Below are 140,239 nucleotides of genomic sequence, written 5' to 3'. Positions count from 1 at the left end.
AACTCAGCAGTCCAGGTTCCTGATGTCAGTTTGTAGGGCTCCCTTGGGTCTATCAGGGCAGCACAAGTTTGAGGTGGGGACAACTTCGGTGTGGGGTCCATCCTTCGATATAAGGATTCTTTGCAGTCAGAACCAGGGGCCCCAGGGCACAACCTTCTTCCATTTTCCCTGGAAAAGAAAACTCAGCAGTCCAGGTTCCTGATGTCAGTTTGTAGGGCTGCCTTGGATCTATCAGGGCAGCACAATTTTGAGGTGGGGACAATTTCGGTGTGGGGTCCATCCTTCGATATAAGGATTTTTTGTAGTGAGGGCCCTGTCCAGGGCTAGGGGACCCTGGGCACAACCTTTTTCCATTTTCCCTGGGAAAGAAAATTCAGCAGTCCAGGTTCCTGATGTCAGTTTGTAGGGCTGCCTTGGGTCTATCAGGGCAGCACAAGTTTGAGGTGGGGACAACTTCCGTGTGGGGTCCATCCTTCGATATAAGGATTCTTTGCAGTCAGGGGCAGGGGCCCCTGGGCACATCCTTTTTCCATTTTCCCTGGGAAAGAAAACTCAGCAGTCCAGGTTCCTGATGTCAGTTTGTAGGGCTCCCTTGGGTCTATCAGGGCAGCACAAGTTTGAGGTGGGGACAACTTCGGTGTGGGGTCCATCCTTCGATATAAGGATTTTTTTCAGTCAGGGCCAAGGGCCCCCGGGCACATCCTTTGGCCATTTTCCCTGGGAAAGAAAACTCAGCAGTCCAGGTTCCTGATGTCATTTTGTAGGGCTCCCTTGGGTCTATCAGGGCAGCACAAGTTTGAGGTGGGGACAACTTCGGTGTGGGGTCCATCCTTCGATATAAGGATTCTTTCCAGTCAGAACCAGGGGCCCCCGGGCACATCCTTTTTCCATTTTCCCTGGGAAAGAAAACTCAGCAGTCCAGGTTCCTGATGTCAGTTTGTAGGGCTCCCTTGGGTCTATCAGGGCAGCACAAGTTTGAGGTGGGGACAACTTCGGTGTGGGGTCCATCCTTCAATATATGGATTTTTTGCAGTCAGGGGCAGGGGCCCCTGGGCACATCCTTTTTCCATTTTCCCTGGGAAAGAAAACTCAGCAGTCCAGGTTCCTGATGTCAGTTTGTAGGGCTCCCTTGGGTCTATCAGGGCAGCACAAGTTTGAGGTGGGGACAACTTCGGTGTGGGGTCCATCCTTCGATATAAGGATTTTTTGCAGTGAGGTCCATGCCCAGGGCCGGGGCCCCTGGGCACATCCTTTTTCCATTTTCCCTGGGAAAGAAAACTCAGCAGTCCAGGTTCCTGATGTCAGTTTGTAGGGCTCCCTTGGGTCTATCAGGGCAGAACAAGTTTGAGGTGGGGACAACTTCGGTGTGGGGTGCATCCTTCGATATAAGGATTTTTTGCAGTCAGGGCCAGGGGCCCCAGGGCACATCCTTTTTCCATTTTCCCTGGGAAAGAAAACTCAGCAGTCCAGGTTCCTGATGTCAGTTTGTAGGGCTCCCTTGGGTCTATCAGGGCAGCACAAGTTTGAGGTGGGGACAACTTCGGTGTGGGGTCCATCCTTCGATATAAGGATTTTTTGCAGTCAGGGCCAGGGGCCCCTGGGCACATCCTTTGGCCATTTTCCCTGGGAAAGAAAACTCAACAGTCCAGGTTCCTGATGTCAGTTTGTAGGGCTCCCTTGGGTCTATCAGGGCAGCACAAGTTTGAGGTGGGGACAACTTCGGTGTGGGGTCCATCCTTCGATATAAGGATTCTTTGCAATGAGGTCCCTACCCAGGTCCAGGGGCCCCTGGGCACATCATTTGGCCATTTTCCCTGGGAAAGAAAACTCAGCAGTCCAGGTTCCTGATGTCAGTTTGTAGGGCTCCCTTGGGTCTATCAGGGCAGCACAAGTTTGAGGTGGGGACAACTTCGGTGTGGGGTCCATCCTTCGATATAAGGATTTCTTGTAGTGAGATCCCTGCCCAAGGCCAGCCGCCCCTGGGCACAACCTTTTTCCATTTTCCCTGGGAAAGGAAACTCAGCAGTCCAGGTTCCTGATGTCAGTTTGTAGGGCTCCCTTGGGTCTATCAGGGCAGCACAAGTTTGAGGTGGGGAGAACTTTGGTGTGGGGTGCATCCTTCGATATAAGGATTTTTTGCAGTCAGGGCCAGGGGCCCCAGGGCACATCCTTTTTCCATTTTCCCTGGGAAAGAAAACTCAGCAGTCCAGGTTCCTGATGTCAGTTTGTAGGGCTCCCTTGGGTCTATCAGGGCAGCACAAGTTTGAGGTGGGGACAACTTCCGTGTGGGGTCCATCCTTCGATATAAGGATTCTTTGCAGTCAGGGGCAGGGGCCCCTGGGCACATCCTTTTTCCATTTTCCCTGGGAAAGAAAACTCAGCAGTCCAGGTTCCTGATGTCAGTTTGTAGGGCTCCCTTGGGTCTATCAGGGCAGCACAAGTTTGAGGTGGGGACAACTTCGGTGTGGGGTCCATCCTTCGATATAAGGATTCGTTGCAATGAGGTCCCTACCCAGGTCCAGGGGCCCCTGGGCACATCATTTGGCCATTTTCCCTGGGAAAGAAAACTCAGCAGTCCAGGTTCCTGATGTCAATTTGTAGGGCTCCCTTGGGTGTATCAGGGCAGCACAAGTTTGAGGTGGGGACAACTTCGGTGTGGGGTCCATCCTTCGATATAAGGATTTTTTGCAGTGAGGTCCCTGCCCAGGGCCGGGGCCCCTGGGCACATCCTTTTTCCATTTTCCCTGGGAAAGAAAACTCAGCAGTCCAGGTTCCTGATGTCAGTTTGTAGGGCTCCCTTGGGTCTATCAGGGCAGCACAAGTTTGAGGTGGGGACAACTTCGGTGTGGGGTCCATCCTTCGATATAAGGATTTCTTGTAGTGAGATCCCTGCCCAAGGCCAGCCGCCCCTGGGCACAACCTTTTTCCATTTTCCCTGGGAAAGGAAACTCAGCAGTCCAGGTTCCTGATGTCAGTTTGTAGGGCTCCCTTGGGTCTATCAGGGCAGCACAAGTTTGAGGTGGGGACAACTTCGGTGTGGGGTGCATCCTTCGATATAAGGATTTTTTGCAGTCAGGGCCAGGGGCCCCTGGGCACATCCTTTTTCCATTTTCCCTGGGAAAGAAAACTCAGCAGTCCAGGTTCCTGATGTCAGTTTGTAGGGCTCCCTTGGGTGTATCAGGGCAGCACAAATTTGAGGTGGGGAGAATTTTGGTGTGGGGTCCATCCTTCGATATAAGGATTTTTTGCAGTCAGGGACAGGGGCCCCTGGGCACATCCTTTTTCCATTTTCCCTGGGAAAGAAAACTCAGCAGTCCAGGTTCCTGATGTCAGTTTGTAGGGCTCCCTTGGGTCTATCAGGGCAGCACAAGTTTGAGGTGGGGACAACTTCGGTGTGGGGTCCATCCTTCGATATAAGGATTTTTTGCAGTGAGGTCCCTGCCCAGGGCCAGGGCCCCTGGGCACATCCTTTTTCCATTTTCCCTGGGAAAGAAAACTCAGCAGTCCAGGTTCCTGATGTCAGTTTGTAGGGCTCCCTTGGGTCTATCAGGGCAGCACAAGTTTGAGGTGGGGACAACTTCGGTGTGGGGTCCATCCTTCGATATAAGGATTCTTTCCAGTCAGAACCAGGGGCCCCCGGGCACATCCTTTTTCCATTTTCCCTGGGAAAGAAAACTCAGCAGTCCAGGTTCCTGATGTCAGTTTGTAGGGCTCCCTTGGGTCTATCAGGGCAGAACAAGTTTGAGGTGGGGACAACTTCGGTGTGGGGTCCATCCTTCGATATAAGGATTTTTTGTAGTCAGGGCCAGGGGCCCCTGGGCACATCCTTTGGCCATTTTCCCTGGGAAAGAAAACTCAACAGTCCAGGTTCCTGATGTCAGTTTGTAGGGCTCCCTTGGGTCTATCAGGGCAGCACAAGTTTGAGGTGGGGACAACTTCGGTGTGGGGTCCATCCTTCGATATAAGGATTCTTTGCAATGAGGTCCCTACCCAGGTCCAGGGGCCCCTGGGCACATCATTTGGCCATTTTCCCTGGGAAAGAAAACTCAGCAGTCCAGGTTCCTGATGTCAATTTGTAGGGCTCCCTTGGGTGTATCAGGGCAGCACAAGTTTGAGGTGGGGACAACTTCGGTGTGGGGTCCATCCTTCGACATAAGGATTTTTTGCAGTGAGGTCCCTGCCCAGGGCCGGGGCCCTTGGGCACATCCTTTTTCCATTTTCCCTGGGAAAGAAAACTCAGCAGTCCAGGTTCCTGATGTCAGTTTGTAGGGCTCCCTTGGGTCTATCAGGGCACCACAAGTTGGAGGTGGGGACAACTTCGGTGTGGGGTCCATCCTTCGATATAAGGATTCTTTGCAGTCAGAACCAGGGGCCCCCGGGCACAACCTTTTTCCATTTTCCCTGGGAAAGAAAACTCAGCAGTCCAGGTTCCTGATGTCAGTTTGTAGGGCTCCCTTGGGTCTATCAGGGCAGCACAATTTTGAGGTGGGGACAAATTCGGTGTGGGGTCCATCCTTCGAGATAAGGATTCTTTGCAGTCAGAACCAGGGGTCCCCGGGCACATCCTTTTTCCATTTTCCCTGGGAAAGAAAACTCAGCAGTCCAGGTTCCTGATGTCAGTTTGTAGGGCTCCCTTGGGTCTATCAGGGTAGCACAATTTTGAGGTGGGGACAACTTCGGTGTGGGGTCCATCCTTCGATATAAGGTTTTTTTGTAGTGAGGGCCCTGTCCAGGGCTAGGGGACCCTGGGCACAACCTTTTTCCATTTTCCCTGGGAAAGAAAATTCAGCAGTCCAGGTTCCTGATGTCAGTTTGTAGGGCTCCCTTGGGTCTATCAGGGCAGCACAAGTTTGAGGTGGGGACAACTTCGGTGTGGGCTCCATCCTTCGATATAAGGATTCTTTGCAGTCAGGGGCAGGGGCCCCTGGGCACATCCTTTTTCCATTTTCCCTGGGAAAGAAAACTCAGCAGTCCAGGTTCCTGATGTCAGTTTGTAGGGCTCCCTTGGGTGTATCAGGGCAGCACAAGTTTGAGGTGGGGACAACTTCGGTGTGGGGTCCATCCTTCGATATAAGGATTTTTTGCAGTCAGGGCCAAGGGCCCCCGGGCACGACCTTTGGACATTTTCCCTGGGAAAGAAAACTCAGCAGTCCAGGTTCCTGATGTCAGTTTGTAGGGCTCCCTTGGGTCTATCAGGGCAGCACAAGTTTGAGGTGGGGACAACTTCGGTGTGGGGTCCATCCTTCGATATAAGGATTCTTTGCAGTCAGGGCCAGGGGCCCCCGGGCACATCCTTTTTCCATTTTTCCTGGGAAAGAAAACTCAGCAGTCCAGGTTCCTGATGTCATTTTGTAGGGCTCCCTTGGGTGTATCAGGGCAGCACAAGTTTGAGGTGGGGACAACTTCGGTGTGGGGTCCATCCTTCGATATAAGGATTTTTTGCAGTGAGGTCCCTGCCCAGGGCCGGGGCCCCTGGGCACATCCTTTTTCCATTTTCCCTGGGAAAGAAAACTCAGCAGTCCAGGTTCCTGATGTCAGTTTGTAGGGCTCCCTTGGGTCTATCAGGGCAGAACAAGTTTGAGGTGGGGACAAATTCGGTGTGGGGTCCATCCTTCGATATAAGGATTTTTTGTAGTGAGGGCCCTGTCCAGGGCTAGGGGACCCTGGGCACATCCTTTTTCCATTTTCCCTGGGAAAGAAAACTCAGCAGTCCAGGTTCCTGATGTCAGTTTGTAGGGCTCCCTTGGGTCTATCAGGGCAGCACAAGTTTGAGGTGGGGACAACTTCGGTGTGGGGTCCATCCTTCGATATAAGGATTTCTTGTAGTGAGGTCCCTGCCCAAGGCCAGCCGCCCCTGGGCACAACCTTTTTCCATTTTCCCTGGGAAAGGAAACTCAGCAGTCCAGGTTCCTGATGTCAGTTTGTAGGGCTCCCTTGGGTCTATCAGGGCAGCACAAGTTTGAGGTGGGGACAACTTCGGTGTGGGGTGCATCCTTCGATATAAGGATTTTTTGCAGTCAGGGCCAGGGGCCCCTGGGCACATCCTTTTTCCATTTTCCCTGGGAAAGAAAACTCAGCAGTCCAGGTTCCTGATGTCAGTTTGTAGGGCTCCCTTGGGTGTATCAGGGCAGCAGAAATTTGAGGTGGGGAGAACTTTGGTGTGGGGTCCATCCTTCGATATAAGGATTTTTTGCAGTCAGGGACAGGGGCCCCTGGGCACATCCTTTTTCCATTTTCCCTGGGAAAGAAAACTCAGCAGTCCAGGTTCCTGATGTCAGTTTGTAGGGCTCCCTTGGGTCTATCAGGGCAGCACAAGTTTGAGGTGGGGACAACTTCGGTGTGGGGTCCATCCTTCGATATAAGGATTTTTTGCAGTGAGGTCACTGCCCAGGGCCAGGGCCCCTGGGCACATCCTTTTTCCATTTTCCCTGGGAAAGAAAACTCAGCAGTCCAGGTTCCTGATGTCAGTTTGTAGGGCTCCCTTGGGTCTATCAGGGCAGCACAATTTTGAGGTGGGGACAACTTCGGTGTGGGGTCCATCCTTCGATATAAGGATTTTTTGTAGTGAGGGCCCTGTCCAGGGCTAGGGGTCCCGGGGCACAACCTTTTTCCATTTTCCCTGGGAAAGAAAACTCAGCAGTCCAGGTTCCTGATGTCAGTTTGTAGGGCTCCCTTGGGTCTATCAGGGCAGCACAAGTTTGAGGTGGGGACAACTTCGGTGTGGGGTCCATCCTTCGATATAAGGATTTCTTGTAGTGAGGTCCCTGCCCAAGGCCAGCGGCCCGTGGGCACAACCTTTTTCCATTTTCCCTGGGAAAGAAAACTCAGCAGTCCAGGTTCCTGATGTCAGTTTGTAGGGCTCCCTTGGGTCTATCAGGGCAGCACAAGTTTGAGGTGGGGACAAATTCTGTGTGGGGTCCATCCTTCGATATAAGGATTCTTTGCAGTCAGGGCCAGGGGCCCCCGGGCACATCCTTTTTCCATTTTCCCTGGGAAAGAAAACTCAGCAGTCCAGGTTCCTGATGTCAGTTTGTAGGGCTCCCTTGGGTCTATCAAGGCAGCACAAGTTTGAGGTGGGGACAACTTCGGTGTGGGGTCCATCCTTCGATATAAGGATTTTTTGCAGTGAGGTCCCTGCCCAGGGCCGGGGCCCCTGGGCACATCCTTTTTCCATTTTCCCTGGGAAAGAAAACTCAGCAGTCCAGGTTCCTGATGTCAGTTTGTAGGGCTCCCTTGGGTCTATCACGGCAGAACAAGTTTGAGGTGGGGACAACTTCGGTGTGGGGTCCATCCTTCGATATAAGGATTTTTTGTAGTGAGGGCCCTGTCCAGGGCTAGGGGACCCTGGGCACATCCTTTTTCCATTTTCCCTGGGAAAGAAAACTCAGCAGTCCAGGTTCCTGATGTCAGTTTGTAGGGCTCCCTTGGGTCTATCAGGGCAGCACAAGTTTGAGGTGGGGACAACTTCGGTGTGGGGTCCATCCTTCGATATAAGGATTTCTTGTAGTGAGGTCCCTGCCCAAGGCCAGCCGCCCCTGGGCACAACCTTTTTCCATTTTCCCTGGGAAAGGAAACTCAGCAGTCCAGGTTCCTGATGTCAGTTTGTAGGGCTCCCTTGGGTCTATCAGGGCAGCACAAGTTTGAGGTGGGGACAACTTCGGTGTGGGGTGCATCCTTCGATAAAAGGATTTTTTGCAGTCAGGGCCAGGGGCCCCTGGGCACATCCTTTTTCCATTTTCCCTGGGAAAGAAAACTCAGCAGTCCAGGTTCCTGATGTCAGTTTGTAGGGCTCCCTTGGGTCTATCAGGGCAGCACAAGTTTGAGGTGGGGACAAATTCTGTGTGGGGTCCATCCTTCAATATAAGGATTCTTTGCAGTCAGGGCCAGGGGCCCCCGGGCACATCCTTTTTCCATTTTCCCTGGGAAAGAAAACTCAGCAGTCCAGGTTCCTGATGTCAGTTTGTAGGGCTCCCTTGGGTCTATCAGGGCAGCACAAGTTTGAGGTGGGGACAACTTCGGTGTGGGGTCCATCCTTCGATATAAGGATTTTTTGCAGTGAGGTCCCTGCCCAGGGCCGGGGCCCCTGGGCACATCCTTTTTCCATTTTCCCTGGGAAAGAAAACTCAGCAGTCCAGGTTCCTGATGTCAGTTTGTAGGGCTCCCTTGGGTCTATCAGGGCAGAACAAGTTTGAGGTGGGGACAACTTCGGTGTGGGGTCCATCCTTCGATATAAGGATTTTTTGTAGTGAGGGCCCTGTCCAGGGCTAGGGGACCCTGGGCACATCCTTTTTCCATTTTCCCTGGGAAAGAAAACTCAGCAGTCCAGGTTCCTGATGTCAGTTTGTAGGGCTCCCTTGGGTCTATCAGGGCAGCACAAGTTTGAGGTGGGGACAACTTCGGTGTGGGGTCCATCCTTCGATATAAGGATTTCTTGTAGTGAGGTCCCTGCCCAAGGCCAGCCGCCCCTGGGCACAACCTTTTTCCATTTTCCCTGGGAAAGGAAACTCAGCAGTCCAGGTTCCTGATGTCAGTTTGTAGGGCTCCCTTGGGTCTATCAGGGCAGCACAAGTTTGAGGTGGGGACAACTTCGGTGTGGGGTCCATCCTTCGATATAAGGATTTTTTGCAGTCAGGGCCAGGGGCCCCTGGGCACATCCTTTTTCCATTTTCCCTGGGAAAGAAAACTCAGCAGTCCAGGTTCCTGATGTCAGTTTGTAGGGCTCCCTTGGGTGTATCAGGGCAGCACAAATTTGAGGTGGGGAGAACTTTGGTGTGGGGTCCATCCTTCGATATAAGGATTTTTTGCAGTCAGGGACAGGGGCCCCTGGGCACATCCTTTTTCCATTTTCCCTGGGAAAGAAAACTCAGCAGTCCAGGTTCCTGATGTCAGTTTGTAGGGCTCCCTTGGGTCTATCAGGGCAGCACAAGTTTGAGGTGGGGACAACTTCGGTGTGGGGTCCATCCTTCGATATAAGGATTTTTTGCAGTGAGGTCCCTGCCCAGGGCCAGGGCCCCTGGGCACATCCTTTTTCCATTTTCCCTGGGAAAGAAAACTCAGCAGTCCAGGTTCCTGATGTCAGTTTGTAGGGCTCCCTTGGGTCTATCAGGGCAGCACAATTTTGAGGTGGGGACAACTTCGGTGTGGGGTCCATCCTTCGATATAAGGATTTTTTGTAGTGAGGGCCCTGTCCAGGGCTATGGGTCCCTGGGCACAACCTTTTTCCATTTTCCCTGGGAAAGAAAACTCAGCAGTCCAGGTTCCTGATGTCAGTTTGTAGGGCTCCCTTGGGTCTATCAGGGCAGCACAAGTTTGAGGTGGGGACAACTTCGGTGTGGGGTCCATCCTTCGATATAAGGATTTCTTGTAGTGAGGTCCCTGCCCAAGGCCAGCGGCCCGTGGGCACAACCTTTTTCCATTTTCCCTGGGAAAGAAAACTCAGCAGTCCAGGTTCCTGATGTCAGTTTGTAGGGCTCCCTTGGGTCTATCAGGGCAGCACAAGTTTGAGGTGGGGACAAATTCTGTGTGGGGTCCATCCTTCGATATAAGGATTCTTTGCAGTCAGGGCCAGGGGCCCCCGGGCACATCCTTTTTCCATTTTCCCTGGGAAAGAAAACTCAGCAGTCCAGGTTCCTGATGTCAGTTTGTAGGGCTCCCTTGGGTCTATCAGGGCAGCACAAGTTTGAGGTGGGGACAACTTCGGTGTGGGGTCCATCCTTCGATATAAGGTTTTTTTGTAGTGAGGGCCCTGTCCAGGGCTAGGGGACCCTGGGCACAACCTTTTTCCATTTTCCCTGGGAAAGAAAACTCAGCAGTCCAGGTTCCTGATGTCAGTTTGTAGGGCTCCCTTGGGTCTATCAGGGCAGCACAAGTTTGAGGTGGGGAGAACTTCGGTGTGGGGTGCATCCTTCGATATAAGGATTTTTTGCAGTCAGGGCCAGGGGCCCCAGGGCATATCCTTTTTCCATTTTCCCTGGTAAAGAAAACTCAGCAGTCCAGGTTCCTGATGTCAGTTTGTAGGGCACCCTTGGGTGTATCAGGGCTGCACAAGTTTGAGGTGGGGACAACTTCGGTGTGGGGTCCATCCTTCGATATAAGGATTTTTTTCAGTCAGGGCCAAGGGCCCCCGGGCACGACCTTTGGCCATTTTCCCTGGGAAAGAAAACTCAGCAGTCCAGGTTCCTGATGTCAGTTTGTAGGGCTCCCTTGGGTCTCTCAGGGCAGCACAAGTTTGAGGTGGGGACAACTTCGGTGTGGGGTCCATCCTTCAATATAAGGATTCTTTGCAGTCAGGGCCAGGGGCCCCCGGGCACATCCTTTTTCCATTTTTCCTGGGAAAGAAAACTCAGCAGTCCAGGTTCCTGATGTCAGTTTGTAGGGCTCCCTTGGGTGTATCAGGGCAGCACAAGTTTGAGGTGGGGACAACTTCGGTGTGGGGTGCATCCTTCGATATAAGGATTTTTTGCAGTGAGGTCCCTGCCCAGGGCCGGGGCCCCTGGGCACATCCTTTTTCCATTTTCCCTGGGAAAGAAAACTCAGCAGTCCAGGTTCCTGATGTCAGTTTGTAGGGCTCCCTTGGGTCTATCAGGGCAGCACAAGTTTGAGGTGGGGACAACTTCGGTGTGGGGTCCATCCTTCGATATAAGGATTTCTTGTAGTGAGGTCCCTGCCCAAGGCCAGCCGCCCCTGGGCACAACCTTTTTCCATTTTCCCTGGGAAAGGAAACTCAGCAGTCCAGGTTCCTGATGTCAGTTTGTAGGGCTCCCTTGGGTCTATCAGGGCAGCACAAGTTTGAGGTGGGGACAACTTCGGTGTGGGGTCCATCCTTCGATATAAGGATTTTTTGCAGTCAGGGCCAGGGGCCCCTGGGCACATCCTTTTTCCATTTTCCCTGGGAAAGAAAACTCAGCAGTCCAGGTTCCTGATGTCAGTTTGTAGGGCTCCCTTGGGTGTATCAGGGCAGCACAAATTTGAGGTGGGGAGAACTTTGGTGTGGGGTCCATCCTTCGATATAAGGATTTTTTGCAGTCAGGGACAGGGGCCCCTGGGCACATCCTTTTTCCATTTTCCCTGGGAAAGAAAACTCAGCAGTCCAGGTTCCTGATGTCAGTTTGTAGGGCTCCCTTGGGTCTATCAGGGCAGCACAAGTTTGAGGTGGGGACAACTTCGGTGTGGGGTCCATCCTTCGATATAAGGATTTTTTGCAGTGAGGTCCCTGCCCAGGGCCAGGGCCCCTGGGCACATCCTTTTTCCATTTTCCCTGGGAAAGAAAACTCAGCAGTCCAGGTTCCTGATGTCAGTTTGTAGGGCTCCCTTGGGTCTATCAGGGCAGCACAATTTTGAGGTGGGGACAACTTCGGTGTGGGGTCCATCCTTCGATATAAGGATTTTTTGTAGTGAGGGCCCTGTCCAGGGCTATGGGTCCCTGGGCACAAGCTTTTTCCATTTTCCCTGGGAAAGAAAACTCAGCAGTCCAGGTTCCTGATGTCAGTTTGTAGGGCTCCCTTGGGTCTATCAGGGCAGCACAAGTTTGAGGTGGGGACAACTTCGGTGTGGGGTCCATCCTTCGATATAAGGATTTCTTGTAGTGAGGTCCCTGCCCAAGGCCAGCGGCCCGTGGGCACAACCTTTTTCCATTTTCCCTGGGAAAGAAAACTCAGCAGTCCAGGTTCCTGATGTCAGTTTGTAGGGCTCCCTTGGGTCTATCAGGGCAGCACAAGTTTGAGGTGGGGACAAATTCTGTGTGGGGTCCATCCTTCGATATAAGGATTCTTTGCAGTCAGGGCCAGGGGCCCCCGGGCACATCCTTTTTCCATTTTCCCTGGGAAAGAAAACTCAGCAGTCCAGGTTCCTGATGTCAGTTTGTAGGGCTCCCTTGGGTCTATCAGGGCAGCACAAGTTTGAGGTGGGGACAACTTCGGTGTGGGGTCCATCCTTCGATATAAGGTTTTTTTGTAGTGAGGGCCCTGTCCAGGGCTAGGGGACCCTGGGCACAACCTTTTTCCATTTTCCCTGGGAAAGAAAACTCAGCAGTCCAGGTTCCTGATGTCAGTTTGTAGGGCTCCCTTGGGTCTATCAGGGCAGCACAAGTTTGAGGTGGGGAGAACTTCGGTGTGGGGTGCATCCTTCGATATAAGGATTTTTTGCAGTCAGGGCCAGGGGCCCCAGGGCATATCCTTTTTCCATTTTCCCTGGTAAAGAAAACTCAGCAGTCCAGGTTCCTGATGTCAGTTTGTAGGGCACCCTTGGGTGTATCAGGGCTGCACAAGTTTGAGGTGGGGACAACTTCGGTGTGGGGTCCATCCTTCGATATAAGGATTTTTTTCAGTCAGGGCCAAGGGCCCCCGGGCACGACCTTTGGCCATTTTCCCTGGGAAAGAAAACTCAGCAGTCCAGGTTCCTGATGTCAGTTTGTAGGGCTCCCTTGGGTCTCTCAGGGCAGCACAAGTTTGAGGTGGGGACAACTTCGGTGTGGGGTCCATCCTTCAATATAAGGATTCTTTGCAGTCAGGGCCAGGGGCCCCCGGGCACATCCTTTTTCCATTTTTCCTGGGAAAGAAAACTCAGCAGTCCAGGTTCCTGATGTCAGTTTGTAGGGCTCCCTTGGGTGTATCAGGGCAGCACAAGTTTGAGGTGGGGACAACTTCGGTGTGGGGTGCATCCTTCGATATAAGGATTTTTTGCAGTGAGGTCCCTGCCCAGGGCCGGGGCCCCTGGGCACATCCTTTTTCCATTTTCCCTGGGAAAGAAAACTCAGCAGTCCAGGTTCCTGATGTCAGTTTGTAGGGCTCCCTTGGGTCTATCAGGGCAGCACAAGTTTGAGGTGGGGACAACTTCGGTGTGGGGTCCATCCTTCGATATAAGGATTTTTTGTAGTGAGGGCCCTGTCCAGGGCTAGGGGACCCTGGGCACATCCTTTTTCCATTTTCCCTGGGAAAGAAAACTCAGCAGTCCAGGTTCCTGATGTCAGTTTGTAGGGCTCCCTTGGGTCTATCAGGGCAGCACAAGTTTGAGGTGGGGACAACTTCGGTGTGGGGTCCATCCTTCGATATAAGGATTTCTTGTAGTGAGGTCCCTGCCCAAGGCCAGCCGCCCCTGGGCACAACCTTTTTCCATTTTCCCTGGGAAAGGAAACTCAGCAGTCCAGGTTCCTGATGTCAGTTTGTAGGGCTCCCTTGGGTCTATCAGGGCAGCACAAGTTTGAGGTGGGGACAACTTCGGTGTGGGGTGCATCCTTCGATATAAGGATTTTTTGCAGTCAGGGCCAGGGGCCCCTGGGCACATCCTTTTTCCATTTTCCCTGGGAAAGAAAACTCAGCAGTCCAGGTTCCTGATGTCAGTTTGTAGGGCTCCCTTGGGTGTATCAGGGCAGCACAAATTTGAGGTGGGGAGAACTTTGGTGTGGGGTCCATCCTTCGATATAAGGATTTTTTGCAGTCAGGGACAGGGGCCCCTGGGCACATCCTTTTTCCATTTTCCCTGGGAAAGAAAACTCAGCAGTCCAGGTTCCTGATGTCAGTTTGTAGGGCTCCCTTGGGTCTATCAGGGCAGCACAAGTTTGAGGTGGGGACAACTTCGGTGTGGGGTCCATCCTTCGATATAAGGATTTTTTGCAGTGAGGTCACTGCCCAGGGCCAGGGCCCCTGGGCACATCCTTTTTCCATTTTCCCTGGGAAAGAAAACTCAGCAGTCCAGGTTCCTGATGTCAGTTTGTAGGGCTCCCTTGGGTCTATCAGGGCAGCACAAGTTTGAGGTGGGGACAACTTCGGTGTGGGGTCCATCCTTCGATATAAGGATTTTTTGTAGTGAGGGCCCTGTCCAGGGCTAGGGGTCCCGGGGCACAACCTTTTTCCATTTTCCCTGGGAAAGAAAACTCAGCAGTCCAGGTTCCTGATGTCAGTTTGTAGGGCTCCCTTGGGTCTATCAGGGCAGCACAAGTTTGAGGTGGGGACAACTTTGGTGTGGGGTCCATCCTTCGATATAAGGATTTCTTGTAGTGAGGTCCCTGCCCAAGGCCAGCGGCCCGTGGGCACAACCTTTTTCCATTTTCCCTGGGAAAGAAAACTCAGCAGTCCAGGTTCCTGATGTCAGTTTGTAGGGCTCCCTTGGGTCTATCAGGGCAGCACAAGTTTGAGGTGGGGACAAATTCTGTGTGGGGTCCATCCTTCGATATAAGGATTCTTTGCAGTCAGGGCCAGGGGCCCCCGGGCACATCCTTTTTCCATTTTCCCTGGGAAAGAAAACTCAGCAGTCCAGGTTCCTGATGTCAGTTTGTAGGGCTCCCTTGGGTCTATCAGGGCAGCACAAGTTTGAGGTGGGGACAACTTCGGTGTGGGGTCCATCCTTCGATATAAGGATTTTTTGCAGTGAGGTCCCTGCCCAGGGCCGGGGCCCCTGGGCACATCCTTTTTCCATTTTCCCTGGGAAAGAAAACTCAGCAGTCCAGGTTCCTGATGTCAGTTTGTAGGGCTCCCTTGGGTCTATCACGGCAGAACAAGTTTGAGGTGGGGACAACTTCGGTGTGGGGTCCATCCTTCGATATAAGGATTTTTTGTAGTGAGGGCCCTGTCCAGGGCTAGGGGACCCTGGGCACATCCTTTTTCCATTTTCCCTGGGAAAGAAAACTCAGCAGTCCAGGTTCCTGATGTCAGTTTGTAGGGCTCCCTTGGGTCTATCAGGGCAGCACAAGTTTGAGGTGGGGACAACTTCGGTGTGGGGTCCATCCTTCGATATAAGGATTTCTTGTAGTGAGGTCCCTGCCCAAGGCCAGCCGCCCCTGGGCACAACCTTTTTCCATTTTCCCTGGGAAAGGAAACTCAGCAGTCCAGGTTCCTGATGTCAGTTTGTAGGGCTCCCTTGGGTCTATCAGGGCAGCACAAGTTTGAGGTGGGGACAACTTCGGTGTGGGGTGCATCCTTCGATATAAGGATTTTTTGCAGTCAGGGCCAGGGGCCCCTGGGCACATCCTTTTTCCATTTTCCCTGGGAAAGAAAACTCAGCAGTCCAGGTTCCTGATGTCAGTTTGTAGGGCTCCCTTGGGTCTATCAGGGCAGCACAAGTTTGAGGTGGGGACAAATTCTGTGTGGGGTCCATCCTTCAATATAAGGATTCTTTGCAGTCAGGGCCAGGGGCCCCCGGGCACATCCTTTTTCCATTTTCCCTGGGAAAGAAAACTCAGCAGTCCAGGTTCCTGATGTCAGTTTGTAGGGCTCCCTTGGGTCTATCAGGGCAGCACAAGTTTGAGGTGGGGACAACTTCGGTGTGGGGTCCATCCTTCGATATAAGGATTTTTTGCAGTGAGGTCCCTGCCCAGGGCCGGGGCCCCTGGGCACATCCTTTTTCCATTTTCCCTGGGAAAGAAAACTCAGCAGTCCAGGTTCCTGATGTCAGTTTGTAGGGCTCCCTTGGGTCTATCAGGGCAGAACAAGTTTGAGGTGGGGACAACTTCGGTGTGGGGTCCATCCTTCGATATAAGGATTTTTTGTAGTGAGGGCCCTGTCCAGGGCTAGGGGACCCTGGGCACATCCTTTTTCCATTTTCCCTGGGAAAGAAAACTCAGCAGTCCAGGTTCCTGATGTCAGTTTGTAGGGCTCCCTTGGGTCTATCAGGGCAGCACAAGTTTGAGGTGGGGACAACTTCGGTGTGGGGTCCATCCTTCGATATAAGGATTTCTTGTAGTGAGGTCCCTGCCCAAGGCCAGCCGCCCCTGGGCACAACCTTTTTCCATTTTCCCTGGGAAAGGAAACTCAGCAGTCCAGGTTCCTGATGTCAGTTTGTAGGGCTCCCTTGGGTCTATCAGGGCAGCACAAGTTTGAGGTGGGGACAACTTCGGTGTGGGGTCCATCCTTCGATATAAGGATTTTTTGCAGTCAGGGCCAGGGGCCCCTGGGCACATCCTTTTTCCATTTTCCCTGGGAAAGAAAACTCAGCAGTCCAGGTTCCTGATGTCAGTTTGTAGGGCTCCCTTGGGTGTATCAGGGCAGCACAAATTTGAGGTGGGGAGAACTTTGGTGTGGGGTCCATCCTTCGATATAAGGATTTTTTGCAGTCAGGGACAGGGGCCCCTGGGCACATCCTTTTTCCATTTTCCCTGGGAAAGAAAACTCAGCAGTCCAGGTTCCTGATGTCAGTTTGTAGGGCTCCCTTGGGTCTATCAGGGCAGCACAAGTTTGAGGTGGGGACAACTTCGGTGTGGGGTCCATCCTTCGATATAAGGATTTTTTGCAGTGAGGTCCCTGCCCAGGGCCAGGGCCCCTGGGCACATCCTTTTTCCATTTTCCCTGGGAAAGAAAACTCAGCAGTCCAGGTTCCTGATGTCAGTTTGTAGGGCTCCCTTGGGTCTATCAGGGCAGCACAAGTTTGAGGTGGGGACAACTTCGGTGTGGGGTCCATCCTTCGATATAAGGTTTTTTTGTAGTGAGGGCCCTGTCCAGGGCTAGGGGACCCTGGGCACAACCTTTTTCCATTTTCCCTGGGAAAGAAAACTCAGCAGTCCAGGTTCCTGATGTCAGTTTGTAGGGCTCCCTTGGGTCTATCAGGGCAGCACAAGTTTGAGGTGGGGAGAACTTCGGTGTGGGGTGCATCCTTCGATATAAGGATTTTTTGCAGTCAGGGCCAGGGGCCCCAGGGCATATCCTTTTTCCATTTTCCCTGGTAAAGAAAACTCAGCAGTCCAGGTTCCTGATGTCAGTTTGTAGGGCACCCTTGGGTGTATCAGGGCTGCACAAGTTTGAGGTGGGGACAACTTCGGTGTGGGGTCCATCCTTCGATATAAGGATTTTTTTCAGTCAGGGCCAAGGGCCCCCGGGCACGACCTTTGGCCATTTTCCCTGGGAAAGAAAACTCAGCAGTCCAGGTTCCTGATGTCAGTTTGTAGGGCTCCCTTGGGTCTCTCAGGGCAGCACAAGTTTGAGGTGGGGACAACTTCGGTGTGGGGTCCATCCTTCAATATAAGGATTCTTTGCAGTCAGGGCCAGGGGCCCCCGGTCACATCCTTTTTCCATTTTTCCTGGGAAAGAAAACTCAGCAGTCCAGGTTCCTGATGTCAGTTTGTAGGGCTCCCTTGGGTGTATCAGGGCAGCACAAGTTTGAGGTGGGGACAACTTCGGTGTGGGGTGCATCCTTCGATATAAGGATTTTTTGCAGTGAGGTCCCTGCCCAGGGCCGGGGCCCCTGGGCACATCCTTTTTCCATTTTCCCTGGGAAAGAAAACTCAGCAGTCCAGGTTCCTGATGTCAGTTTGTAGGGCTCCCTTGGGTCTATCAGGGCAGCACAAGTTTGAGGTGGGGACAACTTCGGTGTGGGGTCCATCCTTCGATATAAGGATTCTTTGCAATGAGGTCCCTACTCAGGTCCAGGGGCCCCTGGGCACACCATTTGGACATTTTCCCTGGGAAAGAAAACTCAGCAGTCCAGGTTCCTGATGTCAATTTGTAGGGCTCCCTTGGGTGTATCAGGGCAGCACAAGTTTGAGGTGGGGACAATTTCGGTGTGGGGTCCATCCTTCGATATAAGGATTTTTTGCAGTGAGGTCCCTGCCCAGGGCCGGGGCCCCTGGGCACAACCTTTTTCCATTTTCCCTGGGAAAGAAAACTCAGCAGTCCAGGTTCCTGATGTCAGTTTGTAGGGCTCCCTTGGGTCTATCAGGGCAGAACAAGTTTGAGGTGGGGACAACTTCGGTGTGGGGTCCATCCTTCGATATAAGGATTTTTTGTAGTGAGGGCCCTGTCCAGGGCTAGGGGACCCTGGGCACATCCTTTTTCCATTTTCCCTGGGAAAGAAAACTCAGCAGTCCAGGTTCCTGATGTCAGTTTGTAGGGCTCCCTTGGGTGTATCAGGGCAGCACAAATTTGAGGTGGGGAGAACTTTGGTGTGGGGTCCATCCTTCGATATAAGGATTTTTTGCAGTCAGGGACAGGGGCCCCTGGGCACATCCTTTTTCCATTTTCCCTGGGAAAGAAAACTCAGCAGTCCAGGTTCCTGATGTCAGTTTGTAGGGCTCCCTTGGGTCTATCAGGGCAGCACAAGTTTGAGGTGGGGACAACTTCGGTGTGGGGTCCATCCTTCGATATAAGGATTTTTTGCAGTGAGGTCCCTGCCCAGGGCCAGGGCCCCTGGGCACATCCTTTTTCCATTTTCCCTGGGAAAGAAAACTCAGCAGTCCAGGTTCCTGATGTCAGTTTGTAGGGCTCCCTTGGGTCTATCAGGGCAGCACAATTTTGAGGTGGGGACAACTTCGGTGTGGGGTCCATCCTTCGATATAAGGATTTTTTGTAGTGAGGGCCCTGTCCAGGGCTATGGGTCCCTGGGCACAACCTTTTTCCATTTTCCCTGGGAAAGAAAACTCAGCAGTCCAGGTTCCTGATGTCAGTTTGTAGGGCTCCCTTGGGTCTATCAGGGCAGCACAAGTTTGAGGTGGGGACAACTTCGGTGTGGGGTCCATCCTTCGATATAAGGATTTCTTGTAGTGAGGTCCCTGCCCAAGGCCAGCGGCCCGTGGGCACAACCTTTTTCCATTTTCCCTGGGAAAGAAAACTCAGCAGTCCAGGTTCCTGATGTCAGTTTGTAGGGCTCCCTTGGGTCTATCAGGGCAGCACAAGTTTGAGGTGGGGACAAATTCTGTGTGGGGTCCATCCTTCGATATAAGGATTCTTTGCAGTCAGGGCCAGGGGCCCCCGGGCACATCCTTTTTCCATTTTCCCTGGGAAAGAAAACTCAGCAGTCCAGGTTCCTGATGTCAGTTTGTAGGGCTCCCTTGGGTCTATCAGGGCAGCACAAGTTTGAGGTGGGGACAACTTCGGTGTGGGGTCCATCCTTCGATATAAGGTTTTTTTGTAGTGAGGGCCCTGTCCAGGGCTAGGGGACCCTGGGCACAACCTTTTTCCATTTTCCCTGGGAAAGAAAACTCAGCAGTCCAGGTTCCTGATGTCAGTTTGTAGGGCTCCCTTGGGTCTATCAGGGCAGCACAAGTTTGAGGTGGGGAGAACTTCGGTGTGGGGTGCATCCTTCGATATAAGGATTTTTTGCAGTCAGGGCCAGGGGCCCCAGGGCATATCCTTTTTCCATTTTCCCTGGTAAAGAAAACTCAGCAGTCCAGGTTCCTGATGTCAGTTTGTAGGGCACCCTTGGGTGTATCAGGGCTGCACAAGTTTGAGGTGGGGACAACTTCGGTGTGGGGTCCATCCTTCGATATAAGGATTTTTTTCAGTCAGGGCCAAGGGCCCCCGGGCACGACCTTTGGCCATTTTCCCTGGGAAAGAAAACTCAGCAGTCCAGGTTCCTGATGTCAGTTTGTAGGGCTCCCTTGGGTCTCTCAGGGCAGCACAAGTTTGAGGTGGGGACAACTTCGGTGTGGGGTCCATCCTTCAATATAAGGATTCTTTGCAGTCAGGGCCAGGGGCCCCCGGGCACATCCTTTTTCCATTTTTCCTGGGAAAGAAAACTCAGCAGTCCAGGTTCCTGATGTCAGTTTGTAGGGCTCCCTTGGGTGTATCAGGGCAGCACAATTTTGAGGTGGGGACAACTTCGGTGTGGGGTGCATCCTTCGATATAAGGATTTTTTGCAGTGAGGTCCCTGCCCAGGGCCGGGGCCCCTGGGCACATCCTTTTTCCATTTTCCCTGGGAAAGAAAACTCAGCAGTCCAGGTTCCTGATGTCAGTTTGTAGGGCTCCCTTGGGTCTATCAGGGCAGCACAAGTTTGAGGTGGGGACAACTTCGGTGTGGGGTCCATCCTTCGATATAAGGATTTTTTGTAGTGAGGGCCCTGTCCAGGGCTAGGGGACCCTGGGCACATCCTTTTTCCATTTTCCCTGGGAAAGAAAACTCAGCAGTCCAGGTTCCTGATGTCAGTTTGTAGGGCTCCCTTGGGTCTATCAGGGCAGCACAAGTTTGAGGTGGGGACAACTTCGGTGTGGGGTCCATCCTTAGATATAAGGATTTCTTGTAGTGAGGTCCCTGCCCAAGGCCAGCCGCCCCTGGGCACAACCTTTTTCCATTTTCCCTGGGAAAGGAAACTCAGCAGTCCAGGTTCCTGATGTCAGTTTGTAGGGCTCCCTTGGGTCTATCAGGGCAGCACAAGTTTGAGGTGGGGACAACTTCGGTGTGGGGTGCATCCTTCGATATAAGGATTTTTTGCAGTCAGGGCCAGGGGCCCCTGGGCACATCCTTTTTCCATTTTCCCTGGGAAAGAAAACTCAGCAGTCCAGGTTCCTGATGTCAGTTTGTAGGGCTCCCTTGGGTGTATCAGGGCAGCACAAATTTGAGGTGGGGAGAACTTTGGTGTGGGGTCCATCCTTCGATATAAGGATTTTTTGCAGTCAGGGACAGGGGCCCCTGGGCACATCCTTTTTCCATTTTCCCTGGGAAAGAAAACTCAGCAGTCCAGGTTCCTGATGTCAGTTTGTAGGGCTCCCTTGGGTCTATCAGGGCAGCACAAGTTTGAGGTGGGGACAACTTCGGTGTGGGGTCCATCCTTCGATATAAGGATTTTTTGCAGTGAGGTCACTGCCCAGGGCCAGGGCCCCTGGGCACATCCTTTTTCCATTTTCCCTGGGAAAGAAAACTCAGCAGTCCAGGTTCCTGATGTCAGTTTGTAGGGCTCCCTTGGGTCTATCAGGGCAGCACAAGTTTGAGGTGGGGACAACTTCGGTGTGGGGTCCATCCTTCGATATAAGGATTTTTTGTAGTGAGGGCCCTGTCCAGGGCTAGGGGTCCCGGGGCACAACCTTTTTCCATTTTCCCTGGGAAAGAAAACTCAGCAGTCCAGGTTCCTGATGTCAGTTTGTAGGGCTCCCTTGGGTCTATCAGGGCAGCACAAGTTTGAGGTGGGGACAACTTCGGTGTGGGGTCCATCCTTCGATATAAGGATTTCTTGTAGTGAGGTCCCTGCCCAAGGCCAGCGGCCCGTGGGCACAACCTTTTTCCATTTTCCCTGGGAAAGAAAACTCAGCAGTCCAGGTTCCTGATGTCAGTTTGTAGGGCTCCCTTGGGTCTATCAGGGCAGCACAAGTTTGAGGTGGGGACAAATTCTGTGTGGGGTCCATCCTTCGATATAAGGATTCTTTGCAGTCAGGGCCAGGGGCCCCCGGGCACATCCTTTTTCCATTTTCCCTGGGAAAGAAAACTCAGCAGTCCAGGTTCCTGATGTCAGTTTGTAGGGCTCCCTTGGGTCTATCAGGGCAGCACAAGTTTGAGGTGGGGACAACTTCGGTGTGGGGTCCATCCTTCGATATAAGGATTTTTTGCAGTGAGGTCCCTGCCCAGGGCCGGGGCCCCTGGGCACATCCTTTTTCCATTTTCCCTGGGAAAGAAAACTCAGCAGTCCAGGTTCCTGATGTCAGTTTGTAGGGCTCCCTTGGGTCTATCACGGCAGAACAAGTTTGAGGTGGGGACAACTTTGGTGTGGGGTCCATCCTTCGATATAAGGATTTTTTGTAGTGAGGGCCCTGTCCAGGGCTAGGGGACCCTGGGCACATCCTTTTTCCATTTTCCCTGGGAAAGAAAACTCAGCAGTCCAGGTTCCTGATGTCAGTTTGTAGGGCTCCCTTGGGTCTATCAGGGCAGCACAAGTTTGAGGTGGGGACAACTTCGGTGTGGGGTCCATCCTTCGATATAAGGATTTCTTGTAGTGAGGTCCCTGCCCAAGGCCAGCCGCCCCTGGGCACAACCTTTTTCCATTTTCCCTGGGAAAGGAAACTCAGCAGTCCAGGTTCCTGATGTCAGTTTGTAGGGCTCCCTTGGGTCTATCAGGGCAGCACAAGTTTGAGGTGGGGACAACTTCGGTGTGGGGTGCATCCTTCGATATAAGGATTTTTTGCAGTCAGGGCCAGGGGCCCCTGGGCACATCCTTTTTCCATTTTCCCTGGGAAAGAAAACTCAGCAGTCCAGGTTCCTGATGTCAGTTTGTAGGGCTCCCTTGGGTCTATCAGGGCAGCACAAGTTTGAGGTGGGGACAAATTCTGTGTGGGGTCCATCCTTCAATATAAGGATTCTTTGCAGTCAGGGGCAGGGGCCCCCGGGCACATCCTTTTTCCATTTTCCCTGGGAAAGAAAACTCAGCAGTCCAGGTTCCTGATGTCAGTTTGTAGGGCTCCCTTGGGTCTATCAGGGCAGCACAAGTTTGAGGTGGGGACAACTTCGGTGTGGGGTCCATCCTTCGATATAAGGATTTTTTGCAGTGAGGTCCCTGCCCAGGGCCGGGGCCCCTGGGCACATCCTTTTTCCATTTTCCCTGGGAAAGAAAACTCAGCAGTCCAGGTTCCTGATGTCAGTTTGTAGGGCTCCCTTGGGTCTATCAGGGCAGAACAAGTTTGAGGTGGGGACAACTTCGGTGTGGGGTCCATCCTTCGATATAAGGATTTTTTGTAGTGAGGGCCCTGTCCAGGGCTAGGGGACCCTGGGCACATCCTTTTTCCATTTTCCCTGGGAAAGAAAACTCAGCAGTCCAGGTTCCTGATGTCAGTTTGTAGGGCTCCCTTGGGTCTATCAGGGCAGCACAAGTTTGAGGTGGGGACAACTTCGGTGTGGGGTCCATCCTTCGATATAAGGATTTCTTGTAGTGAGGTCCCTGCCCAAGGCCAGCCGCCCCTGGGCACAACCTTTTTCCATTTTCCCTGGGAAAGGAAACTCAGCAGTCCAGGTTCCTGATGTCAGTTTGTAGGGCTCCCTTGGGTCTATCAGGGCAGCACAAGTTTGAGGTGGGGACAACTTCGGTGTGGGGTCCATCCTTCGATATAAGGATTTTTTGCAGTCAGGGCCAGGGGCCCCTGGGCACATCCTTTTTCCATTTTCCCTGGGAAAGAAAACTCAGCAGTCCAGGTTCCTGATGTCAGTTTGTAGGGCTCCCTTGGGTGTATCAGGGCAGCACAAATTTGAGGTGGGGAGAACTTTGGTGTGGGGTCCATCCTTCGATATAAGGATTTTTTGCAGTCAGGGACAGGGGCCCCTGGGCACATCCTTTTTCCATTTTCCCTGGGAAAGAAAACTCAGCAGTCCAGGTTCCTGATGTCAGTTTGTAGGGCTCCCTTGGGTCTATCAGGGCAGCACAAGTTTGAGGTGGGGACAACTTCGGTGTGGGGTCCATCCTTCGATATAAGGATTTTTTGCAGTGAGGTCCCTGCCCAGGGCCAGGGCCCCTGGGCACATCCTTTTTCCATTTTCCCTGGGAAAGAAAACTCAGCAGTCCAGGTTCCTGATGTCAGTTTGTAGGGCTCCCTTGGGTCTATCAGGGCAGCACAATTTTGAGGTGGGGACAACTTCGGTGTGGGGTCCATCCTTCGATATAAGGATTTTTTGTAGTGAGGGCCCTGTCCAGGGCTAGGGGTCCCTGGGCACAACCTTTTTCCATTTTCCCTGGGAAAGAAAACTCAGCAGTCCAGGTTCCTGATGTCAGTTTGTAGGGCTCCCTTGGGTCTATCAGGGCAGCACAAGTTTGAGGTGGGGACAACTTCGGTGTGGGGTCCATCCTTCGATATAAGGATTTCTTGTAGTGAGGTCCCTGCCCAAGGCCAGCGGCCCGTGGGCACAACCTTTTTCCATTTTCCCTGGGAAAGAAAACTCAGCAGTCCAGGTTCCTGATGTCAGTTTGTAGGGCTCCCTTGGGTCTATCAGGGCAGCACAAGTTTGAGGTGGGGACAAATTCTGTGTGGGGTCCATCCTTCGATATAAGGATTCTTTGCAGTCAGGGCCAGGGGCCCCCGGGCACATCCTTTTTCCATTTTCCCTGGGAAAGAAAACTCAGCAGTCCAGGTTCCTGATGTCAGTTTGTAGGGCTCCCTTGGGTCTATCAGGGCAGCACAAGTTTGAGGTGGGGACAACTTCGGTGTGGGGTCCATCCTTCGATATAAGGTTTTTTTGTAGTGAGGGCCCTGTCCAGGGCTAGGGGACCCTGGGCACAACCTTTTTCCATTTTCCCTGGGAAAGAAAACTCAGCAGTCCAGGTTCCTGATGTCAGTTTGTAGGGCTCCCTTGGGTCTATCAGGGCAGCACAAGTTTGAGGTGGGGAGAACTTCGGTGTGGGGTGCATCCTTCGATATAAGGATTTTTTGCAGTCAGGGCCAGGGGCCCCAGGGCATATCCTTTTTCCATTTTCCCTGGTAAAGAAAACTCAGCAGTCCAGGTTCCTGATGTCAGTTTGTAGGGCACCCTTGGGTGTATCAGGGCTGCACAAGTTTGAGGTGGGGACAACTTCGGTGTGGGGTCCATCCTTCGATATAAGGATTTTTTTCAGTCAGGGCCAAGGGCCCCCGGGCACGACCTTTGGCCATTTTCCCTGGGAAAGAAAACTCAGCAGTCCAGGTTCCTGATGTCAGTTTGTAGGGCTCCCTTGGGTCTCTCAGGGCAGCACAAGTTTGAGGTGGGGACAACTTCGGTGTGGGGTCCATCCTTCAATATAAGGATTCTTTGCAGTCAGGGCCAGGGGCCCCCGGTCACATCCTTTTTCCATTTTTCCTGGGAAAGAAAACTCAGCAGTCCAGGTTCCTGATGTCAGTTTGTAGGGCTCCCTTGGGTGTATCAGGGCAGCACAAGTTTGAGGTGGGGACAACTTCGGTGTGGGGTGCATCCTTCGATATAAGGATTTTTTGCAGTGAGGTCCCTGCCCAGGGCCGGGGCCCCTGGGCACATCCTTTTTCCATTTTCCCTGGGAAAGAAAACTCAGCAGTCCAGGTTCCTGATGTCAGTTTGTAGGGCTCCCTTGGGTCTATCAGGGCAGCACAAGTTTGAGGTGGGGACAACTTCGGTGTGGGGTCCATCCTTCGATATAAGGATTCTTTGCAATGAGGTCCCTACTCAGGTCCAGGGGCCCCTGGGCACACCATTTGGACATTTTCCCTGGGAAAGAAAACTCAGCAGTCCAGGTTCCTGATGTCAATTTGTAGGGCTCCCTTGGGTGTATCAGGGCAGCACAAGTTTGAGGTGGGGACAATTTCGGTGTGGGGTCCATCCTTCGATATAAGGATTTTTTGCAGTGAGGTCCCTGCCCAGGGCCGGGGCCCCTGGGCACAACCTTTTTCCATTTTCCCTGGGAAAGAAAACTCAGCAGTCCAGGTTCCTGATGTCAGTTTGTAGGGCTCCCTTGGGTCTATCAGGGCAGAACAAGTTTGAGGTGGGGACAACTTCGGTGTGGGGTCCATCCTTCGATATAAGGATTTTTTGTAGTGAGGGCCCTGTCCAGGGCTAGGGGACCCTGGGCACATCCTTTTTCCATTTTCCCTGGGAAAGAAAACTCAGCAGTCCAGGTTCCTGATGTCAGTTTGTAGGGCTCCCTTGGGTCTATCAGGGCAGCACAAGTTTGAGGTGGGGACAACTTCGGTGTGGGGTCCATCCTTCGATATAAGGATTTCTTGTAGTGAGGTCCCTGCCCAAGGCCAGCCGCCCCTGGGCACAACCTTTTTCCATTTTCCCTGGGAAAGGAAACTCAGCAGTCCAGGTTCCTGATGTCAGTTTGTAGGGCTCCCTTGGGTCTATCAGGGCAGCACAAGTTTGAGGTGGGGACAACTTCGGTGTGGGGTCCATCCTTCGATATAAGGATTTTTTGCAGTCAGGGCCAGGGGACCCTGGGCACAACCTTTTTCCATTTTCCCTGGGAAAGAAAACTCAGCAGTCCAGGTTCCTGATGTCAGTTTGTAGGGCTCCCTTGGGTCTATCAGGGCAGCACAAGTTTGAGGTGGGGACAACTTCGGTGTGGGGTCCATCCTTCGATATAACGATTTCTTGTAGTGAGGTCCCTGCCCAAGGCCAGCGGCCCGTGGGCACAACCTTTTTCCATTTTCCCTGGGAAAGAAAACTCAGCAGTCCAGGTTCCTGATGTCAGTTTGTAGGGCTGCCTTGGGTCTATCAGGGCAGCACAAGTTTGAGGTGGGGACAACTTCGGTGTGGGCTCCATCCTTCAATATAAGGATTTTTTGCAGTCAGGGCCAGGGGCCCCAGGGCACATCCTTTTTCCATTTTCCCTGGGAAAGAAAACTCAGCAGTCCAGGTTCCTGATGTCAGTTTGTAGGGCTCCCTTGGGTCTATCAGGGCAGCACAAGTTTGAGGTGGGGACAACTTCGGTGTGGGGTCCATCCTTCGATATAAGGATTCTTTGCAGTCAGAACCAGGGGCCCCCGGGCACAACCTTTTTCCATTTTCCCTGGGAAAGAAAACTCAGCAGTCCAGGTTCCTGATGTCAGTTTGTAGGGCTCCCTTGGGTCTATCAGGGCAGCACAAGTTTGAGGTGGGGACAAATTCGGTGTGGGGTCCATCCTTCGAGATAAGGATTTTTTGCAGTCAGGGCCAGGGGCCCCCGGGCACATCCTTTTTCCATTTTCCCTGGGAAAGAAAACTCAGCAGTCCAGGTTCCTGATGTCAGTTTGTAGGGCTCCCTTGGGTCTATCAGGGTAGCACAATTTTGAGGTGGGGACAACTTCGGTGTGGGGTCCATCCTTCGATATAAGGTTTTTTTGTAGTGAGGGCCCTGTCCAGGGCTAGGGGACCCTGGGCACAACCTTTTTCCATTTTCCCTGGGAAAGAAAACTCAGCAGTCGAGGTTCCTGATGTCAGTTTGTAGGGCTCCCTTGGGTCTATCAGGGCAGCACAATTTTGAGGTGGGGACAACTTCGGTGTGGGGTCCATCCTTCGATATAAGGATTTTTTGTAGTGAGGGCCCTGTCCAGGGCTAGGGGTCCCTGGGCACAACCTTTTTCCATTTTCCCTGGGAAAGAAAACTCAGCAGTCCAGGTTCCTGATGTCAGTTTGTAGGGCTCCCTTGGGTCTATCACGGCAGCACAAGTTTGAGGTGGGGACAATTTCGGTGTGGGGTCCATCCTTCGATATAAGGATTTCTTGTAGTGAGGTCCCTGCCCAAGGCCAGCCGCCCCTGGGCACAACCTTTTTCCATTTTCCCTGGGAAAGAAAACTCAGCAGTCGAGGTTCCTGATGTCAGTTTGTAGGGCTCCCTTGGGTCTTTCAGGGCAGCACAAGTTTGAGGTGGGGACAACTTCGGTGTGGGGTCCATCCTTCGATATAAGGATTTCTTGTAGTGAGGTCCCTGCCCAAGGCGAGCGGCCCGTGGGCACAACCTTTTTCCATTTTCCCTGGGAAAGAAAACTCAGCAGTCCAGGTTCCTGATGTCAGTTTGTAGGGCTCCCTTGGGTCTATCAGGGCAGCACAAGTTTGAGGTGGGGACAACTTCGGTGTGGGCTCCATCCTTCGATATAAGGATTTTTTGCAGTCAGGGACAGGGGCCCCAGGGCACATCCTTTTTCCATTTTCCCTGGGAAAGAAAACTCAGCAGTCCAGGTTCCTGATGTCAGTTTGTAGGGCTCCCTTGGGTCTATCAGGGCAGCACAAGTTTGAGGTGGGGACAACTTCGGTGTGGGCTCCATCCTTCGATATAAGGATTCTTTGCAGTCAGAACCAGGGGTCCCCGGGCACATCCTTTTTCCATTTTCCCTGGGAAAGAAAACTCAGCAGTCCAGGTTCCTGATGTCAGTTTGTAGGGCTCCCTTGGGTCTATCAGGGTAGCACAATTTTGAGGTGGGGACAACTTCGGTGTGGGGTCCATCCTTCGATATAAGGTTTTTTTGTAGTGAGGGCCCTGTCCAGGGCTAGGGGACCCTGGGCACAACCTTTTTCCATTTTCCCTGGGAAAGAAAACTCAGCAGTCCAGGTTCCTGATGTCAGTTTGTAGGGCTCCCTTGGGTCTATCAGGGCAGCACAAGTTTGAGGTGGGGAGAACTTCGGTGTGGGGTGCATCCTTCGATATAAGGATTTTTTGCAGTCAGGGCCAGGGGCCCCAGGGCACATCCTTTTTCCATTTTCCCTGGGAAAGAAAACTCAGCAGTCCAGGTTCCTGATGTCAGTTTGTAGGGCTCCCTTGGGTGTATCAGGGCTGCACAAGTTTGAGGTGGGGACAACTTCGGTGTGGGGTCCATCCTTCGATATAAGGATTTTTTTCAGTCAGGGCCAAGGGCCCCCGGGCACGACCTTTGGCCATTTTCCCTGGGAAAGAAAACTCAGCAGTCCAGGTTCCTGATGTCAGTTTGTAGGGCTCCCTTGGGTCTCTCAGGGCAGCACAAGTTTGAGGTGGGGACAACTTCGGTGTGGGCTCCATCCTTCAATATAAGGATTCTTTGCAGTCAGGGCCAGGGGCCCCCGGGCACATCCTTTTTCCATTTTTCCTGGGAAAGAAAACTCAGCAGTCCAGGTTCCTGATGTCAGTTTGTAGGGCTCCCTTGGGTCTATCAGGGCAGCACAAGTTTGAGGTGGGGACAACTTCGGTGTGGGGTCCATCCTTCGATATAAGGATTTTTTGCAGTGAGGTCCCTGCCCAGGGCCGGGGCCCCTGGGCACATCCTTTTTCCATTTTCCCTGGGAAAGAAAACTCAGCAGTCCAGGTTCCTGATGTCAGTTTGTAGGGCTCCCTTGGGTCTATCAGGGCAGCACAAGTTTGAGGTGGGGACAACTTCGGTGTGGGGTCCATCCTTCGATATAAGGATTCTTTGCAATGAGGTCCCTACTCAGGTCCAGGGGCCCCTGGGCACACCATTTGGACATTTTCCCTGGGAAAGAAAACTCAGCAGTCCAGGTTCCTGATGTCAATTTGTAGGGCTCCCTTGGGTGTATCAGGGCAGCACAAGTTTGAGGTGGGGACAATTTCGGTGTGGGGTCCATCCTTCGATATAAGGATTTTTTGCAGTGAGGTCCCTGCCCAGGGCCGGGGCCCCTGGGCACATCCTTTTTCCATTTTCCCTGGGAAAGAAAACTCAGCAGTCCAGGTTCCTGATGTCAGTTTGTAGGGCTCCCTTGGGTCTATCAGGGCAGCACAAGTTTGAGGTGGGGACAACTTCGGTGTGGGGTCCATCCTTCGATATAAGGATTTCTTGTAGTGAGGTCCCTTCCCAAGGCCAGCGGCCCGTGGGCACAACCTTTTTCCATTTTCCCTGGGAAAGAAAACTCAGCAGTCCAGGTTCCTGATGTCAGTTTGTAGGGCTCCCTTGGGTCTATCAGGGCAGCACAAGTTTGAGGTGGGGACAACTTCGGTGTGGGGTCCATCCTTCGATATAAGGATTCTTTGCAGTCAGGGCCAGGGGCCCCCGGGCACATCCTTTTTCCATTTTCCCTGGGAAAGAAAACTCAGCAGTCCAGGTTCCTGATGTCAGTTTGTAGGGCTCCCTTGGGTCTATCAGGGCAGCACAAGTTTGAGGTGGGGACAACTTCGGTGTGGGCTCCATCCTTCAATATAAGGATTTTTTGCAGTCAGGGCCAGGGGCCCCAGGGCACATCCTTTTTCCATTTTCCCTGGGAAAGAAAACTCAGCAGTCCAGGTTCCTGATGTCAGTTTGTAGGGCTCCCTTGGGTCTATCAGGGCAGCACAAGTTTGAGGTGGGGACAACTTCGGTGTGGGGTCCATCCTTCGATATAAGGATTCTTTGCAGTCAGAACCAGGGGCCCCCGGGCACAACCTTTTTCCATTTTCCCTGGGAAAGAAAACTCAGCAGTCCAGGTTCCTGATGTCAGTTTGTAGGGCTCCCTTGGGTCTATCAGGGCAGCACAAGTTTGAGGTGGGGACAAATTCGGTGTGGGGTCCATCCTTCGAGATAAGGATTCTTTGCAGTCAGAACCAGGGGCCCCCGGGCACATCCTTTTTCCATTTTCCCTGGGAAAGAAAACTCAGCAGTCCAGGTTCCTGATGTCAGTTTGTAGGGCTCCCTTGGGTCTATCAGGGCAGCACAAGTTTGAGGTGAGGACAACTTCGGTGTGGGGTCCATCCTTCGATATAAGGATTCTTTGCAGTCAGGGGCAGGGGCCCCTGGGCACATCCTTTTTCCATTTTCCCTGGGAAAGAAAACTCAGCAGTCCAGGTTCCTGATGTCAGTTTGTAGGGCTCCCTTGGGTCTATCAGGGCAGAACAAGTTTGAGGTGGGGAGAACTTTGGTGTGGGGTCCATCCTTCGATATAAGGATTTTTTGTAGTGAGGGCCCTGCCCAAGGCCAGCCGCCCCTGGGCACAACCTTTTTCCATTTTCCCTGGGAAAGGAAACTCAGCAGTCCAGGTTCCTGATGTCAGTTTGTAGGGCTCCCTTGGGTCTATCAGGGCAGCACAAGTTTGAGGTGGGGACAATTTCGGTGTGGGGTCCATCCTTCGATATAAGGATTTCTTGTAGTGAGGTCCCTGCCCAAGGCCAGCGGCCCGTGGGCACAACCTTTTTCCATTTTCCCTGGGAAAGAAAACTCAGCAGTCCAGGTTCCTGATGTCAGTTTGTAGGGCTCCCTTGGGTCTATCAGGGCAGCACAAGTTTGAGGTGGGGACAACTTCGGTGTGGGGTCCATCCTTCGATATAAGGATTTCTTGTAGTGAGGTCCCTGCCCAAGGCCAGCGGCCCGTGGGCACAACCTTTTTCCATTTTCCCTGGGAAAGAAAACTCAGCAGTCCAGGTTCCTGATGTCAGTTTGTAGGGCTCCCTTGGGTCTATCAGGGCAGCACAAGTTTGAGGTGGGGACAACTTCGGTGTGGGGTCCATCCTTCGATATAAGGATTCTTTGCAGTCAGAACCAGGGGCCCCCAGGCACAACCTTTTTCCATTTTCCCTGGGAAAGAAAACTCAGCAGTCCAGGTTCCTGATGTCAGTTTGTAGGGCTCCCTTGGGTCTATCAGGGCAGCACAAGTTTGAGGTGGGGACAAATTCGGTGTGGGGTCCATCCTTCGAGATAAGGATTCTTTGCAGTCACAACCAGGGGCCCCCGGGCACATCCTTTTTCCATTTTCCCTGGGAAAGAAAACTCAGCAGTCCAGGTTCCTGATGTCAGTTTGTAGGGCTCCCTTGGGTGTATCAGGGCAGCACAAGTTTGAGGTGGGGACAACTTCGGTGTGGGGTCCATCCTTCGATATAAGGATTTTTTTCAGTCAGGGCCAAGGGCCCCCGGGCACGACCTTTGGCCATTTTCCCTGGGAAAGAAAACTCAGCAGTCCAGGTTCCTGATGTCAGTTTGTAGGGCTCCCTTGGGTCTCTCAGGGCAGCACAAGTTTGAGGTGGGGACAACTTCGGTGTGGGGTCCATCCTTCGATATAAGGATTCTTTGCAGTCAGGGCCAGGGGCCCCCGGGCACATCCTTTTTCCATTTTTCCTGGGAAAGAAAACTCAGCAGTCCAGGTTCCTGATGTCAGTTTGTAGGGCTCCCTTGGGTGTATCAGGGCAGCACAAGTTTGAGGTGGGGACAACTTCGGTGTGGGGTCCATCCTTCAATATAAGGATTTTTTGCAGTCAGGGCCAGGGGCCCCTGGGCACATCCTTTGGCCATTTTCCCTGGGAAAGAAAACTCAGCAGTCCAGGTTCCTGATGTCAGTTTGTAGGGCTCCCTTGGGTCTATCAGGGCAGCACAAGTTTAAGGTGGGGACAACTTCGGTGTGGGGTCCATCCTTCGATATAAGGATTCTTTGCAATGAGGTCCCTACTCAGGTCCAGGGGCCCCTGGGCACATCATTTGGTCATTTTCCCTGGGAAAGAAAACTCAGCAGTCCAGGTTCCTGATGTCAATTTGTAGGTCTCCCTTGGGTGTATCAGGGCAGCACAAGTTTGAGGTGGGGACAATTTCGGTGTGGGGTCCATCCTTCGATATAAGGATTTTTTGCAGTGAGGTCCCTGCCCAGGGCCGGGGCCCCTGGGCACATCCTTTTTCCATTTTCCCTGGGAAAGAAAACTCAGCAGTCCAGGTTCCTGATGTCAGTTTGTAGGGCTCCCTTGGGTCTATCAGGGCAGCACAAGTTTGAGGTGGGGACAACTTCGGTGTGGGGTCCATCCTTCGATATAAGGATTTCTTGTAGTGAGGTCCCTGCCCAAGGCCAGCCGCCCCTGGGCGCAACCTTTTTCCATTTTCCCTGGGAAAGGAAACTCAGCAGTCCAGGTTCCTGATGTCAGTTTGTAGGGCTCCCTTGGGTCTATCAGGGCAGCACAAGTTTGAGGTGGGGACAACTTCGGTGTGGGGTCCATCCTTCGATATAAGGATTTTTTGCAGTCAGGGCCAGGGGCCCCTGGACACATACTTTTTCCATTTTCCCTGGGAAAGAAAACTCAGCAGTCCAGGTTCCTGATGTCAGTTTGTAGGGCTCCCTTGGGTCTATCAGGGCAGCACAAGTTTGAGGTGGGGACAACTTCGGTGTGGGGTCCATCCTTCGATATAAGGATTTTTTGCAGTCAGGGCCAGGGGCCCCTGGGCACATCCTTTGGCCATTTTCCCTGGGAAAGAAAACTCAGCAGTCCAGGTTCCTGATGTCAGTTTGTAGGGCTCCCTTGGGTCTCTCAGGGCAGCACAAGTTTGAGGTGCGGACAACTTCGGTGTGGGGTCCATCCTTCGATATAAGGATTTTTTGCAGTGAGGTCCCTGCCCAGGGCCAGGGCCCCTGGGCACATCCTTTTTCCATTTTCCCTGGGAAAGAAAACTCAGCAGTCCAGGTTCCTGATGTCAGTTTGTAGGGCTCCCTTGGGTCTATCAGGGCAGCACAATTTTGAGGTGGGGACAACTTCGGTGTGGGGTCCATCCTTCGATATAAGGATTTTTTGTAGTGAGGGCCCTGTCCAGGGCTAGGGGACCCTGGGCACAACCTTTTTCCATTTTCCCTGGGAAAGAAAACTCAGCAGTCCAGGTTCCTGATGTCAGTTTGTAGGGCTCCCTTGGGTCTATCAGGGCAGCACAAGTTTGAGGTGGGGACAATTTCGGTGTGGGGTCCATCCTTCGATATAAGGATTCTTTGCAATGAGGTCCCTACCCAGGTCCAGGGGCCCCTGGGCACATCATTTGGCCATTTTCCCTGGGAAAGAAAACTCAGCAGTCCAGGTTCCTGATGTCAGTATGTAGGGCTCCCTTTGGTCTTTCAGGGCAGCACAAGTTTGAGGTGGGGACAACTTCGGTGTGGGGTCCATCCTTCGATATAAGGATTCTTTCCAGTCAGAACCAGGGGCCCCCGGGCACATCCTTTTTCCATTTTCCCTGGGAAAGAAAACTCAGCAGTCCAGGTTCCTGATGTCAGTTTGTAGGGCTCCCTTGGGTCTATCAGGGCAGCACAAGTTTGAGGTGGGGACAACTTAGGTGTGGGGTCCATCCTTCGATATAAGGATTTCTTGTAGTGAGGTCCCTGCCCAAGGCCAGCGGCCCATGGGCACAACCTTTTTCCATTTTCCCTGGGAAAGAAAACTCAGCAGTCCAGGTTCCTGATGTCAGTTTGTAGGGCTCCCTTGGGTCTATCAGGGCAGCACAAGTTTGAGGTGGGGACAACTTCGGTGTGGGGTCCATCCTTCGATATAAGGATTCTTTGCAGTCAGGGCCAGGGGCCCCCGGGCACATCCTTTTTCCATTTTCCCTGGTAAAGAAAACTCAGCAGTCCAGGTTCCTGATGTCAGTTTGTAGGGCTCCCCTGGGTCTATCAGGGCAGCACAAGTTTGAGGTGGGGACAACTTTGGTGTGGGGTGCATCCTTCGATACAAGGATTTTTTGCAGTCAGGGCCAGGGGCCCCAGGGCACATCCTTTTTCCATTTTCCCTGGGAAAGAAAACTCAGCAGTCCAGGTTCCTGATGTCAGTTTGTAGGGCTCCCTTGGGTCTATCAGGGCAGCACAAGTTTGAGGTGGGGACAACTTCGGTGTGGGGTCCATCCTTCGATATAAGGATTCTTTGCAATGAGGTCCCTACTCAGGTCCAGGGGCCCCTGGGCACATTATTTGGACATTTTCCCTGGGAAAGAAAACTCAGCAGTCCAGGTTCCTGATGTCAATTTGTAGGGCTCTCTTGGATGTATCAGGGCAGCACAAGTTTGAGGTGGGGACAATTTCAGTGTGGCGTCCATCCTTCGATATAAGGATTTTTTGCAGTGAGGTCCCTGCCCAGGGCCGGGGCCCCTGGGCACATCCTTTTTCCATTTTCCCTGGGAAAGAAAACTCAGCAGTCCAGGTTCCTGATGTCAGTTTGTAGGGCTCCCTTGGGTCTATCAGGGCAGAACAAGTTTGAGGTGGGGACAACTTCGGTGTGGGGTCCATCCTTCGATATAAGGATTTTTTGTAGTGAGGGCCCTGTCCAGGGCTAGGGGACCCTGGGCACATCCTTTTTCCATTTTCCCTGGGAAAGAAAACTCAGCAGTCCAGGTTCCTGATGTCAGTTTGTAGGGCTCCCTTGGGTCTATCAGGGCAGCACAAGTTTGAGGTGGCGAGAACTTTGGTGTGGGGTCCATCCTTCGATATAAGGATTCTTTGCAATGAGGTTCCTACCCAGGTCCAGGGGCCCCTGGGCACATCATTTGGCCATTTTCCCTGGGAAAGAAAACTCAGCAGTCCAGGTTCCTGATGTCAGTTTGTAGGGCTCCCTTGGGTCTATCAGGGCAGCACAAGTTTGAGGTGGGGACAACTTCGGTGTGGGGTCCATCCTTCGATATAAGGATTTTTTGTAGTGAGGGCCCTGTCCAGGGCTAGGGGACCCTGGGCACAACCTTTTTCCATTTTCTCTGGGAAAGAAAACTCAGCAGTCCAGGTTCCTGATGTCAGTTTGTAAGGCTCCCTTGGGTCTATCAGGGCAGCACAAGTTTGAGGTGGGGACAATTTCGGTGTGGGCTCCATCCTTCGATATAAGGATTTCTTGTAGTGAGGTCCCTGCCCAAGGCCAGCCGCCCCTGGGCACAACCTTTTTCCATTTTCCCTGGGAAAGAAAACTCAGCAGTCCAGGTTCCTGATGTCAGTTTGTAGGGCTCCCTTGGGTCTATCAGGGCAGCACAAGTTTGAGGTGGGGACAACTTCGGTGTGGGGTCCATCCTTCGATATAAGGATTCTTTGCAGTCAGGGCCAGGGGCCCCCGGGCACATCCTTTTTCCATTTTCCCTGGGAAAGAAAACTCAGCAGTCCAGGTTCCTGATGTCAGTTTGTAGGGCTCCCTTGGGTCTATCAGGGCAGCAAAAGTTTGAGGTGGGGACAACTTCGGTGTGGGGTCCATCCTTCAATATAAGGATTTTTTGCAGTCAGGGCCAGGGGCCCCAGGGCACATCCTTTTTCCATTTTCCCTGGGAAAGAAAACTCAGCAGTCCAGGTTCCTGATGTCACTTTGTAGGGCTCCCTTGGGTCTATCAGGGCAGCACAAGTTTGAGGTGGGGACAACTTCGGTGTGGGGTCCATCCTTCGATATAAGGATTTTTTGCAGTGAGGTCCCTGCCCAGGGCCGGGGCCCCTGGGCACATCCTTTTTCCATTTTCCCTGGGAAAGAAAACTCAGCAGTCCAGGTTCCTGATGTCAGTTTGTAGGGCTCCCTTGGGTGTATCAGGGCAGCACAAGTTTGAGGTGGGGACAACTTCGGTGTGGGGTGCATCCTTCGATATAAGGATTTTTTGCAGTCAGGGCCAGGGGCCCCAGGGCACATCCTTTTTCCATTTTCCCTGGGAAAGAAAACTCAGCAGTCCAGGTTCCTGATGTCAGTTTGTAGGGCTCCCTTGGGTCTATCAGGGCAGCACAAGTTTGAGGTGGGGAGAGCTTCGGTGTGGGGTCCATCCTTCGATATAAGGATTTTTTGCAGTGAGGGGCAGGGGTGCCTGGGCACATACTTTTTCCATTTTCCCTGGGAAAGAAAACTCAGCAGTCCAGGTTCCTGATGTCAGTTTGTAGGGCTCCCTTGGGTGTATCAGGGCAGCACAAGTTTGAGGTGGGGACAACTTCGGTGTGGGGTGCATCCTTCGATATAAGGATTTTTTGCAGTCAGGGCCAGGGGCCCCTGGGCACATCCTTTTTCCATTTTCCCTGGGAAAGAAAACTCAGCAGTCCAGGTTCCTGATGTCAGTTTGTAGGGCTCCCTTGGGTCTATCAGGGCAGCACAAGTTTGAGGTGGGGACAACTTCGGTGTGGGGTCCATCCTTCGATATAAGGATTCTTTGAAGTCAGGGGCAGGGGCCCCTGGGCACATCCTTTTTCCATTTTCCCTGGGAAAGAAAACTCAGCAGTCCAGGTTCCTGATGTCAGTTTGTAGGGCTCCCTTGGGTCTATCAGGGCAGCACAAGTTTGAGGTGGGGACAACTTTGGTGTGGGCTCCATCCTTCGATATAAGGATTTTTTGCAGTCAGGGACAGGGGCCCCTGGGCACATCCTTTTTCCATTTTCCCTGGGAAAGAAAACTCAGCAGTCCAGGTTCCTGATGTCAGTTTGTAGGGCTCCCTTGGGTCTATCAGGGCAGCACAAGTTTGAGGTGGGGACAACTTCGGTGTGGGGTCCATCCTTCGATATAAGGATTTTTTTCAGTCAGGGCCAAGGGCCCCCGGGCACGACCTTTGGCCATTTTCCCTGGGAAAGAAAACTCAGCAGTCCAGGTTCCTGATGTCACTTTGTAGGGCTGCCTTGGGTCTATCAGGGCAGTACAAGTTTGAGGTGGGCACAGCTTCGGTGTGGGCTCCATCCTTCAATATAAGGATATTTTGCAGTCAGGGCCAGGGGCCCCTGGGCACAACCTTTTTCCATTTTCCCTGGGAAAGAAAACTCAGCAGTCCAGGTTCCTGATGTCAGTTTGTAGGGCTCCCTTGGGTCTATCAGGGCAGCACAAGTTTGAGGTGGGGACAACTTCGGTGTGGGGTCCATCCTTCGATATAAGGATTCTTTGCAATGAGGTCCCTACCCAGGTCCAGGGGCCCCTGGGCACATCCTTTGGCCATTTTCCCTGGGAAAGAAAACTCAGCAGTCCAGGTTCCTGATGTCAGTTTGTAGGGCTCCCTTGGGTCTATCAGGGCAGCACAAGTTTGAGGTGGGGACAACTTCGGTGTGGGGTCCATCCTTCGATATAAGGATTTTTTGCAGTCAGGGCCAGGGGCCCCCGGGCACATCCTTTTTCCATTTTCCCTGGGAAAGAAAACTCAGCAGTCCAGGTTCCTGATGTCAGTTTGTAGGGCTCCCTTGGGTGTATCAGGGCAGCACAAGTTTGAGGTGGGGACAACTTCGGTGTGGGGTCCATCCTTCGATATAAGGATTTTTTGCAGTCAGGTCCAGGGGCCCCTGGGCACATCCTTTGGCCATTTTCCCTGGGAAAGAAAACTCAGCAGTCCAGGTTCCTGATGTCAGTTTGTAGGGCTCCCTTGGGTCTATCAGGGCAGCACAAGTTTGAGGTGGGGACAACTTCGGTGTGGGGTCCATCCTTCGATATAAGGATTCTTTGCAATGAGGTCCCTACCCAGGTCCAGGGGCCCCTGGGCACATCATTTGGCCATTTTCCCTGGGAAAGAAAACTCAGCAGTCCAGGTTCCTGATGTCAGTTTGTAGGGCTCCCTTGGGTCTATCAGGGCAGCACAAGTTTGAGGTGGGGAGAACTTTGGTGTGGGGTCCATCCTTCGATATAATGATTTTTTTCAGTCAGAGCCAAGGGACCCTGGGAACAACCTTTGGCCATTTTCCCTGGAAAAGAAAACTCAGCAGTCCAGGTTCCTGATGTCAGTTTGTAGGGCTCCCTTGGGTCTATCAGGGTAGCACAATTTTGAGGTGGGGACAACTTCGGTGTGGGGTCCATCCTTCGATATAAGGATTTTTTGTAGTGAGGGCCCTGTCCAGGGCTAGGGGACCCTGGGCACATCCTTTTTCCATTTTCCCTGGGAAAGACAACTCAGCAGTCCAGGTTCCTGACGTCAGTTTGTAGGGCTCCCTTGGGTCTATCAGGGCAGCACAAGTTTGAGGTGGGGACAACTTCGGTGTGGGGTGCATCCTTCGATATAAGGATTTTTTGCAGTCAGGGCCAGGGGCCCCCGGCACATCCTTTTTCCATTTTCCCTGGGAAAGAAAACTCAGCAGTCCAGGTTCCTGATGTCAGTTTGTAGGGCTCCCTTGGGTGTATCAGGGCAGCACAAGTTTGAGGTGGGTACGACTTCGGTGTGGGGTCCATCCTTCGATATAAGGATATTTTGCAGTCAGGTCCAGGGGCCCCTGGGCACATCCTTTTTCCATTTTCCCTGGGAAAGAAAACTCAGCAGTCCAGGTTCCTGATGTCAGTTTGTAGGGCTCCCTTGGGTCTATCAGGGCAGCACAAGTTTGAGGTGGGGACAACTTCGGTGTGGGGTCCATCCTTCGATATAAGGATTCTTTGCAATGAGGTCCCTACCCAGGTCCAGGGGCCCCTGGGCATCACATTTGGCCATTTTCCCTGGGAAAGAAAACTCAGCAGTCCAGGTTCCTGATGTCAGTTTGTAGGGCTCCCTTGGGTCTATCAGGGCAGCACAAGTTTGAGGTGGGGACAACTTCGGTGTGGGCTCCATCCTTCGATATAAGGATTTTTTGCAGTCAGGTCCAGGGGCCCCTGGGCACATCCTTTTTCCATTTTCCCTGGGAAAGAAAACTCAGCAGTCCAGGTTCCTGATGTCAGTTTGTAGGGCTCCCTTGGGTCTATCAGGGCAGCACAAGTTTGAGGTGGGGACAACTTCGGTGTGGGGTCCATCCTTCGATATAAGGATTTTTTTCAGTCAGGGCCAAGGGCCCCCGGGCACAACCTTTTTCCATTTTCCCTGGGAAAGAAAACTCAGCAGTCCAGGTTCCTGATGTCAGTTTGTCGGGCTCCCTTGGGTCTATCAGGGCAGCACAAGTTTGAGGTGGGGACAACTTCGGTGTGGGGTGCATCCTTCGATATAAGGATTTTTTGCAGTCAGGGCCAGGGGCCCCAGGGCACATCCTTTTTCCATTTTCCCTGGGAAAGAAAACTCAGCAGTCCAGGTTCCTGATGTCAGTTTGTAGGGCTCCCTTGGGTCTATCAGGGCAGCACAAGTTTGAGGTGGGGACAACTTCGGTGTGGGGTGCATCCTTCGATATAAGGATTCTTTGCAGTCAGTGCCAGGGGCCCCCGGGCACATCCTTTTTCCATTTTCCCTGGGAAAGAAAACTCAGCAGTCCAGGTTCCTGATGTCAGTTTGTAGGGCTCCCTTGGGTCTATCAGGGAAGCACAAGTTTGAGGTGGGGACAACTTCGGTGTGGGGTGCATCCTTCGATATAAGGATTTTTTGCAGTCAGGGCCAGGGGCCCCTGGGCACATCCTTTTTCCATTTTCCCTGGGAAAGAAAACTCAGCAGTCCAGGTTCCTGATGTCAGTTTGTAGGGCTCCCTTGGGTCTATCAGGGTAGCACAATTTTGAGGTGGGGACAACTTCGGTGTGGGGTCCATGCTTCGATATAAGGATTTTTTGTAGTGAGGGCCCTGTCCAGGGCTAGGGGACCCTGGGCACAACCTTTTTCCATTTTCCCTGGGAAAGAAAACTCAGCAGTCCAGGTTCCTGATGTCAGTTTGTAGGGCTCCCTTGGGTCTATCAGGGCAGCACAAGTTTGAGGTGGGGACAACTTCGGTGTGGGCTCCATCCTTCGATATAAGGATTTTTTGCAGTCAGGGCCAGGGGCCCCTGGGCACATCCTTTTTCCATTTTCCCTGGGAAAGGGAACTCAGCAGTCCAGGTTCCTGATGTCAGTTTGTAGGGCTCCCTTGGGTCTATCAGGGCAGTACAAGTTTGAGGTGGGGACAACTTTGGTGTGGGGTCCATCCTTCGATATAAGGATTTTTTTCAGTCAGGGCCAAGGGCCCCCGGGCACAACCTTTGGCCATTTTCCCTGGGAAAGAAAACTCAGCAGTCCAGGTTCCTGATGTCAGTTTGTAGTGCTCCCTTGGGTCTATCAGGGCAGCACAAGTTTGAGGTGGGGACAACTTCGGTGTGGGGTCCATCCTTCGATATAAGGATTCTTTGCAGTCAGTGCCAGGGGCCCCCGGGCACATCCTTTTTCCATTTTCCCTGGGAAAGAAAACTCAGCAGTCCAGGTTCCTGATGTCAGTTTGTAGGGCTCCCTTGGGTCTATCAGGGCAGCACAAGTTTGAGGTGGGGACAACTTCGGTGTGGGGTCCATCCTTCGATATAAGGATTCTTTGTAGTGAGGTCCCTACCCAGGTCCAGGGGCCCCTGGGTACATCATTTGGCCATTTTCCCTGGGAAAGAAAACTCAGCAGTCCAGGTTCCTGATGTCAGTTTGTAGGGCTCCCTTGGGTGTATCAGGGCAGCACAAGTTTGAGGTGGGGACAACTTCGGTGTGGGGTCCATCCTTCGATATAAGGATTTTTTGCAGTCAGGGACAGGGGCCCCTGGGCACATCCTTTTTCCATTTTCCCTGGGAAAGAAAACTCAGCAGTCCAGGTTCCTGATGTCAGTTTGTAGGGCTCCCTTGGGTCTATCAGGGCAGCACAAGTTTGAGGTGGGGACAACTTCGGTGTGGGGTCCATCCTTCGATATAAGGATTCTTTGCAGTCAGGGCCAGGGGCCCCCGGCACATCCTTTTTCCATTTTCCCTGGGAAAGAAAACTCAGCAGTCCAGGTTCCTGATGTCAGTTTGTAGGGCTCCCTTGGGTCTATCAGGGCAGCACAAGTTTGAGGTGGGTACGACTTCGGTGTGGGGTCCATCCTTCGATATAAGGATATTTTGCAGTCAGGTCCAGGGGCCCCTGGGCACATCCTTTGGCCATTTTCCCTGGGAAAGAAAACTCAGCAGTCCAGGTTCCTGATGTCAGTTTGTAGGGCTCCCTTGGGTCTATCAGGGCAGCACAAGTTTGAGGTGGGGACAACTTCGGTGTGGGGTCCATCCTTCGATATAAGGATTCTTTGCAATGAGGTCCCTACCCAGGTCCAGGGGCCCCTGGGCATCACATTTGGCCATTTTCCCTGGGAAAGAAAACTCAGCAGTCCAGGTTCCTGATGTCAGTTTGTAGGGCTCCCTTGGGTCTATCAGGGCAGCACAAGTTTGAGGTGGGGACAACTTCGGTGTGGGCTCCATCCTTCGATATAAGGATTTTTTGCAGTCAGGTCCAGGGGCCCCTGGGCACATCCTTTGGCCATTTTCCCTGGGAAAGAAAACTCAGCAGTCCAGGTTCCTGATGTCAGTTTGTAGGGCTCCCTTGGGTCTATCAGGGCAGCACAAGTTTGAGGTGGGGACAACTTCGGTGTGGGGTCCATCCTTCGATATAAGGATTTTTTTCAGTCAGGGCCAAGGGCCCCCGGGCACAACCTTTTTCCATTTTCCCTGGGAAAGAAAACTCAGCAGTCCAGGTTCCTGATGTCAGTTTATAGGGCTCCCTTGGGTCTATCAGGGCAGCACAAGTTTGAGGTGGGGACAACTTCGGTGTGGGGTGCATCCTTTGATATAAGGATTTTTTGCAGTCAGGGCCAGGGGCCCCAGGGCACATCCTTTTTCCATTTTCCCTGGGAAAGAAAACTCAGCAGTCCAGGTTCCTGATGTCAGTTTGTAGGGCTCCCTTGGGTCTATCAGGGAAGCACAAGTTTGAGGTGGGGACAACTTCGGTGTGGGGTGCATCCTTCGATATAAGGATTTTTTGCAGTCAGGGCCAGGGGCCCCTGGGCACATCCTTTTTCCATTTTCCCTGGGAAAGAAAACTCAGCAGTCCAGGTTCCTGATGTCAGTTTGTAGGGCTCCCTTGGGTCTATCAGGGTAGCACAATTTTGAGGTGGGGACAACTTCGGTGTGGGGTCCATGCTTCGATATAAGGATTTTTTGTAGTGAGGGCCCTGTCCAGGGCTAGGGGACCCTGGGCACAACCTTTTTCCATTTTCCCTGGGAAAGAAAACTCAGCAGTCCAGGTTCCTGATGTCAGTTTGTAGGGCTCCCTTGGGTCTATCAGGGCAGCACAAGTTTGAGGTGGGGACAACTTCGGTGTGGGCTCCATCCTTCGATATAAGGATTTTTTGCAGTCAGGGCCAGGGGCCCCTGGGCACATCCTTTTTCCATTTTCCCTGGGAAAGGGAACTCAGCAGTCCAGGTTCCTGATGTCAGTTTGTAGGGCTCCCTTGGGTCTATCAGGGCAGTACAAGTTTGAGGTGGGGACAACTTTGGTGTGGGGTCCATCCTTCGATATAAGGATTTTTTTCAGTCAGGGCCAAGGGCCCCCGGGCACAACCTTTTTCCATTTTCCCTGGGAAAGAAAACTCAGCAGTCCAGGTTCCTGATGTCAGTTTGTAGGGCTCCCTTGGGTCTATCAGGGCAGCACAAGTTTGAGGTGGGGACAACTTCGGTGTGGGGTGCATCCTTCGATATAAGGATTCTTTGCAGTCAGTGCCAGGGGCCCCCGGGCACATCCTTTTTCCATTTTCCCTGGGAAAGAAAACTCAGCAGTCCAGGTTCCTGATGTCAGTTTGTAGGGCTCCCTTGGGTCTATCAGGGAAGCACAAGTTTGAGGTGGGGACAACTTCGGTGTGGGGTCCATCCTTCGATATAAGGATTCTTTGTAGTGAGGTCCCTACCCAGGTCCAGGGGCCCCTGGGTACATCATTTGGCCATTTTCCCTGGGAAAGAAAACTCAGCAGTCCAGGTTCCTGATGTCAGTTTGTAGGGCTCCCTTGGGTGTATCAGGGCAGCACAAGTTTGAGGTGGGGACAACTTCGGTGTGGGGTCCATCCTTCGATATAAGGATTTTTTGCAGTCAGGGACAGGGGCCCCTGGGCACATCCTTTTTCCATTTTCCCTGGGAAAGAAAACTCAGCAGTCCAGGTTCCTGATGTCAGTTTGTAGGGCTCCCTTGGGTCTATCAGGGCAGCACAAGTTTGAGGTGGGGACAACTTCGGTGTGGGGTCCATCCTTCGATATAAGGATTCTTTGCAGTCAGGGCCAGGGGCCCCCGGCACATCCTTTTTCCATTTTCCCTGGGAAAGAAAACTCAGCAGTCCAGGTTCCTGATGTCAGTTTGTAGGGCTCCCTTGGGTCTATCAGGGCAGCACAAGTTTGAGGTGGGGACAACTTCGGTGTGGGGTCCATCCTTCGATATAAGGATTCTTTGCAATGAGGTCCCTACCCAGGTCCAGGGGCCCCTGGGCATCACATTTGGCCATTTTCCCTGGGAAAGAAAACTCAGCAGTCCAGGTTCCTGATGTCAGTTTGTAGGGCTCCCTTGGGTCTATCAGGGCAGCACAAGTTTGAGGTGGGGACAACTTCGGTGTGGGCTCCATCCTTCGATATAAGGATTTTTTGCAGTCAGGTCCAGGGGCCCCTGGGCACATCCTTTGGCCATTTTCCCTGGGAAAGAAAACTCAGCAGTCCAGGTTCCTGATGTCAGTTTGTAGGGCTCCCTTGGGTCTATCAGGGCAGCACAAGTTTGAGGTGGGGACAACTTCGGTGTGGGGTCCATCCTTCGATATAAGGATTTTTTTCAGTCAGGGCCAAGGGCCCCCGGGCACAACCTTTTTCCATTTTCCCTGGGAAAGAAAACTCAGCAGTCCAGGTTCCTGATGTCAGTTTATAGGGCTCCCTTGGGTCTATCAGGGCAGCACAAGTTTGAGGTGGGGACAACTTCGGTGTGGGGTGCATCCTTCGATATAAGGATTTTTTGCAGTCAGGGCCAGGGGCCCCAGGGCACATCCTTTTTCCATTTTCCCTGGGAAAGAAAAGTCAGCAGTCCAGGTTCCTGATGTCAGTTTGTAGGGCTCCCTTGGGTCTATCAGGGAAGCACAAGTTTGAGGTGGGGACAACTTCGGTGTGGGGTGCATCCTTCGATATAAGGATTTTTTGCAGTCAGGGCCAGGGGCCCCTGGGCACATCCTTTTTCCATTTTCCCTGGGAAAGGGAACTCAGCAGTCCAGGTTCCTGATGTCAGTTTGTAGGGCTCCCTTGGGTCTATCAGGGCAGTACAAGTTTGAGGTGGGGACAACTTTGGTGTGGGGTCCATCCTTCGATATAAGGATTTTTTTCAGTCAGGGCCAAGGGCCCCCGGGCACAACCTTTGGCCATTTTCCCTGGGAAAGAAAACTCAGCAGTCCAGGTTCCTGATGTCAGTTTGTAGTGCTCCCTTGGGTCTATCAGGGCAGCACAAGTTTGAGGTGGGGACAACTTCGGTGTGGGGTCCATCCTTCGATATAAGGATTCTTTGCAGTCAGTGCCAGGGGCCCCCGGGCACATCCTTTTTCCATTTTCCCTGGGAAAGAAAACTCAGCAGTCCAGGTTCCTGATGTCAGTTTGTAGGGCTCCCTTGGGTCTATCAGGGCAGCACAAGTTTGAGGTGGGGACAACTTCGGTGTGGGGTCCATCCTTCGATATAAGGATTCTTTGTAGTGAGGTCCCTACCCAGGTCCAGGGGCCCCTGGGTACATCATTTGGCCATTTTCCCTGGGAAAGAAAACTCAGCAGTCCAGGTTCCTGATGTCAGTTTGTAGGGCTCCCTTGGGTGTATCAGGGCAGCACAAGTTTGAGGTGGGGACAACTTCGGTGTGGGGTCCATCCTTCGATATAAGGATTTTTTGCAGTCAGGGACAGGGGCCCCTGGGCACATCCTTTTTCCATTTTCCCTGGGAAAGAAAACTCAGCAGTCCAGGTTCCTGATGTCAGTTTGTAGGGCTCCCTTGGGTCTATCAGGGCAGCACAAGTTTGAGGTGGGGACAACTTCGGTGTGGGGTCCATCCTTCGATATAAGGATTCTTTGCAGTCAGGGCCAGGGGCCCCCGGCACATCCTTTTTCCATTTTCCCTGGGAAAGAAAACTCAGCAGTCCAGGTTCCTGATGTCAGTTTGTAGGGCTCCCTTGGGTCTATCAGGGCAGCACAAGTTTGAGGTGGGGACAACTTCGGTGTGGGGTCCATCCTTCGATATAAGGATTCTTTGCAATGAGGTCCCTACCCAGGTCCAGGGGCCCCTGGGCATCACATTTGGCCATTTTCCCTGGGAAAGAAAACTCAGCAGTCCAGGTTCCTGATGTCAGTTTGTAGGGCTCCCTTGGGTCTATCAGGGCAGCACAAGTTTGAGGTGGGGACAACTTCGGTGTGGGCTCCATCCTTCGATATAAGGATTTTTTGCAGTCAGGTCCAGGGGCCCCTGGGCACATCCTTTGGCCATTTTCCCTGGGAAAGAAAACTCAGCAGTCCAGGTTCCTGATGTCAGTTTGTAGGGCTCCCTTGGGTCTATCAGGGCAGCACAAGTTTGAGGTGGGGACAACTTCGGTGTGGGGTCCATCCTTCGATATAAGGATTTTTTTCAGTCAGGGCCAAGGGCCCCCGGGCACAACCTTTTTCCATTTTCCCTGGGAAAGAAAACTCAGCAGTCCAGGTTCCTGATGTCAGTTTATAGGGCTCCCTTGGGTCTATCAGGGCAGCACAAGTTTGAGGTGGGGACAACTTCGGTGTGGGGTGCATCCTTCGATATAAGGATTTTTTGCAGTCAGGGCCAGGGGCCCCAGGGCACATCCTTTTTCCATTTTCCCTGGGAAAGAAAACTCAGCAGTCCAGGTTCCTGATGTCAGTTTGTAGGGCTCCCTTGGGTCTATCAGGGAAGCACAAGTTTGAGGTGGGGACAACTTCGGTGTGGGGTGCATCCTTCGATATAAGGATTTTTTGCAGTCAGGGCCAGGGGCCCCTGGGCACATCCTTTTTCCATTTTCCCTGGGAAAGAAAACTCAGCAGTCCAGGTTCCTGATGTCAGTTTGTAGGGCTCCCTTGGGTCTATCAGGGTAGCACAATTTTGAGGTGGGGACAACTTCGGTGTGGGGTGCATCCTTCGATATAAGGATTTTTTGCAGTCAGGGCCAGGGGCCCCTGGGCACATCCTTTTTCCATTTTCCCTGGGAAAGGGAACTCAGCAGTCCAGGTTCCTGATGTCAGTTTGTAGGGCTCCCTTGGGTCTATCAGGGAAGCACAAGTTTGAGGTGGGGACAACTTCGGTGTGGGGTGCATCCTTCGATATAAGGATTTTTTGCAGTCAGGGCCAGGGGCCCCTGGGCACATCCTTTTTCCATTTTCCCTGGGAAAGGGAACTCAGCAGTCCAGGTTCCTGATGTCAGTTTGTAGGGCTCCCTTGGGTCTATCAGGGCAGTACAAGTTTGAGGTGGGGACAACTTTGGTGTGGGGTCCATCCTTCGATATAAGGATTTTTTTCAGTCAGGGCCAAGGGCCCCCGGGCACAACCTTTGGCCATTTTCCCTGGGAAAGAAAACTCAGCAGTCCAGGTTCCTGATGTCAGTTTGTAGTGCTCCCTTGGGTCTATCAGGGCAGCACAAGTTTGAGGTGGGGACAACTTCGGTGTGGGGTCCATCCTTCGATATAAGGATTCTTTGCAGTCAGTGCCAGGGGCCCCCGGGCACATCCTTTTTCCATTTTCCCTGGGAAAGAAAACTCAGCAGTCCAGGTTCCTGATGTCAGTTTGTAGGGCTCCCTTGGGTCTATCAGGGCAGCACAAGTTTGAGGTGGGGACAACTTCGGTGTGGGGTCCATCCTTCGATATAAGGATTCTTTGTAGTGAGGTCCCTACCCAGGTCCAGGGGCCCCTGGGTACATCATTTGGCCATTTTCCCTGGGAAAGAAAACTCAGCAGTCCAGGTTCCTGATGTCAGTTTGTAGGGCTCCCTTGGGTGTATCAGGGCAGCACAAGTTTGAGGTGGGGACAACTTCGGTGTGGGGTCCATCCTTCGATATAAGGATTTTTTGCAGTCAGGGACAGGGGCCCCTGGGCACATCCTTTTTCCATTTTCCCTGGGAAAGAAAACTCAGCAGTCCAGGTTCCTGATGTCAGTTTGTAGGGCTCCCTTGGGTCTATCAGGGCAGCACAAGTTTGAGGTGGGGACAACTTCGGTGTGGGGTCCATCCTTCGATATAAGGATTCTTTGCAGTCAGGGCCAGGGGCCCCCGGCACATCCTTTTTCCATTTTCCCTGGGAAAGAAAACTCAGCAGTCCAGGTTCCTGATGTCAGTTTGTAGGGCTCCCTTGGGTCTATCAGGGCAGCACAAGTTTGAGGTGGGGACAACTTCGGTGTGGGGTCCATCCTTCGATATAAGGATTCTTTGCAATGAGGTCCCTACCCAGGTCCAGGGGCCCCTGGGCATCACATTTGGCCATTTTCCCTGGGAAAGAAAACTCAGCAGTCCAGGTTCCTGATGTCAGTTTGTAGGGCTCCCTTGGGTCTATCAGGGCAGCACAAGTTTGAGGTGGGGACAACTTCGGTGTGGGGTCCATCCTTCGATATAAGGATTTTTTGCAGTCAGGTCCAGGGGCCCCTGGGCACATCCTTTGGCCATTTTCCCTGGGAAAGAAAACTCAGCAGTCCAGGTTCCTGATGTCAGTTTGTAGGGCTCCCTTGGGTCTATCAGGGCAGCACAAGTTTGAGGTGGGGACAACTTCGGTGTGGGGTCCATCCTTCGATATAAGGATTTTTTTCAGTCAGGGCCAAGGGCCCCCGGGCACAACCTTTTTCCATTTTCCCTGGGAAAGAAAACTCAGCAGTCCAGGTTCCTGATGTCAGTTTATAGGGCTCCCTTGGGTCTATCAGGGCAGCACAAGTTTGAGGTGGGGACAACTTCGGTGTGGGGTGCATCCTTCGATATAAGGATTTTTTGCAGTCAGGGCCAGGGGCCCCAGGGCACATCCTTTTTCCATTTTCCCTGGGAAAGAAAACTCAGCAGTCCAGGTTCCTGATGTCAGTTTGTAGGGCTCCCTTGGGTCTATCAGGGAAGCACAAGTTTGAGGTGGGGACAACTTCGGTGTGGGGTGCATCCTTCGATATAAGGATTTTTTGCAGTCAGGGCCAGGGGCCCCTGGGCACATCCTTTTTCCATTTTCCCTGGGAAAGAAAACTCAGCAGTCCAGGTTCCTGATGTCAGTTTGTAGGGCTCCCTTGGGTCTATCAGGGTAGCACAATTTTGAGGTGGGGACAACTTCGGTGTGGGGTCCATGCTTCGATATAAGGATTTTTTGCAGTCAGGGCCAGGGGCCCCTGGGCACATCCTTTTTCCATTTTCCCTGGGAAAGGGAACTCAGCAGTCCAGGTTCCTGATGTCAGTTTGTAGGGCTCCCTTGGGTCTATCAGGGCAGTACAAGTTTGAGGTGGGGACAACTTTGGTGTGGGGTCCATCCTTCGATATAAGGATTTTTTGCAGTCAGGGCCAAGGGCCCCCGGGCACAACCTTTGGCCATTTTCCCTGGGAAAGAAAACTCAGCAGTCCAGGTTCCTGATGTCAGTTTGTAGGGCTCCCTTGGGTCTATCAGGGCAGCACAAGTTTGAGGTGGGGACAACTTCGGTGTGGGGTCCATCCTTCGATATAAGGATTCTTTGCAGTCAGTGCCAGGGGCCCCCGGGCACATCCTTTTTCCATTTTCCCTGGGAAAGAAAACTCAGCAGTCCAGGTTCCTGATGTCAGTTTGTAGGGCTCCCTTGGGTCTATCAGGGCAGCACAAGTTTGAGGTGGGGACAACTTCGGTGTGGGGTCCATCCTTCGATATAAGGATTCTTTGTAGTGAGGTCCCTACCCAGGTCCAGGGGCCCCTGGGTACATCATTTGGCCATTTTCCCTGGGAAAGAAAACTCAGCAGTCCAGGTTCCTGATGTCAGTTTGTAGGGCTCCCTTGGGTCTATCAGGGCAGCACAAGTTTGAGGTGGGGACAACTTCGGTGTGGGCTCCATCCTTCGATATAAGGATTTCTTGTAGTGAGGTCCCTGCCCAAGGCCAGCCGCCCCTGGGCACAACCTTTTTCCATTTTCCCTGGGAAAGAAAACTCAGCAGTCCAGGTTCCTGATGTCAGTTTGTAGAGCTCCCTTGGGTGTATCAGGGCAGCACAAGTTTGAGGTGGGGACAACTTCGGTGTGGGATGCATCCTTCGATATAAGGATTTTTTGCAGTCAGGGCCAGGGGCCCCAGGGCACTTCCTTTTTCCATTTTCCCTGGGAAAGAAAACTCAGCAGTCCAGGTTCCTGATGTCAGTTTGTAGGGCTCCCTTGGGTCTATCAGGGCAGCACAAGTTTGAGGTGGGGAGAGCTTCGGTGTGGGGTCCATCCTTCGATATAAGGATTTTTTGCAGTGAGGGGCAGGGGCCCCTGGGCACATACTTTTTCCATTTTCCCTGGGAAAGAAAACTCAGCAGTCCAGGTTCCTGATGTCAGTTTGTAGGGCTCCCTTGGGTCTATCAGGGCAGCACAAGTTTGAGGTGCGGACAACTTCGGTGTGGGGTCCATCCTTCGATATAAGGATATTTTTCAGTCAGGGCCAAGGACCCCCGGGCACAACCTTTGGCCATTTTCCCTGGGAAAGAAAACTCAGCAGTCCAGGTTCCTGATGTCAGTTTGTAGGGCTCCCTTGGGTCTATCAGGGCAGCACAAGTTTGAGGTGGGGACAACTTCGGTGTGGGGTCCATCCTTCGATATAAGGATTTTTTGCAGTCAGGGCCAGGGGCCCCCGGGCACATCCTTTTTCCATTTTCCCTGGGAAAGAAAACTCAGCAGTCCAGGTTCCTGATGTCAGTTTGTAGGGCTCCCTTGGGTGTATCAGGGCAGCACAAGTTTGAGGTGGGGAGAACTTTGGTGTGGGGTCCATCCTTCGATATAAGGATTTTTTTCAGTCAGAGCCAAGGGACCCTGGGAACAACCTTTGGCCATTTTCCCTGGGAAAGAAAACTCAGCAGTCCAGGTTCCTGATGTCAGTTTGTAGGGCTCCCTTGGGTCTATCAGGGCAGCACAAGTTTGAGGTGGGGACAACTTCGGTGTGGGCTCCATCCTTCGATATAAGGATTTTTTGTAGTGAGGGCCCTGTCCAGGGCTAGGGGACCCTGGGCACAACCTTTTTCCATTTTCCCTGGGAAAGAAAACTCAGCAGTCCAGGTTCCTGATGTCATTTTGTAGGGCTCCCTTGGGTCTATCAGGGTAGCACAAGTTTGAGGTGGGGACAACTTCGGTGTGGGCTCCATCCTTCAATATAAGGATTTCTTGTAGTGAGGTCCCTCCCCAAGGCCAGCCGCCCCTGGGCACAACCTTTTTCCATTTTCCCTGGGAAAGAAAACTCAGCAGCCCAGGTTCCTGATGTCAGTTTGTAGGGCTCCCTTGGGTCTATCAGGGCAGCACAAGTTTGAGGTGGGGACAACTTCGGTGTGGGCTCCATCCTTCGATATAAGGATTTTTTGCAGTCAGGGCCAGGGGCCCCAGGGCACATCCTTTTTCCATTTTCCCTGGGAAAGAAAACTCAGCAGTCCAGGTTCCTGATGTCAGTTTGTAGGGCTCCCTTGGGTCTATCAGGGCAGCACAAGTTTGAGGTGGGGACAACTTCTGTGTGGGGTCCATCCTTCGATATAAGGATTCTTTGCAGCCAGAACCAGGGGCCCCCGGGCACAACCTTTTTCCATTTTCCCTGGGAAAGAAAACTCAGCAGTCCAGGTTCCTGATGTCAGTTTGTAGGGCTGCCTTGGGTCTATCAGGGCAGCACAAGTTTGAGGTGGGGCCAACTTTGGTGTGGGGTCCATCCTTCGATATAAGGATTTTTTGCAGTCAGGGCCAGGGGCCCCTGGGCACATCCTTTTTCCATTTTCCCTGGGAAAGAAAACTCAGCAGTCCAGGTTCCTGATGTCAGTTTGTAGGGCTCCCTTGGGTCTATTAGGGCAGCACAAGTTTGAGGTGGGGACAACTTCGGTGTGGGGTCCATTCTTCAATATAAGGATTCTTTGCAGTGAGGTCGCAGCCCTGGGCGAGGGGCCCCTGGGCACATTCTTTTTCCATTTTCTCTGGGAAAGAAAACTCAGCAGTCCAGGTTCCTGATGTCAGTTTGTAGGGCTCCCTTGGGTCTATCAGGGCAGTACAAGTTTGAGGTGGGCACAGCTTCGGTGTGGGGTCCATCCTTTGATATAAGGATTATTTGCAGTCAGGGCTAGGTGCCCCTGGGCACATCCTTTTTCCATTTTCCCTGGGAAAGAAAACTCAGCAGTCCAGGTTCCTGATGTCAGTTTGTAGGGCTCCCTTGGGTCTATCAGGGCAGCACGAGTTTGAGGTGGGTGCTCTTTGGGCCTGGGTTATATTTTTCTATGTTCATATTTTCTGCACTCAGTTGTCCACGCATGGACGCAAGGTTCTGTGCGCTAATTCCAGATCTTTTCCCTAGGAAAGCACGCTCGCCAGTCTTGGTTCCTGAAGTCGGTTTGCGATTTGTGCTTGGGATCATCAAAGCAACCCCTCATCGACATGAAAGCAGCTTGGGTCCACAACACATCCTTCTCCATTCAGATTTTCAAGGGGCAACCCTTTTTTCGTGGCCCCTGGCTCTTGGGCTCTTTCGCTGGCCCTATTCTGTGTGAAACATGGCTCACTCTCTACACTTCCTGATGTCAGTGTCAAGGAGGTGCTGGCAGCAGTTTTTCTCCTGGATAAATCCTGTGCCATTCAGAACAAAAAGATGTAGAAAGTCACTTGGGACCACAGGCCTTGTGACCCGACCTCTGCCCATTTTCCGTGTAAAACCAACCTCACTCTCCCTGTGTGTTGATGTGTGTTTACTGGAGGCGTGCTGCTCTCCAAAGGCAGTGAGAGTTCCTGGTGGTGGCAGATGTGGTCTGCGAGAAATCATTCACTGTTTGCAATTTTGGTAGCACAATTCCTGTTTGGCCAGGGGAAAGATTGTTAATTATCTTGGCAATGAAAATCTGGCACCCCATTGTTTAAGGGTCTGGCAAAGGCCTGTGTAGGGAAGGGAACACCCCACAGGACCTTTCTTCACCTCATCCCCCACTCCTAGGTGTAGCAGCTCCCTGTGTGAGCAGCTGCTTTCAGTGCAGCTACCTGGGCACACCTGCACAGGGAGCTGCTAATCCAGAGGGGCTAACAGGGGTATCCCAAGTGTCCCTCCAGGAGCTATGGCTGGAACATCCAGCAGGGACCGGGGAGCAGCTGGACCCACCCGGGCACGAGCATCCCTTTGAGAAAATGCCAAGGGAAGAGCCCTCTTGCCAAGGGGCAGCACCTGAGCAGGCCGGGCAGCATGTGGGGTTCCACGGGAGAGCTTTCAACTTTCCCCTTTTATTGTGTCAGTCCCTCCTTAGAACCCCCAGACCTTCCACAGCGCTCCCAGAAAAATGAGGGGTTATGGAGAGAAAAGGGGTTTAAATTGTGGGAAAAAGCTTCCTTTTCCATTATTTCTTGTGTTCAAATCATGAAGGAATCCATTTCCCCTGCAATTTGTAATGCATGGTGTATTCAATATATATTCAAGTACTGTTTATAGAAAGATTTTTTTTTTTGTTTTTGTTTTTATTTGGTTAGAGGCAGGGCATTAATGGAAAAAATATGAATATACATTTTATTTTGATATCGTTCTAAATATGGAAATATATATTCAATGTATACAGATATATATAAAAATATAAAATAGAAATAAAAATAGTATTAGGAAGAGATAGACTATAAATAACACCATACATCAATCTACATTTAAAATGTAAATTTGACTATAAATGCTAAAAATAGAAATAAATTTAAATGGAGTTTAAATAAAGGGTTTTTTTAAAAGATTTTTACTTGGATAGAGTCAGGTTTTTATTTTAATCAATATAAACCTTTTAGAACTCTAAATCTAACTATAGAAATATGTAAGCAATCTATTAAGATATGTATAAAAATATAAAATATAATAAAATATAATAAATGGAATAAATGTAAGGAATTATGAAAATACAATTATATATCAATATACATTATAAATCCGAATGTGAATATAAATGTGAAAAATGTAAAAATAAACTTTGTTGAAATGCAGTTTAAGAGGAAAGGTTTTTTCTTTCGGTTCCTATCGGGTCAGAGGCAGGGTTTTTGTTCCGTTCTTTCCCGCGCGGATCTTTGGGGCATTCGCTGCTGACGGCGCAGTGCTGCCGCCGTGTGGGCAGAGAGCGGCACTGCAGCCCGCCGCCCGCGGCCGCCATCTTAGGAGTGGCGAGGACGTTGAAATTCGAGGACCCATGTCTGTTTTTTACACTGCCTGAATTGCCCGCACCGCCGGCGCCCCGCAACGGGATTTTCCGCGGCGTTTCTGGTATCGTGCACACGGGCCGTGGGGTCAGCAGCGCCGCAAGCGTGCGGATTTTTGGCGGGAGCCGACAGGCATCGGCAAAAGACGCCTGTCACCATCACGGTCCCCACGGGCCGCCATCTTGTCGCGGACTCACTTGACAAGTGCTGCCGCCTTGTGGACACAGGCCGGTACTGCAGCCCCGCAGCCAGCGTGACCCCAAAACCACCGAGACGGCCCCGGGACCCCCAAAATTCCTTTCGGGACCCCAAAAACACCCCTGGGACCCCCAAAATTCCCTTCGGGACCCAGAACACCCCCTGGGACCCCCAAAATTCCCTTCAGAACCCAGAAAACCCCCCTGGGACCACCAAAATTCCCTTCAGGACCCCGAAAACCCCCCTGGGACCCCCAAAATTCCCAGCAGGGTCCCCGAAATTCATCCTGGGAAGCCCCAAAACTCTTTGAGACCCCAAAATTCCCTTCAAGATGCCAAAATTCCTCATGTGACCCCCCAAAACCCCACTGAGACCCCCAAAATTCCCATCAGGGTCACCAAAATTATTTCTGGGACTCCCAAAAACTTGGTGAGACCCCAAAATTCTTTTCAGGACCCCAAAACCTCACCCAGGACCCAAAAAATTCTACTCCGGACCCCCAAAATTCCCCCCAAAAACCCCCAGAGACCCTCAAAATTCTCCCCAGGACTCCAAAAACCCCCTTGGACGCTCAAAATTCCCTTCGGGACGCCAAACGCCCCCCCTGGGACTCCCAAAATTCCATTCGGGCCCCCAAAAACCCCACTGGGACCCCCAAAATTCCCATCAGGGTCCCCAAAATTCCTTCTGGGACCTCCCAAAAACTTCGTGAGACACCAAAACTTCCTTCAGGACCCCAAAAGTCCTCATGGGACCCTCCAAAAAGTCCCAGAGACCCCAAAATTCTCTTCAGTAACCAAACTCCCCCCTGGGACTCCCAAAATTCTACACGGGACCCCCAAAATTCCTCCCAAAAACCGCCTGGGACCCCCAAAATTCTCCCCAGGACTCCAAAACCCCCCCGGGGACCCAAAAAAACCTATCAGGGACCCCGAAATTCCACCTGGGACCCCCAAAAACCCCCTGAGACCCCTAAAATTCCCTTCAGGACCCCAACCCACCCCCGTGGGATCCCCAAAATTCTACCCGGGACCCCCAAAATTCCTCCCGAAAACCCCCTGGGACGCCCCAAATTCCCTTCAGCACCACAAAACCCCCCCTGGGACTCCCAAAATTCCCTTCAAAACCCCAAACCCGCCCCAAGACCCACAAAATTCTACTCTGGACCCCCAAAATTCCTCCCAAAAAACCCCTGAGACCCACAAAATTCTCCCCAGGACTCCAAAACCCCCCTTGGGACTCCCAAAATTCCCTTCAGAACCCCAAACCCATCCCCAGGACCCCCAAAATTATAATCGGGACCCCCGAAATTCCTCCCAAAAAACCCCTGAGACCATCAAAATTCTCCCCAGGACTCCAAAACCCCCCCTGGTACTCCCAAAATTCCCTTCGGGACCCCAAAACCCACCTGGGAGCCCCAAAATTCCCTTCAGGACCCCAAAATTCCTTCTGGGACCGCCCCCCACAAACTCCCAGAGACCCAAAAATTCCCTTCAGGACCCCAAACCCCCCCTGGGACCCAAAAAATTCTACCCGGGACCCCAAAAATTCCTCCCAATAAACACCTGACACCATCAAAACTCTCCCCAGGACTCCAAAACCCCCCGTGGGACCCCCAAAATTCCCATCACGGTCCCCAAAATTCCCTCCTGGGATGCCCCAAAAACTCCCTGAGACCCAAAAATTCCTTTCAGGACCTCAAAACCTCTCCCAGGACCCACAAAATTCTCCCCAGGACTCCAAAACTCCCCCTGGGATGGCCAAAATTCCCTTTGTGACCCCAAAAGCCCCCCTGGGACACCCAAAATTCTACCCGGGACTCCCAAAATTCCTCCCAAAAACCCCCTGGGACGCCCAAAATTCCCTTTGGGACCACAAAACACACACTTGGACCCCCAAAATTCCCTTCAGGACCCCAAAATTCCTCCTGGGACCCCCCAAAAACTTGGTGAGACCCCCAAAATTCTCTTCAGAACCCCAAACCCCCCCTGGGACCCAAAAAATTCTACCCGGGACCCCCAAAATTCCTCCCAAAAAATCCCTGAGACCCTCAAAATTCTCCCCAGGACTCCAAAACCCCCCCTGGAACGCCTAAAATTCCCTTTGGGACACCAAAAACCCCCCTCGGGGAACCTAAAAATTCCCATCAGGGTCCCCGAAATTCCTCCAGGAACCCCCCAAAACTCCTTGAGACCCCCAAAGTTCCCTTCAGGTCCCCAAACCCACCCCCAGAACCCCCAAAATTCTACTCGGGACCCCAGAAATTCCTCCCAAAAAAACCCTGAGACCATCAAAATTCTCCCCAGGACTACAATCCCCCCCCCTGGGACTCCCAAAATTCCCTTCGGGACCCCAAAACACCCCTGGGATCCCCAGAATTCCCATCAGGGTCCCCGAAATATCTCCTGGGACCCCCCAAAAACTCCCAGAGACTCCAAAATTCCCTTCAGGACCATAAACCCCCCCCCAGGACCCCCAAAATTCTCCCCAGGACTCCAAAACCCCCCATCAGGGTCCCACAAAATTCCCTTCAGGACCCCAAACCCTCCCCAGGACACACAAAATTCTACCCGGGACCCCCAAAATTCCTCCCAAAAAACCCCTGAGACCCCTAAAATTCTCCCCAGGACACCACAAGCCCCCCTGGGACACCCAAAATTCCCATCAGGGTCCCTGAAATTCCTCCTGGGAGACCCAAAACCCCACTGAGACCCCCAAAATTCCCTTCGGGACCCCAAAACCCTCCACCGGGAGCCCCAAAATTCCCATCAGGGTCCCCAAAATTCTTTCTGGGACCCCCCAAAAACTTCCTGAGACCCCAAAATTCACTTCAGGACCCCAAACCCCCCCACCCCCAGGACCCCGAAAATTCTACTCGGGACCCCCAAAATTCCTCCCAAAAACTCCCTGAGACCCTCAAAATTCTCCCCAGGACTCCAAAACCCCCCCTGGGACCCAAAAAAACCTATCAGGGACCCCGAAATTCCACCTGGGACCCCCAAAAACCCCCTGAGACCCCTAAAATTCCCTTCAGGACTCCAACCCACCCCCGTGGGATCCCCAAAATTCTACCCGGGACCCCCAAAATTCCTCCCAAAAACCCCCTGGGACGCCCAAAATTCCCTTCAGCACCACAAAACCCCCCCTGGGACTCCCAAAAATCCCATTAGGACCCCAAAACCCCCCCTGGGACCCCCAAAATTCCCTTCAAAACCCCAAACCCTCCCCCAGGACCCACAAAATTCTACTCGGGACCCCCAAAATTCCTCCCAAAAAAACCCTGAGACCCTGAAAATTCTCCCCAGGACTCCAAAACTCCCCTTGGGACTCCCAAAATTCCCTTTGCGACCCCAAAACCCCCCGTGGGACCCACAAAATTCTACCCGGGACTCCCAAAATTCCTCCCAAAACCCCCCTAGAACTCCCAAAATTCCCTTCGGGACCCCAAAACCCCCCCTGGGACCCCCAAAATTCCCTTCAGGACCCCAAAATTCCTCCTGGGACCCCCCAAATACTTCCAGAGACCCCCAAAATTCCCTTCAGAACGCCAAACCCGCCCCAAGACCCACAAAATTCTACTCGGGACCCCCAAAATTCCTCCCCAAAAACCCCTGAGACCATCAAAATTCTCCCCAGGACTCCAAAACCTCCCCTGGTACTCCCAAAATTCCCTTCGGGACCCCAAAACCCACCTGGGAGCCCCAAAATTCCCTTCAGGACCCCAAAATTCCTTCTGGGACCGCCCCCCACAAACTCCCAGAGACCCAAAAATTCCCTTCAGGACCCCAAACCCCCCCTGGGACCCAAAAAATTCTACCCGGGACCCCAAAAATTCCTCCCAATAAACGCCTGACACCATCAAAACTCTCCCCAGGACTCCAAAACCCCCCGTGGGACCCCCAAAATTCCCATCACGATCCCCAAAATTCCCTCCTGGGATGCCCCAAAAACTCCCTGAGACCCAAAAATTCCTTTCAGGACCTCAAAACCTCTCCCAGGACCCACAAAATTCTCCCCAGGACTCCAAAACTCCCCCTGGGATGGCCAAAATTCCCTTTGTGACCCCAAAAGCCCCCCTGGGACACCCAAAATTCTACCCGGGACTCCCAAAATTCCTCCCAAAAACCCCCTGGGACGCCCAAAATTCCCTTTGGGACCACAAAACACACACTTGGACCCCCAAAATTCCCTTCAGGACCCCAAAATTCCTCCTGGGACCCCCCAAAAACTTGGTGAGACCCCCAAAATTCTCTTCAGAACCCCAAACCCCCCCTGGGACCCAAAAAATTCTACCCGGGACCCCCAAAATTCCTCCCAAAAAATCCCTGAGACCCTCAAAATTCTCCCCAGGACTCCAAAACCCCCCCTGGAACGCCTAAAATTCCCTTTGGGACACCAAAAACCCCCCTCGGGGAACCTAAAAATTCCCATCAGGGTCCCCGAAATTCCTCCAGGAACCCCCCAAAACTCCTTGAGACCCCCAAAGTTCCCTTCAGGTCCCCAAACCCACCCCCAGAACCCCCAAAATTCTACTCGGGACCCCAGAAATTCCTCCCAAAAAAACCCTGAGACCATCAAAATTCTCCCCAGGACTACAATCCCCCCCCCTGGGACTCCCAAAATTCCCTTTGGGACCCCAAAACACCCCTGGGATCCCCAGAATTCCCATCAGGGTCCCCGAAATATCTCCTGGGACCCCCCCAAAACTCCCAGAGACTCCAAAATTCCCTTCAGGACCATAAACCCCCCCCCAGGACCCCCAAAATTCTCCCCAGGACTCCAAAACCCCCCATCAGGGTCCCACAAAATTCCCTTCAGGACCCCAAAATTCCTCCTGGGCCCCCCCCAAAACTCCTTGACACCCCAAAATTCCCTTCAGGACCCCAACAGTCCTCATGGGACCCCCCAAAACCCCCTGAGACCCCTAAAAATTCCTATCAGGGTCCCCGAAATTCCTCCTGGGACACCCCAAAAACTTTGTGAGACTCCAAAATTCCCTTCAGGACACCAAAACCACCCCCAGGACCCTTAAAATTCTAGTCGGGACCCCCAAAATTCCTCCCAAAACCCCCCTGAGACCCTCAAAATTCTCCCCAGGACTCCAAAACCCCCCCTGGGACTCCCAAAATTCCCTTCGGGACCCCAAAACTTCCACTGGGACCCGCCAAATTCCCATCAGGGTCCCCAAAATTCTTTCTGGGACCCCCCAAAAACTTCGTGAGACCCCAAAATTCCATTCAGAACCCCAAAACCTCCCCCAGGACCCCCAAAATTCTACCCGGGACCCCCAAAATTCCTCCCAAAAACCCTCCCCAGGACCCCCAAAATTCTCCCCAGGACTCCAATACCCACCCTGGGACACCCAAAATTCCCTTCAGGACACCAAAACACCCCCTGGGACTTCCAAAATTCCCTTTGGGACCCCAAAACCCCCCCCCGGGACCCCCAAAATTTCCATCAGGGTCCTTGAAATTCCTCCTGGGAGACCCAAAACCCCACTGAGACCCCCAAAATTCCCTTTGGGACCCCAAAACCCCCCGCCCGGGAGCCCCAAAATTCTCATCAGGGTCCCCAAAATTCTTTCTGGGACCCCCAAAAACTTTGTGAGACTCCAAAATTCCCTTCAGGACCCCAAACCCACCTCCTGGGACTCCCAAAATTCCCTTCAGGACAACAAAACCCCCCCTGGGACTCCCAAAATTCCCTTTGGGACCACAAAACCCCCCCTGGGACCCCCAAATTTCCCTTCAGGACCCTTGTGGGAACTCATAATGTCTCTCAGACATTTTTAGTGGTTCCAGGCCTTGGTCAGAAGCATTTGGGACCCTGGCAGGCAGCTGAAAAACAGCTGTGATTTTGAGTTTGAGCCATGGAATGATTTACCAACTTTGGAGGTGGAACAAGCAGTCACAAAAGGTTAGATAGTATAGTAAAAGTAATTACAAAGTAGAGGGGAAATTTTTTTAGTATTGTACAGGGGGGTTTTAGCACCTGTACAGGGGGGTTTTCACTTTGTACATGGAGGTCAGAAGTTCTAAGATGGAGGAAAGTGGGCTGATCCTGTTCTTCCTCCTTCTTTTTCCTTACCTCCATGTTCTTGGTGATGTTGGCACTCACAGATTGGTTTAGAGTAGAAAAACACTTGGCAACATAGGTAGTAGGTACTGGAGAATAATTGTAAACATGTAATACATAATATATCTTATAAAAGATAGCAGCAGCCCTGGGCGGGGGGAGAGATGAAGAAGACAGCAGATAGAGAGGATGTCAGGGGGTGTGTGTGCCTCTATCCAGGCCGCTGATCAAACAGCTGCAGTCCAAGAACATAATCTGTTAGATAACTAGCGATAAACTGCCTTGAGACCGAACAGCTAAAGCCTGCGGAGTTTTTCTTTGGAAGCACGGGTTGGAGGAGGAATTTCACCACCATATGAGACCCCAGAGAAAGGCTGGGGTTCTCACAAACCCCAAATTCCTCCTGGGACCCCCCACGAACTCCCAGAGACCCCCAAAATTCCCTTCGGGACCCCAAACCCCCCCCAGGACCCTCAAAATTCTAGTCGGGACCCCCAAAATTCCTCCCAAAAACCCCCTGAGACCATCAAAATTGCCTTCGGGACTCCAAAACCCCTCCTGGAATGCCCAGAATTCCATTTGGGACCCCAAAAACCCCCCTAGGGCCTCCAAAATTCCCATCAGGGTCCCCGAAATCCCTCCTGGGACCCCCCAAGATTACTTGAGACCCCAAATTTCCCTTCAGGACTCCAAAATTTCTACTGGAACCCCCCAAAAACTCCCAGAGACCCCCAAAATTCCCTTCAGAACCCCAAACCCTCCCCAGGACCCACAAAATTCCACTTGGGACCCCCAAAATTCTACTCAAAAACCCCCTGAGACCCTCAAAATTCTCCCCAGGACTCCAAAACTCCCCCTGGGATGCCCAAAATTCCCTTTGGGACCCCAAACCCCCCCCTGGGACCCCCAAAATTCTCATCAAGGTCCCCAAAATTCCTTCTGGGATCCCCCAAAAACCCCTGAGACCCTAAAATTCCCTTCCGAAACCCAAAATCTCCCCCAGGACCCCCAAAATTCTACTCGGGACCACCAAAATTTCTCCCAAAAACCCCTGAGACCCTCAAAATTTTCCCCAGGACTCCAAAACCCCCCCGGGAGGCCCAAAATTCCCTTCAGGACCCCAAAACCCCCCTGGGACTTCCAAATTTCCCTTTAGGACCCCTGAAATTCCTCCTGGGACCCCAAAAACTCCCTGAGAACCCCCCAAAAACCTCTCCAGGACCTCAAAACCACCCCGGGACCCCCAAAATTCCCATCAGGATCCCCAAAATTCCTCCTGGGACCCCCCCAAAACTCCCTGAGACCCCAAAATTCCCTTCAGGACCCCCAAACCCCCCATGGGACCCCCAAAATTCCCTTCGGGACCCCAGAACACCCCCTGGACCCCCAAAATTCTACTCGTCTCCCCAAAACACCTTCTGGGACCTCCAAATTTCTCTTTAGGACCCCTGAAATTTTTCCTAGTTCCCCAAAAACTCCCTGAGACCCCCCCAAAAACCTCTCCAGGACCTCAAAACACCCCCTGGGACCCCCAAAATTCCCATCAAGGTCCCCAAAATTTCTTCTGGGACCCCCCAAAAACTCTCTGAGACCCCCTAAATTCCCTTCATGACTCCCCAAAAACCCCCTGACACCCCAAAAATTCCTCCTGGGATGCTGCAAAGACCTTCCAGAGCCCCCCAGGACCCCCCCAATTTTGGGTCCCCCCCCAATTCGGGGTTCCCCCCGATTTTTAGGTCCCCAGGCTGGTGGCTCATGAGGACGACCCCAACTCGGACCCCGAACGCCCCCCGGATTCAGCCCTCCATGTGTCCTTGGTATCAGAGGCTGGAATTGCAGAGTTGCCACTTTACCCCCAGACGTAATTTTTGATGTGGTTGTGCCACTTGAACAGTATTTGAAATCTGTTTGTGCTCTTGCAGCAGCATTTCCGAACCACAATGGAAATTTAGCCCTTCTGCCTGGGGCTGCTCACAGAATCGTGGAATCCCAGAAGGGTTTGGATGGGAAGGCACCTTTATTTAAAGCTCGTCCCGTTCCACCCCTGCCATGGGCAGGGACACCTTCCACCATGCCAGGGTGCTCCAAGCCCTGTCCAGCCTGGCCTTGGACACTTCCAGGGATCCGGGGGCAGCCACAGCTTCTGTGGGCAACCTGTGCTGGACAGCAGCTTTGAAAGGCAGAGTGAAGTACAGCTGTGATTTTTGTGCTGCCCCTAACTTTGTATTGCCTGGCAAATGTGCCTTTGGGGTTTTTTGGGGTTTTTTGGGTTTTTTTTTTTTTAGTTTTTTTGGGTGGTTTTTTTTTTAAATTTTTGTGACTAAAAAGCTACCTTGTGTTCCTGGAATGTTGCATTCTACCTCTGTTGTTTTCCCAGTCAGTCTGGATCCTCTGCTTACATTTTTTCCTTCACTTATTAGATGTCATGGATGTGCTGGCTGTTCTGATGGAGGGCAGTGATGGCTTAGATGAAGGAATTGGGTTCTCTTTAAATGAAGACGTGATTATCCAAACATTTCCCTTCAGTGCTGTTGTCCCTGCTGCATGAGCAGCCAGGAATATGCTGTTGTTTCAGTCTGAAAATGGAACAGGTACAGGGTTTTTTTTATGTTTTATGTGTCATTTCTAGCAGTGGAGTGAAAGCAGCATCACTTCTACCCTCTTGTAATAATTTTTTACCATTTATCATTTTTTACCTTGAGGCATTTTATTATCTTCCCTGCAAGCAGCAGGAGGTGCAGATTCACGGTGCTTTGTGCTCAGGAGGGGCATTGAAGCTCTGTAGGTGCTTCTGCCCTTTTTCCCTGACCCTGAAGAGAAGGGACACTGTCCCTGCATGGACAGTCTTGGTGTGGAAGTAGCTGGCCTCAGTAACAGCGTTTTAAGGGCAGAGCGTGGCGATCAGGAGAGGAAGGTGTTTCCCGTGCCTGTGGGCAGCTCTTCCCGAGATCAGGGAGAGGGGACTGCCTTGTTAAGTAGGAAGTGGGTGCGTTTCCCAAGGAAAACTTCAGAAATTAAGCTCCAGGGGCAAACACTGTGAGGTTCTACCACCTCCTTGAGGACATCCTTAAAACCACAGGGGCATCAGGAGGGCTTGGAGCAGGACTGGCCAACCCCAGAGCACCTCACGAAGCCCTCTGTGTGTCTGTGGCAGTCGAGTAGCACCTGGGGGGTGCTGAAAGTCCCAGTTCTGAGAGAAAATTCTGTTTAACTCGTACACGTTGGCTGGGTGTGTCCCCCCAGTACAGCTCGGTTCTTCTCTGAGGCGGTGCCTGGCAGGGTCTCTCCCTGTTAAGGGCTGGGCGTGTTTTTGGCACAACACAGTGAAGGTGGATTATTTGCTTAAGCAAGAGCTGCTGATGTCTGGAGGGTTTTTCAGGTACCTCAGCGGCCAGGAGCACCTGTCTAGGTCACTAGGAACACTTTTTGATCTCGATCAGTTCTTTTCTGCGTGAGGCTCTGTCGGCTGCTGGCAAGGCCCAAAGTAAGGAAGGTTGCCCCAGTGTCCGTGCTCATGTCAATAGTTTAATTTATTTGGCTTTTCTAGGAGCAGACGTCGTGGAGGACCTTGGTGCTGTTTTCACTGGCCTCCTGCACTCTCTGAGAGAACCCCTTGCTCCCTGCGTGACGTTCCAGCTCTGTGACAAAGCTGATAAGTATCCTCAGCTCTACCAGTTTAACCAATACTATAGACTCTGGATGCCCAAGCAGTCCCAGGCACCTGTGGTATGGAATCCCTGAAGTCACTGAATTCTTGAGCCAGTATTCCTATAAAATCCTCACAGTCGACAGAGGTAACATTTCCATCAGAAACAGCGTTTTTATTGAGGAGGTAATTCTGCATCTCTTGTTGATCGTGCTGGGGACACACGTTTGCTCCAGGGCTTTTCTCTGATGACACAAGAGGTCTCTGTGGTGTTTGGGAGGCGATGCCAGGGCTCAGGGCTCATACAGAGACTCCTCACCGGGCACAGCAGAGCCTGGTGTGCGCTGTGGCCTCTGTTTACAGCGCCCGGAGTTCCCCCGGGTGGGTGGAGGATCACAGGCCCCTGGGCTGGGTTTGGTGAGTTTTTCTCAGCTCAGCAGTGTGAACACTCCAGATGCCCCTGGGGACACTGCTGGACAGCATCCATCCGCTCTCTCCATCCACTCATTTGTACCCAGGAATGTAGGAAACTCTGACTGGGGACGGGCAGTAGTTCTGAAAATCATGCCCTAGCCTTTTTCTTCAGGAACGAACCAAGCGAGTGCCCTGAAACCAGCGGAGCAGCTGCAGGGGCTGAAGGGAACAGAAAGGGCTCCCCGGCACCTTTTGCCTCTGTTCTCTGCCATTCCCCAAAAGGCGTCGCAGTCCCTGAAGAGGTGTTTGTCATGCAGCCTGCCAAAATAAAGACCTGTAAAATCCTAGCTCTGCCTTTTGTTTAACGTGTTCTTACTTCCTATTTATGTCATCACAGAAAGCAAGGAAAGAAGAAATGTGTCTGGTTCCCACTATTGCTCCGTGCAGGCATTTTTAAAGGCTGCTGTACTTCTGTCCTCTTTTTCCACTCCAAGCTTGACTTTTCCCCTCCTTTTTTGAGGTCTGCTGCTTTGGGTGTCCCAGGCAGGGCTGGGTTCCTCGGCAGGGGTCTTAGGAGTTGGTGCAGATTCTGCTTTTTCCGAAGGTGTATCAAAGTGTGCCGGCAAAAGGACTGTTTTCTCCAGGAGAAAGCTTTCTCTCAAAGACCATCAATGCATGTATGTGTTTTAATCGTGTAACCAGGTGGATTAAGAAAAGCCGACACCTGTAGCAGATTTTTGTTGGATCTGTGTCTGTGAGAAGTCGGCTGTGTGCTGGAGAGGGAGAGACCAAGAGACGCTGTTGGAGAGTGGATAAAGTGCCAGGTGTGAGCTGTTAGCATGATGAGGGCTCAGAGCAGCCACAGGTGTGAGCTGTCAGGATGATGATGAGGGGCGGGGTCCCTGCGGGGGGGAGGTTAATTAAGGGCGAGGCTTTGCCCCAGCCCGTTTTCGCATGGAGCTGCTGGAGAAGAGGAGTTTATGGGGAGCTCCCGGGACTGTCTCATGGAAGGACGGTGAGTGCTTTGGACTGGGTCCGGGGGATCACCTGGACACATCCTTTGCCACTTTCCCTGGGAAAGAAAACTCAGCAGTCCAGGTTCCTGATGTCAGTTTGTAGGGCTCCCTTGGGACTATCAAGGCAGCACAAGGTTGAGGTGAGGACAATTTAGGTGTGGGGACAATCATTCGATATAAGGACTTTTTGCTGTCAGTCCCAGCCCAGTGTGGGGGGCCCCTGGGCACATCCTTTTTCCATTTTCCCTGGGAAAGAAAACTCAGCAGTCCAGGTTCCTGATGTCAGTTTGTAGGGCTCCCTTGGGTCTATCAGGGCAGCACAAGTTTGAGGTGGGGACAACTTCGGTGTGGGGTCTATCCTTCGATATAATGATTTTTTACAGTCAGGGCCAGGGGCCCCTGGGCACATCCTTTTTCCATTTTCCCTGGGAAAGAAAACTCAGCAGTCCAGGTTCCTGATGTCAGTTTGTAGGGCTCCCTTGGGTCTATCAGGGTAGCACAAGTTTGAGGTGGGGACAACTTCGGTGTGGGGTCCATCCTTCGATATAAGGATTCTTTGCAGTCAGGGCCAGGGGCCCAGGGCCAGGGGACCCTGGGCACATCCTTTGGCCATTTTCCCTGGGAAAGAAAACTCAGCAGTCCAGGTTCCTGATGTCAGTTTGTAGGGCTCCCTTGGGTCTATCAGGGTAGCACAAGTTTGAGGTGGGGACAACTTCGGTGTGGTGTCCGTCCTTCGATATAAGGATTTTTTGCAGTGAGGGCCCTGCCCAGGGCCAGGGGCCCCTTGGCACATCCTTTGGCCATTTTCCCTGGGAAAGAAAACTCAGCAGTCCAGGTTCCTGATGTCAGTTTGTAGGGCTCCCTTGGGTCTATCAGGGCAGCACAAGTTTGAGGTGGGGACAACTTCGGTGTGGGGTCTATCCTTCGATATAAGGATTTTTTGTAGTGAGGTCCCTGTCCAGGGCCAGGGGCCCCTGGGCACATCCTTTTTCCATTTTCCCTGGGAAAGAAAACTCAGCAGTCCACGTTCCTGATGTCAGTTTGTAGAGCTCCCTTGGGTCTATCAGGGCAGCACAAGTTGGAGGTTGCAACAACTTCGGTGTGGGGTCCATCCTTCGATATAAGGATTTTTTGCAGTGAGGCCCCTGCCGAGGGCCAGGGGCCCCTGGGCACATCCTTTTTCCATTTTCCCTGGGAAAGAAAACTCAGCAGTCCAGGTTCCTGATGTCAGTTTGTAGGGCTCCCTTGGGTCTATCAGGGTAGCACAAGTTTGAGGTGGGGACAACTTCGGTGTGGGGTCCATCCTTCGATATAAGAATTTTTTGCAGTCAGGGCCAGGGCCCCAGGGCCAGGGGCCCCTGGGCACATCCTTTTTCCATTTTCCCTGGGAAAGAAAACTCAGCAGTCCAGGTTCCTGATGTCAGTTTGTAGGGCTCCCTTGGGTGTATCAGGGCAGCACAAGTTTGAGGTGGGGACAATTTTGGTGTGGGGTCCATCCTTCGATATAAGGATTTTTTGCAGTAAGGGCCAGGGGCCCGTGGGCACAGCCTTTTTCCATTTTCCCTAGGAATGAAAATTCAGCAGTCCAGGTTCCTGATGTCAGTTTGTAGGGCTCCCTTGGGTCTATCAGGGCAGCACAAGTTTGAGAAGGGGACAGCTTCGGTGTGGGGTCCATCCTTCGATATAAGGATTCTTTACAGTCAGGGCCAGGGGCCCCTGGGCACATCCTTTTTCCATTTTCCCTGGGAAAGAAAACTCAGCAGTCCAGGTTCCTGATGTCAGTTTGTAGGGCTCCCTTGGGTCTATCAGGGTAGCACAAGTTTGAGGTGGGGACAACTTCGGTGTGGGGTCCATCCTTCGATATAAGGATTCTTTGCAGTCAGGGCCAGGGGCCCAGGGCCAGGGGATCCTGGGCACATCCTTTGGCCATTTTCCCTGGGAAAGAAAACTCAGCAGTCCAGGTTCCTGATGTCAGTTTGTAGGGCTCCCTTGGGTCTATCAGGGTAGCACAAGTTTGAGGTGGGGACAGCTGCGGTGTGGGGTCCGTCCTTCGATATAAGGATTTTTTGCAGTGAGGTCCCTGCCCAGGGCCAGGGGCCCCTTGCATACCCTTTGGCCATTTTCCCTGGGAAAGAAAACTCAGCAGTCCAGGTTCCTGATGTCAGTTTGTAGGGCTCCCTTGGGTCATTCAGGGCAGCACAAGTTTGAGGTGGGGACAACTTCGGTGTGGGGTCCATCCTTCAATATAAGGATTTTTTGCGGTCAGGGCCAGGGGCCCCTGGGCACATCCTTTTTCCATTTTCCCTGGGAAAGAAAACTCAGCAGTCCAGGTTCCTGATGTCAGTTTGTAGGGCTCCCTTGGGTCTATCAGGGCAGCACAGGTTTGAGGTGGGGACAATTTTGGTGTGGGGTCCATCCTTCGATATAAGGATTTTTTGCAGTCAGGGCCAGGGGCCCCTGGGCACATCCTTTTTCCATTTTCCCTGGGAAAGAAAACTCAGCAGTCCAGGTTCCTGATGTCAGTTTGTAGGGCTCCCTTGGGTCTATCAGGGCAGCACAAGTTTGAGGTGGGGACAACTTCGGTGTGGGGTCCATCCTTCAATATAAGGATTTTTTACAGTCTGGACCAGGGGCCCCTGGGCACATCCTTTTTCCATTTTCCCTGGGAAAGAAAACTCAGCAGTCCAGGTTCCTGATGTCAGTTTGTAGGGCTCCCTTGGGTCTATCAGGGCAGCACATGTTTGAGGTGGGGACAACTTCGGTGTGGGGTCCATCCTTCGATATAAGGAGTCTTTGCAGTCAGGCCCAAGCCCAGGACCAGGGTCCCCTGGGCACATCGTTTTTCCATTTTCCCTGGGAAAGAAAACTCAGCAGTCCAGGTTCCTGATGTCAGTTTGTAGGGCTCCCTTGGGTGTATCAGGGCAGCACAAGTTTGAGGTGGGGACAATTTTGGTGTGGGGTCCATCCTTCGATATAAGGATTTTTTGCAGTAAGGGCCAGGGGCTCGTGGGCACAGCCTTTTTCCATTTTCCCTGGGAAAGAAAATTCAGCAGTCCAGGTTCCTGATGTCAGTTTGTAGGGCTCCCTTGGGTCTATCAGGGCAGCACAAGTTTGAGAAGGGGACAGCTTCGGTGTGGGGTCCATCCTTCGATATAAGGATTTTTTACAGTCAGGGCCAGGGGCCCCTGGGCACATCCTTTTTCCATTTTCCCTGGGAAAGAAAACTCAGCAGTCCAGGTTCCTGATGTCAGTTTGTAGGGCTCCCTTGGGTCTATCAGGGTAGCACAAGTTTGAGGTGGGGACAACTTCGGTGTGGGGTCCATCCTTCGATATAAGGATTCTTTGCAGTCAGGGTATGGGGCCCAGGGCCAGGGGACCCTGGGCACATCCTTTGGCCATTTTCCCTGGGAAAGAAAACTCAGCAGTCCAGGTTCCTGATGTCAGTTTGTAGGGCTCCCTTGGGTCATTCAGGGCAGCACAAGTTTGAGGTGGGGACAGCTGCGGTGTGGGTTCCGTCCTTCGATATAAGGATTTTTTGCAGTGAGGTCCCTGCCCAGGGCCAGGGGCCCCTTGCACACCCTTTGGCCATTTTCCCTGGGAAAGAAAACTCAGCAGTCCAGGTTCCTGATGTCAGTTTGTAGGGCTCCCTTGGGTCTATCAGGGCAGCACAAGTTTGAGGTGGGGACAACTTCGGTTTGGGGTCCATCCTTCAATATAAGGATTTTTTTGCAGTGAGGTTCCTGTCCATGGCCAGGGGCCCCTGGACACATCCTTTTTCCATTTTCCCTGGGAAAGAAAACTCAGCAGTCCAGGTTCCTGATGACAGTTTGTAGGGCTCCCTTGGGTCTATCAGGGCAGCACAAGTTTGAGGTGGGGACAACTTTGGTGTGGGGTCCATTCTTCGATATAAGGATTTTTTGAAGTCAGGGCCAGGGGCCCGGGGCACATCCTTTTTCCATTTTCCCTGGGAAAGAAAACTCAGCAGTCCAGGTTCCTGATGTCAGTTTGTAGGGCTCCCTTGGGTCTATCAGGGCAGCACAAGTTTGAGGTGGGGACAACTTCAGTGTGGGCTCCATCCTTCGATATAAGAATTTTTTATAGTGAGGCCCCAGCCCAAGGCCAGGGACCCCTGGGCACATTTTTTTTCCATTTTCCCTGGGAAAGAAAACTCAGCAGTCCAGGTTCCTGATGTCAGTTTGTAGGGCTCCCTTGGGTCTATTAGGGCAGCACAACTTTGAGGTGGGGACAACTTCGGTGTGGGGTCCATCCTTCGATATAAGGATTTTTTGCAGTCAAGGCCAGTGGCCCCTGGGCACATCCTTTTTCCATTTTCCCTGGGAAAGAAAACTCAGCAGTCCAGGTTCCTGATGTCAGTTTGTAGGGCTCCCTTGGGTCTATCAGGGTAGCACAAGTTTGAGGTGGGGCCAGCTTCGGTGTGGGGTCCGTCCTTCGATATAAGGATTTTTTGCAGTGAGGTTCCTGCCCAGGGCCAGGGGCCCCTTGTCACTTCCTTTGGCCATTTTCCCTGGGAAAGAAAACTCAGCAGTCCAGGTTCCTGATGTCAGTTTGTAGGGCTCCCTTGGGTCTATCAGGGCAGCACAAGTTTGAGGTGGGGACAACTTTGGTGTGGGCTCCATCCTTCGATATAAGAATTTTTTATAGTGAGGCCCCAGCCCAAGACCAGGGACCCCTGGGCACATCCTTTTTCCATTTTCCCTGGGAAAGAAAACTCAGCAGTCCAGGTTCCTGATGTCAGTTTGTAGGGCTCCCTTGGGTCTATTAGGGCAGCACAACTTTGAGGTGGGGACAATTTTGGTGTGGGGTCCATCCTTCGATATAAGGATTTTTTGCAGTCAGGGCCAGGGGCCCCTGGGCACATCCTTTTTCCATTTTCCCTGGGAAAGAAAACTCAGCAGTCCAGGTTCCTGATGTCAGTTTGTAGGGCTCCCTTGGGTGTATCAGGGCAGCACAAGTTTGAGGTGGGGACAACTTCGGTGTGGGCTCCATCCTTCGATATAAGGATTTTTTACAGTCAGGGCCAGGGGCCCCTGGGCACATCCTTTTTCCATTTTCCCTGGGAAAGAAAACTCAGCAGTCCAGGTTCCTGATGTCAGTTTGTAGGGCTCCCTTGGGTCTATCAGGGTAGCACAAGTTTGAGGTGGGGCCAGCTTCGGTGTGGGGTCCGTCCTTCGATAAAAGGATTTTTTGCAGTGAGGTTCCTGCCCAGGGCCAGGGGCCCCTTGGCACATCCTTTGGCCATTTTCCCTGGGAAAGAAAACTGAGCAGTCCAGGTTCCTGATGTCAGTTTGTAGGGCTCCCTTGGGTCTATCAGGGCAGCACAAGTTTGAGGTTGCAACAACTTCGGTGTGGGGTCCATCCTTCGATATAAGGATTTTTTGCAGTGAGGGCCCTGCCCAGGGCCAGGGGCCCCTGGGCACATCCTTTTTCCATTTTCCCTGGGAAAGAAAACTCAGCAGTCCAGGTTCCTGATGTCAGTTTGTAGGGCTCCCTTGGGTCTATCAGGGCAGCACAAGTTTGAAGTGGGGACAACTTTGGTGTGGGCTCCATCCTTCGATATAAGGATTTTTTGTAGTGAGGCCCCCGCCCAGGGCCAGGGACCCCTGGGCACATTTTTTTTCCATTTTCCCTGGGAAAGAAAACTCAGCAGTCCAGGTTCCTGATGTCAGTTTGTAGGGCTCCCTTGGGTCTATTAGGGCAGCACAACTTTGAGGTGGGGACAACTTCGGTGTGGGGTCCATCCTTCAATATAAGGATTTTTTGCAGTCAAGGCCAGGGGCCCCTGGGCACATCCTTTTTCCATTTTCCCTGGGAAAGAAAACTCAGCAGTCCAGGTTCCTGATGTCAGTTTGTAGGGCTCCCTTGGGTCTATCAGGGCAGCACAAGTTTGAGGTGGGGACAACTTCGGTGTGGGCTCCATCCTTCGATATAAGGATTCTTTGCAGTCAGGGCCAGGGGCCCCTCTTCACAACCTTTTTCCATTTTCCCTGGGAAAGAAAACTCAGCAGTCCAGGTTCCTGATGTCAGTTTGTAGGGCTCCCTTGGGTCTATCAGGGCAGCACAGGTTTAAGGTGGGGACAACTTCGGTGTGCGGTCCATCCTTCGATATAAGGATTTTTGCAGTGAGGCCCCAGCCCAGGGCCAGCGACCCCTGGGCCCAACCTTTTTCCATTTTCCCTGGGAAAGAAAACTCAGCAGTCCAGGTTCCTGATGTCAGTTTGTAGGGCTCCCTTGGGTCTATCAGGGCAGCACAAGTTTGAGGTGGGGACAACTTTGGTGTGGGGTCCATCCTTCAATATAAGGATTTTTTGCCGTGAGGTCCCTGTCCATGGCCAGGGGCCCCTGGGCACATCCTTTTTCCATTTTCCCTGGGAAAGAAAACTCAGCAGTCCAGGTTCCTGATGTCAGTTTGTAGGGCTCCCTTGGGTCTATTAGGGCAGCACAAGTTTGAGGTGGGGACAACTTCGGTGTGGGCTCCATCCTTCGATATAAGGATTTTTTGCAGTCAGGGCCAGGGGCCCGGGGCACATCCTTTTTCCATTTTCCCTGGGAAAGAAAACTCAGTAGTCCAGGTTCCTGATGTCAGTTTGTAGGGCTCCCTTGGGTCTATCAGGGCAGCACAAGTTTGAGGTGGGGACAACTTTGGTGTGGGCTCCATCCTTCGATATAAGAATTTTTTGTAGTGAGGCCCCAGCCCAGGGTCAGGGACCCCTGGGCACATTTTTTTTCCATTTTCACTGGGAAAGAAAACTCAGCAGTCCAGGTTCCTGATGTCAGTTTGTAGGGCTCCCTTGGGTCTATTAGGGCAGCACAAGTTTGAGGTGGGGACAACTTCGGTGTGGGGTCCATCCTTCAATATAAGGATTTTTTGCAGTCAAGGCCAGGGGCCCCTGGGCACATCCTTTTTCCATTTTCCCTGGGAAAGAAAACTCATCAGTCCAGGTTCCTGATGTCAGTTTGTAGGGCTCCCTTGGGTCTATCAGGGCAGCACAGGTTTGAGGTGGGGACAACTTCGATGTGCGGTCCATCCTTCGATATAAGGATTCTTTGCAGTGAGGCCCCAGCCCAGGGCCAGCGGCCCCTGGGCACAACCTTTTTCCATTTTCCCTGGGAAAGAAAACTCAGCAGTCCAGGTTCCTGATGTCAGTTTGTAGGGCTCCCTTGGGTCTATCAGGGCAGCACAAGTTTGAGGTGGGGAACACTGTGGTGTGGGGTCCATCCTTCGATATATGAATAATTTGCAGTCAGGGCCAGGGGCCCCTGGGCACATCCTTTTTCCATTTTCCCTGGGAAAGAAAACTCAGCAGTCCAGGTTCCTGATGTCAGTTTGTAGGGCTCCCTTAGGTCTCTTAGGGCAGCACAAGTTTGAGGTGGGGACAACTTCGGTGTGGGCTCCATCCTTCGATTTAAGGATTTTTTGCAGTCAGGGCCAGGGGCCCCTGGGCACATCCTTTTTCCATTTTCCCTGGGAAAGAAAACTCAGCAGTCCAGGTTCCTGATGTCAGTTTGTAGGTCTCCCTTGGGTCTATCAGGGCAGCACAAGTTTGAGGTGGGGACAACTTCGGTGTGGGGTCCATCCTTTGATATAAGGATTTTTTGTAGTGAGGCCCCAGCCCAGGACCAGGCGCCCCTGGGCATATCCTTTTTCCATTTTCCCTGGGAAAGAAAACTCAGCAGTCCAGGTTCCTGACGTCAGTTTGTAGGGCTCCCTTGGGTGTATCAGGGCAGCACAAGTTTGAGGTGGGGACAACTTCGGTGTGGGGTCCATCCTTCGATATAAGGATTCTTTGCAGTCAGGGCCAGGGGTCCAGGGCCAGGGGACCCTGGGCACATCGTTTGGCCATTTTCCCTGGGAAAGAAAACTCAGCAGTCCAGGTTCCTGATGTCAGTTTGTAGGGCTCCCTTGGGTCTATCAGGGTAGCACAAGTTTGAGGTGGGGCCAGCTTTGGTGTGGGGTCCGTCCTTCGATATAAGGATTTTTTGCAGTGAGGTTCCTGCCCAGGGCCAGGGGCCCCTTGGCACATCCTTTGGCCATTTTCCCTGGGAAAGAAAACTGAGCAGTCCAGGTTCCTGATGTCAGTTTGTAGGGCTCCCTTGGGTCTATCAGGGCAGCACAAGTTTGAGGTGGGGACAACTTTGGTGTGGGCTCCATCCTTCGATATAAGAATTTTTTATAGTGAGGCCCCAGCCCAAGGCCAGGGACCCCTGGGCACATTTTTTTTCCATTTTCGCTGGGAAAGAAAACTCAGCAGTCCAGGTTCCTGATGTCAGTTTGTAGGGCTCCCTTGGGTCTATTAGGGCAGCACAACTTTGAGGTGGGGACAACTTCGGTGTGGGGTCCATCCTTCGATATAAGGATTTTTTGCAGTCAAGGCCAGGGGCCCCTGGGCACATCCTTTTTCCATTTTCCCTGGGAAAGAAAACTCAGCAGTCCAGGTTCCTGATGTCAGTTTGTAGGGCTCCCTTGGGTCTGTCAGGGCAGCACAAGTTTGAGGTGGGGACAACTTCGGTGTGGGCTCCATCCTTCGATATAAGGATTCTTTGCAGTCAGGGCCAGGGGCCCCTGGGCACAACCTTTTTCCATTTTCCCTGGGAAAGAAAACTCAGCAGTCCAGGTTCCTGATGTCAGTTTGTAGGGCTCCCTTGGGTCTATCAGGGCAGCACAGGTTTAAGGTGGGGACAACTTCGGTGTGCAGTCCATCCTTCGATATAAGGATTCTTTGCAGTGAGGCCCCAGCCCAGGGCAGCGGCCCCTGGGCACAACCTTTTTCCATTTTCCCTGGGAAAGAAAACTCAGCAGTCCAGGTTCCTGATGTCAGTGTGTAGGGCTCCCTTGGGTCTATCAGGGCAGCACAAGTTTGAGGTGGGGAACACTTTGGTGTGGGGTCCATCCTTCGATATAAGGATAATTTGCAGTCAGGGCCAGGGGCCCCTGGGCACATCCTTTTTCCATTTTCCCTGGGAAAGAAAACTCAGCAGTCCAGGTTCCTGATGTCAGTTTGTAGGGCTCCCTTGGGTCTATCAGGGCAGCACAGGTTTGAGGTGGGGGCAATTTTGGTGTGGGGTCCATCCTTCGATATAAGGATTTTTTGCAGTCAGGGCCAGGGGCCCCTGGGCACATCCTTTTTCCATTTTCCCTGGGAAAGAAAACTCAGCAGTCCAGGTTCCTGATGTCAGTTTGTAGGGCTCCCTTGGGTCTATCAGGGCAGCACAAGTTTGAGGTGGGGACAACTTCGGTGTGGGGTCCATCCTTCGATATAAGGATTTTTTACAGTCAGGGCCAGGGGCCCCTGGGCACATCCTTTTTCCATTTTCCCTGGGAAAGAAAACTCAGTAGTCCAGGTTCCTGATGTCAGTTTGTAGGGCTCCCTTGGGTCTATCAGGGTAGCACAAGTTTGAGGTGGGGACAACTTCGGTGTGGGTTCCATCCTTCGATATAAGGATTCTTTGCAGTCAGGGCCAGGGGTCCAGGGCCAGGGGACCCTGGGCACATCCTTTGGCCATTTTCCCTGGGAAAGAAAACTCAGCAGTCCAGGTTCCTGATGTCAGTTTGTAGGGCTCCCTTGGGTCTATCAGGGTAGCACAAGTTTGAGGTGGGGCCAGCTTCGGTGTGGGGTCCGTCCTTTGATATAAGGATTTTTTGCAGTGAGGTTCCTGCCCAGGGCCAGGGGCCCCTTGGCACATCCTTTGGCCATTTTCCCTGGGAAAGAAAACTGAGCAGTCCAGGTTCCTGATGTCAGTTTGTAGGGCTCCCTTGGGTCTATCAGGGCAGCACAAGTTTGAGGTGGGGAGAACTTTGGTGTGGGCTCCATCCTTCGATATAAGAATTTTTTATAGTGAGGCCCCAGCCCAAGGCCAGGGACCCCTGGGCACATCCTTTTTCCATTTTCCCTGGGAAAGAAAACTCAGCAGTCCAGGTTCCTGATGTCAGTTTGTAGGGCTCCCTTGGGTCTATCAGGGCAGCACAAGTTTGAGGTGGGGACAACTTCGGTGTGGGGTCCATCCTTCGATATAAGGATTTTTTACAGTCAGGGCCAGGGGCCCCTGGGCACATCCTTTTTCCATTTTCCCTGGGAAAGAAAACTCAGCAGTCCAGGTTCCTGATGTCAGTTTGTAGGGCTCCCTTGGGTCTATCAGGGTAGCACAAGTTTGAGGTGGGGACAACTTCGGTGTGGGGTCCATCCTTCGATATAAGGATTCTTTGCAGTCAGGGCCAGGGGTCCTGGGCCAGGGGACCCTGGGCACATCCTTTGGCCATTTTCCCTGGGAAAGAAAACTCAGCAGTCCAGGTTCCTGATGTCAGTTTGTAGGGCTCCCTTGGGTCTATCAGGGCAGCACAAGTTTGAGGTTGCAACAACTTCAGTGTGGGGTCCATCCTTCGATATAAGGATTTTTTGCAGTGAGGGCCCTGCCCAGGGCCAGGGGCCCCTGGGCACATCCTTTTTCCATTTTCCCTGGGACAGAAAACTCAGCAGTCCAGGTTCCTGATGTCAGTTTGTAGGGCTCCCTTGGGTCTATCAGGGCAGCACAAGTTTAAGGTGGGGACAGCTTCGGTGTGGGGTCCATCCTTCGATATAAGGATTCTTTGCAGTCAGGTCCCAGCCCAGCGCCAGGGGCCCCTGTGCACATCCTTTTTCCATTTTCCCTGGGAAAGAAAACTCAGCAGTCCAGGTTCCTGATGTCAGTTTGTAGGGCTCCCTTGGGTGTATCAGGGCAGCACATGTTTGAGGTGGGGACAACTTCGGTGTGGGGTCCATCCTTCGATATAAGGAGTCTTTGCAGTCAGGCCCAAGCCCAGGACCAGGGGCCCCTGGGCCCATCCTTTTTCCATTTTCCCTGGGAAAGAAAACTCAGCAGTCCAGGTTCCTGATGTCAGTTTGTAGGGCTCCCTTGGGTCTATCAGGGCAGCACAAGTTTGAGGTGGGGACAACTTTGTTGTGGGGTCCATCCTTCAATATAAGGATTTTTTGCAGTATGGTCTAGGGGCCCGTGGGCACTGCCTTTTTCCATTTTCCCTGGGAAAGAAAATTCAGCAGTCCAGGTTCCTGATGTCAGTTTGTAGGGCTCCCTTGGGTCTATCAGGGCAGCACAAGTTTGAGAAGGGGACGGCTTCGGTGCGGGGTCCATCCTTTGATACAAGGATTCTTTGCAGTCAGAGCCCTGACCAGGGCCAGGGGACCCTGGGCACATTATTGGGCCATTTTCCCTGGGAAAGAAAACTCAGCAGTCCAGGTTCCTGATGTCAGTTTGTAGGGCTCCCTTGGGTCTATCAGGGTAGCACAGGTTTAAGGTGGGGACAATTTTGGTGTGGGGTCCATCCTTCGATATAAGGATTTTTTGCAGTCAGGGCCAGGGGCCCCTGGGCACATCCTTTTTCCATTTTCACTGGGAAAGAAAACTCAGCAGTCCAGGTTCCTGATGTCAGTTTGTAGGGCTCCCTTGGGTCTATCAGGGTAGCACAAGTTTGAGGTGGGGACAACTTTGGTGTGGGGTCCATCCTTCAATATAAGGATTTTTTGCCGTGAGGTCCCTGTCCATGGCCAGGAGCCCCTGGGCACATCCTTTTTCCATTTTCCCTGGGAAAGAAAACTCAGCAGTCCAGGTTCCTGATGTCAGTTTGTAGGGCTCCCTTGGGTCTATCAGGGCAGCACAAGTTTGAGGTGGGGACAACTTCGGTGTGGGGTCCATCCTTCGATATAAGGATTTTTTGCAGTCAGGGCCAGGGCCCCTGGGCACATCCTTTTTCCATTTTCCCTGGGAAAGAAAACTCAGCAGTCCAGGTTCCTGATGTCAGTTTGTAGGGCTCCCTTGGGTCTATCAGGGCAGCACAAGTTTGAAGTGGGGACAACTTCGGTGTGGGGTCCATCCTTCAATATAAGGATTTTTTGCAGTCAAGGCCAGGGGCCCCTGGGCACATCCTTTTTCCATTTTCCCTGGGAAAGAAAACTCAGCAGTCCAGGTTCCTGATGTCAGTTTGTAGGGCTCCCTTGGGTCTATCAGGGCAGCACAAGTTTGAGGTGGGGACAACTTCGGTGTGGGCTCCATCCTTCGATATAAGGATTCTTTGCAGTCAGGGCCAGGGGCCCCTGTGCACAACCTTTTTCCATTTTCCCTGGGAAAGAAAACTCAGCAGTCCAGGTTCCTGATGTCAGTTTGTAGGGCTCCCTTGGGTCTATCAGGGCAGCACAGGTTTAAGGTGGGGACAACTTCGGTGTGCGGTCCATCCTTCGATATAAGGATTTTTGCAGTGAGGCCCCAGCCCAGGGCCAGCGACACCTGGGCCCAACCTTTTTCCATTTTCCCTGGGAAAGAAAACTCAGCAGTCCAGGTTCCTGATGTCAGTTTGTAGGGCTCCCTTGGGTCTATCAGGGCAGCACAAGTTTGAGGTGGGGACAACTTTGGTGTGGGGTCCATCCTTCAATATAAGGATTTTTTGCCGTGTGGTCCCTGTCCATGGCCAGGGGCCCCTGGGCACATCCTTTTTCCATTTTCCCTGGGAAAGAAAACTCAGCAGTCCAGGTTCCTGATGTCAGTTTGTAGGGTTCCCTTGGGTCTATCAGGGCAGCACAAGTTTGAGGTGGGGACAACTTCGGTGTGGGCTCCATCCTTCGATATAAGGATTTTTTGCAGTCAGGGCCAGGGGCCCGGGGCACATCCTTTTTCCATTTTCCCTGGGAAAGAAAACTCAGTAGTCCAGGTTCCTGATGTCAGTTTGTAGGGCTCCCTTGGGTCTATCAGGGCAGCACAAGTTTGAGGTGGGGACAACTTTGGTGTGGGCTCCATCCTTCGATATAAGAATTTTTTGTAGTGAGGCCCCAGCCCAGGGTCAGGGACCCCTGGGCACATTTTTTTTCCATTTTCCCTGGGAAAGAAAACTCAGCAGTCCAGGTTCCTGATGTCAGTTTGTAGGGCTCCCTTGGGTCTATTAGGGCAGCACAACTTTGAGGTGGGGACAACTTCGGTGTGGGGTCCATCCTTCAATATAAGGATTTTTTGCAGTCAAGGCCAGGGGCCCCTGGGCACATCCTTTTTCCATTTTCCCTGGGAAAGAAAACTCATCAGTCCAGGTTCCTGATGTCAGTTTGTAGGGCTCCCTTGGGTCTATCAGGGCAGAACAGGTTTAAGGTGGGGACAACTTCGGTGTGCGGTCCATCCTTCGATATAAGGATTCTTTGCAGTCAGGGCCAGCGGCCCCTGGGCACAACCTTTTTCCATTTTCCCTGGGAAAGAAAACTCAGCAGTCCAGGTTCCTGATGTCAGTTTGTAGGGCTCCCTTGGGTCTATCAGGGCAGCACAGGTTTAAGGTGGGGACAACTTCGGTGTGCGGTCCATCCTTCGATATATGAATAATTTGCAGTCAGGGCCAGGGGCCCCTGGGCACATCCTTTTTCCATTTTCCCTGGGAAAGAAAACTCAGCAGTCCAGGTTCCTGATGTCAGTTTGTAGGGCTCCCTTGGGTCTATCAGGGCAGCACAAGTTTGAGGTGGGGACAACTTCGGTGTGGGGTCCATCCTTCGATATAAGGATTTTTTGCAGTCAGGGCAAGGGGCCCAGGGCCACGGGCCCCTGGGCACATCCTTTTTCCATTTTCCCTGGGAAAGAAAACTCAGCAGTCCAGGTTCCTGATGTCAGTTTGTAGGGCTCCCTTGGGTCTATCAGGGCAGCACAAGTTTGAGGTGGGGACAACTTCGGTGTGGGGTCCATCCTTCGATATAAGGATTTTTTGCAGTCAGGGTATGGGGCCCAGGGCCAGGGGCCCCTGGGCACATCCTTTTTCCATTTTCCCTGGGAAAGAAAACTCAGCAGTCCAGGTTCCTGATGTCAGTTTGTAGGGCTCCCTTGGGTCTATCAGGGCAGCACAAGTTTGAGGTGGGGACAACTTCCGTGTGGGGTCCATCCTTCGATATAAGGATTTTTTGCAGTCAGGGCCAGGGGCCCCTGTGCACATCCTTTTTCCATTTTCCCTGGGAAAGAAAACTCAGCAGTCCAGGTTCCTGATGTCAGTTTGTAGGTCTCCCTTGGGTCTATCAGGGCAGCACAAGTTTGAGGTGGGGACAACTTCGGTGTGGGGTCCATCCTTTGATATAAGGATTTTTTGTAGTGAGGCCCCAGCCCAGGACCAGGCGCCCCTGGGCATATCCTTTTTCCATTTTCCCTGGGAAAGAAAACTCAGCAGTCCAGGTTCCTGACGTCAGTTTGTAGGGCTCCCTTGGGTGTATCAGGGCTGCACAAGTTTGAGGTGGGGACAACTTCGGTGTGGGGTCCATCCTTCGATATAAGGATTTTTTTCAGTCAGGGCCAGGGGCCCCTGGGCACACCCTTTTTCCTTTTTCCCTGGGAAAGAAAACTCAGCAGTCCAGGTTCCTGATGTCAGTTTGTAGGGCTCCCTTGGGTGTATCAGGGTAGCACAAGTTTGAGGTGGGGACAACTTCGGTGTGGGGTCCATCCTTCGATATAAGGATTCTTTGCAGTCAGGGCCAGGGGTCCAGGGCCAGGGGACCCTGGGCACATCGTTTGGCCATTTTCCCTGGGAAAGAAAACTCAGCAGTCCAGGTTCCTGATGTCAGTTTGTAGGGCTCCCTTGGGTCTATCAGGGTAGCACAAGTTTGAGGTGGGGCCAGCTTCGGTGTGGGGTCCGTCCTTCGATATAAGGATTTTTTGCAGTGAGGTTCCTGCCCAGGGCCAGGGGCCCCTTGTCACTTCCTTTGGCCATTTTCCCTGGGAAAGAAAACTCAGCAGTCCAGGTTCCTGATGTCAGTTTGTAGGGCTCCCTTGGGTCTATCAGGGCAGAACAGGTTTAAGGTGGGGACAACTTCGGTGTGCGGTCCATCCTTCGATATAAGGATTCTTTGCAGTCAGGGCCAGCGGCCCCTGGGCACAACCTTTTTCCATTTTCCCTGGGAAAGAAAACTCAGCAGTCCAGGTTCCTGATGTCAGTTTGTAGGGCTCCCTTGGGTCTATCAGGGCAGCACAAGTTTAAGGTGGGGACAACTTCGGTGTGCGGTCCATCCTTCGATATATGAATAATTTGCAGTCAGGGCCAGGGGCCCCTGGGCACATCCTTTTTCCATTTTCCCTGGGAAAGAAAACTCAGCAGTCCAGGTTCCTGATGTCAGTTTGTAGGGCTCCCTTGGGTCTATACGGGCAGCACAAGTTTGAGGTGGGGACAACTTCGGTGTGGGGTCCATCCTTCGATATAAGGATTTTTTGCAGTCAGGGCAAGGGGCCCAGGGCCACGGGCCCCTGGGCACATCCTTTTTCCATTTTCCCTGGGAAAGAAAACTCAGCAGTCCAGGTTCCTGATGTCAGTTTGTAGGGCTCCCTTGGGTCTATCAGGGCAGCACAAGTTTGAGGTGGGGACAACTTCGGTGTGGGGTCCATCCTTCGATATAAGGATTTTTTGCAGTCAGGGTATGGGGCCCAGGGCCAGGGGCCCCTGGGCACATCCTTTTTCCATTTTCCCTGGGAAAGAAAACTCAGCAGTCCAGGTTCCTGATGTCAGTTTGTAGGGCTCCCTTGGGTCTATCAGGGCAGCACAAGTTTGAGGTGGGGACAACTTCCGTGTGGGGTCCATCCTTCGATATAAGGATTTTTTGCAGTCAGGGCCAGGGGCCCCTGTGCACATCCTTTTTCCATTTTCCCTGGGAAAGAAAACTCAGCAGTCCAGGTTCCTGATGTCAGTTTGTAGGTCTCCCTTGGGTCTATCAGGGCAGCACAAGTTTGAGGTGGGGACAACTTCGGTGTGGGGTCCATCCTTTGATATAAGGATTTTTTGTAGTGAGGCCCCAGCCCAGGACCAGGCGCCCCTGGGCATATCCTTTTTCCATTTTCCCTGGGAAAGAAAACTCAGCAGTCCAGGTTCCTGACGTCAGTTTGTAGGGCTCCCTTGGGTGTATCAGGGCTGCACAAGTTTGAGGTGGGGACAACTTCGGTGTGGGGTCCATCCTTCGATATAAGGATTCTTTGCAGTCAGGGCCAGGGGTCCAGGGCCAGGGGACCCTGGGCACATCGTTTGGCCATTTTCCCTGGGAAAGAAAACTCAGCAGTCCAGGTTCCTGATGTCAGTTTGTAGGGCTCCCTTGGGTCTATCAGGGTAGCACAAGTTTGAGGTGGGGCCAGCTTCGGTGTGGGGTCCGTCCTTCGATATAAGGATTTTTTGCAGTGAGGTTCCTGCCCAGGGCCAGGGGCCCCTTGTCACTTCCTTTGGCCATTTTCCCTGGGAAAGAAAACTCAGCAGTCCAGGTTCCTGATGTCAGTTTGTAGGGCTCCCTTGGGTCTATCAGGGCAGCACAAGTTTGAGGTGGGGACAACTTTGGTGTGGGCTCCATCCTTCGATATAAGAATTTTTTATAGTGAGGCCCCAGCCCAAGGCCAGGGACCCCTGGGCACATTTTTTTTCCATTTTCCCTGGGAAAGAAAACTCAGCAGTCCAGGTTCCTGATGTCAGTGTGTAGGGCTCCCTTGGGTCTATCAGGGCAGCACAAGTTTGAGGTGGGGAACACTTTGGTGTGGGGTCCATCCTTCGATATAAGGATAATTTGCAGTCAGGGCCAGGGGCCCCTGGGCACATCCTTTTTCCATTTTCCCTGGGAAAGAAAACTCAGCAGTCCAGGTTCCTGATGTCAGTTTGTAGGGCTCCCTTGGGTCTATCAGGGCAGCACAGGTTTGAGGTGGGGACAATTTTGGTGTGGGGTCCATCCTTCGATATAAGGATTTTTTGCAGTCAGGGCCAGGGGCCCCTGGGCACATCCTTTTTCCATTTTCCCTGGGAAAGAAAACTCAGCAGTCCAGGTTCCTGATGTCAGTTTGTAGGGCTCCCTTGGGTCTATCAGGGCAGCACAAGTTTGAGGTGGGGACAACTTCGGTGTGGGGTCCATCCTTCGATATAAGGATTTTTTACAGTCAGGGCCAGGGGCCCCTGGGCACATCCTTTTTCCATTTTCCCTGGGAAAGAAAACTCAGCAGTCCAGGTTCCTGATGTCAGTTTGTAGGGCTCCCTTGGGTCTATCAGGGTAGCACAAGTTTGAGGTGGGGACAACTTCGGTGTGGGGTCCATCCTTCGATATAAGGATTCTTTGCAGTCAGGGCCAGGGGTCCAGGGCCAGGGGACCCTGGGCACATCCTTTGGCCATTTTCCCTGGGAAAGAAAACTCAGCAGTCCAGGTTCCTGATGTCAGTTTGTAGGGCTCCCTTGGGTCTATCAGGGTAGCACAAGTTTGAGGTGGGGCCAGCTTCGGTGTGGGGTCCGTCCTTTGATATAAGGATTTTTTGCAGTGAGGTTCCTGCCCAGGGCCAGGGGCCCCTTGGCACATCCTTTGGCCATTTTCCCTGGGAAAGAAAACTGAGCAGTCCAGGTTCCTGATGTCAGTTTGTAGGGCTCCCTTGGGTCTATCAGGGCAGCACAAGTTTGAGGTGGGGACAACTTTGGTGTGGGCTCCATCCTTCGATATAAGAATTTTTTATAGTGAGGCCCCAGCCCAAGGCCAGGGACCCCTGGGCACATTTTTTTTCCATTTTCCCTGGGAAAGAAAACTCAGCAGTCCAGGTTCCTGATGTCAGTTTGTAGGGCTCCCTTGGGTCTATTAGGGCAGCACAAGTTTGAGGTGGGGACAACTTCGGTGTGGGGTCCATCCTTCGATATAAGGATTTTTTGCAGTCAAGGCCAGGGGCCCCTGGGCACATCCTTTTTCCATTTTCCCTGGGAAAGAAAACTCAGCAGTCCAGGTTCCTGATGTCAGTTTGTAGGGCTCCCTTGGGTCTGTCAGGGCAGCACAAGTTTGAGGTGGGGACAACTTCGGTGTGGGCTCCATCCTTCGATATATGGATTCTTTGCAGTCAGGGCCAGGGGCCCCTGTGCACAACCTTTTTCCATTTTCCCTGGGAAAGAAAACTCAGCAGTCCAGGTTCCTGATGTCAGTTTGTAGGGCTCCCTTGGGTCTATCAGGGCAGCACAGGTTTGAGGTGGGGACAATTTTGGTGTGGGGTCCATCCTTCGATATAAGGATTTTTTGCAGTCAGGGCCAGGGGCCCCTGGGCACATCCTTTTTCCATTTTCCCTGGGAAAGAAAACTCAGCAGTCCAGGTTCCTGATGTCAGTTTGTAGGGCTCCCTTGGGTCTATCAGGGCAGCACAAGTTTGAGGTGGGGACAACTTCGGTGTGGGGTCCATCCTTCGATATAAGGATTTTTTACAGTCAGGGCCAGGGGCCCCTGGGCACATCCTTTTTCCATTTTCCCTGGGAAAGAAAACTCAGCAGTCCAGGTTCCTGATGTCAGTTTGTAGGGCTCCCTTGGGTCTATCAGGGTAGCACAAGTTTGAGGTGGGGACAACTTCGGTGTGGGGTCCATCCTTCGATATAAGGATTCTTTGCAGTCAGGGCCAGGGGTCCAGGGCCAGGGGACCCTGGGCACATCCTTTGGCCATTTTCCCTGGGAAAGAAAACTCAGCAGTCCAGGTTCCTGATGTCAGTTTGTAGGGCTCCCTTGGGTCTATCAGGGTAGCACAAGTTTGAGGTGGGGCCAGCTTCGGTGTGGGGTCCGTCCTTCGATATAAGGATTTTTTGCAGTGAGGTTCCTGCCCAGCGCCAGGGGCCCCTTGGCACATCCTTTGGCCATTTTCCCTGGGAAAGAAAACTCAGCAGTCCAGGTTCCTGATGTCAGTTTGTAGGGCTCCCTTGGGTCTATCAGGGCAGCACAAGTTTGAGGTGGGGACAACTTCGGTTTGGGGTCTATCCTTCGATATAAGGATTTCTTGTAGTGAGGTCCCTGCCCCGGGCCAGGGGCCCCTGGTCACATCCTTTTTCCATTTTCCCTGGGAAAGAAAACTCAGTAGTCCAGGTTCCTGATGTCAGTTTGTAGGGCTCCCTTGGGTCTATCAGGGCAGCACAAGTTTGAGGTGGGGACAACTTCGGTGTGGGGTCCATCCTTCGATATAAGGATTTTTTGCAGTCAGGGCCAGGGGCCCCTGGGCACATCCTTTTTCCATTTTCCCTGGGAAAGAAAACTCAGCAGTCCAGGTTCCTGATGTCAGTTTGTAGAGCTCCCTTGGGTCTATCAGGGCAGCACAAGTTTGAGGTTGCAACAACTTCGGTGTGGGGTCCATCCTTCGATATAAGGATTTTTTGCAGTGAGGGCCCTGCCCAGGGCCAGGGGCCCCTGGGCACATCCTTTTTCCATTTTCCCTGGGACAGAAAACTCAGCAGTCCAGGTTCCTGATGTCAGTTTGTAGGGCTCCCTTGGGTCTATCAGGGCAGCACAAGTTTAAGGTGGGGACAGCTTCGGTGTGGGGTCCATCCTTCGATATAAGGATTCTTTGCAGTCAGGTCCCAGCCCAGCGCCAGGGGCCCCTGTGCACATCCTTTTTCCATTTTCCCTGGGAAAGAAAACTCAGCAGTCCAGGTTCCTGATGTCAGTTTGTAGGGCTCCCTTGGGTGTATCAGGGCAGCACATGTTTGAGGTGGGGACAACTTCGGTGTGGGGTCCATCCTTCGATATAAGGAGTCTTTGCAGTCAGGCCCAAGCCCAGGACCAGGGGCCCCTGGGCCCATCCTTTTTCCATTTTCCCTGGGAAAGAAAACTCAGCAGTCCAGGTTCCTGATGTCAGTTTGTAGGGCTCCCTTGGGTCTATCAGGGCAGCACAAGTTTGAGGTGGGGACAACTTCGGTGTGGGGTCCATCCTTCAATATAAGGATTTTTTGCAGTAAGGTCTAGGGGCCCGTGGGCACTGCCTTTTTCCATTTTCCCTGGGAAAGAAAATTCATCAGTCCAGGTTCCTGATGTCAGTTTGTAGGGCTCCCTTGGGTCTATCAGGGCAGCACAAGTTTGAGGTGGGGACAATTTTGGTGTGGGGTCCATCCTTCAATATAAGGATTTTTTGCAGTCAGGGCCAGGGGCCCGTAGGCACAGCCTTTTTCCATTTTCCCTATGAATGAAAATTCAGCAGTCCAGGTTCCTGATGTCAGTTTGTAGGGCTCCCTTGGGTCTATCAGGGCAGCACAAGTTTGAGAAGGGGACAGCTTCGGTGCGGGGTCCATCCTTCGATACAAGGATTCTTTGCAGTCAGAGCCCTGACCAGGGCCAGGGGACCCTGGGCACATTATTGGGCCATTTTCCCTGGGAAAGAAAACTCAGCAGTCCAGGTTCCTGATGTCAGTTTGTAGGGCTCCCTTGGGTCTATCAGGGTAGCACAGGTTTAAGGTGGGGACAATTTTGGTGTGGGGTCCATCCTTCGATATAAGGATTTTTTGCAGTCAGGGCCAGGGGCCCCTGGGCACATCCTTTTTCCATTTTCCCTGGGAAAGAAAACTCAGCAGTCCAGGTTCCTGATGTCAGTTTGTAGGGCTCCCTTGGGTCTATCAGGGTAGCACAAGTTTGAGGTGGGGACAACTTCGGTGTGGGGTCCATCCTTCGATATAAGGATTCTTTGCAGTCAGGGCCAGGGGCCCAAAGCCAGGGGACCCTGGGCACATCCTTTGGCCATTTTCCCTGGGAAAGAAAACTCAGCAGTCCAGGTTCCTGATGTCAGTTTGTAGGGCTCCCTTGGGTCTATCAGGGCAGCACAAGTTTGAGGTGGGGACAACTTTGGTGTGGGGTCCATCCTTCAATATAAGGATTTTTTGCCGTGAGGTCCCTGTCCATGGCCAGGAGCCCCTGGGCACATCCTTTTTCCATTTTCCCTGGGAAAGAAAACTCAGCAGTCCAGGTTCCTGATGTCAGTTTGTAGGGCTCCCTTGGGTCTATTAGGGCAGCACAACTTTGAGGTGGGGACAACTTCGGTGTGGGGTCCATCCTTCAATATAAGGATTCTTTGCAGTCAGGGCCAGGGGCCCCTGTGCACAACCTTTTTCCATTTTCCCTGGGAAAGAAAACTCAGCAGTCCAGGTTCCTGATGTCAGTTTGTAGGGCTCCCTTGGGTCTATCAGGGCAGCACAAGTTTGAGGTGGGGACAACTTTGGTGTGGGGTCCATCCTTCAATATAAGGATTTTTTGCCGTGAGGTCCCTGTCCATGGCCAGGGGCCCCTGGGCACATCCTTTTTCCATTTTCCCTGGGAAAGAAAACTCAGCAGTCCAGGTTCCTGATGTCAGTTTGTAGGGCTCCCTTGGGTCTATTAGGGCAGCACAACTTTGAGGTGGGGACAACTTCGGTGTGGGGTCCATCCTTCAATATAAGGATTTTTTTGCAGTCAAGGCCAGGGGCCCCTGGGCACATCCTTTTTCCATTTTCCCTGGGAAAGAAAACTCATCAGTCCAGGTTCCTGATGTCAGTTTGTAGGGCTCCCTTGGGTCTATCAGGGCAGAACAGGTTTAAGGTGGGGACAACTTCGGTGTGCGGTCCATCCTTCGATATAAGGATTCTTTGCAGTGAGGCCCCAGCCCAGGGCCAGCGGCCCCTGGGCACAACCTTTTTCCATTTTCCCTGGGAAAGAAAACTCAGCAGTCCAGGTTCCTGATGTCTGTTTGTAGGGCTCCCTTGGGTCTATCAGGGCAGCACAAGTTTGAGGTGGGGAACACTGTGGTGTGGGGTCCATCCTTCGATATAAGAATAATTTGCAGTCAGGGCCAGGGGCCCCTGGGCACATCCTTTTTCCATTTTCCCTGGGAAAGAAAACTCAGCAGTCCAGGTTCCTGATGTCAGTTTGTAGGGCTCCCTTAGGTCTCTTAGGGCAGCACAAGTTTGAGGTGGGGACAACTTCGGTGTGGGCTCCATCCTTCGATATAAGGATTTTTTGCAGTCAGGGCCAGGGGCCCCTGGGCACATCCTTTTTCCATTTTCCCTGGGAAAGAAAACTCAGCAGTCCAGGTTCCTGATGTCAGTTTGTAGGGCTCCCTTGGGTCTATCAGGGCAGCACAAGTTTGAGGTGGGGACAAATTCGGTGTGGGGTCCATCCTTCGATATAAGGATTCTTTGCAGTCAGGGCCAGGGGCCCCGGTGCACAACCTTTTTCCATTTTCCCTGGGAAAGAAAACTCAGCAGTCCAGGTTCCTGATGTCAGTTTGTAGGGCTCCCTTGGGTCTATCAGGGCAGCACAGGTTTAAGGTGGGGACAACTTCGGTGTGCGGTCCATCCTTCGATATATGAATAATTTGCAGTCAGGGCCAGGGGCCCCTGGGCACATCCTTTTTCCATTTTCCCTGGGAAAGAAAACTCAGCAGTCCAGGTTCCTGCTGTCAGTTTGTAGGGCTCCCTTGGGTCTATCAGGGCAGCACAAGTTTGAGGTGGGGACAACTTCGGTGTGGGGTCCATCCTTCGATATAAGGATTCTTTGCAGTCAGGGCCAGGGGTCCAGGGCCAGGGGACCCTGGGCACATCCTTTGGCCATTTTCCCTGGGAAAGAAAACTCAGCAGTCCAGGTTCCTGATGTCAGTTTGTAGGGCTCCCTTGGGTCTATCAGGGTAGCACAAGTTTGAGGTGGGGCCAGCTTCGGTGTGGGGTCCGTCCTTCGATATAAGGATTTTTTGCAGTGAGGTCCCTGCCCAGGGCCAGGGGCCCCTTGGCACATCCTTTGGCCATTTTCCCTGGGAAAGAAAACTCAGCAGTCCAGGTTCCTGATGTCAGTTTGTAGGGCTCCCTTGGGTCTATCAGGGCAGCACAAGTTTGAGGTGGGGACAACTTCGGTTTGGGGTCTATCCTTCGATATAAGGATTTCTTGTAGTGAGGTCCCTGCCCCGGGCCAGGGGCCCCTGGTCACATCCTTTTTCCATTTTCCCTGGGAAAGAAAACTCAGTAGTCCAGGTTCCTGATGTCAGTTTGTAGGGCTCCCTTGGGTCTATCAGGGCAGCACAAGTTTGAGGTGGGGACAACTTCGGTGTGGGGTCCATCCTTCGATAAAAGGATTTTTTGCAGTCAGGGCCAGGGGCCCCTGGGCACATCCTTTTTCCATTTTCCCTGGGAAAGAAAACTCAGCAGTCCAGGTTCCTGATGTCAGTTTGTAGAGCTCCCTTGGGTCTATCAGGGCAGCACAAGTTTGAGGTTGCAACAACTTCGGTGTGGGGTCCATCCTTCGATATAAGGATTTTTTGCAGTGAGGGCCCTGCCCAGGGCCAGGGGCCCCTGGGCACATCCTTTTTCCATTTTCCCTGGGACAGAAAACTCAGCAGTCCAGGTTCCTGATGTCAGTTTGTAGGGCTCCCTTGGGTCTATCAGGGCAGCACAAGTTTAAGGTGGGGACAGCTTCGGTGTGGGGTCCATCCTTCGATATAAGGATTCTTTGCAGTCAGGTCCCAGCCCAGCGCCAGGGGCCCCTGTGCACATCCTTTTTCCATTTTCCCTGGGAAAGAAAACTCAGCAGTCCAGGTTCCTGATGTCAGTTTGTAGGGCTCCCTTGGGTCTATCAGGGCAGCACATGTTTGAGGTGGGGACAACTTCGGTGTGGGGTCCATCCTTCGATATAAGGAGTCTTTGCAGTCAGGCCCAAGCCCAGGACCAGGGGCCCCTGGGCCCATCCTTTTTCCATTTTCCCTGGGAAAGAAAACTCAGCAGTCCAGGTTCCTGATGTCAGTTTGTAGGGCTCCCTTGGGTCTATCAGGGCAGCAAAAGTTTGAGGTGGGGACAACTTTGTTGTGGGGTCCATCCTTCAATATAAGGATTTTTTGCAGTAAGGTCTAGGGGCCCGTGGGCACTGCCTTTTTCCATTTTCCCTGGGAAAGAAAATTCAGCAGTCCAGGTTCCTGATGTCAGTTTGTAGGGCTCCCTTGGGTCTATCAGGGCAGCACAAGTTTGAGGTGGGGACAGCTTCGGTGTGGGGTCCATCCTTCGATATAAGGAGTCTTTGCAGTCAGGCCCAAGCCCAGGACCATGGGCCCCTGGGCACATCCTTTTTCCATTTTCCCTGGGAAAGAAAACTCAGCAGTCCAGGTTCCTGATGTCAGTTTGTAGGGCTCCCTTGGGTCTATCAGGGCAGCACAAGTTTGAGGTGGGGACAATTTTGGTGTGGGGTCCATCCTTCAATATAAGGATTTTTTGCAGTCAGGGCCAGGGGCCCGTAGGCACAGCCTTTTTCCATTTTCCCTATGAATGAAAATTCAGCAGTCCAGGTTCCTGATGTCAGTTTGTAGGGCTCCCTTGGGTCTATCAGGGCAGCACAAGTTTGAGAAGGGGACAGCTTCGGTGCGGGGTCCATCCTTCGATACAAGGATTCTTTGCAGTCAGAGCCCTGCACAGGGCCAGGGGCCCCTGGGCACATCCTTTTTCCATTTTCCCTGGGAAAGAAAACTCAGCAGTCCAGGTTCCTGATGTCAGTTTGTAGGGCTCCCTTGGGTCTATCAGGGTAGCACAGGTTTAAGGTGGGGACAATTTTGGTGTGGGGTCCATCCTTCGATATAAGGATTTTTTGCAGTCAGGGCCAGGGGCCCCTGGGCACATCCTTTTTCCATTTTCCCTGGGAAAGAAAACTCAGCAGTCCAGGTTCCTGATGTCAGTTTGTAGGGCTCCCTTGGGTCTATCAGGGTAGCACAAGTTTGAGGTGGGGACAACTTCGGTGTGGGGTCCATCCTTCGATATAAGGATTCTTTGCAGTCAGGGCCAGGGGCCCAAAGCCAGGGGACCCTGGGCACATCCTTTGGCCATTTTCCCTGGGAAAGAAAACTCAGCAGTCCAGGTTCCTGATGTCAGTTTGTAGGGCTCCCTTGGGTCTATCAGGGCAGCACAAGTTTGAGGTGGGGACAACTTTGGTGTGGGGTCCATCCTTCAATATAAGGATTTTTTGCCGTGAGGTCCCTGTCCATGGCCAGGAGCCCCTGGGCACATCCTTTTTCCATTTTCCCTGGGAAAGAAAACTCAGCAGTCCAGGTTCCTGATGTCAGTTTGTAGGGCTCCCTTGGGTCTATCAGGGCAGCACAAGTTTGAGGTGGGGACAACTTCGGTGTGGGCTCCATCCTTCGATATAAGGATTTTTTGCAGTCAGGGCCAGGGCCCCTGGGCACATCCTTTTTCCATTTTCCCTGGGAAAGAAAACTCAGTAGTCCAGGTTCCTGATGTCAGTTTGTAGGGCTCCCTTGGGTCTATCAGGGCAGCACAAGTTTGAAGTGGGGACAACTTTGGTGTGGGCTCCATCCTTCGATATAAGGATTTTTTGTAGTGAGGCCCCAACCCAGGGCCAGGGACCCCTGGGCACATTTTTTTTCCATTTTCCCTGGGAAAGAAAACTCAGCAGTCCAGGTTCCTGATGTCAGTTTGTAGGGCTCCCTTGGGTCTATTAGGGCAGCACAACTTTGAGGTGGGGACAACTTCGGTGTGGGGTCCATCCTTCAATATAAGGATTTTTTGCAGTCAAGGCCAGGGGCCCCTGGGCACATCCTTTTTCCATTTTCCCTGGGAAAGAAAACTCAGCAGTCCAGGTTCCTGATGTCAGTTTGTAGGGCTCCCTTGGGTCTATCAGGGCAGCACAAGTTTGAGGTGGGGACAACTTCGGTGTGGGGTCCATCCTTCGATATAAGGATTCTTTGCAGTCAGGGCCAGGGGCCCCTGTGCACAACCTTTTTCCATTTTCCCTGGGAAAGAAAACTCAGCAGTCCAGGTTCCTGATGTCAGTTTGTAGGGCTCCCTTGGGTCTATCAGGGCAGCACAGGTTTAAGGTGGGGACAACTTCGGTGTGCGGTCCATCCTTCGATATAAGGATTTTTGCAGTGAGGCCCCAGCCCAGGGCCAGCGACCCCTGGGCCCAACCTTTTTCCATTTTCCCTGGGAAAGAAAACTCAGCAGTCCAGGTTCCTGATGTCAGTTTGTAGGGCTCCCTTGGGTCTATCAGGGCAGCACAAGTTTGAGGTGGGGACAACTTTGGTGTGGGGTCCATCCTTCAATATAAGGATTTTTTGCCGTGAGGTCCCTGTCCATGGCCAGGGGCCCCTGGGCACATCCTTTTTCCATTTTCCCTGGGAAAGAAAACTCAGCAGTCCAGGTTCCTGATGTCAGTTTGTAGGGCTCCCTTGGGTCTATCAGGGCAGCACAAGTTTGAGGTGGGGACAACTTCGGTGTGGGCTCCATCCTTCGATATAAGGATTTTTTGCAGTCAGGGCCAGGGGCCCGGGGCACATCCTTTTTCCATTTTCCCTGGGAAAGAAAACTCAGTAGTCCAGGTTCCTGATGTCAGTTTGTAGGGCTCCCTTGGGTCTATCAGGGCAGCACAAGTTTGAGGTGGGGACAACTTTGGTGTGGGCTCCATCCTTCGATATAAGAATTTTTTGTAGTGAGGCCCCAGCCCAGGGTCAGGGACCCCTGGGCACATTTTTTTTCCATTTTCCCTGGGAAAGAAAACTCAGCAGTCCAGGTTCCTGATGTCAGTTTGTAGGGCTCCCTTGGGTCTATTAGGGCAGCACAACTTTGAGGTGGGGACAACTTCGGTGTGGGGTCCATCCTTCAATATAAGGATTTTTTGCAGTCAAGGCCAGGGGCCCCTGGGCACATCCTTTTTCCATTTTCCCTGGGAAAGAAAACTCATCAGTCCAGGTTCCTGATGTCAGTTTGTAGGGCTCCCTTGGGTCTATCAGGGCAGAACAGGTTTAAGGTGGGGACAACTTTGGTGTGCGGTCCATCCTTCGATATAAGGATTCTTTGCAGTGAGGCCCCAGCCCAGGGCCAGCGGCCCCTGGGCACAACCTATTTCCATTTTCCCTGGGAAAGAAAACTCAGCAGTCCAGGTTCCTGATGTCAGTTTGTAGGGCTCCCTTGGGTCTATCAGGGCAGCACAAGTTTGAGGTGGGGAACACTGTGGTGTGGGGTCCATCCTTCGATATAAGAATAATTTGCAGTCAGGGCCAGGGGCCCCTGGGCACATCCTTTTTCCATTTTCCCTGGGAAAGAAAACTCAGCAGTCCAGGTTCCTGATGTCAGTTTGTAGGGCTCCCTTAGGTCTCTTAGGGCAGCACAAGTTTGAGGTGGGGACAACTTCGGTGTGGGCTCCATCCTTCGATATAAGGATTTTTTGCAGTCAGGGCCAGGGGCTCCTGGGCACATCCTTTTTCCATTTTCCCTGGGAAAGAAAACTCAGCAGTCCAGGTTCCTGATGTCAGTTTGTAGGGCTCCCTTGGGTCTATTAGGGCAGCACAAGTTTGAGGTGGGGACAACTTCAGTGTGGGGTCCATCCTTCGATATAAGGATTTTTTGCACTCAGGGCCTGGGGCCCCTGGACACAACCTTTTTCCATTTTCCCTGGGAAAGAAAACTCAGCAGTCCAGGTTCCTGATGTCAGTTTGTAGGGCTCCCTTGGGTCTATCAGGGCAGCACAAGTTTGAGGTGGGGACAACTTTGGTGTGGGGTCCATCCTTCAATATAAGGATTTTTTGCCGTGAGGTCCCTGTCCATGGCCAGGGGCCCCTGGGCACATCCTTTTTCCATTTTCCCTGGGAAAGAAAACTCAGCAGTCCAGGTTCCTGATGTCAGTTTGTAGGGCTCCCTTGGGTCTATCAGGGCAGCACAAGTTTGAGGTGGGGACAAATTCGGTGTGGGGTCCATCCTTCGATATAAGGATTCTTTGCAGTCAGGGCCAGGGGCCCCGGTGCACAACCTTTTTCCATTTTCCCTGGGAAAGAAAACTCAGCAGTCCAGGTTCCTGATGTCAGTTTGTAGGGCTCCCTTGGGTCTATCAGGGCAGCACAGGTTTAAGGTGGGGACAACTTCGGTGTGCGGTCCATCCTTCGATATATGAATAATTTGCAGTCAGGGCCAGGGGCCCCTGGGCACATCCTTTTTCCATTTTCCCTGGGAAAGAAAACTCAGCAGTCCAGGTTCCTGATGTCAGTTTGTAGGGCTCCCTTGGGTCTATACGGGCAGCACAAGTTTGAGGTGGGGACAACTTCGGTGTGGGGTCCATCCTTCGATATAAGGATTTTTTGCAGTCAGGGCAAGGGGCCCAGGGCCACGGGCCCCTGGGCACATCCTTTTTCCATTTTCCCTGGGAAAGAAAACTCAGCAGTCCAGGTTCCTGATGTCAGTTTGTAGGGCTCCCTTGGGTCTATCAGGGCAGCACAAGTTTGAGGTGGGGACAACTTCGGTGTGGGGTCCATCCTTCGATATAAGGATTTTTTGCAGTCAGGGTATGGGGCCCAGGGCCAGGGGCCCCTGGGCACATCCTTTTTCCATTTTCCCTGGGAAAGAAAACTCAGCAGTCCAGGTTCCTGATGTCAGTTTGTAGGGCTCCCTTGGGTCTATCAGGGCAGCACAAGTTTGAGGTGGGGACAACTTCCGTGTGGGGTCCATCCTTCGATATAAGGATTTTTTGCAGTCAGGGCCAGGGGCCCCTGGGCACATCCTTTTTCCATTTTCCCTGGGAAAGAAAACTCAGCAGTCCAGGTTCCTGATGTCAGTTTGTAGGTCTCCCTTGGGTCTATCAGGGCAGCACAAGTTTGAGGTGGGGACAACTTCGTTGTGGGGTCCATCCTTTGATATAAGGATTTTTTGTAGTGAGGCCCCAGCCCAGGACCAGGCACCCCTGGGCATATCCTTTTTCCATTTTCCCTGGGAAAGAAAACTCAGCAGTCCAGGTTCCTGATGTCAGTTTGTAGGGCTCCCTTGGGTGTATCACGGCAGCACAAGTTTGAGATGGGGACAACTTCGGTGTGGGCTCCATCCTTCGATATAAGGATTTTTTTCAGTCAGGGCCAGGGGCCCCTGGGCACATCCTTTTTCCATTTTCCCTGGGAAAGAAAACTCAGCAGTCCAGGTTCCTGATGTCAGTTTGTAGGGCTCCCTTGGGTCTATCAGGGTAGCACAAGTTTGAGGTGGGGACAACTTCGGTGTGGGGTCCATCCTTCGATATAAGGATTTTTTGCAGTCAGGGCCAGGGGCCAAGGGCCAGGGGCCCCTGGGCACATCCTTTTTCCATTTTCCCTGGGAAAGAAAACTCAGCAGTCCAGGTTCCTGATGTCAGTTTGTAGGGCTCCCTTGGGTCTCTCAGGGCAGCACAAGTTTGAGGTGGAGGCAACTTTGGTGTCGGCTCCATCCTTCGATATAAGGATTTTTTGCCGTGAGGTCCCTGCACAGGGCCAGGGGCCCCTGGGCACATCCTTTTTCCATTTTCCCTGGGAAAGAAAACTCAGCAGTCCAGGTTCCTGATGTCAGTTTGTAGGGCTCCCTTGGGTCTATCAGGGCAGCACAAGTTTGAGGTGGGGACAACTTCGGTGTGGGGTCCATCCTTCGATATAAGGATTTTTTGCAGTCAGGGTATGGGGCCCAGGGCCAGGGGCCCCTGGGCACATCCTTTTTCCATTTTCCCTGGGAAAGAAAACTCAGCAGTCCAGGTTCCTGATGTCAGTTTGTTGGGCTCCCTTGGGTCTATCAGGGCAGCACAAGTTTGAGGTGGGGACAACTTCGGTGTGGGGTCCATCCTTCGATATAAGGATTTTTTGCAGTCAGGGTCAGGGGCCCCTGGGCATATCCTTTTTCCATTTTCCCTGGGAAAGAAAACTCAGCTGTCTAGGTCCCTGATGTCAGTTTGTAGGGCTGCCTTGGGTCTATCAGGGCAGCACAAGTTTGAGGTGGGGCCAACTTTGGTGTGGGGTCCATCCTTCGATATAAGGATTTTTTTCAGTCAGGGCCAGGGGCCCCTGGGCACATCCTTTTTCCATTTTCCCTGGGAAAGAAAACTCAGCAGTCCAGGTTCCTGATGTCAGTTTGTAGGGCTCCCTTGGGTCTATTAGGGCAGCACAAGTTTGAGGTGGGGACAACTTTGGTGTGGGGTCCATCCTTCGATATAAGGATTTTTTGCAGTCAGGGCCAGGGGCCCCTGGGCACATCCTTTTTCCATTTTCCCTGGGAAAGAAAACTCAGCAGTCCAGGTTCCTGATGTCAGTTTGTAGGGCTCCCTTGGGTCTATCAGGGCAGCACAAGTTTGAGGTGGGGACAACTTCGGTGTGGGGTCCATCCTTCGATATAAGGATTTTTTGCAGTCAGGGTCAGGGGCCCCTGGGCACATCCTTTTTCCATTTTCCCTGGGAAAGAAAACTCAGCAGTCCAGGTTCCTGATGTCAGTTTGTAGGGCTCCCTTGGGTGTATCAGGGCAGCACAAGTTTGAGGTGGGGACAACTTCCGTGTGGGGTCCATCCTTCGATATAAGGATTTTTTTCAGTCAGGGCCAGGGGCCCCTGGGCACACCCTTTTTCCATTTTCCCTGGGAAAGTAAACTCAGCAGTCCAGGTTCCTGATGTCAGTTTGTAGGGCTCCCTTGGGTCTATCAGGGCAGCACAAGTTTGAGGTGGGGACAACTTCGGTGTGGGCTCCATCCTTCGATATATGGATTCTTTGCAGTGTGGCCCCAGCCCATGGCCAGGGGCCCCTGGGCACATCCTTTTTCCATTTTCCCTGGGAAAGAAAACTCAGCAGTCCAGGTTCCTGATGTCAGTTTGTAGGGCTCCCTTGGGTCTATCAGGGCAGCACAAGTTTGAGGTGGGGACAACTTTGATGTGGGGTCCAACCTTCGATATAAGGATTTTTTGCAGTCAGGGCCAGGGGCCCCTGGGCACATCCTTTTTCCATTTTCCCTGGGAAAGAAAACTCAGCAGTCCAGGTTCCTGATGTCAGTTTGTAGTGCTCCCTTGGGTCTATCAGGGCAGTGCAATTTTGAGGTGGGGACAACTTCGGTCTGGGCTCCATCCTTCGATACAAGGATTTTTTGCAGTCAGGGCCAGGGGCCCCTGGGCATATCCTTTTTCCATTTTCCCTGGGAAAGAAAACTCAGCAGTCCAGGTTCCTGATGTCAGTTTGTAGGGCTCCCTTGGGTCTATTGGGGCAGCACAAGTTTGAGGTGGGGACAACTTCGGTGTGGGGTCCATCCTTCGATATAAGGATTTTTTGCAGTCAGGGCCAGGGGCCCAGGGCCACGGGCCATTGGGCACATCCTTTTTCCATTTTCCCTGGGAAAGAAAACTCAGCAGTCCAGGTTCCTGATGTCAGTTTGTAGGGCTCCCTTGGGTCTATCAGGGCAGCACAAGTTTGAGGTGGGGACAACTTCGGTGTGGGCTCCATCCTTCGATATAAGGATTTTTTGCCGTGAGGTCCCTGCACAGGGCCAGGGGCCCCTGGGCACACCCTTTTTCCATTTTCCCTGGGAAAGAAAACTCAGCAGTCCAGGTTCCTGATGTCAGTTTGTAGGGCTCCCTTGGGTCTATCAGGGCAGCACAAGTTTGAGGTGGGGACAACTTCGGTGTGGGGTCCATCCTTCGATATAAGGATTTTTTGCAGTCAGGGTATGGGGCCCAGGGCCAGGGGCCCCTGGGCACATCCTTTTTCCATTTTCCCTGGGAAAGAAAACTCAGCAGTCCAGGTTCCTGATGTCAGTTTGTAGGGCTCCCTTGGGTCTATCAGGGCAGCACAAGTTTGAGGTGGGGACAACTTTGGTGTGGGGTCCATCCTTCGATATAAGGATTTTTTGCAGTCAGGGTCAGGGGCCCCTGGGCATATCCTTTTTCCATTTTCCCTGGGAAAGAAAACTCAGCAGTCCAGGTCCCTGATGTCAGTTTGTAGGGCTGCCTTGGGTCTATCAGGGCAGCACAAGTTTGAGGTGGGGCCAACTTTGGTGTGGGGTCCATCCTTCGATATAAGGATTTTTTGCAGTCAGGGCCAGGGGCCCCTGGGCACATCCTTTTTCCATTTTCCCTGGGAAAGAAAACTCAGCAGTCCAGGTTCCTGATGTCAGTTTGTAGGGCTCCCTTGGGTCTATCAGGGCAGCACAAGTTTGAGGTGGGGACAACTTCGGTGTGGGGTCCATCCTTCGATATAAGGATTTTTTGCAGTCAGGGTCAGGGGCCCCTGGGCACATCCTTTTTCCATTTTCCCTGGGAAAGAAAACTCAGCAGTCCAGGTTCCTGATGTCAGTTTGTAGGGCTCCCTTGGGTGTATCAGGGCAGCACAAGTTTGAGGTGGGGACAACTTCGGTGTGGGGTCCATCCTTCGATATAAGGATTTTTTTCAGTCAGGGCCAGGGGCCCCTGGGCACACCCTTTTTCCTTTTTCCCTGGAAAGAAAACTCAGCAGTCCAGGTTCCTGATGTCAGTTTGTAGGGCTCCCTTGGGTCTATCAGGGCAGCACAAGTTTGAGGTGGAGACAATTGTGGTGTGCGTTCCATCATTCGATATAAGGATTTTTTGTAGTGAGGCCCCAGCCCAGGACCAGGGGCCCCTGGGCACATCCTTTTTCCATTTTCCCTGGGAAAGAAAACTCAGCAGTCCAGGTTCCTGATGTCAGTTTGTAGGGCTCCCTTGGGTCTATCAGGGCAGCACAAGTTTGAGGTGGGGACAACTTCGGTGTGGGGTCCATCCTTCGATATAAGGATTCTTTGCAGTGTGGCCCCAGCCCATGGCCAGGGGCCCCTGGGCACATCCTTTTTCCATTTTCCCTTGGAAAGAAAACTCAGCAGTCCAGGTTCCTGATGTCAGTTTGTAGGGCTCCCTTGGGTCTATCAGGGCAGCACAAGTTTGAGGTGGGGACAACTTTGATGTGGGGTCCATCCTTCGATATAAGGATTTTTTGCAGTCAGGGCCAGGGGCCCCTGGGCACATCCTTTTTCCATTTTCCCTGGGAAAGAAAACTCAGCAGTCCAGGTTCCTGATGTCAGTTTGTAGTGCTCCCTTGGGTCTATCAGGGCAGTACAAGTTTGAGGTGGGGACAACTTTGGTGTGGGGTCCATCTTTCGATATAAGGATTTTTTGCAGTCAGGGCCAGGGGCCCCTGGGCACATCCTTTTTCCATTTTCCCTGGGAAAGAAAACTCAGCAGTCCAGGTTCCTGATGTCAGTTTGTAGGGCTCCCTTGGGTCTATCAGGGCAGCACAAGTTTGAGGTGGGGACAACTTCGGTGTGGGGTCCATCCTTCGATATAAGGATTTTTTTCAGTCAGGGCCAGGGGCCCCTGGGCACACCCTTTTTCCTTTTTCCCTGGAAAGAAAACTCAGCAGTCCAGGTTCCTGATGTCAGTTTGTAGGGCTCCCTTGGGTCTATCAGGGCAGCACAAGTTTGAGGTGGAGACAATTTCGGTGTGCGTTCCATCATTCGATATAAGGATTTTTTGTAGTGAGGCCCCAGCCCAGGACCAGGGGCCCCTGGGCACATCCTTTTTCCATTTTCCCTGGGAAAGAAAACTCAGCAGTCCAGGTTCCTGATGTCAGTTTGTAGGGCTCCCTTGGGTCTATCAGGGCAGCACAAGTTTGAGGTGGGGACAACTTCGGTGTGGGGTCCATCTTTCGATATAAGGATTCTTTGCAGTGTGGCCCCAGCCCATGGCCAGGGGCCCCTGGGCACATCCTTTTTCCATTTTCCCTTGGAAAGAAAACTCAGCAGTCCAGGTTCCTGATGTCAGTTTGTAGGGCTCCCTTGGGTCTATCAGGGCAGCACAAGTTTGAGGTGGGGACAACTTTGATGTGGGGTCCATCCTTCGATATAAGGATTTTTTGCAGTCAGGGCCAGGGGCCCCTGGGCACATCCTTTTTCCATTTTCCCTGGGAAAGAAAACTCAGCAGTCCAGGTTCCTGATGTCAGTTTGTAGTGCTCCCTTGGGTCTATCAGGGCAGTACAAGTTTGAGGTGGGGACAACTTTGGTGTGGGGTCCATCTTTCGATATAAGGATTTTTTGCAGTCAGGGCCAGGGGCCCCTGGGCACATCCTTTTTCCATTTTCCCTGGGAAAGAAAACTCAGCAGTCCAGGTTCCTGATGTCAGTTTGTAGGGCTCCCTTGGGTCTATCAGGGCAGCACAAGTTTGAGGTGGGGACAACTTCGGTGTGGGCTCCATCCTTCGATATAAGGATTTTTTGCAGTCAGGGCCAGGGGCCCAGGGCCACGGGCCCCTGGGCACATCCTTTTTCCATTTTCCCTGGGAAAGAAAACTCAGCAGTCCAGGTTCCTGATGTCAGTTTGTAGGGCTCCCTTGGGTCTATTGGGGCAGCACAAGTTTGAGGTGGGGACAACTTCGGTGTGGGGTCCATCCTTCGATATAAGGATTTTTTGCAATCAGGGCCAGGGGCCCCTGGGCACATCCTTTTTCCATTTTCCCTGGGAAAGAAAACTCAGCAGTCCAGGTTCCTGATGTCAGTTTGTAGGGCTCCCTTGGGTCTATGAGGGCAGCACAAGTTTGAGGTGGGGACAACTTCGGTGTGGGCTCCATCCTTCGATATAAGGATTCTTTGCAGTGTGGTCCCAGCCCATGGCCAGGGGCCCCTGGGCACATCCTTTTTCCATTTTCCCTGGGAAAGAAAACTCAGCAGTCCAGGTTCCTGATGTCAGTTTGTAGGGCTCCCTTGGGTCTATCAGGGCAGCACAAGTTTGAGGTGGGGACAACTTTGATGTGGGGTCCAACCTTCGATATAAGGATTTTTTGCAGTCAGGGCCAGGGGCCCCTGGGCACATCCTTTTTCCATTTTCCCTGGGAAAGAAAACTCAGCAGTCCAGGTTCCTGATGTCAGTTTGTAGTGCTCCCTTGGGTCTATCAGGGTAGTACAATTTTGAGGTGGGGACAACTTCGGTCTGGGCTCCATCCTTCGATATAAGGATTTTTTGCAGTCAGGGCCAGGGGCCCAGGGCCACGCGCCCCTGGGCGCAACCTTTTTCCTTTTTCCCTGGGAAAGAAAACTCAGCAGTCCAGGTTCCTGATGTCAGTTTGTAGGGCTCCCTTGGGTCTATCAGGGCAGCACAAGTTTGAGGTGGAGACAACTTCGGTGTGGGTTCCATCATTCGATATAAGGATTTTTTGTAGTGAGGCCCCAGCCCAGGACCAGGGGCCCCTGGGCACATCCTTTTTCCATTTTCCCTGGGAAAGAAAACTCAGCAGTCCAGGTTCCTGATGTCAGTTTGTAGGGCTCCCTTGGGTCTATCAGGGCAGCACAAGTTTGAGGTGGGGACAACTTAGGTGTGGGGTCCATCCTTCGATATAAGGATTTTTTGCAGTCAGGGTCAGGGGCCCCTGGGCATATCCTTTTTCCATTTTCCCTGGGAAAGAAAACTCAGCTGTCTAGGTCCCTGATGTCAGTTTGTAGGGCTGCCTTGGGTCTATCAGGGCAGCACAAGTTTGAGGTGGGGCCAAATTTGGTGTGGGCTCCATCCTTCGATATAAGGATTTTTTGCCGTGAGGTCCCTGCACAGGGCCAGGGGCCCCTGGGCACATCCTTTTTCCATTTTCCCTGGGAAAGAAAACTCAGCAGTCCAGGTTCCTGATGTCAGTTTTTAGGGCTCCCTTGGGTCTATCAGGGCAGCACAAGTTTGAGGTGGGGACAACTTCGGTGTGGGGTCCATCCTTCGATATAAGGATTTTTTGCAGTCAGGGTATGGGGCCCAGGGCCAGGGGCCCCTGGGCACATCCTTTTTCCATTTTCCCTGGGAAAGAAAACTCAGCAGTCCAGGTTCCTGATGTCAGTTTGTAGGGCTCCCTTGGGTCTATCAGGGCAGCACAAGTTTGAGGTGGGGACAACTTCGGTGTGGGGTCCATCCTTCGATATAAGGATTTTTTGCAGTCAGGGTCAGGGGCCCCTGGGCATATCCTTTTTCCATTTTCCCTGGGAAAGAAAACTCAGCTGTCTAGGTCCCTGATGTCAGTTTGTAGGGCTGCCTTGGGTCTATCAGGGCAGCACAAGTTTGAGGTGGGGCCAACTTTGGTGTGGGGTCCATCCTTCGATATAAGGATTTTTTGCAGTCAGGGCCAGGGGCCCCTGGGCACATCCTTTTTCCATTTTCCCTGGGAAAGAAAACTCAGCAGTCCAGGTTCCTGATGTCAGTTTGTAGGGCTCCCTTGGGTCTATCAGGGCAGCACAAGTTTGAGGTGGGGACAACTTCGGTGTGGGGTCCATCGTTCGATATAAGGATTTTTTGCAGTCAGGGTATGGGGCCCAGGGCCAGGGGCCCCTGGGCACATCCTTTTTCCATTTTCCCTGGGAAAGAAAACTCAGCAGTCCAGGTTCCTGATGTCAGTTTGTAGGGCTCCCTTAGGTCTCTTAGGGCAGCACAAGTTTGAGGTGGGGACAACTTCGGTGTGGGCTCCATCCTTCGATATAAGGATTTTTTGCAGTCAGGGCCAGGGGCCCCTGGGCATATCCTTTTTCCATTTTCCCTGGGAAAGAAAACTCAGCAGTCCAGGTTCCTGATGTCAGTTTGTAGGGCTCCCTTGGGTCTATCAGGGCAGCACAAGTTTGAGGTGGAGACAACTTCGGTGTGGGTTCCATCATTCGATATAAGGATTTTTTGTAGTGAGGCCCCAGCCCAGGACCAGGGGCCCCTGGGCACATCCTTTTTCCATTTTCCCTGGGAAAGAAAACTCAGCAGTCCAGGTTCCTGATGTCAGTTTGTAGGGCTCCCTTGGGTCTATCAGGGCAGCACAAGTTTGAGGTGGGGACAACTTAGGTGTGGGGTCCATCCTTCGATATAAGGATTTTTTGCAGTCAGGGTCAGGGGCCCCTGGGCATATCCTTTTTCCATTTTCCCTGGGAAAGAAAACTCAGCTGTCTAGGTCCCTGATGTCAGTTTGTAGGGCTGCCTTGGGTCTATCAGGGCAGCACAAGTTTGAGGTGGGGCCAAATTTGGTGTGGGCTCCATCCTTCGATATAAGGATTTTTTGCCGTGAGGTCCCTGCACAGGGCCAGGGGCCCCTGGGCACATCCTTTTTCCATTTTCCCTGGGAAAGAAAACTCAGCAGTCCAGGTTCCTGATGTCAGTTTTTAGGGCTCCCTTGGGTCTATCAGGGCAGCACAAGTTTGAGGTGGGGACAACTTCGGTGTGGGGTCCATCCTTCGATATAAGGATTTTTTGCAGTCAGGGTATGGGGCCCAGGGCCAGGGGCCCCTGGGCACATCCTTTTTCCATTTTCCCTGGGAAAGAAAACTCAGCAGTCCAGGTTCCTGATGTCAGTTTGTAGGGCTCCCTTGGGTCTATCAGGGCAGCACAAGTTTGAGGTGGGGACAACTTCGGTGTGGGGTCCATCCTTCGATATAAGGATTTTTTGCAGTCAGGGTCAGGGGCCCCTGGGCATATCCTTTTTCCATTTTCCCTGGGAAAGAAAACTCAGCTGTCTAGGTCCCTGATGTCAGTTTGTAGGGCTGCCTTGGGTCTATCAGGGCAGCACAAGTTTGAGGTGGGGCCAACTTTGGTGTGGGGTCCATCCTTCGATATAAGGATTTTTTGCAGTCAGGGCCAGGGGCCCCTGGGCACATCCTTTTTCCATTTTCCCTGGGAAAGAAAACTCAGCAGTCCAGGTTCCTGATGTCAGTTTGTAGGGCTCCCTTGGGTCTATCAGGGCAGCACAAGTTTGAGGTGGGGACAACTTCGGTGTGGGGTCCATCGTTCGATATAAGGATTTTTTGCAGTCAGGGTATGGGGCCCAGGGCCAGGGGCCCCTGGGCACATCCTTTTTCCATTTTCCCTGGGAAAGAAAACTCAGCAGTCCAGGTTCCTGATGTCAGTTTGTAGGGCTCCCTTAGGTCTCTTAGGGCAGCACAAGTTTGAGGTGGGGACAACTTCGGTGTGGGCTCCATCCTTCGATATAAGGATTTTTTGCAGTCAGGGCCAGGGGCCCCTGGGCATATCCTTTTTCCATTTTCCCTGGGAAAGAAAACTCAGCAGTCCAGGTTCCTGATGTCAGTTTGTAGGGCTCCCTTGGGTCTATCAGGGCAGCACAAGTTTGAGGTGGGGACAACTTCGGTGTGGGGTCCATCCTTCGATATAAGGATTTTTTGCAGTCAGGGCCAGGGGCCCCTGGGCACAACCTTTTTCCTTTTTCCCTGGGAAAGAAAATTCAGCAGTCCAGGTTCCTGATGTCAGTTTGTAGGGCTCCCTTGGATCTATCAGGGCAGCACAAGTTTGAGGTGGAGACAACTTCGGTGTGGGTTCCATCATTCGATATAAGGATTTTTTGTAGTGAGGTCCCAGCCCAGGACCAGGGTCCCCTGGGCACATCCTTTTTCCATTTTCCCTGGGAAAGAAAACTCAGCAGTCCAGGTTCCTGATGTCAGTTTGTAGGGCTCCCTTGGGTCTATCAGGGCAGCACAAGTTTGAGGTGGGGACAACTTTGGTGTGGGGTCCATCCTTCGATATAAGGATTCTTTGCAGTGTGGTCCCAGCCCATGGCCAGGGGCCCCTGGGCACATCCTTTTTCCATTTTCCCTGGGAAAGAAAACTCAGCAGTCCAGGTTCCTGATGTCAGTTTGGAGGGCTCCCTTGGGTCTTTCAGGGCAGCACAAGTTTGAGGTGGGGACAACTTTCATGTGGGGTCCATCCTTCGATATAAGGATTTTTTGCTGTCAGGGCCAGGGGCCCCTGGGCACATCCTTTTTCCATTTTCCCTGGGAAAGAAAACTCAGCAGTCCAGGTTCCTGATGTCAGTTTGTAGTGCTCCCTTGGGTCTATCAGGGCAGTACAAGTTTGAGGTGGGGACAACTTCGGTGTGGGCTCCATCTTTCGATATAAGGATTTTTTGCAGTCAGGGCCAGGGGCCCCTGGGCATACCCTTTTTCCATTTTCCCTGGGAAAGAAAACTCAGCAGTCCAGGTTCCTGATGTCAGTTTGTAGGGCTCCCTTGGGTCTATCAGGGCAGCACAAGTTTGAGGTGGGGACAACTTCGGTGTGGGGTCCATCCTTCGATATAAGGATTTTTTGCAGTCAGGGCCAGGGGCCCAGGGCCACGGGCCACTGGGCACATCCTTTTTCCATTTTCCCTGGGAAAGAAAACTCAGCAGTCCAGGTTCCTGATCTCAGTTTGTAGGGCTCCCTTGGGTCTATCAGGGCAGCACAAGTTTGAGGTGGGGACAACTTGGGTGTGGGCTCCATCCTTCGATATAAGGATTTTTTGCCGTGAGGTCCCTGCACAGGGCCAGGGGCCCCTGGGCACATCCTTTTTCCATTTTCCCTGGGAAAGAAAACTCAGCAGTCCAGGTTCCTGATGTCAGTTTGTAGGGCTCCCTTGGGTCTATCAGGGCAGCACAAGTTTGAGGTGGGGACAACTTCGGTGTGGGGTCCATCCTTCGATATAAGGATTTTTTGCAGTCAGGGCCAGGGGCCCCTGGGCACATCCTTTTTCCATTTTCCCTGGGAAAGAAAACTCAGCAGTCCAGGTTCCTGATGTCAGTTTGTAGGGCTCCCTTGGGTCTATCAGGGCAGCACAAGTTTGAGGTGGGGACAACTTCGGTGTGGGGTCCATCCTTCGATATAAGGATTTTTTGTAGTGAGGCCCCAGCCCAGGACCAGGCGCCCCTGGGCACATCCTTTTTCCATTTTCCCTGGGAAAGAAAACTCAGCAGTCCAGGTTCCTGATGTCAGTTTGTAGGGCTCCCTTGGGTCTATCAGGGCAGCACAAGTTTGAGGTGGGGACAACTTCGGTGTGGGGTCCATCCTTCGATATAAGGATTTTTTGAAGTCAGGGCCAGGGGCCCCTGGGCACATCCTTTTTCCATTTTCCCTGGGAAAGAAAACTCAGCAGTCCAGGTTCCTGATGTCAGTTTGTAGGGCTCCCTTGGGTCTATGAGGGCAGCACAAGTTTGAGGTGGGGACAACTTCGGTGTGGGCTCCATCCTTCGATATAAGGATTCTTTGCAGTGTGGCCCCAGCCCATGGCCAGGGGCCGCTGGGCACATCCTTTTTCCATTTTCCCTGGGAAAGAAAACTCAGCAGTCCAGGTTCCTGATGTCAGTTTGTAGGGCTCCCTTGGGTCTATCAGGGCAGCACAAGTTTGAGGTGGGGACAACTTTGATGTGGGGTCCAACCTTCGATATAAGGATTTTTTGCAGTCAGGGCCAGGGGCCCCTGGGCACATCCTTTTTCCATTTTCCCTGGGAAAGAAAACTCAGCAGTCCAGGTTCCTGATGTCAGTTTGTAGTGCTCCCTTGGGTCTATCAGGGCAGTACAATTTTGAGGTGGGGACAACTTCGGTCTGGGCTCCATCCTTCGATATAAGGATTTTTTGCAGTCAGGGCCAGGGGCCCCTGGGCATATCCTTTTTCCATTTTCCCTGGGAAAGAAAACTCAGCAGTCCAGGTTCCTGATGTCAGTTTGTAGGGCTCCCTTGGGTCTATTGTGGCAGCACAAGTTTGAGGTGGGGACAACTTCGGTGTGGGGTCCATCCTTCGATATAAGGATTTTTTGCAGTCAGGGCCAGGGGCCCAGGGCCACGGGCCCCTGGGCACATCCTTTTTCCATTTTCCCTGGGAAAGAAAACTCAGCAGTCCAGGTTCCTGATGTCAGTTTGTAGGGCTCCCTTGGGTCTATCAGGGCAGCACAAGTTTGAGGTGGGGACAACTTTGGTGTGGGCTCCATCCTTCGATATAAGGATTCTTTGCCGTGAGGTCCCTGCACAGGGCCAGGGGCCCCTGGGCACATCCTTTTTCCATTTTCCCTGGGAAAGAAAACTCAGCAGTCCAGGTTCCTGATGTCAGTTTGTAGGGCTCCCTTGGGTCTATCAGGGCAGCACAAGTTTGAGGTGGGGACAACTTCGGTGTGGGGTCCATCCTTCGATATAAGGATTTTTTGCAGTCAGGGCCTGGGGCCCAGGGCCACGGGCCACTGGGCACATCCTTTTTCCATTTTCCCTGGGAAAGAAAACTCAGCAGTCCAGGTTCCTGATGTCAGTTTGTAGGGCTCCCTTGGGTCTATCAGGGCAGCACAATTTTGAGGTGGGGACAACTTCGGTGTGGGGTCCATCCTTCGATATAAGGATTTTTTGCAGTCAGGGCCAGGGGCCCCTGGGCACATCCTTTTTCCATTTTCCCTGGGAAAGAAAACTCAGCAGTCCAGGTTGCTGATGTCAGTTTGTAGGGCTCCCTTGGGTCTATCAGGGCAGCACAAGTTTGAGGTGGGGACAACTTCGGTGTGGGGTCCATCCTTCGATATAAGGATTTTTTGTAGTGAGGCCCCAGCCCAGGACCAGGCGCCCCTGGGCACATCCTTTTTCCATTTTCCCTGGGAAAGAAAACTCAGCAGTCCAGGTTCCTGATGTCAGTTTGTAGGGCTCCCTTGGGTCTATCAGGGCAGCACAAGTTTGAGGTGGGGACAACTTCGGTGTGGGGTCCATCCTTCGATATAAGGATTTTTTGAAGTCAGGGCCAGGGGCCCCTGGGCACATCCTTTTTCCATTTTCCCTGGGAAAGAAAACTCAGCAGTCCAGGTTCCTGATGTCAGTTTGTAGGGCTCCCTTGGGTCTATCAGGGCAGCACAAGTTTGAGGTGGGGACAACTTCGGTGTGGGCTCCATCCTTCGATATAAGGATTCTTTGCAGTGTGGCCCCAGCCCATGGCCAGGGGCCCCTGGGCACATCCTTTTTCCATTTTCCCTGGGAAAGAAAACTCAGCAGTCCAGGTTCCTGATGTCAGTTTGTAGTGCTCCCTTGGGTCTATCAGGGCAGTACAATTTTGAGGTGGGGACAACTTCGGTCTGGGCTCCATCCTTCGATATAAGGATTTTTTGCAGTCAGGGCCAGGGGCCCCTGGGCATATCCTTTTTCCATTTTCCCTGGGAAAGAAAACTCAGCAGTCCAGGTTCCTGATGTCAGTTTGTAGGGCTCCCTTGGGTCTATTGTGGCAGCACAAGTTTGAGGTGGGGACAACTTCGGTGTGGGGTCCATCCTTCGATATAAGGATTTTTTGCAGTCAGGGCCAGGGGCCCAGGGCCACGGGCCCCTGGGCACATCCTTTTTCCATTTTCCCTGGGAAAGAAAACTCAGCAGTCCAGGTTCCTGATGTCAGTTTGTAGGGCTCCCTTGGGTCTATCAGGGCAGCACAAGTTTGAGGTGGGGACAACTTTGGTGTGGGCTCCATCCTTCGATATAAGGATTTTTTGCCGTGAGGTCCCTGCACAGGGCCAGGGGCCCCTGGGCACATCCTTTTTCCATTTTCCCTGGGAAAGAAAACTCAGCAGTCCAGGTTCCTGATGTCAGTTTGTAGGGCTCCCTTGGGTCTATCAGGGCAGCACAAGTTTGAGGTGGGGACAACTTCGGTGTGGGGTCCATCCTTCGATATAAGGATTTTTTGAAGTCAGGGCCAGGGGCCCCTGGGCACATCCTTTTTCCATTTTCCCTGGGAAAGAAAACTCAGCAGTCCAGGTTCCTGATGTCAGTTTGTAGGGCTCCCTTGGGTCTATCAGGGCAGCACAAGTTTGAGGTGGGGACAACTTCGGTGTGGGCTCCATCCTTCGATATAAGGATTCTTTGCAGTGTGGCCCCAGCCCATGGCCAGGGGCCCCTGGGCACATCCTTTTTCCATTTTCCCTGGGAAAGAAAACTCAGCAGTCCAGGTTCCTGATGTCAGTTTGTAGTGCTCCCTTGGGTCTATCAGGGCAGTACAATTTTGAGGTGGGGACAACTTCGGTCTGGGCTCCATCCTTCGATATAAGGATTTTTTGCAGTCAGGGCCAGGGGCCCCTGGGCATATCCTTTTTCCATTTTCCCTGGGAAAGAAAACTCAGCAGTCCAGGTTCCTGATGTCAGTTTGTAGGGCTCCCTTGGGTCTATTGTGGCAGCACAAGTTTGAGGTGGGGACAACTTCGGTGTGGGGTCCATCCTTCGATATAAGGATTTTTTGCAGTCAGGGCCAGGGGCCCAGGGCCACGGGCCCCTGGGCACATCCTTTTTCCATTTTCCCTGGGAAAGAAAACTCAGCAGTCCAGGTTCCTGATGTCAGTTTGTAGGGCTCCCTTGGGTCTATCAGGGCAGCACAAGTTTGAGGTGGGGACAACTTTGGTGTGGGCTCCATCCTTCGATATAAGGATTTTTTGCCGTGAGGTCCCTGCACAGGGCCAGGGGCCCCTGGGCACATCCTTTTTCCATTTTCCCTGGGAAAGAAAACTCAGCAGTCCAGGTTCCTGATGTCAGTTTGTAGGGCTCCCTTGGGTCTATCAGGGCAGCACAAGTTTGAGGTGGGGACAACTTCGGTGTGGGGTCCATCCTTCGATATAAGGATTTTTTGCAGTCAGGGTATGAGGCCCAGGGCCAGGGGCCCCTGGGCACATCCTTTTTCCATTTTCCCTGGGAAAGAAAACTCAGCTGTCTAGGTCCCTGATGTCAGTTTGTAGGGCTGCCTTGGGTCTATCAGGGCAGCACAAGTTTGAGGTGGGGCCAACTTTGGTGTGGGGTCCATCCTTCGATATAAGGATTTTTTGCAGTCAGGGCCAGGGGCCCCTGGGCACATCCTTTTTCCATTTTCCCTGGGAAAGAAAACTCAGCAGTCCAGGTTCCTGATGTCAGTTTGTAGGGCTCCCTTGGGTCTATCAGGGCAGCACAAGTTTGAGGTGGGGACAACTTCGGTGTGGGGTCCATCGTTCGATATAAGGATTTTTTGCAGTCAGGGTATGGGGCCCAGGGCCAGGGGCCCCTGGGCACATCCTTTTTCCATTTTCCCTGGGAAAGAAAACTCAGCAGTCCAGGTTCCTGATGTCAGTTTGTAGGGCTCCCTTAGGTCTCTTAGGGCAGCACAAGTTTGAGGTGGGGACAACTTCGGTGTGGGCTCCATCCTTCGATATAAGGATTTTTTGCAGTCAGGGCCAGGGGCCCCTGGGCATATCCTTTTTCCATTTCCCCTGGGAAAGAAAACTCAGCAGTCCAGGTTCCTGATGTCAGTTTGTAGGGCTCCCTTGGGTCTATCAGGGCAGCACAAGTTTGAGGTGGGGACAACTTCGGTGTGGGGTCCATCCTTCGATATAAGAATTTTTTGCAGTCAGGGTCAGGGGCCCCTGGGCACATCCTTTTTCCATTTTCCCTGGGAAAGAAAACTCAGCAGTCCAGGTTCCTGATGTCAGTTTGTAGGGCTCCCTTGGGTCTATCAGGGCAGCACAAGTTTGAGGTGGGGACAACTTCGGTGTGGGGTCCATCCTTCGATATAAGGATTTTTTGCAGTCAGGGCCAGGGGCCCCTGGGCACAACCTTTTTCCTTTTTCCCTGGGAAAGAAAATTCAGCAGTCCAGGTTCCTGATGTCAGTTTGTAGGGCTCCCTTGGATCTATCAGGGCAGCACAAGTTTGAGGTGGAGACAACTTCGGTGTGGGTTCCATCATTCGATATAAGGATTTTTTGTAGTGAGGTCCCAGCCCAGGACCAGGGTCCCCTGGGCACATCCTTTTTCCATTTTCCCTGGGAAAGAAAACTCAGCAGTCCAGGTTCCTGATGTCAGTTTGTAGGGCTCCCTTGGGTCTATCAGGGCAGCACAAGTTTGAGGTGGGGACAACTTTGGTGTGGGGTCCATCCTTCGATATAAGGATTCTTTGCAGTGTGGTCCCAGCCCATGGCCAGGGGCCCCTGGGCACATCCTTTTTCCATTTTCCCTGGGAAAGAAAACTCAGCAGTCCAGGTTCCTGATGTCAGTTTGGAGGGCTCCCTTGGGTCTTTCAGGGCAGCACAAGTTTGAGGTGGGGACAACTTTCATGTGGGGTCCATCCTTCGATATAAGGATTTTTTGCTGTCAGGGCCAGGGGCCCCTGGGCACATCCTTTTTCCATTTTCCCTGGGAAAGAAAACTCAGCAGTCCAGGTTCCTGATGTCAGTTTGTAGTGCTCCCTTGGGTCTATCAGGGCAGTACAAGTTTGAGGTGGGGACAACTTCGGTGTGGGCTCCATCTTTCGATATAAGGATTTTTTGCAGTCAGGGCCAGGGGCCCCTGGGCATACCCTTTTTCCATTTTCCCTGGGAAAGAAAACTCAGCAGTCCAGGTTCCTGATGTCAGTTTGTAGGGCTCCCTTGGGTCTATCAGGGCAGCACAAGTTTGAGGTGGGGACAACTTCGGTGTGGGGTCCATCCTTCGATATAAGGATTTTTTGCAGTCAGGGCCAGGGGCCCAGGGCCACGGGCCACTGGGCACATCCTTTTTCCATTTTCCCTGGGAAAGAAAACTCAGCAGTCCAGGTTCCTGATCTCAGTTTGTAGGGCTCCCTTGGGTCTATCAGGGCAGCACAAGTTTGAGGTGGGGACAACTTGGGTGTGGGCTCCATCCTTCGATATAAGGATTTTTTGCCGTGAGGTCCCTGCACAGGGCCAGGGGCCCCTGGGCACATCCTTTTTCCATTTTCCCTGGGAAAGAAAACTCAGCAGTCCAGGTTCCTGATGTCAGTTTGTAGGGCTCCCTTGGGTCTATCAGGGCAGCACAAGTTTGAGGTGGGGACAACTTCGGTGTGGGGTCCATCCTTCGATATAAGGATTTTTTGCAGTCAGGGCCAGGGGCCCCTGGGCACATCCTTTTTCCATTTTCCCTGGGAAAGAAAACTCAGCAGTCCAGGTTCCTGATGTCAGTTTGTAGGGCTCCCTTGGGTCTATCAGGGCAGCACAAGTTTGAGGTGGGGACAACTTCGGTGTGGGGTCCATCCTTCGATATAAGGATTTTTTGTAGTGAGGCCCCAGCCCAGGACCAGGCGCCCCTGGGCACATCCTTTTTCCATTTTCCCTGGGAAAGAAAACTCAGCAGTCCAGGTTCCTGATGTCAGTTTGTAGGGCTCCCTTGGGTCTATCAGGGCAGCACAAGTTTGAGGTGGGGACAACTTCGGTGTGGGGTCCATCCTTCGATATAAGGATTTTTTGAAGTCAGGGCCAGGGGCCCCTGGGCACATCCTTTTTCCATTTTCCCTGGGAAAGAAAACTCAGCAGTCCAGGTTCCTGATGTCAGTTTGTAGGGCTCCCTTGGGTCTATGAGGGCAGCACAAGTTTGAGGTGGGGACAACTTCGGTGTGGGCTCCATCCTTCGATATAAGGATTCTTTGCAGTGTGGCCCCAGCCCATGGCCAGGGGCCGCTGGGCACATCCTTTTTCCATTTTCCCTGGGAAAGAAAACTCAGCAGTCCAGGTTCCTGATGTCAGTTTGTAGGGCTCCCTTGGGTCTATCAGGGCAGCACAAGTTTGAGGTGGGGACAACTTTGATGTGGGGTCCAACCTTCGATATAAGGATTTTTTGCAGTCAGGGCCAGGGGCCCCTGGGCACATCCTTTTTCCATTTTCCCTGGGAAAGAAAACTCAGCAGTCCAGGTTCCTGATGTCAGTTTGTAGTGCTCCCTTGGGTCTATCAGGGCAGTACAATTTTGAGGTGGGGACAACTTCGGTCTGGGCTCCATCCTTCGATATAAGGATTTTTTGCAGTCAGGGCCAGGGGCCCCTGGGCATATCCTTTTTCCATTTTCCCTGGGAAAGAAAACTCAGCAGTCCAGGTTCCTGATGTCAGTTTGTAGGGCTCCCTTGGGTCTATTGTGGCAGCACAAGTTTGAGGTGGGGACAACTTCGGTGTGGGGTCCATCCTTCGATATAAGGATTTTTTGCAGTCAGGGCCAGGGGCCCAGGGCCACGGGCCCCTGGGCACATCCTTTTTCCATTTTCCCTGGGAAAGAAAACTCAGCAGTCCAGGTTCCTGATGTCAGTTTGTAGGGCTCCCTTGGGTCTATCAGGGCAGCACAAGTTTGAGGTGGGGACAACTTTGGTGTGGGCTCCATCCTTCGATATAAGGATTCTTTGCCGTGAGGTCCCTGCACAGGGCCAGGGGCCCCTGGGCACATCCTTTTTCCATTTTCCCTGGGAAAGAAAACTCAGCAGTCCAGGTTCCTGATGTCAGTTTGTAGGGCTCCCTTGGGTCTATCAGGGCAGCACAAGTTTGAGGTGGGGACAACTTCGGTGTGGGGTCCATCCTTCGATATAAGGATTTTTTGCAGTCAGGGCCTGGGGCCCAGGGCCACGGGCCACTGGGCACATCCTTTTTCCATTTTCCCTGGGAAAGAAAACTCAGCAGTCCAGGTTCCTGATGTCAGTTTGTAGGGCTCCCTTGGGTCTATCAGGGCAGCACAATTTTGAGGTGGGGACAACTTCGGTGTGGGGTCCATCCTTCGATATAAGGATTTTTTGCAGTCAGGGCCAGGGGCCCCTGGGCACATCCTTTTTCCATTTTCCCTGGGAAAGAAAACTCAGCAGTCCAGGTTGCTGATGTCAGTTTGTAGGGCTCCCTTGGGTCTATCAGGGCAGCACAAGTTTGAGGTGGGGACAACTTCGGTGTGGGGTCCATCCTTCGATATAAGGATTTTTTGTAGTGAGGCCCCAGCCCAGGACCAGGCACCCCTGGGCACATCCTTTTTCCATTTTCCCTGGGAAAGAAAACTCAGCAGTCCAGGTTCCTGATGTCAGTTTGTAGGGCTCCCTTGGGTCTATCAGGGCAGCACAAGTTTGAGGTGGGGACAACTTCGGTGTGGGGTCCATCCTTCGATATAAGGATTTTTTGAAGTCAGGGCCAGGGGCCCCTGGGCACATCCTTTTTCCATTTTCCCTGGGAAAGAAAACTCAGCAGTCCAGGTTCCTGATGTCAGTTTGTAGGGCTCCCTTGGGTCTATCAGGGCAGCACAAGTTTGAGGTGGGGACAACTTCGGTGTGGGCTCCATCCTTCGATATAAGGATTCTTTGCAGTGTGGCCCCAGCCCATGGCCAGGGGCCCCTGGGCACATCCTTTTTCCATTTTCCCTGGGAAAGAAAACTCAGCAGTCCAGGTTCCTGATGTCAGTTTGTAGTGCTCCCTTGGGTCTATCAGGGCAGTACAATTTTGAGGTGGGGACAACTTCGGTCTGGGCTCCATCCTTCGATATAAGGATTTTTTGCAGTCAGGGCCAGGGGCCCCTGGGCATATCCTTTTTCCATTTTCCCTGGGAAAGAAAACTCAGCAGTCCAGGTTCCTGATGTCAGTTTGTAGGGCTCCCTTGGGTCTATTGTGGCAGCACAAGTTTGAGGTGGGGACAACTTCGGTGTGGGGTCCATCCTTCGATATAAGGATTTTTTGCAGTCAGGGCCAGGGGCCCAGGGCCACGGGCCCCTGGGCACATCCTTTTTCCATTTTCCCTGGGAAAGAAAACTCAGCAGTCCAGGTTCCTGATGTCAGTTTGTAGGGCTCCCTTGGGTCTATCAGGGCAGCACAAGTTTGAGGTGGGGACAACTTTGGTGTGGGCTCCATCCTTCGATATAAGGATTTTTTGCCGTGAGGTCCCTGCACAGGGCCAGGGGCCCCTGGGCACATCCTTTTTCCATTTTCCCTGGGAAAGAAAACTCAGCAGTCCAGGTTCCTGATGTCAGTTTGTAGGGCTCCCTTGGGTCTATCAGGGCAGCACAAGTTTGAGGTGGGGACAACTTCGGTGTGGGGTCCATCCTTCGATATAAGGATTTTTTGAAGTCAGGGCCAGGGGCCCCTGGGCACATCCTTTTTCCATTTTCCCTGGGAAAGAAAACTCAGCAGTCCAGGTTCCTGATGTCAGTTTGTAGGGCTCCCTTGGGTCTATCAGGGCAGCACAAGTTTGAGGTGGGGACAACTTCGGTGTGGGCTCCATCCTTCGATATAAGGATTCTTTGCAGTGTGGCCCCAGCCCATGGCCAGGGGCCCCTGGGCACATCCTTTTTCCATTTTCCCTGGGAAAGAAAACTCAGCAGTCCAGGTTCCTGATGTCAGTTTGTAGTGCTCCCTTGGGTCTATCAGGGCAGTACAATTTTGAGGTGGGGACAACTTCGGTCTGGGCTCCATCCTTCGATATAAGGATTTTTTGCAGTCAGGGCCAGGGGCCCCTGGGCATATCCTTTTTCCATTTTCCCTGGGAAAGAAAACTCAGCAGTCCAGGTTCCTGATGTCAGTTTGTAGGGCTCCCTTGGGTCTATTGTGGCAGCACAAGTTTGAGGTGGGGACAACTTCGGTGTGGGGTCCATCCTTCGATATAAGGATTTTTTGCAGTCAGGGCCAGGGGCCCAGGGCCACGGGCCCCTGGGCACATCCTTTTTCCATTTTCCCTGGGAAAGAAAACTCAGCAGTCCAGGTTCCTGATGTCAGTTTGTAGGGCTCCCTTGGGTCTATCAGGGCAGCACAAGTTTGAGGTGGGGACAACTTTGGTGTGGGCTCCATCCTTCGATATAAGGATTTTTTGCCGTGAGGTCCCTGCACAGGGCCAGGGGCCCCTGGGCACATCCTTTTTCCATTTTCCCTGGGAAAGAAAACTCAGCAGTCCAGGTTCCTGATGTCAGTTTGTAGGGCTCCCTTGGGTCTATCAGGGCAGCACAAGTTTGAGGTGGGGACAACTTCGGTGTGGGGTCCATCCTTCGATATAAGGATTTTTTGCAGTCACGGTATGAGGCCCAGGGCCAGGGGCCCCTGGGCACATCCTTTTTCCATTTTCCCTGGGAAAGAAAACTCAGCAGTCCAGGTTCCTGATGTCAGTTTGTAGGGCTCCCTTGGGTCTATCAGGGCAGCACAAGTTTGAGGTGGGGACCACTTCGGTGTGGGGTCCATCCTTCGATATAAGGATTTTTTGTAGTGAGGCCCCAGCCCAGGGCCAGGGGCCCCTGGGCACATCCTTTTTCCATTTTCCCTGGGAAAGAAAACTCAGCAGTCCAGGTTCCTGATGTCAGTTTGTAGGGCTCCCTTGGGTCTATCAGGGCAGCACAAGTTTGAGGTGGGGACAACTTCGGTGTGGGGTCCATCCTTCGATATAAAGATTTTTTGCAGTCAGGGCCAGGGGCCCCTGGGCATATCCTTTTTCCATTTTCCCTGGGAAAGAAAACTCAGCAGTCCAGGTTCCTGATGTCAGTTTGTAGGGCTCCCTTGGGTGTATCAGGGCAGCACAAGTTTGAGGTGGGGACAACTTCGGTGTGGGGTCCATCCTTCGATATAAGGATTTTTTGCAGTCAGGGCCAGGGGCCCAGGGCCACGGGCCCCTGGGCACATCCTTTTTCCATTTTCCCTGGGAAAGAAAACTCAGCAGTCCAGGTTCCTGATGTCAGTTTGTAGGGCTCCCTTGGGTCTATCAGGGCAGCACAAGTTTGAGGTGGGGACAACTTCGGTGTAGGGTCCATCCTTCGATATAAGGATTTTTTGCAGTCAGGGCCAGGGGCCCCTGGGCACATCCTTTTTCCATTTTCCCTGGGAAAGAAAACTCAGCAGTCCAGGTTCCTGATGTCAGTTTGTAGTGCTCCCTTGGGTCTATCAGGGCAGTACAATTTTGAGGTGGGGACAACTTCGGTCTGGGCTCCATCCTTCGATATAAGGATTTTTTGCAGTCAGGGCCAGGGGCCCCTGGGCATATCCTTTTTCCATTTTCCCTGGGAAAGAAAACTCAGCAGTCCAGGTTCCTGATGTCAGTTTGTAGGGCTCCCTTGGGTCTATTGGGGCAGCACACGTTTGAGGTGGGGACAACTTCGGTGTGGGGTCCATCCTTCGATATAAGGATTTTTTGCAGTCAGGGCCAGGGGCCCAGGGCCACGGGCCCCTGGGCACATCCTTTTTCCATTTTCCCTGGGAAAGAAAACTCAGCAGTCCAGGTTCCTGATGTCAGTTTGTAGGGCTCCCTTGGGTCTATCAGGGCAGCACAAGTTTGAGGTGGGGACAATTTTGGTGTGGGCTCCATCCTTCGATATAAGGATTTTTTGCCGTGAGGTCCCTGCACAGGGCCAGGGGCCCCTGGGCACATCCTTTTTCCATTTTCCCTGGGAAAGAAAACTCAGCAGTCCAGGTTCCTGATCTCAGTTTGTAGGGCTCCCTTGGGTCTATCAGGGCAGCACAAGTTTGAGGTGGGGACAACTTTGGTGTGGGGTCCATCCTTCGATATAAGGATTTTTTGTAGTGAGGCCCCAGCCCAGGGCCTGGGGCCCCTGGGCGTATCCTTTTTCCATTTTCTCTGGGAAAGAAAACTCAGCAGTCCAGGTTCCTGATGTCAGTTTGTAGGGCTCCCTTGGGTGTATCAGGGCAGAACAAGTTTGAAGTGGGGACAACTTTGGTGTGGGCTCCATCCTTCGATATAAGGATTTTTTGCAATCAGGGCCAGGGGCCCCTGGGCACATCCTTTTTCCATTTTCCCTGGGAAAGAAAACTCAGCAGTCCAGGTTCCTGATGTCAGTTTGTAAGGCTCCCTTGGGTCTATCAGGGCAGCACAAGTTTGAGGTGGGGACAACTTCGGTGTGGGGTCCATCCTTCGATATAAGGATTTTTTGTAGTGAGGCCCCAGCCCAGGGCCAGGGGCCCCTGGGCACATCCTTTTTCCATTTTCCCTGGGAAAGAAAACTCAGCAGTCCAGGTTCCTGATGTCAGTTTGTAAGGCTCCCTTGGGTCTATCAGGGCAGCACAAGTTTGAGGTGGGGACAACTTCGGTGTGGGGTCCATCCTTCGATATAAGGATTTTTTGAAGTCAGGGCCAGGGGCCCCTGGGCACATCCTTTTTCTATTTTCCCTGGGAAAGAAAACTCAGCAGTCCAGGTTCCTGATGTCAGTTTGTAGGGCTCCCTTGGGTCTATCAGGGCAGCACAAGTTTGAGGTGGGGACAAGTTCGGTGTGGAGTCCATCCTTCGATATAAGGATTCTTTGCAGTGAGGCCCCAGCCCAGGGCCAAGGCCCCCTGGGCACATCCTTTTTCCATTTTCCCTGGGAAAGAAAACTCAGCAGTCCAGGTTCCTGATGTCAGTTTGTAGGGCTCCCTTGGGTCTATCAGGGCAGCACAAGTTTGAGGTGGGGACCACTTCGGTGTGGGCTCCATCCTTCGATATAAGGATTTTTTGCAGTCAGGGCCAGGGGCCCCTGGGCACATCCTTTTTCCATTTTCCCTGGGAAAGAAAACTCAGCAGTCCAGGTTCCTGATGTCAGTTTGTAGGCCCCCCTTGGGTCTATCAGGGCAGCACAAGTTTGAGGTGGGGACAACTTCGGTGTGGGGTCCATCCTTCGATATAAGGATTTTTTGTAGTGAGGCCCCAGCCCAGGGCCTGGGGCCCCTGGGCGTATCCTTTTTCCATTTTCTCTGGGAAAGAAAACTCAGCAGTCCAGGTTCCTGATGTCAGTTTGTAGTGCTCCCTTGGGTCTATCAGGGCAGCACAAGTTTGAGGTGGGGACAACTTCGGTGTGGGCTCCATCCTTCGATATAAGGATTTTTTGCAATCAGGGCCAGGGGCCCCTGGGCACATCCTTTTTCCATTTTCCCTGGGAAAGGAAACTCAGCAGTCCAGGTTCCTGATGTCAGTTTGTAAGGCTCCCTTGGGTCTATCAGGGCAGCACAAGTTTGAGGTGGGGACAACTTCGGTGTGGGCTCCATCCTTCGATATAAGGATTTTTTGTAGTGAGGCCCCAGCCCAGGGCCAGGGGCCCCTGGGCACATCCTTTTTCCATTTTCCCTGGGAAAGAAAACTCAGTAGTCCAGGTTCCTGATGTCAGTTTGTAGGGCTCCCTTGGGTCTATCAGGGCAGCACAAGTTTGAGGTGGGGACAACTTCGGTGTGGGCTCCATCCTTCGATATAAGGATTTTTTGAAGTCAGGGCCAGGGGCCCCTGGGCACATCCTTTTTCCATTTTCCCTGGGAAAGAAAACTCAGCAGTCCAGGTTCCTGATGTCAGTTTGTAGGGCTCCCTTGGGTCTATCAGGGCAGCACAAGTTTGAGGTGGGGACAAGTTCGGTGTGGAGTCCATCCTTCGATATAAGGATTCTTTGCAGTGAGGCCCCAGCCATGGGCCAAGGCCCCCTGGGCACATCCTTTTTCCATTTTCCCTGGGAAAGAAAACTCAGCAGTCCAGGTTCCTGATGTCAGTTTGTAGGGCTCCCTTGGGTCTATCAGGGCAGCAGAAGTTTGAGGTGGGGACCACTTCGGTGTGGGGTCCATCTTTCGATATAAGGATTTTTTGCAGTCAGGGCCAGGGGCCCCTGGGCACATCCTTTTTCCATTTTCCCTGGGAAAGAAAACTCAGCAGTCCAGGTTCCTGATGTCAGTTTGTAGGGCTCCCTTGGGTCTATGAGGGCAGTACAAGTTTGAGGTGGGGACAACTTCGGTGTGGGGTCCATCCTTCGATATAAGGATTTTTTGCAGTCAGGGCCAGGGGCCCCTGGGCACATCCTTTTTCCATTTTCCCTGGGAAAGAAAACTCAGCAGTCCAGGTTCCTGATGTCAGTTTGTAGGGCTCCCTTGGGTCTATCAGGGCAGCACAAGTTTGAGGTGGGGACAACTTTGGTGTGGGGTCCATCCTTCGATATATGGATTCTTTGCAGTGAGGCCCCAGCCCAGGTCCAGGGGCCCCTGGGCACATCCTTTTTCCATTTTCCCTGGGAAAGAAAACTCAGCAGTCCAGGTTCCTGATGTCAGTTTGTAGGGCTCCCTTGGGTCTATCAGGGCAGCACAAGTTTGAGGTGGGGACATCTTCAGTGTGGGGTCCAGCCTTCGATATAAGGATTTTTTGCAGTGAGGCCCCAGCCCAGGGCCAGGGGCCCCTGGGCACATCCTTTTTCCATTTTCCCTGGGAAAGAAAACTCAGCAGTCCAGGTTCCTGATGTCAGTTTGTAGGGCTCCCTTGGGTCTATCAGAGCAGCACAAGTTTGAGGTGGGGCCAATTTCGGTGTGGGGTCTATCCTTCAATATAAGGATTTATTGCAGTCAGGGTCAGGGGCCCCTGGGCATATCCTTTTTCCATTTTCCCTGGGAAAGAAAACTCAGCAGTCCAGGTTCCTGATGTCAGTTTGTAGGGCTCCCTTGGGTCTATCAGGGCAGCACAAGTTTGAGGTGGGGACAACTTCGGTGTGGGGTCCATCCTTCGATATAAGGATTTTTGTACTGAGGCCCCAGCCCAGGCCCAGGGGCCCCTGGGCACATCCTTTTTCCATTTTCCCTGGGAAAGAAAACTCAGTAGTCCAGGTTCCTGATGTCAGTTTGTAGGGCTCCCTTGGGTCTATCAGGGCAGCACAAGTTTGAGGTGGGGACAACTTCGGTGTGGGCTCCATCCTTCGATATAAGGATTTTTTGCAGTCAGGGCCAGGGGCCCCTGGGCACATCCTTTTTCTATTTTCCCTGGGAAAGAAAACTCAGCAGTCCAGGTTCCTGATGTCAGTTTGTAGGTCTCCCTTGGGTCTATCACGGCAGCACAAGTTTGAGGTGGGGACAAGTTCGGTGTGGAGTCCATCCTTCGATATAAGGATTCTTTGCAGTGAGGCCCCAGCCCAGGGCCAAGGCCCCCTGGGCACATCCTTTTTCCATTTTCCCTGGGAAAGAAAACTCAGCAGTCCAGGTTCCTGATGTCAGTTTGTAGGGCTCCCTTGGGTCTATCAGGGCAGCACAAGTTTGAGGTGGGGACCACTTCGGTGTGGGGTCCATCCTTCGATATAAGGATTCTTTGCAGTCAGGGCCAGGGGCCCCTGGGCACACCCTTTTTCCATTTTCCCTGGGAAAGAAAACTCAGCAGTCCAGGTTCCTGATGTCAGTTTGTAGGGCTCCCTTGGGTCTATCAGGGCAGCACAAGTTTGAGGTGGGGACAACTTCGGTGTGGGCTCCATCCTTCGATATAAGGATTTTTTGCAGTCAGGGCCACGGGCCCCTGGGCACATCCTTTGGCCATTTTCCCTGGGTAAGAAAACTCAGCAGTCCAGGTTCCTGATGTCAGTTTGTAGGGCTCCCTTGGGTCTATCAGGGCAGCACAAGTTTGAGGTGGGGACAACTTCGGTGTGGGGTCCATCCTTCGATATAAGGATTTTTTGCAGTCAGGGACAGGGGCCCCTGGGCACATCCTTTTTCCATTTTCCCTGGGAAAGAAAACTCAGCAGTCCAGGTTCCTGATGTCAGTTTGTAGGGCTCCCTTGGGTCTATCAGGGCAGCACAAGTTTGAGGTGGGGACAACTTTGGTGTGGGTTCCATCCTTCGATATAAGGATTTTTTGCAGTCAGGGCCAGGGGCCCCTGGGCACAACATTTTTCCATTTTCCCTAGGAAAGAAAACTCAGCAGTCCAGGTTCCTGATGTCAGTTTGTAGGGCTCCCTTGGGTCTATCAGGGCAGCACAAGTTTGAGGTGGGGACAACTTCGGTGTGGGGTCCATCCTTCGATATAAGGATTTTTTGCAGTCGGGGCCAGGGGCCCAGGGCCAGGGGCCCCTGGGCACATCCTTTTTCCTTTTTCCCTGGGAAAGAAAACTCAGCAGTCCAGGTTCCTGATGTCAGTTTGTAGGGCTCCCTTGGGTCTATCAGGGCAGCACAAGTTTGAGGTGGGGACAACTTCGGTGTGGGGTCCATCCTTCGATATAAGGATTTTTTACAGTCAGGGCCAGGGGCCCCTGGGCACATCCTTTTTCCATTTTCCCTGGGAAAGAAAACTCAGCAGTCCAGGTTCCTGATGTCAGTTTGTAGGGCTCCCTTGGGTCTATCAAGGCAGCACAAGTTTGAGGTGGGGACCACTTCGGTGTGGGGTCCATCCTTCGATATAAGGATTTTTTGCAGTCAGGGCCAGGGGCCCCTGGGCACATCCTTTTTCCATTTTCCCTGGGAAAGAAAACTCAGCAGTCCAGGTTCCTGATGTCAGTTTGTAGGGCTCCCTTGGGTCTATCAGGGCAGCACAAGTTTGAGGTGGGGACAACTTCGGTGTGGGGTCCATCCTTCGATATAAGGATTTTTTTCAGTCAGGGCCAGGGGCCCCTGGGCACACCCTTTTTCCTTTTTCCCTGGGAAAGAAAACTCAGCAGTCCAGGTTCCTGATGTCAGTTTGTAGGGCTCCCTTGGGTCTATCAGGGCAGCACAAGTTTGAGGTGGAGACAACTTCGGTGTGGGGTCCATCATTCGATATAAGGATTTTTTGTAGTGAGGCCCCAGCCCAGGACCAGGGGCCCCTGGGCACATCCTTTTTCCATTTTCCCTGGGAAAGAAAACTCAGCAGTCCAGGTTCCTGATGTCAGTTTGTAGGGCTCCCTTGGGTCTATCAGGGCAGCACAAGTTTGAGGTGGGGACAACTTTGATGTGGGGTCCATCCTTCGATATAAGGATTTTTTGCAGTCAGGGCCAGGGGCCCCTGGGCACATCCTTTTTCCATTTTCCCTGGGAAAGAAAACTCAGCAGTCCAGGTTCCTGATGTCAGTTTGTAGTGCTCCCTTGGGTCTATCAGGGCAGTACAATTTTGAGGTGGGGACAACTTCGGTGTGGGCTCCATCTTTCGATATAAGGATTTTTTGCAGTCAGGGCCAGGGGCCCCTGGGCATACCCTTTTTCCATTTTCCCTGGGAAAGAAAACTCAGCAGTCCAGGTTCCTGATGTCAGTTTGTAGGGCTCCCTTGGGTCTATCAGGGCAGCACAAGTTTGAGGTGGGGACAACTTCGGTGTGGGGTCCATCCTTCGATATAAGGATTTTTTGCAGTCAGGGCCAGGGGCCCCTGGGCACATCCTTTTTCCATTTTCCCTGGGAAAGAAAACTCAGCAGTCCAGGTTCCTGATGTCAGTTTGTAGGGCTCCCTTGGGTCTATCAGGGCAGCACAAGTTTGAGGTGGGGACAACTTCCGTGTGGGGTCCATCCTTCGATATAAGGATTTTTTGCAGTCAGGGCCAGGGGCCCCTGGGCACATCCTTTTTCCATTTTCCCTGGGAAAGAAAACTCAGCAGTCCAGGTTCCTGATGTCAGTTTGTAGGTCTCCCTTGGGTCTATCAGGGCAGCACAAGTTTGAGATGGGGACAACTTCGGTGTGGGGTCCATCCTTCGATATAAGGATTTTTTGTAGTGAGGCCCCAGCCCAGGACCAGGCGCCCCTGGGCACATCCTTTTTCCATTTTCCCTGGGAAAGAAAACTCAGCAGTCCAGGTTCCTGATGTCAGTTTGTAGGGCTCCCTTGGGTCTATCAGGGCAGCACAAGTTTGAGGTGGGGACCACTTCGGTGTGGGGTCCATCCTTCGATATAAGGATTCTTTGCAGTCAGGGCCAGGGGCCCCTGGGCACATCCTTTTTCCATTTTCCCTGGGAAAGAAAACTCAGCAGTCCAGGTTCCTGATGTCAGTTTGTAGGGCTCCCTTGGGTCTATCAGGGCACCACAAGTTTGAGGTGGGGACAACTTCGGTGTGGGGTCCATCCTTCGATATAAGGATTTTTTGCTGTGTGGCCCCAGCCCATGGCCAGGGGCCCCTGGGCACATCCTTTTTCCATTTTCCCTGGGAAAGAAAACTCAGCAGTCCAGGTTCCTGATGTCAGTTTGTAGGGCTCCCTTGGGTGTATCAGGGCAGCACAATTTTGAGGTGGGGACAACTTTAATGTGGGGTCCATCCTTCGATATAAGGATTTTTTGCAGTCAGGGCCAGGGGCCCCTGGGCACATCCTTTTTCCATTTTCCCTGGGAAAGAAAACTCAGCAGTCCAGGTTCCTGATGTCAGTTTGTAGGGCTCCCTTGGGTCTATCAGGGCAGCACAAGTTTGAGGTGGGGACAACTTCGGTGTGGGGTCCATCCTTCGATATAAGGATTTTTTGCAGTCAGGGCCAGGGGCCCCTGGGCACATCCTTTTTCCATTTTCCCTGGGAAAGAAAACTCAGCAGTCCAGGTTCCTGATGTCAGTTTGTAGGGCTCCCTTGGGTCTATCAGGGCAGCACAAGTTTGAGGTGGGGACAACTTTGGTGTGGGTTCCATCCTTCGATATAAGGATTTTTTGCAGTCAGGGCCAGGGGCCCCTGGGCACAACATTTTTCCATTTTCCCTAGGAAAGAAAACTCAGCAGTCCAGGTTCCTGATGTCAGTTTGTAGGGCTCCCTTGGGTCTATCAGGGCAGCACAAGTTTGAGGTGGGGACAACTTCGGTGTGGGGTCCATCCTTCGATATAAGGATTTTTTGCAGTCGGGGCCAGGGGCCCAGGGTCAGGGGCCCCTGGGCACATCCTTTTTCCTTTTTCCCTGGGAAAGAAAACTCAGCAGTCCAGGTTCCTGATGTCAGTTTGTAGGGCTCCCTTGGGTCTATCAGGGCAGCACAAGTTTGAGGTGGGGACAACTTCGGTGTGGGGTCCATCCTTCGATATAAGGATTTTTTACAGTCAGGGCCAGGGGCCCCTGGGCACATCCTTTTTCCATTTTCCCTGGGAAAGAAAACTCAGCAGTCCAGGTTCCTGATGTCAGTTTGTAGGGCTCCCTTGGGTCTATCAAGGCAGCACAAGTTTGAGGTGGGGACCACTTCGGTGTGGGGTCCATCCTTCGATATAAGGATTTTTTGCAGTCAGGGCCAGGGGCCCCTGGGCACATCCTTTTTCCATTTTCCCTGGGAAAGAAAACTCAGCAGTCCAGGTTCCTGATGTCAGTTTGTAGGGCTCCCTTGGGTCTATCAGGGCAGCACAAGTTTGAGGTGGGGACAACTTCGGTGTGGGGTCCATCCTTCGATATAAGGATTTTTTTCAGTCAGGGCCAGGGGCCCCTGGGCACACCCTTTTTCCTTTTTCCCTGGGAAAGAAAACTCAGCAGTCCAGGTTCCTGATGTCAGTTTGTAGGGCTCCCTTGGGTCTATCAGGGCAGCACAAGTTTGAGGTGGGGACAACTTCGGTGTGGGGTCCATCCTTCGATATAAGGATTTTTTGCAGTCAGGGCCAGGGGCCCCTGGGCACATCCTTTTTCCATTTTCCCTGGGAAAGAAAACTCAGCAGTCCAGGTTCCTGATGTCAGTTTGTAGGGCTCCCTTTGGTCTATCAGGGCAGCACAAGTTTGAGGTGGGGACAACTTTGGTGTGGGTTCCATCCTTCGATATAAGGATTTTTTGCAGTCAGGGCCAGGGGCCCCTGGGCACAACATTTTTCCATTTTCCCTAGGAAAGAAAACTCAGCAGTCCAGGTTCCTGATGTCAGTTTGTAGGGCTCCCTTGGGTCTATCAGGGCAGCACAAGTTTGAGGTGGGGACAACTTCGGTGTGGGGTCCATCCTTCGATATAAGGATTTTTTGCAGTCGGGGCCAGGGGCCCAGGGCCAGGGGCCCCTGGGCACATCCTTTTTCCTTTTTCCCTGGGAAAGAAAACTCAGCAGTCCAGGTTCCTGATGTCAGTTTGTAGGGCTCCCTTGGGTCTATCAGGGCAGCACAAGTTTGAGGTGGGGACAACTTCGGTGTGGGGTCCATCCTTCGATATAAGGATTTTTTACAGTCAGGGCCAGGGGCCCCTGGGCACATCCTTTTTCCATTTTCCCTGGGAAAGAAAACTCAGCAGTCCAGGTTCCTGATGTCAGTTTGTAGGGCTCCCTTGGGTCTATCAAGGCAGCACAAGTTTGAGGTGGGGACCACTTCGGTGTGGGGTCCATCCTTCGATATAAGGATTTTTTGCAGTCAGGGCCAGGGGCCCCTGGGCACATCCTTTTTCCATTTTCCCTGGGAAAGAAAACTCAGCAGTCCAGGTTCCTGATGTCAGTTTGTAGGGCTCCCTTGGGTGTATCAGGGCAGCACAAGTTTGAGGTGGGGACAACTTCGGTGTGGGGTCCATCCTTCGATATAAGGATTTTTTTCAGTCAGGGCCAGGGGCCCCTGGGCACACCCTTTTTCCTTTTTCCCTGGGAAAGAAAACTCAGCAGTCCAGGTTCCTGATGTCAGTTTGTAGGGCTCCCTTGGGTCTATCAGGGCAGCACAAGTTTGAGGTGGAGACAACTTCGGTGTGGGGTCCATCATTCGATATAAGGATTTTTTGTAGTGAGGCCCCAGCCCAGGACCAGGGGCCCCTGGGCACATCCTTTTTCCATTTTCCCTGGGAAAGAAAACTCAGCAGTCCAGGTTCCTGATGTCAGTTTGTAGGGCTCCCTTGGGTCTATCAGGGCAGCACAAGTTTGAGGTGGGGACAACTTCGTTGTGGGGTCCATCCTTCGATATAAGGATTCTTTGCAGCGTGGCCCCAGCCCGTGGCCAGGGGCCCCTGGGCACATCCTTTTTCCATTTTCCCTGGGAAAGAAAACTCAGCAGTCCAGGTTCCTGATGTCAGTTTGTAGGGCTCCCTTGGGTCTATCAGGGCAGCACAAGTTTGAGGTGGGGACAACTTCGGTGTGGGGTCCATCCTTCGATATAAGGATTTTTTGCAGTCAGGGCCAGGGGCCCCTGGGCACATCCTTTTTCCATTTTCCCTGGGAAAGAAAACTCAGCAGTCCAGGTTCCTGATGTCAGTTTGTAGGGCTCCCTTTGGTCTATCAGGGCAGCACAAGTTTGAGGTGGGGACAACTTTGGTGTGGGTTCCATCCTTCGATATAAGGATTTTTTGCAGTCAGGGCCAGGGGCCCCTGGGCACAACATTTTTCCATTTTCCCTAGGAAAGAAAACTCAGCAGTCCAGGTTCCTGATGTCAGTTTGTAGGGCTCCCTTGGGTCTATCAGGGCAGCACAAGTTTGAGGTGGGGACAACTTCGGTGTGGGGTCCATCCTTCGATATAAGGATTTTTTGCAGTCGGGGCCAGGGGCCCAGGGCCAGGGGCCCCTGGGCACAACCTTTTTCCTTTTTCCCTGGGAAAGAAAACTCAGCAGTCCAGGTTCCTGATGTCAGTTTGTAGGGCTCCCTTGGGTCTATCAGGGCAGCACAAGTTTGAGGTGGGGACAACTTCGGTGTGGGGTCCATCCTTCGATATAAGGATTTTTTACAGTCAGGGCCAGGGGCCCCTGGGCACATCCTTTTTCCATTTTCCCTGGGAAAGAAAACTCAGCAGTCCAGGTTCCTGATGTCAGTTTGTAGGGCTCCCTTGGGTCTATCAAGGCAGCACAAGTTTGAGGTGGGGACCACTTCGGTGTGGGGTCCATCCTTCGATATAAGGATTCTTTGCAGTCAGGGCCAGGGGCCCCTGGGCACATCCTTTTTCCATTTTCCCTGGGAAAGAAAACTCAGCAGTCCAGGTTCCTGATGTCAGTTTGTAGGGCTCCCTTGGGTGTATCAGGGCAGCACAAGTTTGAGGTGGGGACAACTTCGGTGTGGGGTCCATCCTTCGATATAAGGATTTTTTTCAGTCAGGGCCAGGGGCCCCTGGGCACACCCTTTTTCCTTTTTCCCTGGGAAAGAAAACTCAGCAGTCCAGGTTCCTGATGTCAGTTTGTAGGGCTCCCTTGGGTCTATCAGGGCAGCACAAGTTTGAGGTGGAGACAACTTCGGTGTGGGGTCCATCATTCGATATAAGGATTTTTTGTAGTGAGGCCCCAGCCCAGGACCAGGGGCCCCTGGGCACATCCTTTTTCCATTTTCCCTGGGAAAGAAAACTCAGCAGTCCAGGTTCCTGATGTCAGTTTGTAGGGCTCCCTTGGGTCTATCAGGGCAGCACAAGTTTGAGGTGGGGACAACTTCGTTGTGGGGTCCATCCTTCGATATAAGGATTCTTTGCAGCGTGGCCCCAGCCCATGGCCAGGGGCCCCTGGGCACATCCTTTTTCCATTTTCCCTGGGAAAGAAAACTCAGCAATCCAGGTTCCTGATGTCAGTTTGTAGGGCTCCCTTGGGTCTATCAGGGCAGCACAAGTTTGAGGTGGGGACAACTTTGATGTGGGGTCCATCCTTCGATATAAGGATTTTTTGCAGTCAGGGCCAGGGGCCCCTGGGCACATCCTTTTTCCATTTTCCCTGGGAAAGAAAACTCAGCAGTCCAGGTTCCTGATGTCAGTTTGTAGGGCTCCCTTGGGTCTATCAGGGCAGCACAAGTTTGAGGTGGGGACAACTTCGGTGTGGGGTCCATCCTTCGATATAAGGATTTTTTGCTGTGTGGCCCCAGCCCATGGCCAGGGGCCCCTGGGCACATCCTTTTTCCATTTTCCCTGGGAAAGAAAACTCAGCAGTCCAGGTTCCTGATGTCAGTTTGTAGGGCTCCCTTGGGTGTATCAGGGCAGCACAATTTTGAGGTGGGGACAACTTTAATGTGGGGTCCATCCTTCGATATAAGGATTTTTTGCAGTCAGGGCCAGGGGCCCCTGGGCACATCCTTTTTCCATTTTCCCTGGGAAAGAAAACTCAGCAGTCCAGGTTCCTGATGTCAGTTTGTAGGGCTCCCTTGGGTCTATCAGGGCAGCACAAGTTTGAGGTGGGGACAACTTCGGTGTGGGGTCCATCCTTCGATATAAGGATTTTTTGCAGTCAGGGCCAGGGGCCCCTGGGCACATCCTTTTTCCATTTTCCCTGGGAAAGAAAACTCAGCAGTCCAGGTTCCTGATGTCAGTTTGTAGGGCTCCCTTTGGTCTATCAGGGCAGCACAAGTTTGAGGTGGGGACAACTTTGGTGTGGGTTCCATCCTTCGATATAAGGATTTTTTGCAGTCAGGGCCAGGGGCCCCTGGGCACAACATTTTTCCATTTTCCCTAGGAAAGAAAACTCAGCAGTCCAGGTTCCTGATGTCAGTTTGTAGGGCTCCCTTGGGTCTATCAGGGCAGCACAAGTTTGAGGTGGGGACAACTTCGGTGTGGGGTCCATCCTTCGATATAAGGATTTTTTGCAGTCGGGGCCAGGGGCCCAGGGCCAGGGGCCCCTGGGCACATCCTTTTTCCTTTTTCCCTGGGAAAGAAAACTCAGCAGTCCAGGTTCCTGATGTCAGTTTGTAGGGCTCCCTTGGGTCTATCAGGGCAGCACAAGTTTGAGGTGGGGACAACTTCGGTGTGGGGTCCATCCTTCGATATAAGGATTTTTTACAGTCAGGGCCAGGGGCCCCTGGGCACATCCTTTTTCCATTTTCCCTGGGAAAGAAAACTCAGCAGTCCAGGTTCCTGATGTCAGTTTGTAGGGCTCCCTTGGGTCTATCAAGGCAGCACAAGTTTGAGGTGGGGACCACTTCGGTGTGGGGTCCATCCTTCGATATAAGGATTTTTTGCAGTCAGGGCCAGGGGCCCCTGGGCACATCCTTTTTCCATTTTCTCTGGGAAAGAAAACTCAGCAGTCCAGGTTCCTGATGTCAGTTTGTAGGGCTCCCTTGGGTCTATCAGGGCAGTACAAGTTTGAGGTGGGCACAGCTTCGGTGTGGGGTCCATCCTTTGATATAAGGATTATTTGCAGTCAGGGCTAGGTGCCCCTGGGCACATCCTTTTTCCATTTTCCCTGGGAAAGAAAACTCAGCAGTCCAGGTTCCTGATGTCAGTTTGTAGGGCTCCCTTGGGTCTATCAGGGCAGCACGAGTTTGAGGTGGGTGCTCTTTGGGCCTGGGTTATATTTTTCTATGTTCATATTTTCTGCACTCAGTTGTCCACGCATGGACGCAAGGTTCTGTGCGCTAATTCCAGATCTTTTCCCTAGGAAAGCACGCTCGCCAGTCTTGGTTCCTGAAGTCGGTTTGCGATTTGTGCTTGGGATCATCAAAGCAACCCCTCATCGACATGAAAGCAGCTTGGGTCCACAACACATCCTTCTCCATTCAGATTTTCAAGGGGCAACCCTTTTTTCGTGGCCCCTGGCTCTTGGGCTCTTTCGCTGGCCCTATTCTGTGTGAAACATGGCTCACTCTCTACACTTCCTGATGTCAGTGTCAAGGAGGTGCTGGCAGCAGTTTTTCTCCTGGATAAATCCTGTGCCATTCAGAACAAAAAGATGTAGAAAGTCACTTGGGACCACAGGCCTTGTGACCCGACCTCTGCCCATTTTCCGTGTAAAACCAACCTCACTCTCCCTGTGTGTTGATGTGTGTTTACTGGAGGCGTGCTGCTCTCCAAAGGCAGTGAGAGTTCCTGGTGGTGGCAGATGTGGTCTGCGAGAAATCATTCACTGTTTGCAATTTTGGTAGCACAATTCCTGTTTGGCCAGGGGAAAGATTGTTAATTATCTTGGCAATGAAAATCTGGCACCCCATTGTTTAAGGGTCTGGCAAAGGCCTGTGTAGGGAAGGGAACACCCCACAGGACCTTTCTTCACCTCATCCCCCACTCCTAGGTGTAGCAGCTCCCTGTGTGAGCAGCTGCTTTCAGTGCAGCTACCTGGGCACACCTGCACAGGGAGCTGCTAATCCAGAGGGGCTAACAGGGGTATCCCAAGTGTCCCTCCAGGAGCTATGGCTGGAACATCCAGCAGGGACCGGGGAGCAGCTGGACCCACCCGGGCACGAGCATCCCTTTGAGAAAATGCCAAGGGAAGAGCCCTCTTGCCAAGGGGCAGCACCTGAGCAGGCCGGGCAGCATGTGGGGTTCCACGGGAGAGCTTTCAACTTTCCCCTTTTATTGTGTCAGTCCCTCCTTAGAACCCCCAGACCTTCCACAGCGCTCCCAGAAAAATGAGGGGTTATGGAGAGAAAAGGGGTTTAAATTGTGGGAAAAAGCTTCCTTTTCCATTATTTCTTGTGTTCAAATCATGAAGGAATCCATTTCCCCTGCAATTTGTAATGCATGGTGTATTCAATATATATTCAAGTACTGTTTATAGAAAGATTTTTTTTTTTGTTTTTGTTTTTATTTGGTTAGAGGCAGGGCATTAATGGAAAAAATATGAATATACATTTTATTTTGATATCGTTCTAAATATGGAAATATATATTCAATGTATACAGATATATATAAAAATATAAAATAGAAATAAAAATAGTATTAGGAAGAGATAGACTATAAATAACACCATACATCAATCTACATTTAAAATGTAAATTTGACTATAAATGCTAAAAATAGAAATAAATTTAAATGGAGTTTAAATAAAGGGTTTTTTTAAAAGATTTTTACTTGGATAGAGTCAGGTTTTTATTTTAATCAATATAAACCTTTTAGAACTCTAAATCTAACTATAGAAATATGTAAGCAATCTATTAAGATATGTATAAAAATATAAAATATAATAAAATATAATAAATGGAATAAATGTAAGGAATTATGAAAATACAATTATATATCAATATACATTATAAATCCGAATGTGAATATAAATGTGAAAAATGTAAAAATAAACTTTGTTGAAATGCAGTTTAAGAGGAAAGGTTTTTTCTTTCGGTTCCTATCGGGTCAGAGGCAGGGTTTTTGTTCCGTTCTTTCCCGCGCGGATCTTTGGGGCATTCGCTGCTGACGGCGCAGTGCTGCCGCCGTGTGGGCAGAGAGCGGCACTGCAGCCCGCCGCCCGCGGCCGCCATCTTAGGAGTGGCGAGGACGTTGAAATTCGAGGACCCATGTCTGTTTTTTACACTGCCTGAATTGCCCGCACCGCCGGCGCCCCGCAACGGGATTTTCCGCGGCGTTTCTGGTATCGTGCACACGGGCCGTGGGGTCAGCAGCGCCGCAAGCGTGCGGATTTTTGGCGGGAGCCGACAGGCATCGGCAAAAGACGCCTGTCACCATCACGGTCCCCACGGGCCGCCATCTTGTCGCGGACTCACTTGACAAGTGCTGCCGCCTTGTGGACACAGGCCGGTACTGCAGCCCCGCAGCCAGCGTGACCCCAAAACCACCGAGACGGCCCCGGGACCCCCAAAATTCCTTTCGGGACCCCAAAAACACCCCTGGGACCCCCAAAATTCCCTTCGGGACCCAGAACACCCCCTGGGACCCCCAAAATTCCCTTCAGAACCCAGAAAACCCCCCTGGGACCACCAAAATTCCCTTCAGGACCCCGAAAACCCCCCTGGGACCCCCAAAATTCCCAGCAGGGTCCCCGAAATTCATCCTGGGAAGCCCCAAAACTCTTTGAGACCCCAAAATTCCCTTCAAGATGCCAAAATTCCTCATGTGACCCCCCAAAACCCCACTGAGACCCCCAAAATTCCCATCAGGGTCACCAAAATTATTTCTGGGACTCCCAAAAACTTGGTGAGACCCCAAAATTCTTTTCAGGACCCCAAAACCTCACCCAGGACCCAAAAAATTCTACTCCGGACCCCCAAAATTCCCCCCAAAAACCCCCAGAGACCCTCAAAATTCTCCCCAGGACTCCAAAAACCCCCTTGGACGCTCAAAATTCCCTTCGGGACGCCAAACGCCCCCCCTGGGACTCCCAAAATTCCATTCGGGCCCCCAAAAACCCCACTGGGACCCCCAAAATTCCCATCAGGGTCCCCAAAATTCCTTCTGGGACCTCCCAAAAACTTCGTGAGACACCAAAACTTCCTTCAGGACCCCAAAAGTCCTCATGGGACCCTCCAAAAAGTCCCAGAGACCCCAAAATTCTCTTCAGTAACCAAACTCCCCCCTGGGACTCCCAAAATTCTACACGGGACCCCCAAAATTCCTCCCAAAAACCGCCTGGGACCCCCAAAATTCTCCCCAGGACTCCAAAACCCCCCCGGGGACCCAAAAAAACCTATCAGGGACCCCGAAATTCCACCTGGGACCCCCAAAAACCCCCTGAGACCCCTAAAATTCCCTTCAGGACCCCAACCCACCCCCGTGGGATCCCCAAAATTCTACCCGGGACCCCCAAAATTCCTCCCGAAAACCCCCTGGGACGCCCCAAATTCCCTTCAGCACCACAAAACCCCCCCTGGGACTCCCAAAATTCCCTTCAAAACCCCAAACCCGCCCCAAGACCCACAAAATTCTACTCTGGACCCCCAAAATTCCTCCCAAAAAACCCCTGAGACCCACAAAATTCTCCCCAGGACTCCAAAACCCCCCTTGGGACTCCCAAAATTCCCTTCAGAACCCCAAACCCATCCCCAGGACCCCCAAAATTATAATCGGGACCCCCGAAATTCCTCCCAAAAAACCCCTGAGACCATCAAAATTCTCCCCAGGACTCCAAAACCCCCCCTGGTACTCCCAAAATTCCCTTCGGGACCCCAAAACCCACCTGGGAGCCCCAAAATTCCCTTCAGGACCCCAAAATTCCTTCTGGGACCGCCCCCCACAAACTCCCAGAGACCCAAAAATTCCCTTCAGGACCCCAAACCCCCCCTGGGACCCAAAAAATTCTACCCGGGACCCCAAAAATTCCTCCCAATAAACACCTGACACCATCAAAACTCTCCCCAGGACTCCAAAACCCCCCGTGGGACCCCCAAAATTCCCATCACGGTCCCCAAAATTCCCTCCTGGGATGCCCCAAAAACTCCCTGAGACCCAAAAATTCCTTTCAGGACCTCAAAACCTCTCCCAGGACCCACAAAATTCTCCCCAGGACTCCAAAACTCCCCCTGGGATGGCCAAAATTCCCTTTGTGACCCCAAAAGCCCCCCTGGGACACCCAAAATTCTACCCGGGACTCCCAAAATTCCTCCCAAAAACCCCCTGGGACGCCCAAAATTCCCTTTGGGACCACAAAACACACACTTGGACCCCCAAAATTCCCTTCAGGACCCCAAAATTCCTCCTGGGACCCCCCAAAAACTTGGTGAGACCCCCAAAATTCTCTTCAGAACCCCAAACCCCCCCTGGGACCCAAAAAATTCTACCCGGGACCCCCAAAATTCCTCCCAAAAAATCCCTGAGACCCTCAAAATTCTCCCCAGGACTCCAAAACCCCCCCTGGAACGCCTAAAATTCCCTTTGGGACACCAAAAACCCCCCTCGGGGAACCTAAAAATTCCCATCAGGGTCCCCGAAATTCCTCCAGGAACCCCCCAAAACTCCTTGAGACCCCCAAAGTTCCCTTCAGGTCCCCAAACCCACCCCCAGAACCCCCAAAATTCTACTCGGGACCCCAGAAATTCCTCCCAAAAAAACCCTGAGACCATCAAAATTCTCCCCAGGACTACAATCCCCCCCCCTGGGACTCCCAAAATTCCCTTCGGGACCCCAAAACACCCCTGGGATCCCCAGAATTCCCATCAGGGTCCCCGAAATATCTCCTGGGACCCCCCAAAAACTCCCAGAGACTCCAAAATTCCCTTCAGGACCATAAACCCCCCCCCAGGACCCCCAAAATTCTCCCCAGGACTCCAAAACCCCCCATCAGGGTCCCACAAAATTCCCTTCAGGACCCCAAACCCTCCCCAGGACACACAAAATTCTACCCGGGACCCCCAAAATTCCTCCCAAAAAACCCCTGAGACCCCTAAAATTCTCCCCAGGACACCACAAGCCCCCCTGGGACACCCAAAATTCCCATCAGGGTCCCTGAAATTCCTCCTGGGAGACCCAAAACCCCACTGAGACCCCCAAAATTCCCTTCGGGACCCCAAAACCCTCCACCGGGAGCCCCAAAATTCCCATCAGGGTCCCCAAAATTCTTTCTGGGACCCCCCAAAAACTTCCTGAGACCCCAAAATTCACTTCAGGACCCCAAACCCCCCCACCCCCAGGACCCCGAAAATTCTACTCGGGACCCCCAAAATTCCTCCCAAAAACTCCCTGAGACCCTCAAAATTCTCCCCAGGACTCCAAAACCCCCCCTGGGACCCAAAAAAACCTATCAGGGACCCCGAAATTCCACCTGGGACCCCCAAAAACCCCCTGAGACCCCTAAAATTCCCTTCAGGACTCCAACCCACCCCCGTGGGATCCCCAAAATTCTACCCGGGACCCCCAAAATTCCTCCCAAAAACCCCCTGGGACGCCCAAAATTCCCTTCAGCACCACAAAACCCCCCCTGGGACTCCCAAAATTCCCATTAGGACCCCAAAACCCCCCCTGGGACCCCCAAAATTCCCTTCAAAACCCCAAACCCTCCCCCAGGACCCACAAAATTCTACTCGGGACCCCCAAAATTCCTCCCAAAAAAACCCTGAGACCCTGAAAATTCTCCCCAGGACTCCAAAACTCCCCTTGGGACTCCCAAAATTCCCTTTGCGACCCCAAAACCCCCCGTGGGACCCACAAAATTCTACCCGGGACTCCCAAAATTCCTCCCAAAACCCCCCTAGAACTCCCAAAATTCCCTTCGGGACCCCAAAACCCCCCCTGGGACCCCCAAAATTCCCTTCAGGACCCCAAAATTCCTCCTGGGACCCCCCAAATACTTCCAGAGACCCCCAAAATTCCCTTCAGAACGCCAAACCCGCCCCAAGACCCACAAAATTCTACTCGGGACCCCCAAAATTCCTCCCCAAAAACCCCTGAGACCATCAAAATTCTCCCCAGGACTCCAAAACCTCCCCTGGTACTCCCAAAATTCCCTTCGGGACCCCAAAACCCACCTGGGAGCCCCAAAATTCCCTTCAGGACCCCAAAATTCCTTCTGGGACCGCCCCCCACAAACTCCCAGAGACCCAAAAATTCCCTTCAGGACCCCAAACCCCCCCTGGGACCCAAAAAATTCTACCCGGGACCCCAAAAATTCCTCCCAATAAACGCCTGACACCATCAAAACTCTCCCCAGGACTCCAAAACCCCCCGTGGGACCCCCAAAATTCCCATCACGATCCCCAAAATTCCCTCCTGGGATGCCCCAAAAACTCCCTGAGACCCAAAAATTCCTTTCAGGACCTCAAAACCTCTCCCAGGACCCACAAAATTCTCCCCAGGACTCCAAAACTCCCCCTGGGATGGCCAAAATTCCCTTTGTGACCCCAAAAGCCCCCCTGGGACACCCAAAATTCTACCCGGGACTCCCAAAATTCCTCCCAAAAACCCCCTGGGACGCCCAAAATTCCCTTTGGGACCACAAAACACACACTTGGACCCCCAAAATTCCCTTCAGGACCCCAAAATTCCTCCTGGGACCCCCCAAAAACTTGGTGAGACCCCCAAAATTCTCTTCAGAACCCCAAACCCCCCCTGGGACCCAAAAAATTCTACCCGGGACCCCCAAAATTCCTCCCAAAAAATCCCTGAGACCCTCAAAATTCTCCCCAGGACTCCAAAACCCCCCCTGGAACGCCTAAAATTCCCTTTGGGACACCAAAAACCCCCCTCGGGGAACCTAAAAATTCCCATCAGGGTCCCCGAAATTCCTCCAGGAACCCCCCAAAACTCCTTGAGACCCCCAAAGTTCCCTTCAGGTCCCCAAACCCACCCCCAGAACCCCCAAAATTCTACTCGGGACCCCAGAAATTCCTCCCAAAAAAACCCTGAGACCATCAAAATTCTCCCCAGGACTACAATCCCCCCCCCTGGGACTCCCAAAATTCCCTTTGGGACCCCAAAACACCCCTGGGATCCCCAGAATTCCCATCAGGGTCCCCGAAATATCTCCTGGGACCCCCCCAAAACTCCCAGAGACTCCAAAATTCCCTTCAGGACCATAAACCCCCCCCCAGGACCCCCAAAATTCTCCCCAGGACTCCAAAACCCCCCATCAGGGTCCCACAAAATTCCCTTCAGGACCCCAAAATTCCTCCTGGGCCCCCCCCAAAACTCCTTGACACCCCAAAATTCCCTTCAGGACCCCAACAGTCCTCATGGGACCCCCCAAAACCCCCTGAGACCCCTAAAAATTCCTATCAGGGTCCCCGAAATTCCTCCTGGGACACCCCAAAAACTTTGTGAGACTCCAAAATTCCCTTCAGGACACCAAAACCACCCCCAGGACCCTTAAAATTCTAGTCGGGACCCCCAAAATTCCTCCCAAAACCCCCCTGAGACCCTCAAAATTCTCCCCAGGACTCCAAAACCCCCCCTGGGACTCCCAAAATTCCCTTCGGGACCCCAAAACTTCCACTGGGACCCGCCAAATTCCCATCAGGGTCCCCAAAATTCTTTCTGGGACCCCCCAAAAACTTCGTGAGACCCCAAAATTCCATTCAGAACCCCAAAACCTCCCCCAGGACCCCCAAAATTCTACCCGGGACCCCCAAAATTCCTCCCAAAAACCCTCCCCAGGACCCCCAAAATTCTCCCCAGGACTCCAATACCCACCCTGGGACACCCAAAATTCCCTTCAGGACACCAAAACACCCCCTGGGACTTCCAAAATTCCCTTTGGGACCCCAAAACCCCCCCCCGGGACCCCCAAAATTTCCATCAGGGTCCTTGAAATTCCTCCTGGGAGACCCAAAACCCCACTGAGACCCCCAAAATTCCCTTTGGGACCCCAAAACCCCCCGCCCGGGAGCCCCAAAATTCTCATCAGGGTCCCCAAAATTCTTTCTGGGACCCCCAAAAACTTTGTGAGACTCCAAAATTCCCTTCAGGACCCCAAACCCACCTCCTGGGACTCCCAAAATTCCCTTCAGGACAACAAAACCCCCCCTGGGACTCCCAAAATTCCCTTTGGGACCACAAAACCCCCCCTGGGACCCCCAAATTTCCCTTCAGGACCCTTGTGGGAACTCATAATGTCTCTCAGACATTTTTAGTGGTTCCAGGCCTTGGTCAGAAGCATTTGGGACCCTGGCAGGCAGCTGAAAAACAGCTGTGATTTTGAGTTTGAGCCATGGAATGATTTACCAACTTTGGAGGTGGAACAAGCAGTCACAAAAGGTTAGATAGTATAGTAAAAGTAATTACAAAGTAGAGGGGAAATTTTTTTAGTATTGTACAGGGGGGTTTTAGCACCTGTACAGGGGGGTTTTCACTTTGTACATGGAGGTCAGAAGTTCTAAGATGGAGGAAAGTGGGCTGATCCTGTTCTTCCTCCTTCTTTTTCCTTACCTCCATGTTCTTGGTGATGTTGGCACTCACAGATTGGTTTAGAGTAGAAAAACACTTGGCAACATAGGTAGTAGGTACTGGAGAATAATTGTAAACATGTAATACATAATATATCTTATAAAAGATAGCAGCAGCCCTGGGCGGGGGGAGAGATGAAGAAGACAGCAGATAGAGAGGATGTCAGGGGGTGTGTGTGCCTCTATCCAGGCCGCTGATCAAACAGCTGCAGTCCAAGAACATAATCTGTTAGATAACTAGCGATAAACTGCCTTGAGACCGAACAGCTAAAGCCTGCGGAGTTTTTCTTTGGAAGCACGGGTTGGAGGAGGAATTTCACCACCATATGAGACCCCAGAGAAAGGCTGGGGTTCTCACAAACCCCAAATTCCTCCTGGGACCCCCCACGAACTCCCAGAGACCCCCAAAATTCCCTTCGGGACCCCAAACCCCCCCCAGGACCCTCAAAATTCTAGTCGGGACCCCCAAAATTCCTCCCAAAAACCCCCTGAGACCATCAAAATTGCCTTCGGGACTCCAAAACCCCTCCTGGAATGCCCAGAATTCCATTTGGGACCCCAAAAACCCCCCTAGGGCCTCCAAAATTCCCATCAGGGTCCCCGAAATCCCTCCTGGGACCCCCCAAGATTACTTGAGACCCCAAATTTCCCTTCAGGACTCCAAAATTTCTACTGGAACCCCCCAAAAACTCCCAGAGACCCCCAAAATTCCCTTCAGAACCCCAAACCCTCCCCAGGACCCACAAAATTCCACTTGGGACCCCCAAAATTCTACTCAAAAACCCCCTGAGACCCTCAAAATTCTCCCCAGGACTCCAAAACTCCCCCTGGGATGCCCAAAATTCCCTTTGGGACCCCAAACCCCCCCCTGGGACCCCCAAAATTCTCATCAAGGTCCCCAAAATTCCTTCTGGGATCCCCCAAAAACCCCTGAGACCCTAAAATTCCCTTCCGAAACCCAAAATCTCCCCCAGGACCCCCAAAATTCTACTCGGGACCACCAAAATTTCTCCCAAAAACCCCTGAGACCCTCAAAATTTTCCCCAGGACTCCAAAACCCCCCCGGGAGGCCCAAAATTCCCTTCAGGACCCCAAAACCCCCCTGGGACTTCCAAATTTCCCTTTAGGACCCCTGAAATTCCTCCTGGGACCCCAAAAACTCCCTGAGAACCCCCCAAAAACCTCTCCAGGACCTCAAAACCACCCCGGGACCCCCAAAATTCCCATCAGGATCCCCAAAATTCCTCCTGGGACCCCCCCAAAACTCCCTGAGACCCCAAAATTCCCTTCAGGACCCCCAAACCCCCCATGGGACCCCCAAAATTCCCTTCGGGACCCCAGAACACCCCCTGGACCCCCAAAATTCTACTCGTCTCCCCAAAACACCTTCTGGGACCTCCAAATTTCTCTTTAGGACCCCTGAAATTTTTCCTAGTTCCCCAAAAACTCCCTGAGACCCCCCCAAAAACCTCTCCAGGACCTCAAAACACCCCCTGGGACCCCCAAAATTCCCATCAAGGTCCCCAAAATTTCTTCTGGGACCCCCCAAAAACTCTCTGAGACCCCCTAAATTCCCTTCATGACTCCCCAAAAACCCCCTGACACCCCAAAAATTCCTCCTGGGATGCTGCAAAGACCTTCCAGAGCCCCCCAGGACCCCCCCAATTTTGGGTCCCCCCCCAATTCGGGGTTCCCCCCGATTTTTAGGTCCCCAGGCTGGTGGCTCATGAGGACGACCCCAACTCGGACCCCGAACGCCCCCCGGATTCAGCCCTCCATGTGTCCTTGGTATCAGAGGCTGGAATTGCAGAGTTGCCACTTTACCCCCAGACGTAATTTTTGATGTGGTTGTGCCACTTGAACAGTATTTGAAATCTGTTTGTGCTCTTGCAGCAGCATTTCCGAACCACAATGGAAATTTAGCCCTTCTGCCTGGGGCTGCTCACAGAATCGTGGAATCCCAGAAGGGTTTGGATGGGAAGGCACCTTTATTTAAAGCTCGTCCCGTTCCACCCCTGCCATGGGCAGGGACACCTTCCACCATGCCAGGGTGCTCCAAGCCCTGTCCAGCCTGGCCTTGGACACTTCCAGGGATCCGGGGGCAGCCACAGCTTCTGTGGGCAACCTGTGCTGGACAGCAGCTTTGAAAGGCAGAGTGAAGTACAGCTGTGATTTTTGTGCTGCCCCTAACTTTGTATTGCCTGGCAAATGTGCCTTTGGGGTTTTTTGGGGTTTTTTGGGTTTTTTTTTTTTTAGTTTTTTTGGGTGGTTTTTTTTTTAAATTTTTGTGACTAAAAAGCTACCTTGTGTTCCTGGAATGTTGCATTCTACCTCTGTTGTTTTCCCAGTCAGTCTGGATCCTCTGCTTACATTTTTTCCTTCACTTATTAGATGTCATGGATGTGCTGGCTGTTCTGATGGAGGGCAGTGATGGCTTAGATGAAGGAATTGGGTTCTCTTTAAATGAAGACGTGATTATCCAAACATTTCCCTTCAGTGCTGTTGTCCCTGCTGCATGAGCAGCCAGGAATATGCTGTTGTTTCAGTCTGAAAATGGAACAGGTACAGGGTTTTTTTTATGTTTTATGTGTCATTTCTAGCAGTGGAGTGAAAGCAGCATCACTTCTACCCTCTTGTAATAATTTTTTACCATTTATCATTTTTTACCTTGAGGCATTTTATTATCTTCCCTGCAAGCAGCAGGAGGTGCAGATTCACGGTGCTTTGTGCTCAGGAGGGGCATTGAAGCTCTGTAGGTGCTTCTGCCCTTTTTCCCTGACCCTGAAGAGAAGGGACACTGTCCCTGCATGGACAGTCTTGGTGTGGAAGTAGCTGGCCTCAGTAACAGCGTTTTAAGGGCAGAGCGTGGCGATCAGGAGAGGAAGGTGTTTCCCGTGCCTGTGGGCAGCTCTTCCCGAGATCAGGGAGAGGGGACTGCCTTGTTAAGTAGGAAGTGGGTGCGTTTCCCAAGGAAAACTTCAGAAATTAAGCTCCAGGGGCAAACACTGTGAGGTTCTACCACCTCCTTGAGGACATCCTTAAAACCACAGGGGCATCAGGAGGGCTTGGAGCAGGACTGGCCAACCCCAGAGCACCTCACGAAGCCCTCTGTGTGTCTGTGGCAGTCGAGTAGCACCTGGGGGGTGCTGAAAGTCCCAGTTCTGAGAGAAAATTCTGTTTAACTCGTACACGTTGGCTGGGTGTGTCCCCCCAGTACAGCTCGGTTCTTCTCTGAGGCGGTGCCTGGCAGGGTCTCTCCCTGTTAAGGGCTGGGCGTGTTTTTGGCACAACACAGTGAAGGTGGATTATTTGCTTAAGCAAGAGCTGCTGATGTCTGGAGGGTTTTTCAGGTACCTCAGCGGCCAGGAGCACCTGTCTAGGTCACTAGGAACACTTTTTGATCTCGATCAGTTCTTTTCTGCGTGAGGCTCTGTCGGCTGCTGGCAAGGCCCAAAGTAAGGAAGGTTGCCCCAGTGTCCGTGCTCATGTCAATAGTTTAATTTATTTGGCTTTTCTAGGAGCAGACGTCGTGGAGGACCTTGGTGCTGTTTTCACTGGCCTCCTGCACTCTCTGAGAGAACCCCTTGCTCCCTGCGTGACGTTCCAGCTCTGTGACAAAGCTGATAAGTATCCTCAGCTCTACCAGTTTAACCAATACTATAGACTCTGGATGCCCAAGCAGTCCCAGGCACCTGTGGTATGGAATCCCTGAAGTCACTGAATTCTTGAGCCAGTATTCCTATAAAATCCTCACAGTCGACAGAGGTAACATTTCCATCAGAAACAGCGTTTTTATTGAGGAGGTAATTCTGCATCTCTTGTTGATCGTGCTGGGGACACACGTTTGCTCCAGGGCTTTTCTCTGATGACACAAGAGGTCTCTGTGGTGTTTGGGAGGCGATGCCAGGGCTCAGGGCTCATACAGAGACTCCTCACCGGGCACAGCAGAGCCTGGTGTGCGCTGTGGCCTCTGTTTACAGCGCCCGGAGTTCCCCCGGGTGGGTGGAGGATCACAGGCCCCTGGGCTGGGTTTGGTGAGTTTTTCTCAGCTCAGCAGTGTGAACACTCCAGATGCCCCTGGGGACACTGCTGGACAGCATCCATCCGCTCTCTCCATCCACTCATTTGTACCCAGGAATGTAGGAAACTCTGACTGGGGACGGGCAGTAGTTCTGAAAATCATGCCCTAGCCTTTTTCTTCAGGAACGAACCAAGCGAGTGCCCTGAAACCAGCGGAGCAGCTGCAGGGGCTGAAGGGAACAGAAAGGGCTCCCCGGCACCTTTTGCCTCCGTTCTCTGCCATTCCCCAAAAGGCGTCGCAGTCCCTGAAGAGGTGTTTGTCATGCAGCCTGCCAAAATAAAGACCTGTAAAATCCTAGCTCTGCCTTTTGTTTAACGTGTTCTTACTTCCTATTTATGTCATCACAGAAAGCAAGGAAAGAAGAAATGTGTCTGGTTCCCACTATTGCTCCGTGCAGGCATTTTTAAAGGCTGCTGTACTTCTGTCCTCTTTTTCCACTCCAAGCTTGACTTTTCCCCTCCTTTTTTGAGGTCTGCTGCTTTGGGTGTCCCAGGCAGGGCTGGGTTCCTCGGCAGGGGTCTTAGGAGTTGGTGCAGATTCTGCTTTTTCCGAAGGTGTATCAAAGTGTGCCGGCAAAAGGACTGTTTTCTCCAGGAGAAAGCTTTCTCTCAAAGACCATCAATGCATGTATGTGTTTTAATCGTGTAACCAGGTGGATTAAGAAAAGCCGACACCTGTAGCAGATTTTTGTTGGATCTGTGTCTGTGAGAAGTCGGCTGTGTGCTGGAGAGGGAGAGACCAAGAGACGCTGTTGGAGAGTGGATAAAGTGCCAGGTGTGAGCTGTTAGCATGATGAGGGCTCAGAGCAGCCACAGGTGTGAGCTGTCAGGATGATGATGAGGGGCGGGGTCCCTGCGGGGGGGAGGTTAATTAAGGGCGAGGCTTTGCCCCAGCCCGTTTTCGCATGGAGCTGCTGGAGAAGAGGAGTTTATGGGGAGCTCCCGGGACTGTCTCATGGAAGGACGGTGAGTGCTTTGGACTGGGTCCGGGGGATCACCTGGACACATCCTTTGCCACTTTCCCTGGGAAAGAAAACTCAGCAGTCCAGGTTCCTGATGTCAGTTTGTAGGGCTCCCTTGGGACTATCAAGGCAGCACAAGGTTGAGGTGAGGACAA

The sequence above is a fragment of the Lonchura striata genome, chromosome 30 (assembly GCF_050655825.1).
Source record: "Lonchura striata isolate lonStrDom1 chromosome 30, ASM5065582v1, whole genome shotgun sequence".
In the NCBI taxonomy this organism is placed as follows: Eukaryota; Metazoa; Chordata; class Aves; order Passeriformes; family Estrildidae; genus Lonchura; species Lonchura striata.
The sequence above is the reverse complement of the archived record's forward strand: the minus strand, read 5'-3'. Positions refer to the sequence as shown.